The following is a 144179-nucleotide window of genomic DNA, read 5'->3' as shown; positions in this document are numbered from 1 at the left end:
ATCGGGAGGAGAACTGGACAAAACAGAAGATACTGGAATTAATTGACATCCAAAAAAATAACAGGCAAGACAAGAGCGAGTGGCAGAATCAGTGACGCGGGTGGCCATTAAAGCAACACAAACCTTCCCAACTTCAAAAGTAATTATCCTACCAAGATCAGACTTCCATCCTCGCACTATACACAGAGTAAACACAGACATCTCATATAGATGTGCTGGAATGCCAAATGTTCACCTAGCACATCATCCCACACTGGAAATCCACCACCTCCATGACCACGTCCACCTCCATAAAGACAGTGTTAATATGTTTGAAAAAACCCTTAAAGACGTGGCCCTGGGCCGAACCCCTGGCAGCCTTCCTAAGAACGCCAAAGCACCCACTACCCCTCAGCCAGCGAGACGGTTTATTCACGCAGCACCACAAAACATCGTCTCTCCACACTCAGCTGAGCCCTACACTACAACCCCTACCCAGAGACCTGCACCCTATCGCCAACTCACTGTACACACATATATATATATATATATGTGTGTATATATGGGTATATGTATGTGTATGTGTTTATATGTATATGTATGTGTGTATATATATGTATGTATATGTATGTGTATATATATATAGAGAGAGAGAGAGAAGCGCAGAGAGAGAGAGAGGGAAGAAAGAACAAAAAAAGACAAAAAAAAATAAACAAATAAAATAAAAAAGACAAAAAAATAATAAATTGGTTTACACATGTATACTTTGATAATATGTTAGACATAGGTTTGTATTACTCTAGAGCTTTATTAAGATTGTAGAATTGTTAAACTTGACAAAATGAAATCATTGACGATTACAATGTGGAATATTCAGGGTATTAATTCATCCAGTTTTGGTAACAAAACCCAAAACTTAGATTTTAAGAAAAACATATCAAACATGGACATAATCATACTACAGGAAACTTGGCGCAGAACTGATTAAGTCACTCTTTGTCCCTCAGGATACAGTGAAACATCTCTGTCCTCTAGAAAGCACGAAAGAATCACACGTGGGAGAGATTCAGGGGGCATCATAATCTGGCACAAACAAGAAATTGATAATTACATCCAAACAATTAAAAAAGAAGAATCACACATCTGACTCAAAATCAACAAGCACCTTCTCCAAACATCAAAAGACGTGTTCTTATGTGCTCTTTATATTCCTCCCCCTGAATCTCCCTACTATAATGAGAATATCTTTGAATCTCTCCACAGTCAAGTCAACCACTTCCAGGCCCAGGGAAGTGTGTTGATCTGTGGGGATCTCAACGCCAGAACAGGATCCCTACTCGACTACACTACAGAAAATGGGAATAACCATATTTTTGGACAAAACTTCCCACAAAACACCGTAAACTTCCCAAGGTTTAATTCCGATGCCCAAGTGAATAAAAACGGGAAGCTTCTGATTGAGCTCTGTCAAAGCCTCGGTCTATACCTCGTCAATGGCAGGGTGAGGGGGGATTCTCTAGGGAGGTACACCTACAGCTCATTTCATGGTTGCTCAACAGTAGATTACATGATCACAGATTTAGATCTATTCTCTTTCAGAGCATTCATGGTCAGACCACTAACACCCCTATCAGATCACAGCCAAATTACTGTGTATCTAAAAAGGACAAAACATTTGAACATATCTTCACAGCCCAGTAAGCTGTACAACATCAGAAAGAAATACAGATGGGCGCAAAACAGCACAGAAAAATATGTGACAGCAATGGACCACCGAAAAGTATGCTCACTTATAAACAACTTCCTGTGCAGAGTTTATCCTCATGATGGAGATGGTGTAAATCTGGCCGTGGAGAACATCAATTATATATTTGATTATTTGGCAACTATATCTAACCTCAAATCCTCCAAGAAATACCATAAAACCAAACAAGAGAATGAAAAATGGTTTGATTTAGACTGTAAAACAATGAGGAAAAAATTAAGACAATTATCAAATGAAAAACACAGAAAACCAAATGATGCAGATCTGCGCCATCAATATTGTGAGGAACTTAAACAGTATAAAAATACACTCAGAACAAAGAGAGAACAGTGCACGCAAAATCAGCTCAAAACTATTGAAGAATCGATACATTCAAACAGTTTCTGGGACAACTGGAATTCCCTGAATAAAAAACAACATGAACAAACAGCCATACAAAATGGAGACATCTGGAAAAATCACTTTATAGTGAAATAAAAATGAACCCAGAACAAACTCAAATATATGAAAAAATGATCAATATGGAACATACAATTGGTAAACACCAAAACCCATTAGACTACCCCATCACAGAAAATGAACTGATTGACAAAATCCAGGCCCTAAAAATCAAAAAAGCAAACGGACCAGATGGCATCCTCAATGAAATGCTGAAGACCACACAGCACACATTAAGATTGGCCTTACTGAAACTGTTCAACTTAGTTCTGAGTGTTGGTCATTTCCCTGACACCTGGAATAGAGGACTCATAACGCCCATATTCAAGAGTGGAGACAAATCAGACCCCAACAATTACAGAGGCATCTGTGTGAGCAGTAATCTGGGGAAGATGTTCTGCAGCATCATCAACACAAGACTCGTTCACTTCCTTACCGAGCACAATGTCCTGAGCAAAAGTCAGATTGGATTCTTACCAAATTTTAGAACATCAGACCATATCTTCACCCTACATACCCTGATTGACAAATACATCAACCAAAACAAAACCAAAATATTTGCTTGCTTCGTAGATTTCCAGAAGGCCTTTGATTCGATTTGGCACCAAGGTCTTCTGTCTAAACTTTCAGAAATTGGTGTAGGGGGCAAAACATACAACATCATAAAAACGATGTATTCAAACAATCAATGTGCTATAAAAATTGGCAATAAACAAACGGAGTTCTTCACTCAAGGGCGGGGTGTGAGACAGGGCTGCCCACTATCACCGACCCTCTTCAAAATTTACATTAATGAACTGGCGAAACTCCTAGAAGAATCAGCAGCTCCTGGCCTCACACTACATGACTCCAGTATAAAGTTCCTGCTGTATGCAGATGATCTGGTCCTGCTGTCTCAAACAAAAGAGGGTCTACAGCAGAACCTGGACCTCCTGCATCAGTTCTGTCAGACCTGGGCCCTGACCATTACCCCAACTAAAACCAAAGTACTAACGTTCCAGAAAAGACCCAGATGTCAGGGAAAGAGACACAATTTCACCCTTGGTACGACCAAAATTGATCATACTACAAACTACACATACCTCGGGCTGAAATTCAGTGCAAACTGAAACCTCAACTTGGCCGTGAATGAACTGAAAGCGAAAGCAAGAAGGGCCTTCTATGCCATTAAAAAATCTATCCAATTTGAAATACCAATCAGAATCTGGCTCAAAATATTCCAGTCAGTCATAGAACCAATTGCACTATATGGCAGTGAAGTTTGGGGTCCACCAATTTGACAAATGGGACAAAAATCCGATTGAAGCCCTGCATACAGAGTTCTGTAAGAGTGTCCTGAGAGTACAGAGGAACACACCGAACAATGCATGCAGGGCAGAATTAGGCCAATACCCTCTATTAATCCACATTGAGAAACGAGCCATCAAATTCAAGTGAGTGAAAGAGATAGTGAAAGATATAGTGAGTGATGAGTGAGTGAGTGAGTGAAAGAGATAGTGAAAGATATAGTGAGTGATGAGTGAGTGAGTGAGTGAGTGAGTGATGAGTGTGTGAGTGAAAGATATAATGAGTGATGAGTGAGTGAGTGAGTGAGTGAGTGAGTGAGTGAAAGAGATAGTGAAAGATATAGTGAGTGATGAGTGAGCGAGTGAAAGATATAGTGAGTGAGTGATGAGTGAGTAAGTGAAAGATACAGTGAGTGAGTGAGTGAGTGAAAGATATAGTGAGTGATGAGTGAGTGAGTGTGTGAGTGAAAGATATAGTGAGTGAGTGAGTGAAAGAGATAGTGAAAGATATAGTGAGTGATGAGTGAGTGAGTGAAAGAGATAGTGAAAGACATAGTGAGTGATGAGTGAGTGAGTGAGTGATGAGTGTGTGAGTGAAAGATATGAGTGATGAGTGAGTGAGTGAGTGAGTGAGTGAAAGAGATTGTGAAAGACATAGTGAGTGAGTGAGTGAGTGAGTGAGTGAGTGAGTGAAAGAGATAGTGAAAGATATAGTGAGTGATGAGTGAGCGAGTGATGAGTGAGTGAGTGAAAGATATAGTGAGTGAGTGAAAGAGATAGTGAAAGAGATAGTAAGTGATGAGTGAGTGAAAGAGATAGTGAGTGATGAGTGAGTGAAAGATATTGTAAGTGATGAGTGAGTGAAAGCTATAGTGAGTGATGAGTGAGTGAAAGATATAGTGAGTGATGAGTGAGTGAAAGATATAGTAAGTGATGAGTGAGTGAAAGATATAGTGAGTGATGAGTGAGTAAGTTAAAGAGATAGTAAGTGATGAGTGAGTGAAAGATATTGTGAGTGAGTGAGTGATTGAAAGAGATAGTGAAAGAGATAGTAAGTGATGAGTGAGTGAAAGAGATCGTGAGTGATGAGTGAGTGAAAGATATAGTGAGTGATGAGTGAGTGAGTGAGTGAGTGAAAGAGATAGTAAGTGATGAGTGAGTGAAAGATATTGTAAGTGATGAGTGAGTGAAAGATATAGTGAGTGATGAGTGAGTGAAAGATATAGTGAGTGATGAGTGAGTGAAAGATATAGTAAGTGATGAGTGAGTGAAAGATATAGTGAGTGATGAGTGAGTAAGTGAGTGAGTGAAAGAGATAGTAAGTGATGAGTGAGTGAAAGATATTGTGATTGAGTGAGTGAGTGAAAGAGATAGTGAAAGAGATAGTAAGTGATGAGTGAGTGAAAGAGATAGTGAGTGATGAGTGAGTGAAAGATATAGTGAGTGAGTGAGTGAGTGAAAGAGATAGTGAAAGAGATAGTAAGTGATGAGTGAGTGAAAGATATTGTAAGTGATGAGTGAGTGAAAGATATAGTGAGTGATGAGTGAGTGAAAGATATAGTCAGTGATGAGTGAGTGAAAGATATAGTAAGTGATGAGTGAGTGAAAGATATAGTGAGTGATGAGTGAGTGAGTGAGTGAGTGAAAGAGGTAGTAAGTGATGAGTGAGTGAAAGATATTGTGAGTGATGAGTGAGTGAGTGAGTGAAAGAGATAGTGAGTGATGAGTGAGTGAAAGATATAGTGAGTGATGAGTGAGTGAAAGATATAGTAAGTGATGAGTGAGTGAAAGATATAGTGAGTGAGTGAGTGAGTGAGTGAGTGAGTGAGTGAGTGAGTGAAAGAGATAGTAAGTGATGAGTGAGTGAAAGATATTGTGAGTGATGAGTGAGTGAGTGAGTGAGTGAGTGAGTGAGTGAAAGAGATAGTGAGCGATGAGTGAGTGAAAGATATAGTGAGTGATGAGTGAGTGAAAGATATAGTAAGTGATGAGTGAGTGAACGATATAGTGAGTGATGAGTGAGTGAGTGAAAGAGATAGTGAAAGAGATAGTAAGTGATGAGTGAGTGAACGATATAGTGAGTGATGAGTGAGTGAGTGAAAGAGATAGTGAGTGATGAGTGAGTGAAAGATATAGTGAGTGATGAGTGAGTGAAAGATATAGTAAGTGATGAGTGAGTGAAAGATATAGTGAGTGATGAGTGAGTGAACGATATAGTGAGTGATGAGTGAGTGAGTGAAAGAGATAGTGAAAGAGATAGTAAGTGATGAGTGAGTGAAAGAGATAGTGAGTGATGAGTGAGTGAAAGATATAGTGAGTGATGAGTGAGTGAGTGAGTGAGTGAAAGAGATAGTGAAAGAGATAGTAAGTGATGAGTGAGTGAAAGATATTGTAAGTGATGAGTGAGTGAAAGATATAGTGAGTGATGAGTGAGTGAAAGATATAGTGAGTGATGAGTGAGTGAAAGATATAGTAAGTGATGAGTGAGTGAACGATATAGTGAGTGAGTGAGTGAGTGAAAGAGATAGTAAGTGATGAGTGAGTGAAAGATATTGTGAGTGAGTGAGTGAGTGAGTGAGTGAGTGAAAGAGATAGTGAAAGAGATAGTAAGTGATGAGTGAGTGAAAGATATTGTAAGTGATGAGTGAGTGAAAGATATAGTGAGTGATGAGTTAGTGAAAGATATAGTGAGTGATGAGTGAGTGAAAGATATAGTAAGTGATGAGTGAGTGAAAGATATAGTGAGTGAGTGAGTGAAAGAGATAGTAAGTGATGAGTGAGTGAAAGATATTGTGAGTGAGTGAGTGAGTGAGTGAGTGAGTGAGTGAGTGAGTGAAAGAGATAGTGAAAGAGATAGTAAGTGATGAGTGAGTGAAAGAGATAGTGAGTGATGAGTGAGTGAAAGATATAGTGAGTGATGAGTGAGTGAGTGAGTGAGTGAGTGAGTGAGTGAAAGAGGTAGTAAGTGATGAGTGAGTGAAAGAGATAGTAAGTGATGAGTGAGTGAAAGATATAGTGAGTGATGAGTGAGTGAAAGATATAGTAAGTGATGAGTGAGTGAAAGATATAGTGAGTGATGAGTGAGTGAGTGAAAGAGATAGTGAAAGATATAGTGAGTGATGAGTGAGTGAGTGAGTGAAAGAGATAGTGAGTGATGAGTGAGTGAAAGATATAGTGAGTGAGTGAGTGAAAGAGATAGTAAGTGATGAGTGAGTGAAAGATATAGTAAGTGATGAGTGAGTGAGTGAGTGAAAGAGATAGTGAAAGATATTGTGAGTGATGAGTGAGTGAGTGAGTGAGTGAGTGAGTGAGTGAGTGAGTGAGTGAAAGAGATAGTAAGTGATGTGTGAGTGAAATATATAGTGAGTGAGTGAAAGAGATAGTGAAAGATATAGTGAGTGAGTGAGTGAGTGAGTGAAAGAGATAGTAAGTGATGAGTGAGTGAAAAATATAGTGAGTGAGTGAAAGGTTAGTGAGTGATGAGTGTGTGAGTGAGTGAACCAAACAGGGTTAATTTAACAGAAAATAAATTGATTAGCCAATATTAGAATCCTTGATTTCACACATCCTCACATTCAAACGGAAAGCAGAACCACCCCATCACTTCCCTTACCACCACGTCACAATAAAACATGTGACGGGGTTGTATGTGATGGGGTGGTAAATTTCATCCCAAAATGGCTGCAGATCTCACATGTGGTCAAGTTCCTCACATTCCTCACATGTTTTCCCTATCTATTTTGATAGTGATATGGTTTAAGATTGACGGACCCTGCCTAACATGAAAAGCAACAAATAAACAAATTAAAAGAATGTCGGTACTTGCCTGCTTTTGTTTGTGGTGGCTACAAGGCTCAAATTATGTAATTTCCACTTAGTGATGTCATTTAAAGCAACGGTACATTATTTATAGATAAAACAAGTTAGTGTGACGGGGTGGTAAGTCAAACTGAGGGATGCACACAAATCATAAAATATTTACAAAAAAATAAGGTTTATTTTGAAAAAATATATCTCATATATACAGGGAAACACATAAAATCCTGAAAATAATAAATGTTTGAAAAAAATTATATGGTGATATTTTAGATGCATGTGTCATGTTGGTCAACACGGACATGTGAAATTGGCTATGTACTAATTAAAAATTATTAAAAATAGTATGTTACTCTTTAGGAATAGTATTTTTATCATATATCATTTTAACAAGAACACTTGATTTAATAACTTTTAAGCTTTTTTGTGCCTTATGCATCTCATCAAACGTTGCGGACACAAATGGCACCCGTCTCATAGAATGACTCTTATATTTGCATTAAGAATATGACAGTTTTCTTGCCAAAACCTAAAAGCACAGTAGGTTTGACCATGTTCTAGTTCTAATCTGAGGGTTATAACAGAGCTGTGACATGGCCTGGAGCTGACTCTGGCGTGGATGTGGGAGGCATGTAACTAAGAGTCCTGGATGACTGGGAGAAGACCTCTGTGGTCGAGGGCATGGACTGAGTAACAGAAATGACCTCTGGAGTCGTGGGCATATACAGAAACTCAGGAATGACCTCTGGGGACGTGGGCGTAGACAGAGACTCAGGAATTACCTCTGGGGTGGTGGGGGTAGACAGAGACTCGGGAATGACCTCTGTGGAAGTGTACATGGGCAGAGTCTCGGAAACGGCCTCCATGGTCGTGTACATGGGCAGAGACTTGGAAGCGACCTCCGTGGTCGTGTACATGAACAGAGATTGGAAACAACCTTCATGGTCATGAACACTTGCAGAGAATTGGAAACGGCCTCTGTGGTGATGAACACTGGCAGAGACTTAGAAACAACCTCTGTGGTCGCAAACACTGGCAGAGTCTCGGAAACGGCCTCCATGGTCGTGTACATGGGCAGAGACTTGGAAACAACCTCCGTGATCGTGTACATGGACAGAGATTGGAAACGACCTCATGGTCATGAACACTTGCAGAGAATTGGAAATGACCTCTGTGGTGATGAACACTGGCAGAGATTAGAAATGACCTCTGGGATGGTTGGGTGGGTTGGGGTGGTATCTTTCACATTGGTTAGTATCTGTATAACACAGCCATACTATGTTTGTATACATTTGGTCCAATATGTGCTGTAGAAAATGCCACATGGTTTAACGGAAAATCAATAAAAAATTGTTAAACAAAAAAAAAACAAACAACCTCTGTGGTCGTGTACATGGGCAAAGACTTGGAAATTTTACCACTGTGGTCATGTACATGGGCAGAGACTTGGAAACAAAAGTCTTTCTTCTCCTCCTCCTCTGGGAGGCCGAAGTTGGCAGGGCAGGCTCTGGGACGGACGAGGCTGGCAACGCCGGCCCTGGGACGGACGAGACTTCCAGCTTATTGGTCTTGGCAGGCATGGGCATTGGGTAGTTGGCTGTGGCAGACGTGGGCGTAGGCTCGTTCGCCGTGGCAGGTGTGGCCGTTGGCTCATGGACCATGACGTGGGATGCTGGCTCGTTGACCATGACGTGGGGCGCTGGCTCGTCATATTACATTTATAAGATAATATTTTTGTTTATTAAAAATAAATCAAACACAAACTGCATCTTCCGACAACCTTATCCAAACTTGCCACAAATTTGCCACTCATTATTTTCACATGTTACATTGATATCGTTATCTAATTTGAGTTGTTATGAAAGCCAATTACTGCACAAGTTGTACTTGAACTTATATTGACTCCAACTAACACTTAAAATGGTTGTTTTATCAATCTGAAAAGCTCTTATTGGTGTTTCTTACAGAAAACCATCCAGTGGCAATTAGAATAATTATTGCATCACCCAGTGGTTAGTCAGGAAAACTGTGGATTGCCTGAAATAACTTTTATTAGGTACTCTATTCAGTAAAAACATGTAATCTTAATTAAATAAGACAGCAAATGTAGTTTAAATACTATGTGCCATATTATAGAAGCAATGTTTTTTTCTAGCCAGTTCTAAGATAACCGGTTAACCTGCAGGTGACCATATTGCTAGTTGATAAATCCATATGTTTGTGTATTTGAATGGCTCTTAGAAGTGTAAAATTGTCTTTTATTTTTCCCTGGGTGTTTCCCAATGCTAAGAATGCAGAGAACAGACTTGCATTCTTATTAAGACCAGTCTTGCCAAGATACCTTGTAAGAATGAACTCTGAAGGACAGGAGGTCATAGAACGCATATGACTACCCTTGTGAGACGTCAGACTTTCGCTAGCTTACTGTGGGAAACTCTTTAGCGAAACAAACACAATGATAAATTCCCTTCGTCTGCCACCGTAGTACCAGGTTCTGGATGCATCCTTGATATTCAGCAAGATTGAGAACACATCCAGGAAATGTTATGCATTCTCAACACTTTTGTTCTTGAGTTTTGAAATTGAACTTCGCCAGTGGATGATGACATCAAATGAGTCCACGAGAATGCAAGAACACAAAAGAACATACATTGAGAAACTGTCTACTGCTTTTGACGTTTCAGCTCAGAGTAGTTGCTAGAGAAGAATTTAAGACTATACGCATTCCTTTGTTGTCATGTCATCATTTTCCTGTGGCTCTGTGGTTAGACACATAACATTTAAGGCTTGGGAGTGGGATGGGAGAGCTAAAATACAGTTTTATCCTGTTATTCTACATGCATACTACCATCCTACTTGTACTATTTCTGCCATATCTTTATTCAGCAGACATAGTAATAGTACATTTACATTTATGCATTTGGCAGACGCTTTTATCCAAAGCAACTTACTGTGCACTTATTACAGGGACAATCTCCCCGCAGCAACCTGGAATTAAGTGCATTGCTCAAGGACACAATGGTTGTGGGGATCGAACCAGTGACTTTCTGATTAATGGTTATGTGCTTTAGCCCACTACACCACTACCACTCCATAGTAATAGTAGTATGGTAGTATGCCATTTAATACTCAGCTAAAGACTTCCCTGTTTAATGCACTCAGCTTTGAGCTTCTTAAAGCCAGGTTGCTGCTATCTGCTGGCAGGAGCATGGATATTCAGTTTAGTGCTAATATTCAGTATAACAGCCCTGATACACTTCACTGAACCAATCCGCCTGCCTTTGTATAAAAGCAAAACCACTCTCAAAATTGTGAAAATTCTGACATCACTTTATCACCCTCATTTCGTTCCAAACATCTATTACTTTCTTTCGTGGAACATAAAAGGAGGAAATTGAATATTCTCCAAGTGGCTCTTGGAGATTGGATTTTTTTTAAACATGGCTGAAACAGCTCATTGTGGACAACCTTATGGACTGCTTCACTGAACTGGCATCCATTCTAAGTTTATCCATTTCCATCCTTGTTCACATCACATTTTCCCACCACCTGCAGCGACTGGTTGCTGCTACTTTAGGCTGCAACTATATGAGACTGTGTATCATGTACAACTATAATTAAAGGTCCAATCCAATTTATGGGTTTATCCATTCATTTCGCTACCGGCCTAAAACGAGCCCTCTCCTGTGAATACGTTTCTTCTGGTTCTCTACTTGGTGTTAAGCAGGCTACTTTCTGTGTTTCCGATATGGTCTTGGGGATCAATGAATAATTTTGTCTGCCTATTGAAATTTACAATCAATGTGTCTTCCTTGGAACTGCACATCATACCCTCTCTATGCAAATCGCAATCTCTACGCAAGCTTGTCTGCTGATAGCTCCAATGTTGGCAATATACCAGCCATTTGGATGAAGATGGCCTTAGTGAATGTCAGGTCTGGATAAATGTTTGGGGATAACACCCCTCTTGGTGAACTGCCCCCTAGGACTACTGGTCAGGCTGGTGGCTTAGCCACAATTTTCAGAAACCGCTTTAAATCCATGTTGATGTCTCCTCAAGCTTTGAGGTGCAACTATTAAATATAGAACTATTTGGTCCTGTACAGGTATCCAAAATTTTATATGATTTATATTAAAAAATTATTAGCTCTTCTGAACTATTTAGTCTCTCGCTGTGACAAACTGTAAATTTTAGGTGATATGAACATTCATATTTGCTGCCCATCCAAACTCTGGTCTGGACCCCTGGTCAAAATGTTTTCTTTTTCTGATTAACGATTTTTTATTGTTTCACATATTGAACACAGGAAAAAAAAACTATACACCAAATCAACAATTAACCCCCACTATTACCCCTCCCATTCCTGTAAGCCCGTTTATCGGTCCAATGGCGGTCTCCAATAATACGGGTGAAGGTCTCTGCGCGTTACTGTCTTTCCTTGTACGCAACACAACAAGATTAAATGAAATACATTTTCTCTTATGTATTACCTCGTTATTTCATCTGACTCCATAAATGAAAAAGGTTTTTAATGATATCTGACCATCATTAAAAGTGAGCGAATGTTTGATTATTCTTTTTAACTCCTTTAATTATATTTTGCCCGTTTAGATTAGGAAACAATGTGGCTTTGAGGTCCTCGCGTGTTTTTCTCTACACCGCGGGTCTCACGATCACAAGCGGCCAGTATTGGATCATCAAACAGAGGTAATTGCTATATACCTGAGATCAGTCATGTTCACACAATCAAAGATTACTTGCGGTAACATACGAATCGTTTAATCTGTTTGGGAAAAACTATTTCAGAGTCAGTCAGAATAAAATCAAATGTTTACAATTTATTGACCAGGTAAATAGAACAATAATTCAAAATCCAATTCATAGAGTGAAATCATCAATCAAGTATAATAACAGCAATTCAGAAATTTAGTAATTTATAGACACATTTACCTGGCAACAAGAACTACACACAGCGATCGTGTGGGAAGTCTAACTACATACTCCATGAACAATGTGTCACATCTCCTTAAATACCCAGATAATTCAATATGTTTACCAAATGGTGGTGTCTGTCATTATAATTAGATTTTGGTCCCCTATTGAGGGCGTTCCTGTAGATTTACATACAGGAGGTATGGAGGATCTGGGGGAGGGCACACCTTTAAGGGGCACACCACAGTTCTCATATTTTATTACTTCTTTTTGCTTTTCATTATGGCTGGGAGGATGAGACCAGTTTACCAGGCGCACTGAGACACTTTAAATGATACCAAACATGTTATAGTTACTTTTTTGTACACACTTCACATTGCATAGGTTTTTAGTGAGCTTTAAGTGAGGAGGAGAAGGAGTGAGATGAAGAGACTTTAGAAGGGAGGTGTTAGCTGCACAGTTTGTTGCATCTCGGATGTTGATGTTACATATGCAAGGGAGAGTTCAGATGCTAATTCTCATGAGAGCCTTTTGTTTTCTCGAGGAGTAGCCCAGACTCACTGGCACCCGCCTTACATCCAATCCTCAACCCCACCCTGGCACCCAACAATGGTCATACATGATTATAGACAAACACACAAAAAATACAAATAATAATCACACGTCCAGAAATGCCAGATATCCGCCCCATTTCCCCACAAACAAGTTCAATTTCCCCAGCGTTATAAATGACCCTTCTTCAAAGGCTGCCAACCTCCTCATCTCCGAGCATCACTCCTGAAATTAGAGTGCTCCAGCCGACCTCCATCCCCTTAAACTATCTGTTTAGCAATCATGACACTGGTTAGGATCCAACTCTTTTTATATGTCTATTCTCTACCTCGATGACCGCCCCATCGCCCAAAATACAGAGTCTGGGGCAAAATGAAACCCAAGTGCGCAATACGTCACTCACTAATTTCTGAACCTTTAACCAAAACTCCTGGATTTAAACACCCCCAAAAGACATGGGTTATGTCTCCATCCTCTGATTGGCATCACCAGCAGGTAGGTGTGTCTTTAATATCAATCCTATACAATCTAGAGGGGGTCCAATAGAATTTATGTAATATCAATCCTAGCCCTAGAATCCTAGTAGAATACTAGCCCACTCTCCATCCTCCAATATCAAGTTAAAATCTTTCTCCCATAATCTCTTGACAAAAGTTAAAACTCTGTCCCCCAGACTCTGAATTAGCAGAGAGTAATACACTGATGCCTCATGGCTTATTCCATAGCAGTAATCACCCCTCCCAGAGTGTCTGCTGCAATAGCGGGTGTATGCTACTCCCAATAATATTACAGATCAGGTGGTGCAGCTGTAAATGGCCCAATGACGTGATGTGCAATTTTGATGTCCTGACCCCTTTATGATGTCAACATAAAGAAATGTTTAATAAAAAGCACATTTATTGAATCTATTGATCTCTGTTTATCAAATGATATTAACATATATTGAGGGTATTACAAAGTGTAACAATTGTTAGACATTATAGTCATATAATGTCATACCGGATAACTGTCCGGACCTTAGAGTGACATACAAAAAAGCCAAACAAACTGTAAAAAATCAAATAAACCCTAACATCTCTGCCACAGGCATTATTGTATGAGTCTCGACAACAATATATTTAAATATTAAAAAGACTATGACATCCAGTTGATTGTTATGCTTTGGAACATTCTGTCCCAAAACTGGCCGTCAGCCAATGTCATCCGGGATAACAAGAAAACTGGAGCAATTTTATTGTGAATTTTATTTTGACACGATGTGAGACAGCATGCTACACAATCAGGAAGACCCTGAAGGACCCCCAAACAATGGTGAAAGGTAAATATGTCTTTCATAAAAGGTGTTTAACTTACCCCTTTTCCTCACTAACACACTATGTAGTAAAATCCTGTGTCATATGGGATAACGCTAAAATAACATGTATAACGTGGATTTTATGTAAATATGTTTATTTAGCATGAATTTACATATTTGGAAGTTGAAGGTAAAGGTTGCAGATTTCTATAGGTAGCCTAAAATACTGCCTTATTAAGATTTAAACTGAGTTTTGTCATACCGGATAACAATTTTGTCATATAGGATAACAGTTATTTTCTGTTAGCCCATAATGTCATCCATTATCTTGGATAACATGTGTTTGACAATATATTTTTATACAGTTTTCAGTTTTAATTTGTATAATTTCCATTCAAATTGTGATATTAACATATCATTAACATTGTTTAGTTGAATATTAGCAAATTATATAATTCATAATAATATTAAATCACAATTACATTTAATTATTGTCCAACCTGTCACATTGGGGAATCCGCCCCTTTAAGAACAGGCCATCCACTCTAGTGACATCATCATGCATTTTTTTCTCTCACATCAGTGGCGGGAAATTCAACTGGAGGTGAGTGAGTAGCTTAATTTCCAACTGTAAAATCTTTTATAGGTTTGCTTACTCGCTCTGCCCAAGCTTAACATTACCTTCTGGCATAAAATATGCCAGTAGTGATTAGAATAAAATGTAATATGTGTTTTTAACTATAGTAAAATCTCTTTATCAACCAGCTATCTAGTTAGCTAGTCCTGGTTTCTTGTAAGTTAATATACTGAATAGTATACTGAAGCTCCCTTCTTCTCCCTCCTCCCACACACAGACTAAGTAATATTAGTTTTTCATTTGCCTCAAGGCTTAATATTTATATAAATATTCATCATTAACAGTTAATGTGTGTGTATATACAGTTTTAACATGAAGAAGATTTTGATTTGTAGATGCCATTGTCAAACAAAGAGAGAGCAGCAAGGTTCAGGGCTCTGAAGAATGCTGACCCATTGGCTAGGGAGGAGTTTTTGGCAAAGAAGAGAGAGAGGTATTGCTTTGTAATTGAGAAACGAAGTAACAAATGTAGTTCAATAAAAGAAAAGCTGAAATAAGTCAAAATACACTTTCACTAATCTCAATTATATCATCTTTTTTTATTTGTTATCTTTTATCTAGCTACCACAGACGTAAAAAGGCAGGGATGGTTCAGCAGCCAATTAGATGCCTTGATACGCTTGCTGCAAAAGAAAAGAGGAAACAGTGGAGGCAAAACCAGCGGGACCATAGGGAAAGATTGAAGCATTTAAATACAGTGCTAAACTTTACCCCTGACTCTATTAATGACAGTGTGGCGGAACCTGAGCAGCTTCATCAAAATCAGCCACATAATCCACAGCCAACTCCACCTCGCCCTCATGCCTACCAAAATGAAGAACCCTCACCTCACTCTCAGCAGCACTCACCTCCAATAGGATCATCAACTCAAGACAGAAGCAATATTATCTCTAAACTGAAAAGAGAGAAAAAGGTGTTGAAACAAAAAATGCTCACAATGAAAATGCAATTAGCTCAGCAAAAAAGAAAGTGTGAAAAAATGCGCAAAAGTCAAAAAAGGTTGTATCAGTTGAAGACTGTGAATGAGAGGTACAAGCCAAGGGGGGGGAAAGAAACTGGCAGCATCAAAGAAAATAGAAGTCACTAAATTTCTTTGTAGAGATGACAACAGCCAAATTCTCCCTGGAAAGAAAGACACCATGACCAAAGGAAAAAATAAGCAGCAGCGCAGAGTGCTCTTAAGAAATCTGAAGGAACTCCACAGTATGTACAATGAAGAGGTGGGGAAGGAGTTAAAAATGTCATACAGACAGTTTGTGCGCCTGCGACCCGTGACCGAGCCAAAAACAAGAGATTGCAACACCTGCGCTTGTCTTGATCATGAAAATGTTAGGCTGCTTGCAGAAAAGCTGTTCCATAGTGGAGTTCTGGGAACATCAAGCACATCTTCACTTCTCTCACATATAGCATGTGATCAGAAGAAAAAGGATTGTATGTATCGCATATGTCCACATTGCTGCTATTCTGAGATAGAGGTGACGTTACCCGAAGACAAAATCTCAAGGGAAACTACATGGCAGCAATGGAGAAGAGAAAAAGTAAACAAAGATGACAAGGTTTACACCAACTTTGTTAAGAAGGTGGAAACAGGGTCATGGGAAGAGCTTGTTAAATCCTTCAATCAAGCACTAGATTTGCTTGCAAAACACCACTACAATTGGCTTCATCAGCTGGAAGAATGCAGAAAGCTCAAAGAAAACCTCAGTGACACAGAGGTAGTTGTCCATATCGACTTCTCTGAAAATTATGGATGCAAGCTAAGCACAGAGATCCAGCCCTTCCATTTTGGTGGAAGTCGAAAACAGGCAACCATACATACCTGTGTGGTATACACAAAGCAGGGGTGCAAGTCGTATGCCACCATCTCAAACAGCCTCCGTCACGATGAAAGAGCTGTCTGGGCACACCTTGAACCAATCTTTAAAAAAGTGAAGGAGGAGAACCCAACCATAAAAAAAGTTCACTTCTTAAGTGATGGCCCAGTGACACAGTACAGAAATAAAAATAACTTTTATCTTCTGAGCACAGTTCCTTTCCTTTGGGGATTTGATGAAGTCACATGGAATTTCTCTGAAAAATCCCATGGGAAAGGGGCCCCTGATGGAGTTGGAGGAGCCATGAAACGCACTGCTGATGCCTTTGTGAATATGGGTAGAGAAATCTAGACCCCAGAGGAACTTTACAGGGCTCTCAAGGAGAACAGCTCAGCAATAGATCACTTCTGGATTCCAGAGGAGGATGTGACCAGATATGATGAATCTGTACCAAGTAAGCTCCCAGTTGTAAGGGGTACAATGTAGATACACCAAGTTGCTGCACAAACCCCTGGAAAGATCACCCACAGAGAGCTGTCCTGCTTTTGCAGGCGAGGAGAGATCTGCCAGTGCCATGACCCTATAGTAATCGACTTCAATCAGTTAGGTAATGAGACAATTGTGGAGGCCATACCCACAAAACAGCAAGCACTCGATTTGATTGGGAAATTTGTTGTGGTGATATATGATGCCCAACCCTTTGTGGGCCAAGTTCTCCAGGTGGTGGAAGATGAAATTGAGGTGAGCTGCTTGAGACAAACCAGTGGAAAGAACTCATTTGTGTGGCCAGAGACACCTGATGTCATCTATTACTACAGGTCTGAAATCCATGCAATCATCTCTGAGCCAGAGCCATACTCTAATCGCAGTGCTCAACTGTGCAACCAAGATTGGAGAAGGTTTAATGAGATGAGGTTATAACCTGCAACTGCATGCAAAATTCCATTGGTTGTCGTTTTATTCTAAATGCTTCTGTTATTTTAGACAATGTCTATAAAAAATGTAGTGTTCATTTAATGAAATTTAGTGATTCAAGGTACTTCAACCCATTAATAAGATTTTTCTTTATAAATATGTTGTTCAATTACATGCTTTTGTAAATTTGTTGTTCAAATAAATGTTCAGTGAAATGAGTGAAGATTGCCTACTTTAACCCTTTACATTATTTATGAATATTGATGTAGAGTGACTATGATCATCAATAAAATGGTTCAAGGTACTTTTCAGTACTAAATTAAACCTTTAATGTTGAAAAGTTGTGCTGTTTTGATATTCATAAACATGAAAAAATTGTTTAAATGTATTTGTATACTTGCCAAATCTGGGAAGAAACCACACTGAGTTGCATAACATAAACATTAATTATTTATGAACATTATTATGTGTAAGTGTTGTAAAAATGACAATTCATGTGTTAACTCATATGGTGTCATACCGAGTAACAATTTAAGTCAGGCGGGATAACGCTGTTTTTTTCCATTGAAATGCACAATTTCACTTCATGCAGTTGAGGAAGCAATAATAACATGATACCAAGTTCTGTAAAGCATTTTCAGACATTTTGCATTTTAAATCACATTGCAGTGTTAAAATGTGGATAAAGAACTTGAACAAGTAGGGTCACGTTTAAAGAAATCACAATATAATGAGAAAAAATTGTTGTGCAAATTTTTTTTTTCTGAGCTCTAAATATTGTTTACTGCATCACTTTACATATTCATTAAGTATTATTGATTTGAAAAGTTTTAATACCATAATATTTAGAAAATGCATTAACGTTATCCCGTATGACATTTTGACTGGTGTCGTCACATGATTCTCAGTTAAACCACTTAAAATACATTGTTTAAAATTGAGATTTTAGTAATAAGTAAAAAACATTCCCATAAAGATAATAACTACTTTGATGTGCAATTTTAACCTATTTGAATTTTTTATCAGTTGAAAACCTTATTTGTCACTGGCCCAAATACCTAAAGAACTGAGATCTGGAAATCCCAAAATGTTGAACCACATCTCAACACTCCACTCTCATATAGGACACAGAGTTTAGTACCCCCCCTCACAATCCACTCTGGCCAGCAGAAAGGGGCCTTATTAATACATAATTTTGGGTTCAGCCATATGCTCAAGGCAACATTTAAATAAATGTCCAAATTATACACTCTGGACACTTTTGTCCATACCGAGTGCAAAAGCGAGATTGCGGGGAGTAATTTAACTTCTCCAGTTAGTTTGATAGAAGGTGGAAGAGACCAATGAGCCAAATGTCTGAGACCGAATGCATAATAATAAAACAGAATCTTAGGTAGGCCTATCCCACCATTGTCAGTCGGCCTATGCATCTTACTAAAATGTAATCTGGGACGTTTACCATTCCAAATGAAGGACTTTACTATGCTATCAAAGTGCTTGAAATAAAAGAGGGGACATCTATAGGGAGAGACTGTAGCAGGTTGTTGCATTTTGGAATACAATTCATTTTGATAACATTAACATTCCCAATCATAGATAATTTTAATGAAGCCCACCTGCCTACATCGCTCGGAATTTATTTTTATTAAAGGGTCAAAATGAATGCAATGAACACAAATTTGCTGGGAATAAAATACCCAAATACTTAATGCCCTGTTTGGGCCAATGAAAGGTGCCTGGCTGAAAAGCCGTTATCGGGCAGTGCGCTGTCAGAGCTAAAGCTTCAGATTTATACCAATTAACTCTGTATCCTGAGAATTTTGAAAAGGAATGAATAATTCTGTGGAGGCAAGGCATTGATCTAGAAGGGTCGGAGATGAATAAAAAAATATCATCTGCGTAAATCAGAAGCTTAAGGTGCGTACACACTGCCAGCGACTTTATCGCTGCAGGTCGCCAGTGGCTGGCGGTGAAGTCGCTAGTGGGTGTTCCCACTACTGGTTGCCTAGTAACGTTTATAAATGACATTCACGGATGCCATTCCATTGCTGTTGACACCATTCCATTGCTGTTGACAGCAAATCTCTTTTCTTGCCACTAAAAACAAACATTTTGGAGGGAAAAGACTAAATATAAATGGAATCAGTACATAAAATGCTTTATATCAAAGATGAATGAGAAACAAGGCGTTTGCCATAGCGGCTGTTTATCTGCGTGTAAAATGCAAATGCCGGTCTGTCTGGGTCCATAAAATCCCCGCGATCTCAGATACACCTTTCCACGCAGTATTTTTCTTAAAAATGTCCTTGTACGTGGGAAGAGACATATCATAGAGCACTGGAAAATTTCTAACAGCAAGAATTAGCCTTTCATCCATCTTTCCGTTACTGCAGGAGCTGAGAGAGAGAGAGAAGGATCACGTGAGCTCTCCCGTCTTATCTCCTATTGGCTGTCGCTTCCGTTAGTCGCTTCAAAGTTGAACTTTTCTCAACTTTGTTGCGTCGCTGGACACGCCCACATCTAGCGCCAACGGTCGCGACAGCTTGTGTCGCCGGAAGTCGCTGTGCTCGCATTGAAAATGAATGGAATCGAGTCACTGTCGCGCGCGATGTCGCTGGCAGTGTGTACGCACCTTTATGTGTCACCACCCCTGGAAAATCATCCTCCTTTCTTATCGTGGCTGCTAATGGTTCCAGGGCAAGACAGAACAATAATGGGGAGAGAGGGCAACCTTGCCAAGTGCCCCTATCAAGAGTAAAATAATGTGAAATGAATCCATTTGTTTGTACCGCCGCTATAAAGGTGTGTTTATAAAGTAACTTAATCTATCCAATAAACATACTCCCAAATCTGTACATTTCCAAAACCTTAAAAAGATAATCCCATTCTACCATATCAAATGCCTTTTCGCCGTCAAGTGAGATGGCAGCGACCGGAGTCTGATTATTCACCACTGACCACATGATATTAATGAAATGCCTAATGTTATCTGAAGAGCTACGGTCCTGAATAAACCCACCTGATCTTTATGTATAAGAGGTGTCATAACTTAATCATTCTTAATCAGTTAGCCAATATTTTTGACAATATTTTAACAGCTAGCTGGATCAGAGAAATTGGATGGTAACTCTTACACTCGCTTGGATCTTTGTTCTTTTGAAGAATCAGCTGATCCAGGATTGCAGAATGGTTGGTGGAAGCTTTCCATTCTTTAATGATTCCAAATAAACTTCTAGCAAAAGTGGAGCCAATTCTGTAGCATAAGATCTAAACTTCTGGCCCCAGAGTCTTGCCTGCGGGCAAGGCCTTAATTACTTTGCCAAGCTCCTCCAAGGTTATCTTCTAATGGTTCCACAAAGTTTCTAATATCTTCATCAGTAGACGAAGACATGGAACTATAGAGATCAAGATATCATTCTTTAAAAGCATTATTAATATCAATGGCCAAGCTAAAATTTTCCCCACCAGCAGATTTCACTGAGGGAATGGTAGAGAAAGACTCTCTCTGCTTTATATATCTAGCCAAAGGCTTCCCTGCTTTGTCCCCTTATTCAAAGTATGACTGGCTTGCCCTAAATAGTCAAAACTCCTCCTTCCACTACAAAATAGTATTATCATTATCGGGTCAATTCTCTGAGCCCATCAGACTACATCCTGCGCTTCAGCTCTGCCCCGGCACTTTTAATATTCCCTTCCAACTCCACGAGTTCTTGTGCTTTGGATTTTTTGATGAATTATGCATGCTGAATGATCCGACCCCTAATGTTCTGGATTCAATTGTGGTTTCTTTGTCTGAATGCTGACACCTATTATTATAAGAACTGTAGTGCATTAAGTATGTAGCAGTCATCTTGTTTTAGTCAGAGCAAATGGTGGAGATCTCAAGGCTGCATACATGTTCTTCTTGCTTAAATATTTGCTCCTGAGAAAGGCATAATCTTTAAGTTTTATACTCTAAATCATTTGTATGTGATCTTATTATGTGGATGTCATAAGATTGTGGATTTATTTGAGTGTAATCCATATTCTGAATATTTAGTGTGTGTGAATTGAGATTTCACGTAAGTTTAGGTATCCTGAAGATATCATAGTTTTCTGAATTCACATATATTGCATATATATATATATATATATATATATATATATATATATATATATATATATATATTTGCATATATATATATATATATATATATATATATGTATGCAAAGACATTTGATTACATTTAAATGGTTTCAGTTTATGTATTATTTAGTGTTTTTTCTTCATATTATGATGTGGGACTTTGTAAGAGACAATATTATGAGAATATCTTTATTGTTTTTGCAGTTTCACACAAAAGACAAAAGATAAGGGAAAATGGATTTCAGTAAAGAAGTTTGAATTCCAATCCCGTGTATGCCTTTTCCTGGGTCTCGTGTTTAGCTCGCTGCTAAAGCTTGTATCGTAAATGCAGGCTGAGAGCAGAAGACCTAAGAACCATCTTAAGTGCCTCCCAAGCCATGCCCACAGAGGATACTGAGGACCAGTTAGTCTGCATATAAACATTAATTTCAGCCTTTAACATTTGTTGGAATTCAGGATTTTGCAAAAGGGATACTGTGGCAGGGTGGAGGGCGGGGCCGGGTCATGATCATACACACCCGGTCCCGTATTAGGCTAATTAAACCTCAGAGGCTTGGTTAGCCTAATACGGGACCGGGTGTGTATGATCACGACCCTGCTCAACCCTCCGCCCTGCCACATATACATTAAAGCACCATCTATATGATTTATTTTTCTCTGTATGTGGCAACATCTCTAAACACACCAGGGCATGATCTGAGAATGAGATGTTACCAATTGAGCAATCAACAACAGATTAAACGAGGGACTTCTTTAGAGAATAAATCTTATGGACTGATGAAAAGAATGTAGAGTCCCTAACAGATGGGTTCAAATGTCTCCATATATCTGTAAGACCAAGATTTTTACACATCCTGTGAAAAAATCTTCAAACTCATCAATGTTGCCTTGGAGGGTTCTACTTTTGCTTTACTATGGAGGGTGATGTGGCCCTTGAAAATGAGTGAGATTCCCTCATCAACCGTAAGTAAGATGGACGGAAAAGCCAACTCATTCATACGAAAGTGGTTGGGGTTGCCACGGTGCATATCTGAAACCGGTCTATTTGGAAAAAACGTGCTGCAGCTGCCACTGCAGTCCATACAGTTGGGCTACATGCAAGAAAAGACCAGGTTGGTTCTCGAGCTGAGGGAGTCCACAGACGAGTCAGTAAGGAACGCAAATGCCAAGGTTCCTACTGGCCGCAAGTGGAATGCCCAAACCGAGGTCGATCAAGCTGTTGGTTGGCTACAACACCGGGAGAGTATGGACAGAGTGCAGGTAGGAAGAGCAGGTCTAGGATGGGGAGAGACGCCACGCTTTTGGTCCAAGGCCAATCGCAAGCAAAGGAAGGAGATGGTGGTAGCAGAGGTGACGAGGATGGAGGAAGATCGCTATAAAATCAAGGCCGTGGCGCAGGGTCGACAAGGAAGCTGGACAACCTGGGAGGGAATCATGAACCGGAACATCAGTTGGTCAGACTTGTGGAAAATCCCACAGGCAAGACTTAGTTTCCTTATTCGTTCAACCTACGACACGCTTCCCTGCCCTCGGAACCTTCTCCAGTGGTTTGGAAATGAAGAATCCTGCGTACTCTGCAATGCTCCCAACGCAAGTCTCCAGCACATCTTGGCAGGCTGTAAGATCGCTCTCTCACAGGGACGCTACAGATGGCGCCACGATCAGGTCCTGAGAAAGCTAGCCGAAGTACTTGAGGAGTGTCGACAGGGTAGTAAACAACCACCATCAGTAGAGGACCCCACCATCTTCGTGTCAGAAGGAGGGGTAAGGAGAAGCACCAGATCAAGAGAAACAGCAAGGCCCTTCTCCCCCAACCAGGAGTGGGACATGAGGGTGGACCTGGATAGGCAGCTCCGGTTCCCCACGGAGATAACCACCACATCTCTCCGGCCAGACATAGTGGTGTGGTCAACCAAGGCGAGATCGACGCACCTCATCGAGCTCACTGTACCACTGGAGGAGGGGATCGAGGCCGCCTTTGAACAGAAGAAGGCCAAGTACTCAGAGCTCGCTGCCGAGTGCCGGGAGGCTGGCTGGAAGACGACCATCCACCCAGTGGAGGTCGGATGCCAAGGTTTCCTTGGGGTATCAACCATACGCCTCTTGAGGGAAGCAGGAGTGACCGGAGGGAGGCTAAGGAGGGCAACAAAGGATCTGGCAGAGGAGGCAGAGAAAGTAGCTTTTGGCTCTGGCTGAGGAGGAAAGATAGGAGTTGGGGGAAGAACATCTAACCCCAGATTACAGCAGCAGGGAGAACAGCTATCAGCTGCAGGGGGTGACAGGGAGACGTCCCTGTCACTGCTCCGCCACCAGGAGACGTTCCAGAATTAAAGGAGCGAAACGTCGGTGAACGGTGGTTTCTGGCTGATGACCCTGCAGCTGACCCATGGGCACTGAAGGAGGTGCGACAGGCAGCAATGCCCAGCAGGTGATTACATCTTCCTGTGCAATTACTGATCAAGGATTGAGTCCATCAATAGATTAAAGTCTCCTCCCAATATTATATCATGAGGGGTGCCAGCGGCTTGCAAAATCCCTTCAAGATCTATAAAAAAGCCCTGGTTATCAGCGTTAGGTGTGTAAATATTAGACAAAATAAACCTTTAACCATGAATTTCTGCAACAAAAAAAAAAGACTCTTCTTAAGTTATCTGTACCCTGTTTGAGATATTTGAGTAGATGTTTACTTATCAATGTAATGACTTGATTTGAATTAATGTGCAATTTATTGAGAGATTATTGAATGGAACTTTTACGAGAGCGGAAGTTCACAGCTATGCACGATGAGATGATCTCACAGACTGTCACTCAATCACAGCATGATTGTTTCACTTTGAAGAGCTTAATGCTGCAGTCAAGCTCTTCAAAGTGAAACAATTTCTTCGCTCCACACAGTGAAAAAAAAGAATAGTTTCGTCATGCATTACCTTCATTTAACACCAAAACAAGCTCATATTTCAAGAGTAAATTCACAGCTCCAACTTCAGGCAGCAAGCTGAGGTAAGTTTTGGCTCTATTTCTAACGCTGGCTTTTCTGTGTATTGTGATGGTCATTTTCAGGGTGATTCTGTAACTGGGCTCTTATGACATCAGATTTTAAGTGTACATTTTTAAATCAGTACAGCAATATATCAGTGTGCTTTGTCCCACATGTCATAAGCAGTTTATACATTTACTCAATGCCCACTGGGGGTACTGGAAACTATCACAGCTACTTCAGGCAGATTAACTGTATAAATCCATGTAAACATCGAAGTTAATGTAAATCACTGCCATTCGCGTGATCGACAACTGGAGCGTGAACAGACAGCATTTCTGCACATGCACAGCGAGATGCACGTGTGTGAGATATGAAGCATGAGGCAGTCGTGGCCATGCGGCTGTGTCCGCAATCGTTCACTCATTCACTATTTCCTATATAGTGAATGGCAGTTAATGCACTATATACCAGCACTAAGTGAATGAAATGAGTGAATTTGTGCAGAAACGTCACATATTACATTTTAAAATACTTGGGCCTTACTTGTTATTCTGTTACAATAAATCTTCATACTGTTTTTCATTTTTAATATATACTGTGTGTTAATATAAAGAGTAAAAACATTTGATCAAATAAAGAGTACATTTTAAAATGTATCTGTATGTTTTGTCTCTTTATATGTTATTATGTTAATATAATCCAGTAATGATTTGTCAAAAATTAATTTACTACATTCAGAATGAAATAAAACATTGCAGGAGTGAAGGAAGCAGTAAACTCCCAGCTCGTAGGTCTTCCCTGTGGTGGATTGTTGGAAATTAACCATCATCGAGTGTACTTGAAATGTACACTCGATGACTATGTACATGCCACGACCACAGCCTCGAGTGAATCGCCTCCTTCCGCTGAGTCTGCCTTGCCTCGGTTTGACCCTGACATCGCCGCCCTCAGGCTCCAGTTGTTGGCTTTGCTGAGGAAAGACATTGCCTTTACTTTTAAAAAGGAACTCAACCTGCAAGCCATGAAAACATAGCTGGTTAAAGATAAAGCTGCTACCGATGCTACTATATTGACACTGAAAGATACAGTTGGGGAAATGGAACATGCTCTCTCCGGTTGTACTGATGACATAGTTTGGATGAAAACTACTAAAGAGTGTCTCACTGCTACCGTAGCTAAGTTGGAGGATAAATGTAAGGATTTGGAGTCTAGGTCATGGCGTAATAACATTAGGATAGTGGAAGTTCCATAGGGGCCTGACACTTTTGCTGTAGCCACCTTGCTAAATGGGAGCGTTTGGTCTGGAGATGGAGCCGGTTTTGGACCGGTACCACCGGACCCTTGGGACTAAGCCCAAGCCTGGTGAATGACCATGAGCTATTGTGTGTGGATTTCATTATCACAGTGATTGTGTTGACATTTTACCCTGCGCGAGAGAGCTCCAACTGAATAAAGTGGGGGATTTGACCATTTCGGTCTTTCCGGACCACACTGCCAAGATAGCCACATTCAACGAGGTCAGGTGTCAACTTGATGGCATTGAGTGCGCTCGCTATGGAATACTTCATCCGGCATGGCTTCGCATTACATACAGTGGTGTTCAGAAGGAATTCGTTTCAGCGGAGGAAACAGGGGACTATGTAAAATTTTTGATATCTGGTTGAGCAGCAACAGCTAAGACAGCTCCATCTTTTTCGCTCTCTTTTTTTGCACTCAGGCTTCCATCTATACTGTATTCTGATTTGCAATCACAACTGATTTGCAATCGTATTACTTCTTCTAGATTCAGTGGACTCACTCCTCTTAAATCTACCTTTGTAATAATATGTGGTTTTCTATTCTGATGCTCTGACTAGGTTAGTGATGTTACTGTTTGTTTATTTTTATGTTAGAATATTTTTTCCTCTGACTTACGTGCTATAATATTGCATTACCTGTATTTCATCTGTTATTTGTAGTAATTTGATTTATGCTACTGGGGCGCTTACCAATGTTTTGCTGTAATGCTCATCTTCAGATATCACAGTTATCTGTAATGCTAGGCTGTAAAATATATTATATTGTATTTGCCATTGCACGCAGACTGTTTATCAGACTTTAAGTTAAGTTCTGCTTACACTCTGAGTTGTTTTCACATTGTTGACAACTTCAGAGACAAATGTAAGAGGATGGGTAATCCTGTCAAGAGATCTAATGTTTTTACACATTTGAAATGTTTAAACTCTGATATAGTATTTTTACAGGAGACTCCTTTGTATTAAAGATCACCATAGGTTATACTGCCCTTGGGTGAGGCAGGTCTTCACCTCAAATTTTTATTCAAAGGCAAGAGGGGTCACTATTTTAAAGGGATACTCCAGCTGTGGGAAGATGAATGTGTATTTAATAGTGGTCATTTATGTAGTAGAAATGTGAAATTATTTTTGAATTTGAAGCATTCTAGACTGAGAAAAGGCAAAAAATTTATTTTTTACTCATGTGGCTGAAAGACAACAACTCCCAGAATGCACTTGCTTTGCCGCACTTACGAGGCCACTCCCAAACCACGATTATGCCGGGTGTCCAAACTCTGTACATTACGTCTTAGTAACAAAAATAAATACAAAACAAATACTCACTTTACACTAAGCCGTCCATTTGTCCCTGCAGGCTTTGGCTGGCGTTTCCAATTTATCTTTGGGATCCTGAAATAAGTTTCCAGGACCCCCCCTGTCCATGTGTGGTACAAATCTTGGGTGCTCAGTTACACATGCTAGCGGTGCAGTTTCATCAGCGGATTCAGCGATCTCATGCAGAAGAAAATGGCATCGCTGAAATTCGCGACAGCAATAGCACTCTCTATCTGTTTGCATAGACGCACAGCGAGAACACTGACACCACCAGTTCGCCCCAGCTCGAGTCTGGCCGGGCTCTTCCTCCTGACCGCCAAGCAGGTCTTGCTCCCCTGCTGCAGCAGCTGCTCCGGCCGCCTCTTGTTCCTCCAACTCCCGCAACTGTTCGTCGCTGTATTGCGGCTCGTATAGGTAGCCGCGAGCATCCGATTCACACAAAAGATCTTCGAAATCCCCATCTGTCATTACTTCAAAACTTTCTTCCGCCATCGTGATTAGACTATTATACAAAGTTTTACAGAGCCTGTTAGCTTAGCTTAAAGATGGCTGACACTATCTTTACATTCTATGAGTAAGATCCCACCTCATATGGGCGTGGTGAAAACATGCGGAACTAGCTACTAATGCTGGCTGTAGTTTAAAGCCTCTGTCCCAAAAATCCTCCGATGATGCAAAATGACGATTTTTGCGTCATCGGAGGATTTTTTCCAGACTAAAAATGAAATTTTCTCTCATATCATGGGGATATGAGGGGGGGGAAACAGGGTAATTCAAAAATACTACTGGTTTTCTACGGATACAAAGCTTAATGCTACATCCTGGAGTATCCCTTTAATTAGCAAAAAGTCTGTTTTCCACCACTAATGTTATTGCTGATATGAATTCGTAGATACCTTATAGTCGCTGGAACCCTAATGCAAAGACAGGTTTTGTTGGTAAATGTATATGCTCCAAACTTTGACGATGTGGCATTTGCTAACAGATTATTGAGCAACCTCCCCTTTTTAAATACTCATCTGTTGATATTCGGAGGGGATTTAAACTGTGTTTTTGACCCAAATTTAGATCGGTCTAATCCCCATAATCTGACTCAATCTGCTATGTCTAAAACATTTTCCGATTTTATGTGGCAGAGCAGTCTCGTTGATCCATGGAGATCCCGTAACCCCTCTCTTAAAAAAAAAAAAATTTCTCCCAGGTGCACCATTCCTATATGAGGATTGATTGTTTCTATAAACAGTACTCATAATACTTGTGTAGTTTCTTCTGACTATTTGGGTATTGTAATTTCTGACCATGTGCCTCTATAATTAGATTTTCAACTTTCTATTTATAAACGTAACCCACCGCTTTGGAGATTTAATTCTCATCTTTTGGCAAACAAAGACAAAAAAAAAATTTTTATTCATTGTTATATGAAACACATAAATCCTATCTCAGAGGGCAGATTATTTCTTACTCTGCTCTCTCTAATAAAAGGCACACTGCTAGGCTTGATGAACTCATATCTGCGATCGGTAACCTCGATCTAAGATATTTACTGAATCCTTCTCCAGAACTACTTAAACAGTGTCTTGACTTACAAGCAGAATTCGATCTTATTTCGACTATAGCAGAGCGCTTGTTACTACGTACTCATGGTTCAAACTATGAACACTTGCATTTACTCGCATCAGCTCACTTTCCGTCTGATACCTAATATTAAAAACACTTATAATATTATCGCTACAAATCCCATGGAAATGAATGCTACTTTTAAATCATTTTACTCGCTTTATAAATCTGAATTTCCAACAGACAATACTCAATTGGAGGGATTTCTTCAAAACCTTTGAAACACTATTATTGATTCTAATACTGTCAAACAACTGGACTCCCCACTCTCTCTTGAAGAAAGGTTAAATTAAATTAAAACTATGCAATCTAACAAAGCCCCTGGCCCGGATTGTTTGCCAATTGAATTTTTTAAAACGTTTATTGGAAAATTGGCATCATTGCTTTTATCTGTGTTCAATGAATCCTTGGAACCTGGTACTTTTTCACAAACTCTGACACAATATAGCGTGTCACCAAGGCTGTCCCTTATAGCCTTTGCTCTTTGCTGCCACTATCGAGCCTCTGTCTATCATATTAAGATTTTCCCACTTATTTAAAGGAATAGTCTGGTATGGTGTCAAATACAAATTGCCGCTATATGCTGATGATTTGTTACTGTATGTAACCGATTCTATTGCTTCTATGCCTGCTGTTTTATTTGTTCTGGAAACCTTCAGTTCCGTTTTGGGTTATAAATTCAATTTGGAGAAAAGCGACTGTTTTCCCGTCAATACTGCAGCATTTTATCTCCAACGGTCAGATCTAAGTTTTCAATTTAGTCAGTCAGGGTTTAAATACCTAGGTATTAAAGTGACATGTTGTTTGTCTGGTCTTGCATCGGCTAATTTCACTCCCCTTATCTCAAAGGTTAAATCCAATATTCAAAGTTTGGGTAACCTCCCCCTTTCTCTAATTGGCAGGATCAATGATGTCAAAATGTATATATTGCTGAAATGTTTTTTCTTATTTCAGTCAATTCCTCTTTTTCTTTAAAAACAATTCTTTGATTAAAGCGGGGGACTTACCAAGGGTTCGTAAAACTTTATTGCAGAGATGTAGACTTAGTGGGGGACTTGTATTACCCAATTTTCAATCTTTACATTTGTAGATGCATCCTCTTTGGGTCCTTTAAGCAATAACTACTTATTTCCTCCATCATGTTTGGACTGTGGTGGCGTAGTGGCTAAAGCACAGGGCTGTTAATCAGAAGGTCACAGGTTCTAACCCCATGGCTCAAGGACACAAATCCATTGTGTCCTTGAGCAAGGCACTTAACTCCAGGTTGCTCCGGGGGGATTGTCCCTGTAATAAGTGCACTGTAAGTCACTTTGGATAAAAGCGTCTGCCAAATGCATAAATGTAAATGTAATCTATTGATAGATTCAGTCCTTGATCATAGTGAAGCAAAAGTGTGTAAGCCCCCTAGAGCAACATTGATACTTCACAGGATGTGTAAAAATCTTGGCCTTTGGATCAATTGAGCAATCTGTGGGTTGCTCAATCTGTGGGTTGCTCAATTGGAAACATCTTAGTCATATATCATGCCCTGGTGAGTTTAGAGGTGTTGCCATATACAGAGAAAAATAAATCATATAGTTGGCACCTTAATGTATCCCTTTTGCAAAATCCTGTTTTCCAACAATTGTTAAAAACTGAAATCAAAGTTTATATGGAGACAACTGGTCCTCAGTATCCTCTGTGGGCATGGCTTGGGAGGCACTTAAAGCAGTTCTTAGGGGCCGGATCATACAGTATGCCTCATTCATCAAAAAATCCAAAACACAAGAACTTGTGGAGTTGGAAGGAAAAATTTAAAGTGCAGAGGCAGAGCTGAAGCGCTGTATGTTGTCTGATGGCCTCAGAGAATTTACCCGATTGAAGATATAATACTATTTTGTCACGGAAAGTGGAGTTTTGGTAATTCAGGGCAAGACAGTCATACTTTATTATGATCAATTGACTTTGTATCCTGAGAACTCGGAAAAAAGGAATGAATAATTCTGTGGAGGCAAGGCATATATCTAGTAGGGTCAGAGACAAATAATAAAATAAACTCTGCATAAAGCAGAAGCTTATGCGCCACGCCTCACACAATAACCCCTATGATAAAGTCACACACAGATAAAATGATTAGACGTGAAGATTGTATATCTTACATTGCCCACTTTGATCACGAAGGGATCACCTGCTTACTTTACGTAACATTTTTCACATAACGTGGATATTGGTGCTTGAAACCATCTTACTCTCTCATTGCAATGTATCGTACAGCTGTGGTTACATGTGACGGATCATCCTTCTGATCGCTGCCATTATACAGTGCCACAAACAAGCAATTAAAGCGAATACAACAAATATAATGATTATAATCAATGCTACATGTTAAATTTCAAAATCTCTGAGCTCCTTTTTTACACTTTCCATTACCTTCATCGTGTTGTTCATAAGCAAATCAAACCAATTAATTTCTACTTGATTCATAAGAGTGGCCACACCAACTGGAACAAACAATGATTGAAAAAACTTATCAACTCTATTCCATATTCTATTCCATATATTCTTTGATCTTCAGTAGTGTAATTTGGAGAGGTCAAGGAATGTCTGATATCTCTTTTCTTTCTCACTGAATGTGTGCTGTTGCTAACAGGGCCTGGTCCTGATGAGCATCACGGATCCAGAGCTGTTCACTAAGGCACATCTCCCAGTCCAGTTCGCATGTAAAGTAGCAAAGAGTTTGTGTCCACAGAGCCATTGGACTCCTTGAACTGTTTTCGTACCGTCACAGTTGGGTGTCAGTACGTTTGAGTAGTTGGCGCAGTATTGGGAACAATTTTCTCATGCTTTGATCAATCTACACAAAATTGTCCTAGGTGGGTTTCAACTGGTTTAGTTGGTCATGGTAATAGTAGTTTTATGTCCATCCCTCCTCAGGGCCTCCTAATTCTCAGGTATCAGTTGCGTGTTCAGCTCCTCCGGTGCTTTTACTGCGTCCCTTTGTATTAGTATTACCCTACTCTGGTGCTTGCTTCACACAGCTTGCGTGGATCCACTGCAGTTAGAGGTCATTCAGCACCCCTGTCCATGTCATGGCCAGAACATTGGTTGGACCAAGATACTTTGGCTCTCCCAGCCTGGTGGGCTTCAAGCTCTTCACTAAGACCTGTTGATTTGGAACAAAGAGGTGAGTGGGCTTTCCTGTGGGAATAAGGAGAGAGAGAGAGAGACATCACCATTTATGCCATTCAATGTTTTGATCAGAGAATCTACATATTCCTCGATCACCACCTCCGAGTCACCTGTGGAGAGAAAGCCAGCGCGACTTTTGACCCATGGGGTCGGGAAAAGTCTACCCATTAATCATTCAAATGGAGATAGTTTAGTTACATTCGATGGTGACATTCTGAGTTCAGTCAACACAGCCGGTAGAACATCAACCCATGTTCTCCCTGTTTCCATGCAAGCTTTATTCAATCTTCCTTTGAGTGTTTGATTTGTCCGTTCAACCACGCCTGCCAATTGTGGGTGATATGGAATATTAAAATGCCAATTGATGTTCAATTCTTTAGTTGTGTCACTTTAGATGCAAATGGAGTACCATTATCACTTTCAATTATGGTTGTAATGCCAAATATTGGTATTATTTCCTTAACTAGAACCTTTACCACCATTTTAGCGTTCTCTCGTGCACATGGAAACAGTCTCTTCAGCTTTATTTAGATCTGGGCTTACCACAACTTCCTTTAAAGCCCACTTAGCTACCTCATCAGCTAGTTTATTTCCCCTTGCTTCTTCTAGCTTCCCTGTCATGTGCCCTGCAACATTTATCACAGTCAGTTCCATAGGCAGCTGTGCTGCTCTCAGTAACTCTGCAACCAGGTTGTGATGTGATATGGGCTTGCCCTCAACTGTCTTGAAGTCACTTTCTTCCCATATTCGACAAGTCATGTACTACCCCATAAGCATACTTCGAGTCTGTATATATATTGATTGGTTTACTTTTAGCCAATTGGCATGCTCTGATCAACGCAAACAACTCCCAGATTTGTATGGGAGTGAATACGCTTCAATTATTTGATTTGGAAGTTCTGTTATCGCATAACCACACCAGTATACAGAATCATTTGTCTTAGAACAGGACCCATCAATGTACCAATGGTCCCCCTCCTCCAGGGTGGATGACGAAACATCCAGCCTGCAAGAAGTACATGTATTAATGCGGACTAGACAGTCATGTGAATCATTCGAAAATTCATCTTTAGTTAGCAATTTGTGTAGCGACAAAGTGGGGCCGTGTATAACGGAGGTTGGTTTGATAGTCAGATTAGCAGTAGCCAACAGAATGGCTTCATACCCTGACTGTCGTTGTGCTGTCATGTGTTGTGTGGTAATATCGTGCACAATGGCACCTACCTGGTGAGAGGTGTGCACGATCAAAGGATGTGAGAGAATGATACGTTTTGCGTCTTGTACCATCAACGCCGCAGCAGCAACTGCTCGCAAGCATGCAGGGAGGCCTTTGGCGACTGCATCTAAGATTTTTGACGAGTACGCCAAGGGTCTGTATGTTCCACCATGAGACTGAGCGAGGATCTCTGCTGCTGTGCCTGCTGCTTTGTGCGCGTACAAATGAAAAGGTTCACCATAGTTCGGTAAGCCTAGGGCTGGTAGAGAGCTGAGGTGGTTGCGTAGATGTTTGAAAGCCATGTCCATCTCAGAAGTCCACTTTATAGTTTCATCGGCCCCCGAGAGTGTGGCTTCTCTCAGGATATTGTTGTATAATGAGCAGTTTGGCACCCATGCTTGATTAGTATAATAATAGTTGACTAAACCCAGAAAACTTTGCATTTGAGTCTTTGTTTTCAAGTGTTGAAACATGGTAATTGTTTTTACTCTGTCTGTGGAGAGATGAACTGTTCCTTTTTGCAGCTCGTGATCCAGATAGTCAACCTTCAGTTTCACCCAATGCAGCTTTTCTTTGAATGCCTTGAAACCAGCCTTTGCTAGTAAATTGCATACAATGGTTGATGCAACTGTACATGACTCAGCATCTGGCCAGAAACCAGGATGTCATCAGCATACTTTAGCAGACAGGTTTTTGGTGGCAACTTGGTGTCCTTCAGAGTAGCATGCACTACAGCAGAGAACACAGCAAGCAAATCTCTAAATCAGTGGGACATTCTGGTCCAAGTGTACTGTTGACCTATGTAGGTGAATGCGAAAAGGGGCTGCTTAACAGGCAAGACTGGCACATTGAAAAAGGCAGAGCACAAATCAATAACAGTAAAACAATGTTAGCCACTTGGACCAAACTAATCTAAAGGCTATCACAGATTGGCCAGCTCCCACAACTGTCAAAGAGCTCCAGAGATTTTTAGGGTTTGCACATTTCTTCAGACAATTTATCAGAAATTACTGGGCATTTTCCATGTTATTTGTTTGCTTCATGTTTTTTTTAACCATTTTTCCTGTTTTTGGATTTACGATTTCAGATTACTGTTTGGAACCTGTTGCATGTTGTTTGACCAATCTGTTTAGTTGACCCATGCCTGGATATTGACACCGATTTTTGCCTATTGTTTGTATTGTTTATTTTATCTTGTTCTTAATAAACTTCTGTGAATGGATTCTTGACCCAACTTCAGATTTTCTTTGCCGCTTTAATCCTGAGTGACTAACCTACCTTAGGGAAGTGGGTGTAATACGGGGCTGTGAGGGTTGTTTTTTTTTTTTAATGAAGTTTAGACATATTTTGTTGAGTACGTAGTTCCAGCTGTGTTAGCAATGACAATAAAATGTAATCATCTGTAGAAGACTCTGTTGATGCAGAATTAGCACTCTGGATAAGATGTGGTGCACTGTGCACTTTGCATGCACACAAAAATATAGCCAATATGACAACAAGCTCAGTCCGATGATGTTGTGAAACACCGCCCCAGAACATGACGGACCCTCCGCCTCCAAATCGATACCGCATCTACATCTACAGTCCTCAGGGGTGTTGCTAGACATAAAGGTCTACTGGGGCACAGGCCCCCCATTACTCATATCACTTTTTTTCTTTCTTGAAAGTTTGCTGCATGCAAGAAGTGTGCAATTCAATGCAAAACCTCAAAACCTTGCATAACCCACTATTCTACAACAAGAACTGGGAAAGGTAAACATGTAGAGATATTATTCTTTATTAAAATAAACATACTGTACATGAACATTCTCAACATGTTTTATGGCATAAAATGCATACACTGTATATGCAAATAAAAGAGAAAACATTCTTGTACATTGCATTCTTCTATATTACACATTACACATCAGGAAAACCTCTGTCATGTAAGTCTATGGAACTGCATTATCCAAAGTCCTGCAAAACGGCCTCAGACGAAACTACTTTAGACAAAAAGGTCTCAGAATGAGCAGAGAGTTGGTGACTAGGCAGAGTTGGTAGCTAAACTGGTTGCTAAGTTTGGTTGCTAGCTTGTGAAACTAGCTGAGCTATCTCTATCTTTATAAATGCTGAAGTTTTGTTTCTATAAATTAATAACTAGCTTGCTAACATAATTTGTGTATGTTTAAACTGACGTTTAAAACTCAAAGTTTACTTGCAACAACAACTCAAAAATATAGCGGCAAGCAGCAATGCGGATTCCTCCTCAAAATGGCAAATAATTTAAAATTGATCAGTAGAGGGTTGGGGTTAAACCCTCCCAATGGAGGAATCCAAAAAAACATGTCTTTCTGTCTGAATCATAAACGAAAACTTTTCAGTGTACAGGAAAATCCATCATACCAGACCTTATGGATCCTTGAAGCTTTTTTGTTCCCAATGAGAAATGAGGCATGTACACCAAGTTTCAGAAGAAATGGATAAATGGGGTGAAAATGCCATCACTTTGAAAATAGAAAATGTGGGCATGGCCTGTAGCGCCCCCCCAAATGGTTTAATGCTGAAGAGCCACTTAAAGTTATTTTTAAAATAATAACTTATTTTAAAAATAAGTTATTTTTTTCTCTCTTGTTAAGGTAAACGAGTGTAAATGCCAGCATCATAATATACACTCACCTAAAGGATTATTAGGAACACCTGTTCAATTTCTCATTAATGCAATCAACCAATCACATGGCAGTTGCTTCAATGCATTCAGGGGTGTGGTCCTGGTCAAGACAATCTCCTGAACTCCAAACTGAATGTCAGAATGGGAAAGAAAGGTGATTTAAGCAATTTTGAGCCTGGCATGGTTGTTGGTGCCAGACGGGCCGGTCTGAGTATTTCACAGTCTGCTCAGTTACTGGGATTTTCACGCACAACCATTTCTAGGGTTTACAAAGAATGGTGTGAAAAGGGAAAGACATCCAGTATGCGGCAGTCCTGTGGGCGAAAATGCCTTGTTGATGCTAGAGGTCAGAGGAGAATGGGCCGACTGATTCAAGCTGATAGAAGAGCAACTTTGCCTGAAATAAACACTCGTTACAATCGAGGTATGCAGCAAAGCATTTGTGAAGCCACAACATGCACAACCTTGAGGCGGATTGGCTACAACAGCAGAAGACCCCACCGGGTACCACTCATCTCCACTACAAATAGGAAAAAGAGGCTACAATTTACAAGAGCTCACCAAAATTGGACAGTTGAAGACTGGAAAAATGTTGCCTGGTCTGATGAGTCTCGATTTCTGTTGAGACATTCAGATGATAGAGTCAGAATTTGGCATAAACAGAATGAGAACATGGATCCATCATGCCTTGTTACCACTGTGCAGGCTGGTGGTGGTGGTGTAATGGTGTGGGGGATGTTTTCTTTTGGACTCTACGCCGCACAACAGCGTCTTTCTCCTGTTTGCACGGCTGTGCATTTCCTGCCCCTGAGCGCTTCGACAGTGCAGATTATAAAGAACTCTCACGAGTCCTTTCCTTTCATAAAAGAGTGATTTTATTTAAAAGAGTAATTTCCTCTAAAAGAGCAAAACACAGCGGCGTTGAACGTCCTTTTAAGGACGCGTCTTTTTAAAGATGCCTTTCCACCCCTGTGTTGTTCCTGGTTGCGGTAGAGTACTCTCTGCTTCCGATGGCCACAGGCGTTGTCTCGTGTGTCTGGGTAGCGATCACACCGAGGCTGCGTTTGTGGATGGTTCATGTTCTCACTGCGAGAACATGACCATGACAACGTTGCGGTCGCGGCTTGCTTACAACCGTAAGCAAGCCACTCCAGCCACCCCCCGCGTCACTCCTTCTTCCCATGGGATTGAGGACGATGCGGCTGGCGATGGAGGCGATTCGGGGATGGTAGCGGGTGCAGCTCCGCCGGGTACGCCCCCTCGGACCACCCGCGCCCCGACACCCTCGTTGACTCCCGTCCCCCCTCGAGGTGGCGGCGACTCGCCTTACAGCCAGTCTGCCTACCCTCTTGCGATGGAAGCAGACGAGTTCACCGCGGCATCGGAGGAGGTGGTCTCTGATGCTGAGGACTCCTCTGGGCTGCCGCCTTCGGGGCTGCCTGCCCAGGTAGAGGCCGACGCACAGATGTCCGATATGCTTTCCCGTGCAGCCAACAGCGTGGGCTTGGACTGGAACCCTCCATTCTCCCCACAACCATCACGGCTGGACGACTGGTTCCTGGGTGCCGGGTGCCGCTCACAGCCTCGCCCACCCCCCGGTCCCGTTCTTCCCGGAGGTGCATGATGAGCTGATGTCTTCGTGGAGAGCACCCCACTCCACTCGTCGCACCGTCCCCCGGTGGAGGGCCGGAAGGAGAATCTTTTGTTTTTTCATTTGCCCCCAAATTCTCAATAAAAGAGCTATTTCCTTTACCTCTGGGTCATGTGGCCCGCAAATGCCATTCTCACGGCACTCTGCTTTCAGGCTTCAACAGTCCCGGCAGTCCCGGCTCAACAGTCCCGGATGTGGTGCCCCCGCCCTCAGCCCCACGACTGTTACCTGGCCGGCTGGTTCAGACGAGTCCAGAGGACGCCAGCGTCGGACCTCCTCCTCCTGTCACGAACCCGCCCCCCGCCGGGTGCGCGGAGCAAGGTAAGTGCTTTGAGTTTGCTCTCAGCACCAGAGCCTCGGGACGCTACGTTGCTTCCCGACGCCACGTTACCTGTTCCGTACCGCTGCGAAGCCCCGCCGGGTACGTCCAAAATACTCGTCCCCTTGGTGCCCCTAGCACGGAGCTTAGAGGCGTGGCATTCACTGCCCAACCCGTCGCGATGGCTGCACCGGACCATTCGACTCGGTTACGCAATTCAGTTTGCCAGGTCTCCGCCCCCCTTCGTGGGCGTTCATTTTTCCGCAGTGCACGACAAACACGCTCAGTCCCTGCATGAAGAAATCACCTCCCTTTTAATCAAGGACGCGACAGAGGCTGTCCCTCCAACCAAAACGAAAAAGGGTTTCTACAGCCCTTACTTCGTTGTACCCAAGAAAGGCGGCGGCTTACGACCGATCTTGGACCTGCGAGTTTTCAATCGGACCTTGTCCAAACTCCCGTTCAAAATGCTCACCCAGAAACTAATTCTATCTGGCATCCGGCATCTAGATTGGTTCGCAGCGATAGACCTGAAGGACGCGTACTTCCACGTCTCGTTTCTCTCTCGACATTGACCCTTTCTGCTGTTTGCCTTCGACGGCCAGGCGTATCAGTACAAAGTCCTCCCCTTCGGCCTGTCTCTGTCCCCTCACGTCTTCATGAAAGTCGCAGAGGTGGCTCTTGCCCCGCTCTGAGGAGCTGGCATACGCATACTCAATTACCTCGACGACTGGCTCATTCTGGCCTCCTCGCGAGAGTTACCATGCACGCACAGAGAACAGGTGCTCAAGCACCTCGGCCGTTTGGGGTTTCAGGTCAACTGGGAGAAGAGCAAGCTCACCCCAGTCCAGAGCATCTCTTTTCTCGGTTTGGAGTTAGACTCAGTCTCAATGACAGCACGTCTCTCCAACGAGCGTGCTCAGTCAGTGCTGAAATGCCTCGCTTCCTTCAAGCCAGCCGCCCCTCTAAAACGTTTCCAACAGCTCCTGGGGCATATGGCATCCGCGCCGCTGGGGTTGATGCATATGAGACCACTTCAGCACTGGCTCCAGACTCGAGTTCCGAGACAAGCATGGAGCCGCAGTGTGAAAGTTACGTGAAAGTTACCACTGCCTGCCGCCACGCCTTAAAACCCTGGACAGACCTCTGCTTTCTAAGGGCAGGAGTACCCTTGCAGCAGGTGTCCCGATGCGTTCGGGTTACGACCGACGCCTCCAAACTGGGTTGGGGCACCGTGTGCAACGGGCGCGCAGCCGCAGGCCGGTGGAACCGAGGCCCGCTGCGCTGGCACATCAACTGCCTAGAGCTGCTGGCTGTTTTTCTTGCCCTGAAGAGGTTTCTCCCGTTAATTCGGGGCAAGCATGTCCTAGTCAGGACAGACAGCACCACGGTGGTAGCCTACATAAACCGCCAAGGCGGAGTACGCTCCCTCCACATGTCACAGCTCACCCGTAATCTGCTCCTTTGGAGCCAGTAGCGACTCAAGTCACTGCGCACCACTCACATCCCCGGCAACCTCAATGCGTTAGCGGACACGCTGTCAAGACAGAGCTTGCCCAGCGGAGAGTGGAGGCTCCACCCCCAGTCGGTTCAGCTGATTTGGGACAGGTTCGGCAAGGCCCAAGTAGACCTGTTTGCCTCCCAGGAAACCTCCCACTGCCCGCTCTGGTATGCCCTGACAGAGGCTCCCCTCGGGGCAGATGCTCTGGTGCACAGCTGGCCCGCGGGGCTGTGCAAGTACTCTTTTCCCCCAGTGAGCCTTCTTGCACAGGTGCTATGCAAGGTCAGGGAGGACGAGGAGCAAGTCACTCTGGTGGCCCCCTACTGGCCCACCTCGGATCTCACACTCCTCACGACAACCCCTCCCTGGCGAATTCCCCTGAGGAAGGATCTTCTTTCTCAGGGACGAGGCACGCTCTGGCACCCGCACCCAGACCTCTGGAACCTCCACATCTGGCCCCTGGACGGGACGCAGAAGATCTAGCCGGCCTACCACTGACCGTCATAGATACTATCAACCAAGCCAGAGCCCCTTCGACCAGGCATCTTTACGCCCTAAAGGGGCGTCTGTTCGCAGACTGGTGTTCTTCCCTAGCCGAAGACCCACAGAAGTGCGCGGTTAGGTCAGTGCTCGTGTTTCTACAGGAGAGGCTGGAGAGGAGGCTGTCCCCCTCCACCCACCCTCAAGGTGTATGTCGCCGCCATCGCGGCTCACCACGACACAGTAGACGGCAAGTCTCTTGGTAAGCACAACTTAATTGTCAGGTTCCTAAAAGGTGCCCGGAGGCTGACTCCCTCCCGGCCTAACCTGTTCCCCTCCTGGGATCTCTCGGTCGTCCTCACGGGCCTCCAGAGACCCCCCCTTCGAGCCGCTAGATTCAGCTGAACTCAGGGCCCTCTCTCTCAAGACCGCCCTGCTGATCGCGCTCGCCTCCATCAAGAGGGTCGGGGACCTGCAAGCGTTCTCTGTTAGCGACACTTGCCTGGAGTTCAGTCCGGCAGACACTTTCGTGATCCTAAGACCGCGACCGGGCTATGTGCCCAAGGTTCCTACCACACCCTTCAGGGATCAGGTAGTGAACCTGCAAGCGCTGCCCCGGGAGGAGGCAGACCCAGCCCTTCCATTGCTGTGTCCAGTACGTGCTTTACGTATCTATCTGGACCGCACACAGAGCACTAGACGCCCTGAGTAGCTCTTTGTCTGCTTCGGGGGACAGCGGAAAGGGAACGCTGTCTCCAAACAGAGACTCGCCCACTGGGTTGTCGACTCCATTTCATTGGCTTATCACACCCAGGCCGTTACCCCCCCCCCTTGAGGGTTCGAGCTCACTCCACCAGGAGTGTTGCGTCCTCGTGGGCACTGGCCAGGGGCACCTCCCTAGCAGACATCTGTAGAGCAGCGGACTGGGCAACACCTAACACTTTTGCGAGATTCTATAATCTTCGAGTTGAGTCAGTATCGTCCCGTGTTTTCTCAGGTCCGAGCCCGTAGAACTCGGTAGCATGCTGACGATCTGACCGGGTGAATCGCTTGCGCCTAGCGCCCTTTCCCTCTACCAAGGGAAAACAGTGCACCTCCGTTCCCAGGAGATCCCATCTTTTGGGTCGCTGGTTGACTCCTCCCTAGCCCTCGTGGGTCCGCAGTTCAGCGGAGGAACTCACCGACCCAAGCCACTGCGGGTACCTCAAGCTACCCTGTACTGGTATAGGTGCTCCGCAGGTAAGGCCTCCTGTTCAGACTCCCCCTGTGTGTAATGCCACGGTACTGTCCCCACACGAGCGGACCCCCGTGTCTCCCTTAGGCAGTTACAGCTGCCTCGGTTGCCGTGCTGTTCGCTATCCCCCCCACGGGGTTGGGTCTACCACCGCACCAACTTTTCCACATAGGTCCTAAGTTAGGCCATCTGATGTATTTGCCACTAAAACTTTGCCTCCCCTGCCGGGTAGGTGTGGCCTCCGCAGGGTCTTCTCCGCCCTGAAAGAAGGGCTAAGACCCCCTTCCCTCAATGCGTGTAAGGGCCCCGGCTGTAGTTGCTCTATGCAAGAAACATGGAGAGAAAAGAGGCCCAGCCAGGCTGGCCTGGAGTCTGATGGCTTGAATGGGGCATTGGGGAAGGGTACATGCAGCCTGATACAGTTGGTCGTCCTGCACGTAAGAATACCCGCTCGCTCCTGTATCAGCAGTTCACGTACATGGCTCAGCGCATGGCACTTTTTAAGTGGACCCCTAGTGTCGCTTCTCTGACACAACGTGGAGAGAGCGAGAGAAGGGGAACGTCTAGGTTACGTATGTAACCTCCATTCCCTGATGGAGGGAACGAGACGTTGTGTCTCCCCTGCCATTTCCATTTCCTCAGAAAAATCCTGAATGAACTCCCGTATTTGCGCCGCTTAAATACCCGTATGTCCGGGGGCGGGACATGCAAATACTGGCTGCCAACTCTCATTGGCCTTTTTTCATAGATCAGAGGTGAATATCAGCGCTCAAGAGAGACCCCTAGTGTCGCTTCTCTGTTGTTGGTGAAAAATTTGTGCACCTTAAAAATCTTTAAATATTTTAATTATGGGCTTGCAAAACAGCATTGCATTGACATTTTTCATAGTTTCTTTTTGTTGATAATTTCAGTGTTAAGTGTGATTAGATTTTTTTTTTTTTTTTACTTTATATTATACAAATATTAAATGTAAAATTTCTTTATACCACTAATATCTCCAATAAATACAGTCAGCAAGGAAGTCCTGGCCAAACAAATGCTAATTGCCAATTCATTAATATGGTGAAAATGAGAGAAATGTCCATTAGATTTCAAGAAAGAAAACCACTCAATTCACAGCAGTCTTTTTAAGTTATTTTATTCATTAACAATAACGTGTACTGATGAATAATTCCCAATGACAACAGGAACTGTTTGGTCTATTTTGATTTCATGCAACTTTAATTAAATCATACAAATAGCACTGTAAAATGTCATCATTTTTATTTATTTTTTACAATAAATATAAAGACTAGCCATTACTATAACTCAGTATAGCTGATTATTACAATTAAAACTGTATACCTCCATAACATGCAGAAAAGTTGTGGATTTAATTAGACAGTAAAAAATTACAATTCACAAAAAAATAAAATAATAATAAAAAAAACTTTTATGAGATAGTAATTCTATTTATTTACTATATTTATTAACTCTATTAACTATTTATTTGAGTTAATTACAGTATAACCACATGTTTTGTAGAGTATATTCTGTGTGTATTCTGTATTTATGCCTTTAAAACATTTAACTTCTTATGATTAAATCAAGATGTAAGTTATGAATCATGCCTCATATTATATAATTTCCCATAAACTACAGGTTATATTCACAAACTAAAACAACAGACCAGAGCAGATCTGGGCAGATCTAGTGAAATGGTTAAGTTGGGTAGTTGTAGTAGTAGTAGTAGTAGCTGTATGTGTAGTCATCTGAAGGCTTGGAATTATCCCAGAAGTCTAGATTATTAACCTTACAGATGTCTGCTTGGGTGATACAAATGAGAATTATGACATAAATGATGTACATGATTAAATAAATGCAGAAGCAGCATTTGTCCATGAGGTATGCGAAAGCCATGTTACTCTCCTTGTTGTCATCTCCTTTATCCATGTCCTCCAAAAAAAAGACTATTTTCTGAAGTAAAGAAATCTCGGAACCCATATCTGTTAATGAACACCATGTCACATTTGTTATTAAAATAATAATCATATTCAATTATAGGTGAAATTGTGATTTCTGTAACACAAGCAACACCAAACACAAATACAAAACAATTAGCGGCGAATTCACTAAACAGTTACAGATACAAGGATAACCTTATTACAGGTAAAAAGTATATTTCTCGGTTGTTTCCAAGTCTTCACTGAATTATTGTCAGATTTGATGCATTAATACAGATTTGATGCTGCCAGTTTTTGACTGGTCACTTGCCCTACCTTATTTTGGTAGGGCAAGTGTCTTATATTGGGTTTGTTTTTTCAGACCAGGTCGCAAGTTTCTCTTGTGAGATCTGGCAACACTGCAATTTGTATTTCACCCACCCCTTATCACAGAGTACTGTCATTTTAAAAAGAACATTATTAACCATTCTTTTATTTAGTTCTAACCAGTGACCATTTGGAAGGAAGCAGCAGAACCTTTGTGTACAGTTTTTACTGTCCCTGTAAACAACACTTGGTGGTGAGTTAAACAACACTTAAGAGTCAGCCTTTGTAAAAAAGTGGATCGCTGTCTATATGGAGTATTATCCACTCATCCACTTAATAATGCTTTAATCCTTCCTGCTTTGAAGGTAAAACCAATTAAGTTATTTCTATGTTTACCAATGAACCACGGTGTTACACTTTTCACCATCAATGTTTGCACTTTGTTGTTTGTTTCATTACTTGATCATAACACCTTACATTAGCATAATAAAATGTCAGCCCCAAGTCATTAATCATAGACCCTTTTGTCTGCAGTAATTTCTTACCTTTCTCTTTATCCAGGAAGTCATTTTGAGGTTTGGGGCTGTTGGACGGATGAACCTTTGTGTGTCTGCATGGCAAAATACTGCCATCTACTGACAGACGTGTGAGCACAACAGAAATCAGCATACTCAGCACCAAACACACCAGACAGAAACTGAAGTGATAATCTATGGAGCAAAAACAGCATTTTATATATATATATATATATATATATATACACACACACACACATACACACTGGCAGCCAAAAGTTTGAAATAATGTACAAAGGGGCATTCAACTGATCACAAAGTATAGTCAGGACATTAATAACATGAAAAATTAGTATTACAATTTGAAAAAGAATGTTCAGAACTTCTTAAACTTATGAAAAAATCTTTATTGGAAACTCAGGTGACATTTCACCCCACACTTCCTGTAGCACTTGCCATAGATGTGACTGTCTTGTCTGGCACTTTTCACACACCTTACATCCTAACTGATCCCACAAAAGATCAATGTGGTTAAGATCCATAACACTCTTTTCCAATTATCTGTTGTCCAATATCTGTGTTTCTTTGGCGAATCTAACATTTTCTTTTTGTTTTTCTGTTTCAAAAGTGTCTTTTTCTTTGCAATTCTTCCCATAAGGCCTGCACCCCTGAGTCTTCTCTTTACTGTTGTACATGAAACTGGTGTTGAGTGGGTAGAATTCAATGAAGCTGTCAGCGGAGGACATGTGAGGTGTCTATTTCTCAAACTAGAGACTCTGATGTACTTATCCTCTTATTTAGTTGTACATCTGGTCTTCCACGTCTCTTTCTGTCCTTGTTAGAGTCAGTTGTTCTTTGTCTTTGAAGACTGTAGTGTACACCTTTGTATGAATTCTTCAGATTTTTGGCAGTTTCAAGCATTGTATAACCTTCATTCCTCAAAACAATGACTGACTGACGAGTTTCTAGAGAAAGCTGTTTCTTTTTTGCTCTTTTAGGCCTAATATTGACCTTAAGACATGCCAATCTACTGCATACAGTGGCAACTCAAACAAACACAAAGACAATGTTAAGTTTCATTTAATGAAAGAAATAGCTTTCAACTGTGTTTGATATAATGGCAAGTGATTTTCTAGCACCAAATGATCCATTTAGCATGATTACTCAAGGATAAGGTGTTGGAGTAATAACTGCTGGAAATGGGGTCTGTCTACATTTGATAATAATTACTTTTTTCAAATAGTGATGGTGCTGTTTTTTACATCAGTAATGTCCTGACTATACTTTGTGATCAGTTGAATGCCACTTTGGTGAATTAAAGTACCAATTTCTTTCTGAAACAGCAAAATCTGTATAGAAAATCGGTGCTGTTTTGAAGGCAAAGGCGGTCACACCAAATATAAATTTAGCTTTTTTATGTTTACTGGACATTCATGACGTTAATTGATAAATTAAGAACAAATTAAGAACAAAATGAATAATTCCTTTAGATCGGGGGTCGGCAACCTATGGCACACATGCCAGCATTGGCACGCGGAGGGATAAACACTGGCATGTGAGCAACGGCGAGAGTACAGTATTTTTTTTATGAAATTCTGCACCTGCATTCCAATCTACATCCTGATGTAATACTTCCTCATGATCCTGCAGTGTGTTTTCATCTGGTGAATGGGAGGCTAAACAAAAAGTTAAAATGTGACGAGATTGTTGTATACCCTACAGACTCATGCAGCACGTGCAAGCCATTTGCACATTACGAGCCGGCAGTGCTCAAGTTAATACGTGCCCGCTTTCCTTTGGTCAGGCTGCGCTTTCATTTGTTTTCAGAACAACACGTCATATAATAAGGAAAACACCGCTATTAATCCTTGAGATTTCCAACCCAGCATACAGGTGCACCCTCCTTAAACCATGGTAACACTCAAAATTACATTAAACGATTAAAAGAGAAAACGTCTCGGTTAATGTCGTAACCTCCATTCCCTAATGAGGGAACGAGACATTGTGTCGATGTAGTGACATTAGGGGTCGATCTTGAGAGCCCCGATCACCTCGTATCTTTGAGAAAAGGCTCAGCAGCCACACAAAGAGAAGAGGTGCGGTCGACAGGGGGCAGAGAGAGCTCTGCCCAAGGGAGACGTGGGTCCAGGTGGACCATACCGCAGAATATACATCGCAGGGGTTACCAGAGTAATTGGCACCTGTGGTGCACCTATCCCAGTACAGGGCATATTAGACCCCGTAGTGTGACTGGCTGCAAACTCCTCCACCGAGTTCACAAATAATAGGACTAGGGAGGAAGGACATCCAGGGTCCACGACTTTGTGAACTCAACTGGGGGGTAAAAGCACATGTTTTCACCTCAGGGGAGGGGAAAAGCGCTATACGCAAGCGATACACCGGCCAGCTGTTACGTATCACCGAACTCTACCTGTTCATACCTGAAAGAACATTGGATGAAACTGGCTCTACCCTGAGATTGTAAAATCTTACGAAGGTGTTGCCCAGCCCGCTGCTGTGCATATGTCTGCTAGAGAGGTGTCATTGGCCAGTGCCTACGAGGATGCCACACTCCTTGTAGAGTGTGCTCGAACCCGCAAGCGGGTTGGCAATGCATGGGTCTGGTAGGCCAATGCAATGGCGATCCAGTGAGCAAGCCTCTGTTTGGAGATGGCGTTCCCTTTCCGCTGTCCACCAAAGCAGACAAAGAGCCGTTCCAAGTAGGTGCGCAAAGCACGCACTGAACACAGCAACGACAGGGCTGGGTCTGCCACTTCCCAGGACAGCGCTTGCATGTTCACCACCTGATCCTGATCACACGAGAATCCGGACCAAATTCCAGGCAAGTGTTGCTGATAAAGAACGCTTCAGGTCTGATAAAGAACGCTTCAGGTCCCCCACCCTCTTCATGGAGGTGAGCACAATCAGGAGGGCCATCTTTAAGGAGAGAGCTTTCAGCTTGACTGACTCTAGCAGCTCAAATGAGGCTCTTCAAAGGCCCAGGAGGACCACGGCGAGATCCCAAGAGGGTAAGAGGCACCTCCGGGTGCCTCTGAGGACCTGATGATCAGGTTGTGTTTCACAAGGGACATACCGTCCACTGCATCATGGTGTGCGGCTAAAGCGGCTACGTAAACATTCAAGGTGGAGGGGGACAGCCGCCCCTTCTGCCTCTCCTGTAGAAAGGAAAGCACTGACACGACTGTGCATCTCTGGGATCTTTGCCTCTTCATTGCAAGTGCCACTTCAGTGCATAAAGCTGCCTGAGTGATCGTGTCTACCACTGCTGGTGGTAGGCCACATAGGTCCCGTACAAGGGCCAGACATGGAGGTTCCAGAGGTCTGGAAGCGGGGGTCCTTCCTCAGAGGAATCTGCCAGGGAGGTGCTGTCGCGAGGACTGTGAGGTCCAAGAACCAAGTCTGGGTGGGCCAGTATGGGGCCACAAGGGTGACCTGACCTTGCACTGGGTCTGTGGCCCCCAGGGCCAGCTGTGTGTCAGCGCGTCTGTCCCGAGGGGGGCTCCCATCGAGGAATACCAGAGCGGACAGTGGGAGGATTCCTGGGAAGCAAACAGGTCCACCTGTGCTTTGTCGAATCGACTCAAAATCAGCTGGACTACCTGGGGGTGGAGTCTCCACTCTCCGCTGAGCATTGCCTGCTGTGACAGCATGTCCGCTGTGGCGTTGAGGCTGCCCGGAATATGAATGGCCCACAGTGACCTCAGCCGCTCCTGACTTCAGAGGAGGAGATGACAGGTGAGTTGCAACATGCGACGAGAGTGTACGCCGCCTTGGCGATTTATATATGCTACTGTCGCTGTGTTGTCGGACCGGACCAGCACATGCTTGCCCAGGATCAATGGCAATAGGCTGTGTAGGGGTAGTAGTACAGCCAGCAACTCTAGGCAGTTGATGAGCCAACCCAATCGTGGTCCTGACCAGGAACCGGCAGCTGCGTGCCCATTGCACACGGCGCCCCAGCCTAGTTTGGAGGCATCTGTGGTGATCATGACATGTCTGGACATTTGCTGTAGGGAAACTCCTATGACACCATGCCCATCTTGGGACTCGAGTCTGAAGCGGTCTCATATGCATCAACCTGAGTGGCGTGACTGCTGCTAAGGAAGCCATATGCCCCAGGAGTCTCTGAAAGTGTTTCAGTGGAACCACTGTCCTCCACCTGTATGACTTCAGGCAGTTCAGCACTGACTGCGCACGCTCGCTTGTGAGGCGTGCTATCATTGAGATCGAGTCTAACTCCATACCAAAAAAAGAGATGCTCTGAACCGGGGAGAGCTTGCTCTTTTCCCAGTTGACCCGAAGCCCTAGACGGCTGAGGTGCCTGAGCACCAAATCCCTGTGCGCGCACAGCAACTCTCGAGAGTGTGCTAGAATCAGTCGTCAATGTAGTTGAGGATGCGGATGCCCACTTCCCACAGCCCGTACGGGGTACGGCAAACAAAAAGGAAAAAAAAAGATTTACCGCCCGGCCCTCCACCGGGGGATGGAGTGGTCTGGAAACCAGCTCCGTAGCAGACATCTCGCTCCCTGGGTCGTCCGTCTCAGGGGTGCTCATCGTCAATATATGTGCTCTTTTATTAAATATATTCTTTTAGCAGAAAATATACTCTTTAGTAGTGCTGTTGTAGTAGCCAGGGGAGAATCTGCTGTTGGCGTGCGTGCTGAAGGAGAGAAAGCCACTGGAATGTGCCGTATATCCAACAGCATACGCTTCTGTAGAGGTGAATGGAACAGCAGTAGTTTTCAGCAGGCTACAGTACAACCGCTAGGCTCCGAAGAAAAAATCTGAATGAATCCGCATTCCAGCTCCCTTTTATACCCTTATGTCCAGGGGGAGTGGCCTTTTCATCCGAGATGATCGGGGCTCTCAAGATCGACTCCTATTGTGACTACATCGACACAACGTTGAGGTAGTGACAGAAGGGGAACATAAAAATCTAAGTCTCTTCAAAATATAAATTACACTTGGAAATAAAGTTTTAGGATTATGCAGGTGCGATTCACCGAAAAGGGCTAAAAAGTTGACCGGCTTGTGATAGCGAATGGCTTGCACACGAGTCTCATCACACTTTAATTGTGTTTAGCCTCCCATTCAGATGATGAATACGCCTTGTGTGATCATGAGGAAGGATTATATCAAGATGTAGATTGGAATGCAGTTCAGGTGCGAAAAACTTCATATAAATAAAATAGACTGCTTCTCTCTCACTATTGCTTGCATACTAGTGATTACCCCTCTGTGTGATTTTGACATAATTTAAGAAATATTTAAGATTCCACACAATTTTGTGATCAGTAATCAAATAAGCAAATTCGTGTCATTAACTGTGTTAACTCATTTTGTACAAAAGGACAGGTTTTCTTTCATTAAAGCAGGGGTGGGGAACATCAGGCCTCAGGACCATATAAGGCCCCCCAAGACCATTTTACCCGGCCCGCAAGGCCATTTGAGAAATAATTTCAAAAGCAAAAAATGGCCTTGATTCAATTAACCTGAAAAAAGAAATCTTTCCAAATAATGTTTAAAAATACATTTAAATGATAACACCACAAAATATTGTATAATTGACAGACCTTTTCGTGTTTTTGGTGTGTGAGCATATGACGGAATGCGTACAGTAATTTCAACCCACAATCAGAAATTGCAAGCAATAGTATGGCCCGCAAATAATATTGTATTTACTTAAATGGCCTTTAATGGAAAAAAGGTTCCCCACCCCTGTATTAAAGCATTGTGAAAATTCACATGCAGGATCATGATTATATCATAATCATTGGGTTTTGCACAGATTTTTCACTCAAACTGTTATGCTGATAATATAATTTATAATGAAAAATAAACTGTTAAATTAGAAAAATGCTAAATAGAAACATTTTCACAAGTGGACTTAAACTTGGACGTCGGCACAGCCATTAACCAGGAAAAAAACAAATGGCTCTCCATGTCAAAAAGGTTGCCGACCCCTACTTTAGATTATGATAAACCCCAAGCATAACAATAATGCAGAACTAAATTAGAAATGGCATTACATTATTACAAAACTGCAAATAACCATTTTAGAGTATGACAACTGTACGTAAAAGTGTTACACTTCCAATTATATTATAAAAGACATGAATTATGAATATCAGTCTAACAACAAAACAATTGAATTACTTAAAAAGATCTACAAGATTTGGACAATAAGCTTTACTTAGTCATCCTAAAGGAAACTCTGTAAATGAATGCATTCTAAGAGCCAAGTGATGTGAGTTTGTCTAAGTGACATAGTCCTAAATTTAACAAAGAGGTCTTCTCACATGGGCTGAAGCCATATGAGGAGCTTCAGATGCCGAGGAGTAAACTGAAGTGTAAGCCCATAGGTTCCATGTCAGAAGCATATGCAATGGATCTTGCAAGGTGAGCGGCATGCCACTCCTTCCCATTGGACAATACATGGACCATGTTCGCGTATGATTTGAAGTGGTTTGAAAAATATTGGGTGCATTTTTGGAACACGCGCTGGGGTGCACGTACGCACCCTGTCCCCATTTTCGAAGTCAGGGATGCAAGCTCCATGTTTAGAGTCTGTGTATATTTTCATTTTACTTTGCCGAGATTAAACTCTCTGACTAAGCACATGGGCATTGCTGCAAGTGACGGAAGGAGGGAGGACATTAATATGAGTATGCATCTTTCTGCCATGCAACAACAAAGGGAAACTCCGGAAATTCTGGAAATTCTGTGACTGAGGTTTTCCACGGCTTCCCATCCAGAACGACAGACTGAATGCAGCTTTTGAGCACACAATGTAATCAGCCAATGGCTCTGTTCACGGCAGGATGATACACAGAATTACATAGGTGTTGAATGTCTCTGTCTTTCAGGAATGTCAAAAATTCCGCTGACGCTGAACTGGCATCCATTATGTGCATAATGTGGATTCCTGAATTAGCATCCTCTGACCAGATAAACTCAGTGCCTTGTTGGATGCAAGCGTGCAACGGTTCCACTTCTGTGGCAAAATTAGGGATGAATTTGTTGTAACATGATAATAGTCCAGTGAAGGAATGGAGCTGGGGCACATCTTTTGGAGCTGGGGCATGAAGAATAGCAGAGAAATGTTCTTTGTCATGTTCACCGTATGGCCAAGAAAATGCAGACTTGTTTTTTTTATAACATTTCAATTGGTTCAGCAGTAGTCCAGCATCTTGTATGTGCTGAACAGCGCCTTTGAGCGTGCAGATATGTTCAGCTTGTGTACGACCCCAGAGAATCACATTGGCAATCCCTGCAAAACTGTTGCCAGCATTTTTTGGAATGCATAGGGCACTGAAGCTAGCCCATTTGGTACCCAACAAAATCTAAAAAGGCCCTCATGAGTGATGAAAGCGGTTAGTTGGCTACTTTCTTCGTGTAGTGGAAGCTGAAAATGCGCATTCTCCAAATCAATTGTAGAAAAGACAGTGGCTCCCCGCAACATGGACAACAGTTTCTCAATGTGCAGCAGTGGGTAGCTGTTTGTAATTACAGCCTTGTTGGGCTCCCGTAGATGTAAGCACATACAAACAACAACAATCGGGGAAACCCATGGCGGGGCATCCACTCACTTGATGATGCCTAATTCAAGGAGGCGATGGATTTCTGCACTTTGCATGCACTCAGGGACTGAGCGATTGCCAGAAATCAACTTGGCAATCTCTCCAGCAGCTTCTATTTGAGTAGTAATAATAATGGCTTTGTCAAGAGTTAAATCAGTCTCTAGCAGCAAATGCTTGTAGATTGGGTGGCTCATTCTCATCCGATTGAGTTTCTGATATTGAGGGGCTGCACGATGTTAGCTCATCATATCAGTGGGGGTTTACGTTGAAGTTTTAAGGAGTACGTTGAAGTTATAAAAAAAACGGTTGATCTCTAATTGCAATTAATTAATCAGCATATCATGTAATAAATTAATTTGATTGAATTTTTTTTAGTGATTAATAGCCCTGGTTGAAATCCAATAAGATCATTACCATTACCAAGCTTAAAAAACAAGCTTCATGTTTTCACTCACGGAGCAGAGGGCTGCAGTTGCCACCGTTAGGCAGGTGATCGTTGAGGATGAGGAGAAACATGGTGAAGCTCAGTACCAATGTGACCTTAAAAGAGTTGCGTTCTCCTCCTTCAAATGGCAAAGCAAAGCTCACCAGGTCAGCCAGCAATATCAGTGCACTGGGCAGGATCAGGGTCACAATAGCACCAAAGGGGTTGATGGACAGCTTGACCTACTCAAACATCAAAACAGATGGGAGTGATACATTATATGGTTTCTGCCTGATCTATGAGGCAAAATAAAGGGAAACACCTGATTTCTAAAGTAAATTATGTATATTCATTAAAAGCCATCAACCAGTTATTGTAGTCATTTATGTTTTTAGAGATCAGTGACCCTGTTTACGCCTAGAATTAACATCCATTTCGAGTGATCCGATCACAGGTGGGCAGCGCTAAATACAGCTATAAATGGAGTCCACAACATTTTGTACCAGCATTGAGGTAGTAAATAACATAGTGTAAATTCTAATACATCCTGATGCATCCTGGACAGCAGCAAATTACCACTTACTCATCTGTCAATCATCCACTATGCTAAAATAAGGGTTTTAAAATGTGCTGGTTACATGTCGCGTTATCCCATTAAACTGTGGTGCATTTTTGGGCTACTAACAGCAATTTTTCACATTCAAATTTGAAAATGAATAGAAACAATTGCTCTAATTTTTTGAAAACCACCCAAATAAAAAAAATAAATAAAATACTCCAATTATTCATAAATAATATTGTTCATTATTGGTCATAATTATTCATATGATGAGCATAAAGATTTTTTGTTCTAAATATGTAAGCATGTAGTTCTGCTGCTGTTCACTCTATCTCCCTGAAAAAAAAGGCTTATTTCATTCTACTAGATGGCAGCGAGTACTAGGAAATATAGTATCTTCTGTCACAATATGCAAATCTGAAAAGTAGGTGGTGCTATAATGCATCTCACCCCTCACAGATGTGCTTGTCCATGGAAATTCAGTCTAATTTTCGGTTAATTTACCCCCCAATGTTTCATTGAATATCTTGGCCTTTGAGTGGACTACAAGCTCATTGATCATCTATGTAGGTGTCACTAGAAAGCTGAGATCCTCCCCTTATTCTGGATATGTAACATATACCATTGGATTATTCACCCAAGCAAGCTCACAAACAAGTCAAAAACTGCGAATTTTGTAGAAAAAAGTCTTACTTCGTGATATATTGTCCCGTTCCGGACTGGCTGGCGGGTTTGTGGATAAAATGCTTATATGCTCTCTTGAGGTGGATTTTTTTCTTTTTATTCATGGGGATTTTTTATGCAATATCCCAACATAAATACAAAAAGTACAAAATTACATGGATGGAAAGCCAATTACTGATTTAATGAGTGATGTATGCAGTCATGAAATCAGGAACTCTCCACTTGAAATCTGAACACAAGTGGTCACAAGAGATGCATTTAAGATGTAAGTTAATATTAGGTGTATACAGAGCCACTGACAAGTTCTCTAAATGTAGAAAAAAATAATTCAGTCACAAGGAGATAACTGCGACTCTCTGGTTGTGATGATTCAGTAGCTTTGATGACACTCGTAGTCTGCCACTCTCCTCCAGACCCACCAACCAAAGATACGTTATCAGAGATCTGGAGGTTTAGCGAACAAGCTAGATCAATACAAACAAGAGAACATATAAAACAAGTTATTCAGATGTAATTAATCACAATTCAGAGACATTTCAAAATCTGCTTTATACTTAAAGGAATAGTTCACCCAAAAATGAAAATTCTGCAATCATTTAGTCACCCTTATGTCTTTCCAAATCCGTATGCAGTTATTTGTTTTCATGCGACACAGATATGATATATACTTGATGAATCTATCTGCAGCTTTTCCCATACAATGACAGTTATGATATATTATGTTGTGCATTATTTACAAGCTTGGAGCTTGACAGATGTGGTCACTATGAACTGTTGTTTTATTTCAAAAGCTGCTTTTGTGTTCCCCAGAAATAAATAACAGCATACAGGTTTGGAACAACATGACAATTTTCAATGCTTGTGTGGACTAGCCCTTTTTAGACTTACATTTCTGGCTCCATCCATTGATGGCCACAGGGCATTCTCCAGTTACAAAGGGGTAGTTAAAAAGGTTGATTTCACAGCTCACTGAGGTGAACAAGACAATCGCATGAGTAACAGTCCCATCTTTTCTCACCTGCACATCATTAGTGTATGGCTCCACAGTTGTGTCTATTCTGAGGAGAGAGAAAATGGAATCTCAGGAGGTGCAGAAACCAGTCATTTCCAAGTCAATTCATTTATCCAGGGCTTCCAACGAAAGTGACAAAAATCCCTTAAAAAGGTAAAATAAATACATTAAAATCCACTGCCAGGCTAGTGATGGTTTAATGGTGCTGCAGACACTGTAGTGACCTTTATCTGTCAGATTTCTCTTTGATTATGTTAGGTTTAATGTTATGGATAGGTGTAGTTGTATGGTTGCTGCAGGACTCAAAATATACACATCAACCCTTACATAAAATCTAATCTTGCCACAAATTTACCGCTCATTATTTTCACATGTGAATGAGCTTTTGATTTATCACAAATGTTTGTTTACCAGAAGATTCACCGGTAGTGGTGAACCTCCAGCAAACCTTTGGCATCAATGGAGAATTTGCCACAAGTTTGCTGCAAAGCTCATTTGAATGTGAAAATTATCAGTGGCGAATTTATGGCAAATTTGCCACGAACTCTCGTTTTTCGTAAGGGAAATGGTGTATGAATGTGGCATCCTGGCATTTGCTGGTTATTTGGAGGGGGGTGTAACGTGTAGTGGGTGTGTCTTGTAGTAGTGTTGCAGGATGCAGACAGACCCCTCTCAAATATGGAGATAATATTAAATAGAAAAAAATCTGTTGAAATCATTCCATTGGCTAGTTGCTGAAGATGGCACCTGTGAGATTTCCCCTCAAGAGTGTGTGCACGATTACTTCTGGTTGTATGAGCGCTCAATGAAACTGAGTGAGATCTATGGAATATTTTTATTTAATAATTTATTTAATACATTTTTTATAATTTCAATAATATGTATGCAATATGCAATGATCTAATAATGACGATGTGTAATCAATGTACTATGAATAACTGCATCATGAATGTTATTCAATATGTTAGATATTTAATCATTCATTTATTGATTTAATTATCATTTACTAAGCGCAAATCAGTGGAAAATTACAACTTAACTTCTCTATGGAGAATTACAGCATCTCTCTGTATCTCCCTGTATGACCCTTTCTGTGAATGACCTAGAAGGAGATATGTGTGTTTTGATACTAAAAGGATGATCTAATGTTTTAATTTGAGCAGAGTCAGGCACTGCCTGGTGCCTTGTGTGAGGCAGATGATATATGTGCGTTAATTAGTGCTATAAATGAGATGAAAGGAATGTATGTGTGTATGCAAACATTTCTCCAGTTTACAGTCTTTTTCTCCAAAAACACTAAATAGCAACAGAACTTTACACGTCGCTTTCCTAAATATCCATTTGTCACAATACTCTATACTCTGTAATGTCTAAAAGTTGATTTTGAGGTCATTTGATCTAATATTTAATCATTTAAAAAAATTATTAACTTAAGCTAATGAAAATCCCTGAAATTATCACATTTATTTTGAGACAAAATACTTATTTGTTATTTTACAATTTGTTAAATGTGATTAAATTCAAATAATGTCTTTAACTGTCCAGTTAGTGCAAGGACTTAGGGCTAAAGGCCCAATAAAACACATTAGCTGCATTTCCACTATCGGGCCAAATGTGGGCATGCTAGTGCATGCCAGGGCCAATTCCGTTCCCACTGACTCTTCCGGGGCTTCATCAGGCCTCCTCGGGGCTTTGACATCAAACCACGAAGAGGCGCTTCTTCTTTAATGCAACATAAAATCTGGGTAATGGGCAAAAATCTACCCATGTTTATCAGTTAATTCTAAAGCTGTTTATGACTTTACACCGAAAAAGGAAAGTTGTTAAATGCATGTACATGACCACACACGTTGATGTCTTAATAAGCATAATCGGTGTTAGAACGTGCTTGTAAACGCACTCAATTACAGATTCAAATACTGTATGTTTGCGTTTAACAGGCATTTCTAATGGGAACATTTCTAAAATTATGGACAGGTCCGCCGTGGTGCGTTAAAGGGGTCTTGAAATGGAGAATTACATTTTTCTTGATATTTAGACATGTAAGAAGTAACTGTACAATTAAAACATACTGTACATTTCAGAACTCAAAACTTCCTCCCCAGGCTAAAAAGAGCATTTATAGTTACGAACTAGCTGAAACATTTCGTTTTGAAATCTGTGTGTTCTTGTCGTCATGAGACATTGCTCATTAGTATTTAAATGTCCCACAACATGCGTCATCGCACCCTTGGGCCAAACGCTGAGTGCTGAGTGAGGCCGCTCCATCTTCAGTGTAATTATAGCCACCTGGCTACTGTGTTCAATTTCACAACCATCCTCCTGTCTTCCAAAAACACTCTAAGTCTAACCGAATGTAAAAGTATGGTAGGTTGATTTAGACTGAAAAAATGTGAAAGATAAAAAAAAGAATTAGGGCGGTAAATAATTATGAACAATTTATTGCAGTTGCCTGATTAATGTGTAAGCATGTAATCCATAAAAAGTAACTGTAATTATGAGTATTTTAAACTGTAATATAATCTAATTACAAGTACTTGATTTTGTAATCTGATTACATACGTGGATTACATGTAATCCTTTACTATCCAGCAGTGTCTGACAGTTTGCGTTTTTCAGACGCAGAGCTAAATGTCGCCAAATTCACAGTGCAAGCAGCCATCCAATATTATATTCCTAAATCATTGTACACACATGACTGCAACATTATAATTAAGATGCCAAATGCTCTTAAAATGAATGAACAGAATGATCTGTTCTACAGAAGTTCTGAGTTCAACTCACGCATTGTCCAAAACGATCCGAGGAGTCCAGATTTTCTCAACTGGTATCATAATTGTTGAAAAGTTGTAATTCTTTGCCCACCCAAGATCAGGATCCATCCATTCCTATTGGAGAAAATCCAGCCAGACTAAGAAATATTTTTAAGGTTATACTTTGCTATTCTAATACTAATATTATTATACATTTTTACTACAATTACATTAATATAAAATTGTCATACTTTTGACATAATTACTGTCATAATTGTTTACGGAACATTAACATATTCATTCCTAGACTATTATTTTATATTGAACTGTAAATGAAAACTTAACAAACTTGCATAAACAATGTGCTTAATGTGACAACATGTAAATTTACTTTGTTTCATTTAACTAAAAAAATATTATTTAATATCACTGGATGAAATAGAAATAGCCCCTTAAAGGTGCACTCAGTAACGTCTTTGTGTCATCTTGGACACACACTGACATCTAGTGGTTTGGATGCAGCATCATTTAAAATCAATAGTTTTCAGTTTCAGATGTCATTGTAGAAATGTAGTATTCACAGTCAGTCATGATTACTTTAATCAATGAGTGAAAGTGTCAAATAACAGGACGTTACTGAGATAAGTGAGTAGTATTCGGCTGGTCATGTGATTCTAAAATGGCCGCCCCCATGCGGACCCTCTCAATGTAGAATAAAACAGCTTTTATAATGTTACTGATATGACTGGAGTCTTCATTTTAATGTGCGTGCTCATGATGTCATACATATATTGCAGAATTAGGAGTTAAACTTTTTAATGACGAAAGAAAAAGAGTGCACCTTAAGGTAACAATCGCAGCATTTTACCATAAAATATTTCTGTACATTTATAACTGTATAATTGACTGGTGCGCCAAGCAAATGATTACATACATGATATACTGATATAAATAATTTATATTTTATATATATATATATATATATAAATATATATACTGTATATAATACTATATATATATAATTTGACATGTGGCCATGAAAGAAATGGAATATGCATTATAATATATTATATTATATTTTATTGTATTATATTATATACAGGTAACTTTTACCATCCAAGCCAAACATATTTTTGAGCGAGATGTTGGTGACTTCAGTAAACATATTTAATTCAAAAACGTATCTACTCACCATGTTTACCTTGATGCGGCTAGTCATTTGCATGTCCTTGGTATCCTATACAAATGGTGATAAATTATGGGATAGTTGTGTATATTTGTACATTAATTTGAACATGAATAGAAGATGATAAAAAGGCAAAAACAGTGACACTTACAAAAGACAGTGTCTCATATTGTATTGAAGTGATGTTTACAACAGTGGTGCAGTTTTCACTCTGTGGCGGACTCAGTAGTTCTTTATCAATCAGAATTTGTGCCAGACATCGCCGATCACAGCCATGCGCTGTGGAATTTCCACTAGTCAGCTCTATAAGACCAGATAAACACGATAAATTAAAAAGAAATAAACTGCCATAGAAAAAAAAAACAATTGTCTGAATGTTATTAATTTGGATGCTTGGAATAATTATTAGTTAGGCTTTTAAGCCTTTACATGCCAAAAGCCAAATTTTTTTAAGATCATGAGAAATATAAATTCGGGCATGTGTGTCCAAACCTTTTGACTGGTAGTTTATCTGAAGTTTTATGCAAAGTTAACTAAAGCAATGAAACGTGAAGTAGTGTTCAAAAGTCTGAATTCACATGTGAAAATGAATGCCAAGGATCAAAACCTGATGATCCATGTTATCCAGCGTGATTTGAGAATGAGCATCTTGTAGCAAGGAAATCTCAAATATGCTTATATGATCAGTGACCTAGAAATCGTTTGGAATCTAAAATATTTCTTATTCATTCATTATACATCATAAAGTTTCTATTTTAAAATGATAACCTTTTTTCCCCAGCTTTAAATTAGATTTTGAAATGCAAATTTGTTATGTGGATTCAGACTTTCAAACCCCACTGTACAGAAATCAAACTCAACCTTTTAATAAGACTTGTTATTGATCTGTGAATCAGTGAAGATAGAGTAATAGTTTACTTGTCAGAGATGAAAAGATGAGGAGCAACAATGAGATTCTGTGCTGAAGAACCATTGTAGACCCTAAAACCACAAAAATATGCAAATTACTTTCTCTTACATATGTATATATCTACAGTGGGGTGCAAAAATCTTAGTTCCACTACTAAAAAAATATTATTTTTTGCACTTTTATCATTTAAAACAAACATTTGTATTACACATTGTTATACTGACACACACTCCAAATGTTCTTCAAATTTGGTATAAAACCTATTAAGAATGCTCCAAAACCCTCTCGTGTGCAATAGAAGCAAAGATATCACAAGGTGTCAAAATCCACTATTGATAGGTCAATAATTAAATAAGCAAATTATAATGAAAATATATGTATTCAATTGTAAGATGCAATTTAACTTGTGGGCTTTAGCACCCTACTATATATGCATATACATTTTGTCAATCATGTAAGTATGCAAAAGTGATTAACTTTACCTTTACTCGCATGTGCTGAAAATGACTTCTCTGTTTAAATCCCAATAAACTTCAGCGGTTGCTTTTTATAGTTTAGAAGAGATCCCGAATCAGTTGGTCCTTTTAAAAGGTCATAGATTGAATACCACTTAAATGGTATTATGTAAAACAAACAAAATAGATCCAGCCCATATTTGAACCACCTATGTGTATTAAATTTGATCCCATAGTGTAGCTACGATCGCAGCAATTATCCATTGTTATTAATGCATAAACATCTAACAGTAGAGTTTTAATTACCAGCAGATCTTTAGCGTGCTGTTGAATAGTGTCATTATACATGGGTCACAAAGGACTCGTAGAAGGTCATAAATGAGATTAATCCCTGCACATTAGCAAACACTTCCACCAAGGGTTTCATTAAGTTTGATGGTAAAGAGAAGCAACAGATTTTATTAAAGGATGACCTTACCTCATCCTAAAGGTACAACACACTTCCACCCTATATTGTTTTCATATCAGTCTGGCATATTAACTTGATGGAACTGGAATATAAATATTGACCATATCATGCATAATGTGATGCCAGTGATCACATAGGTGAATACACTTTTGAAGAAACCCAGAAGACATGCAAGTTTGAAAACTTAGGAAACACTGTATAATAATATATATTGTGATATACATTATTAACTTTGAGCAATTAATAATACATGTATAAACAGAGTTGCCAAAACAAAGTCTCTGTTTTGAATTTCTGCTGGGATTTGTTATTGACGCTAATTTCTGTAGAAAACACTGCTTTCGTTGCAATATGAAGTTATTATGAATCTCTGTGGCTGAATACTTTGCATTATAAATGATTGTTTTCATAATTAAAATTGTCTTGTTATGCTGTGTTCTAATAATTTGTTTACATTTTAAGTTATCAAAATTTTCAACAACAAAAACAAATCTTTGGGAAGGGATGATTAAATAGGTGAACTTCAGTGGTTCAGTGTGATGAAAAAAATGGGTGACAGGTCTGATAGTGTCACAGACAGCGTTTGAAAAAAAAACAATGCTAAATGCAAAAAAATACAATTCAACTAATCATAATAATCATGTATAATAAGTGTATCAAAATAAATAGACTTTTCAAGAAAACACATCAAACATCTTTGCATCAAACTCCTGGTATTTTGCAGGTATTTTTTGCTATTATTTAGGCATTTACAAAATTGTCAATTTTCCTATAGAGCATGTTCACTCATGTTAAATTATTGTGTGTGTTTGTGAAGCATCTAAGTTCGTGGGCAATGGAGGAGTCAGGAGGCAGTGATCAGTTGAGGAGAGTATTTATTTTATCCACACAGTCAGGTTAACAAAAAACGTCTCTCAGAGGCCAACTCAAACAGGGCTTTTTTTAGTATCTCATAGAACTGGATGTGTGCAGTCTCTGCATATAGGTGCCAGTCATTCAGACACCAGTTTCCTTTGCCACTCTCTCTCCCACTCTGATGCTCTGGTGTGGCAGCCCAGGTGATGAGCCTTACTGTTTTTCCTGTCCCACAGACCACGTCCCCATGCCACAATGTTGTTTGGCCTATACAGTTGATTTTAACCCATAAATGCATGCGTGTTTCACCTAACAGAACCACTTACCTCGGGTCTTTAGCAACCTGACATGTACAATTATAAATTCTGTTATGTTTTGATGGTAAAGATTGTTGTAAAGATGCTAGCGCAGAAGGATTTTTTGTTAAATAGTAAGTGTATTTAGTGTTTATTGGTGGAAAATTAGTCCACCAATCTTGAATGAATGAAATCAAGAGTAGGGTGAAGTGAGCCGTCTTTGGCTAATTGAAGACCAGACACACTGCAGCATTCTGGACAATCTGCAGTGGCATATTCATGCTATCTGGGAGACTGGCCAACAGGGCATTACAGTTGTCCAGCCTTGAAATGACTAGAGCTTGGATCAGGAGCTGTGCAGCATATTCAGACAGCAAAGGTTGGATATCATCCACCACCATTCCCAGGTTCTGGTCTGTCCTGGTTGGCTATAACATAGTTGAACCAAGATCAATAGAGAGGTTGTTGCCAACAGATGGGTTGGAAGGAATCACGAAGAGCTCTGTCTTGACAAGGTTGAGCTGAAGTTGACGTTCCTTCATCCAGGTCGAGATCTCAGAGTCAGGCAGAGATACGTGCTGAGATGGTGGGGTCGTCAGGCTGGAATGACAGGCAGAGCTGCGTGTCATCATCATATCAATGGTAGGAGAAACCATGTGCTTTAATGATAGGTCCAAGTCATGTAGTATTGATCGAAAAGAGGAGTCGTCCAAGCACTGATCCCTGAGGAACACCAGTGTCAGCTGGTGCGATTTGGACACCTCTCCTCTCCAGGTGAACTTGAAGGATCTGCCTTGTGATATGACTCAAACCATCCAAGTGCAGATCCTGTGATGCCCAGGTCAGAGAGAGTGGACAGGAGAATCTGGAGGTTCACTGTTTTGAAAGCAGCAGACAAGTCAAGCAGGATGAGGACAGATGATTTGATGCTTGCTCTCGCCAGTCACAGGGATTCCACTACTGACAGGAGGGCAGTCTCCATTGAGTTTCCTTTTTTAAACCAGACTGATGTCTTTCGAACACTTGCAATAGTTTACAATCTGCATTTCTTCTTCATCAAATAGCAATGTCAAATGTAAATAAATATAATATACCCATGATTTGTATGAATATAGTACTCATAATAAACAAATAAATAGGTACACTGTGATTGTAAGATTATAAAGAAATGACATAATATGATAAAATATGATTTATGGAAGCGCAAATATAAATTAAGTGAATCAAAGTCCCTATACACTTATGATAATCAAGCAATTAAAAAAAAATATATATACATTATATATGTATATAAATGCTGCGATTTTATTAAATAAATAAGTGCATGTGTAGACGTGACAGCGCATTCTTTCTGAGAGCTGTTTGCCCATTTTCTACACCGCTAATAAAAAGATGACCAGTCAGTCTCAGTTTAGGTAGTGGCACGTGTGGTCATGTGAGTTTCTGGTGTTCAGCGTGGAAAGCAGGTGAAGATGGACGCCGAGCAGACCAACTCTGAACTGGTGGCCAGAAAAAATAACACAGAAACACAGATCACAGCTTGGCGATATATCTTTATTTCATCAATAATTAAAGTTCATATAATACGGGAGTGTGGCATGTAAATAAACACAAACTCCAAAACTGTCATTCTCTGTCTGTCAGAGCTGCTTCAACCAGTCGTGGAAGAGACCCAATCTGAGCGGGAGTTGAGACCGGGAGAGGCTGATGCGCACTCTACTCCCCCGCTGTCTACAGCTCACAACGTGTTGCATCATTGATGAGATCATCACGATAAGATCAATCTTATGTGAAAAATAACACTAAAATGACAACAACAATAAAATGTGTGTGTGTGTGTGTGTGTGTGTGTATATATCTATATCTATATATATATAGATATATAGATATATACACACACACACACATATATATATATATATATATATATATATATATATATATATATATATATATATATATATACATATACATACACACACACAACAACAACAGTTTTAGTGGTTTGAATGAGTGAACCACACTTTATATCCAGTTTCCTTTTTAAAAGATTTTCTACAAAGTACATGTTACATCCTGATTAAATGTCCCTGTTTGTTTGGACAATCTTATTTTCGTGAAAATGTGTATGTTCTTATTTATTGTTCCATTTTATTTAGGTGTAATATTGAGAAAATAACAAGTTTGCAGTAATGCAAAGATGTTATTATTTAATTTTGTAAAAATATTTTAATTTGAAAACACTGCATTATATGTTGTTGTTGCTAGTTTGCATGTTTGAGTTGAGAAATACACATTTCAGCATTATCAGAAATCTATTTGTGCATTTTCCTTGATAACCAAGCAAGTTGACTCATGATACCATTTGTTTACCATTTGTTTGTTACCATTTGTTACAATCGCTTATCGCAATATTACCTTAATAATCACAATATGACATTTTTCCCAAATCGTGCAGCCCTAATATATATATATATATTTGTTTTGCAAATTTGCTATTTTTTATTGTTGTACTTTTCATAAGAGAAAGGTTGAGGAATAAGATAAAAGGGGTGGAATGAGGTTTTGTAAATGTACACTCTTAAGGTAAGGATCAATATTTTATTTTAGACTGAGGTGGAATGACTGGAAAGTTCCTGGTATATTTTGTGATTTGAACACTAGAAGGTGCTCCATACTTGTTTTCTTCTTTGGTAACTTGTCAGATAGCAAACAGGTTTGGCACAATTTTGACCTGTAATGATGCTGGACTAGAAATTGACAACGTTTTCCAGTGAATGGGAGTCCATTTTCACAAGAGTTTGTAGCTTGCTAACCTGTTTGGCATTGCTTATTCTTATTCTAATACATTCATAATTTTATCCTTTGCCATTTTACCGCATGCTTCTGTTTTTCCACTTTTCTACTGTTTCATCGATGTGCATTTTTCCGGTTGTCTACATCTCACATCTCGACTGTGTGCATTAGTTTTCTCTACTGTGTTTTACATGGATTATTGCATCAATCTCAAACATCTGCTGATTAGGAACCACATCAATCTCAAACCCTCGCCGCTCACGAACCATAACACTAACAAAAACAACAACAAACAATTGCGGTAAGTCATTAGAGGTCGACCGATATGGGTTTTTTCAGGCCGATGCCGATGCCGATCTTTTGAAATCCGGGTCGGCCGATGGCCGATTAGTGCTGCCGATTTATTTTGGGCGATATGTGCTTGTTTTTAACCTCTTATTTGAACCTTTTATTTGAAAGATAAAATGTAACACAAATAAATACTTAAGATAGACAACATTTCCCAACAAATACATTTATTGAACACTTGACCAATCTGCACTTGTAGACTTAAATGAAAACTGTATAATGTAAAAACATATTGTATAAATAATGTATAACAAATATATTAAATAAACAAAGCAGGTGTTACGAACTGCTCCAAGACATGAAGGTTGAGATTCAAATGCAGCTTTAATTAAGGGGCAATCCAGACACGTAATCCAATATTCAGAGCATCCAAGAGAAGCACAGGCTAGGGATGGGTATCGATAAGGTTTTAATGGTATTACTACTCTTACCGATACTGCTTATCGATCCGGTACTTCAACTGTATTCTTAACGGTTCTTTTTGTTATATATATATATATATATATATATATATATATATATATATATATATATATATATATATATATTACACAAAGATAATTGTTATATAGGCACAGTGATTTAATTTCAGGAAGGTCCACTAACATTACTGTTCAGGTGTGGTCTAAAAAGAAATCTAATAAAGTAATCAATTGTAAAATAACACTGCATAGTTTATCATAGATAGATTAATGCTTATTAATGCAGAAGTTATTCATTCAAGAGCTGTAAGTGATTTTCTCTTTGCCTTTTGTTGTTTGATTCGCAGTAATAGCTCAATTGTCAGCATGTTTATTAGACTGCTTCCCCTTTAAGACCGAGTCTATAGGCTCCTGATGCGCCATATTTTCTCCCAACTATTTCCATAACTATGTCCATTGAAGACATAAACTGTGTTTAAGTGAATCTCCAAGCCGGTCGTTTTGACATATTTTTGTGTATATTTTGCTCTATGCTTGTGTAGGCCCTACATGTAAATAAAGGAAAGTGTATTTCACTCACAATTTACTCTTATAATGGAAAATGTAAGCATCTTATACAAAATATTAAATATTCAAATATCTTTTTGATGTCCATTCAGTGGCATTGCAAAGAACATAGAGCTGCTACTTAGTGTTGGGTGTGACCCATTACAATAATCAGAATCAGATTATATTTTATTACTTTATGAAGTAATGCAAGGATTAGAAGAATTAGATTAGATTTAAATTTATTTTGCCATTTTGCACAAATACAGGGCAGTACAGGTGCATTTCTTCCACCTGAACAGAGAATGAACTGGGTGATGTCGGTGACTGAGGGCCCCTTTAGTCCCAGTTCATCCCTGTGCACGATTGATTACATTGGAACTAAAATCGAGGTTTGATGTTGAACAAGTTTAATCAGAATGATGGCGCTCCCTTTCTCCGTTGCGATCAGTTTGATTGACGTGGATGCGCACGCTAGCTTGCTTATTGAAGTTTAACGAAGACTCACTTGTGGGATAGACGAGCATTTTGGCGAAACACGTGAATATATGTGCCTGATTTTGAATTCATAACATTTATGCATTCTAAGACAGAAACAACTCTAGCGCATCAAAAAGCACATGCACTCTCTCAACGCACCTGATGCAGTACCTGGTCCACATTAAAATGTGTTCTTATTATAATCTTTGAAGTGTTTATAAAGTGCTCTCGTGCGTTGGGCATCTTGGGTCGTGTTGTTTCCGCTTCAACTTGTCTCCGTCATTTTTCAAACGAGGTTCATCATGCAACACTTTTTTCACTGGGCTGTAAAGTGACGTCACCGACGGAGCTTCTCCGTGCTCTGCTAATATCCAAATAATCGATAATTAAATTAGTTGTTGGTGATTTTCATTTTTATCAATTAGTTGTAGCATCCCTACATCAGAGGCTGTGGTAACTGAAAAAGCTCTGTCTTTTAAAAACACTGATTACTTGAGTAGTTGTATCCGGATAATGAAAAGGCATGTGCATTTATAACTTCTTTGAATGTGGTCAGAATCCATTCCTGACCATTTCACAATCCATGACTTGTCTTGGGTGCATTACTTATAATGTGGTCAAGTGTAATCCGATAGCGTTCCTATCACCGAAAATGCATGTAAATGCAAGGTGTAAATGGGACCATAATGTCCCAGGGCATGACAAAACATTATCTGAGGTAGTGTCACATTTTCTGCACGATTATTTTATCTATGCATTATTTGCATCCGCTTGTCAGTGATCGTGTCACATTGTATTTGGATTCGTTTTGTTTTTTGTGAGCATCTGCTGTTATATATTTTGTTTAAACATGTTCCTACTCGCTTAAAGATATTAATGAATAAGTGTCCTGAGTTATCTCACCGGTCAAAAATGTGTCTGTGGACCGTGGACATTGACGCTTTTCACCTGTCAACCAAGTGGATCATGATTCATAATGTTTGTCAGTAGCGCTATTGTGCCACGGTTGAATTTGACAGCCACAGGAACAAACAATGTTGCTTTTTTGCTCAGTTTTGGTCTCAAAATTATCTTTGTAGGTCAGGGTTTTGGAATGAGGGGCCTGGCTAATTCAATGGCTCAATCACACTAAAATAGCTTACAGCACCTTTAATTTGATTTAACACAGTTTAAATTCAAATTTAATTAAAACATAAAACATGGTTATGTCATGATCCCTTGTTGTCTGCCCCGTGTTTCACTAGTCAATTGTCACAAACTATAATTCCCATAATTCCCTGCCCTCATCACTGCCCATGCAAATCATCGTTCTCACCTGCATGTCATTTAGTCATTATTGTGTTTGTGTATTTAAACCCTGTTTGTTCCCCAGTCATGGTCGATCGTTGAATGTGGATGTAGATGTTTTGCCGTGTTTGCCAATGTTACCTTTGCCCACCGTGGGTGTTTCACCAGCCCATGTATTCTTTGGATGTTTTGGTTTTTGTTCTCCCATCATGGACGTTTCATTTGTTCCAGTCTTTTTTGTTTTCACCATTGTCAATAAAAAACACACTTAGATCCTCACCCCTCATCTGCCTCCTCCTGTCTTCATAACAGAACGATCGACCGAAAATGGATCTAGTGGTGTTCTTCAAGGAGCTAACTCAGGCGGACTTATCGATTCGTGAGTTCACCCACTTCTTCTCCAGCGTGGCCAGTTACACCGGCTGGGATGACGAGACCTTGAAGGATGTGTATCGGATTGGTATACCCAAACACCGATGGTGGGATTTGCCGGAGACCGGAGACTACACCTGGCAGGAGTATGTGAGTCTTGTCTTGAAGGAACTCGCTGCCGGGGAACCACCTCTCTCGATCCCGGCTCCCGCCTCTGGGCTTTCCATGCCTACCACGGCCAGCGAACCAGCGCCCACGCCTGCCTTGGCCAACGAGCCAGCGCTGCCAGCTTCGTCCGCCCGGAGGAGGAGGAGGAGGAGGAGGAGGAGGAGAGGAAAGGCTTCCGCTCCCCAGCCCACGCCAGCCACGGTCAGCGAGCCAGAGCCCATGCCTGCCACAGTCAGTGACCCAGCGTTGTCAGCCTCGTCCGCCCAGAGGAGGAGGAGAAGAGGAAAGGCTTCTACTCTCCAGCCGCCTCCTTCCACAGCTCTGTCCCCAGAACCTAACATGGCTCTGCCTACAATGTTCAGCAAACCAGAGCTCACGAATGCCGCGGTCAACAAATCAGCGCCCGTAGCCTCCACCGTCCCAGAGCCAGCGCCCGTAGCCTCCACCGTCCCAGAGCCAGTGCCCGTAGCCTCGACCGTCCCAGAGCCTGCGCCCATAGCCTCGAGCCTCCCAGGGCTCCGCCTCCAGAGCCTTCTACGGCGCCGCCTCCTGAGCCTCCCTCGGCTCTGCCTCCTGAGCCTTCCATGGCTCCGCCTCCCTCGGCGCCACCTCCTGAGCCTCCCTTCTACGGTTCCGCCTCCTGAGCCATCCATGGCTCTGCCACCTGAGCCTTCCATGGCTCCACCCTCCATGGCTCCGCCACCAGAAACTTCCACGGCTCCGCCCTCAGAGTTCCCCATGGCTGTGGCCCTGAGGCCGACTCCCAGACCTCCCGAACCTGTCCTGTGGCTGACTCCCAGGCCTCCAGACCCAGACCCTCCCCTGCGGCCGGCTCCCAGACCTCCTGAACCTGTCCTTGCCCTGTGGCCACCTCCCAGGCCACCTGACCCAGTCCCCATCTTGTGGGCTTCTTGTACTGCCTGTCTGCCCCTTGTGCCCCCGTGGACTGCCTGCTTACCCTCTGTGCCCCCTTGGACTGCCTGTCTGCCTCTTGTGCCCCCGTGGACTGCCTGCTTGCCCTCTGTGGCCCCTTGGACTGTCTGTTTGCCCCTTGTGCCCCCTTTGACTGTCTGTTTGCCCTTGTGCCCTCCTTGGTCTGCCTGCCCACCTCCTCACTCCTTAGACGATTTCGTTTTTGTTTTTTTTCTCTTTTTTTTTTAGGAGTGTCTGGAATCCGCTCCTTAGAGGCAGGGTTATGTCATGATCCCTTGTTGTCTGCCCCGTGTTTCACTAGTCAATTGTCAAAAACTACAATTCCCATAATTCCCTGCCCTCATCACTGCCCATGCACTTCATCGTTCTCACCTGCATGTCATTTAGTCATTATTGTGTTTGTGTATTTAAACCCTGTTTGTTCCCCAGTCATGGTCGATCGTTGAATGTGGATGTCTGGATGTAGATGTTTTGCCATGTTTGCCCAGTTTGTCAATGTTACCTTTGCCTACCGTGGATGTTTCACCAGCCCGTGTATTCTTTGGATGTTTTGGTTTTTGTTCTCCCATCGTGGACGTTTCATTTGTTCCAGTCTTGTTTGTTTTCACCATTGTCAATGAAAAACGCACTTAGATCCTCACCCCTCGTCTGCCTCCTCCTGCCTTCGTAACAGGTATCTAGAAACATTTTTTATGGAAAATGCAGAATTTCAGAATGCTGAAGTATCGATTTAGTATCAATATCGAGGTACCAGGGCTGGTGTTGTACCAAAGCCAAAATTTTTATATCTCAGTAACCCCATCACAGAATGACGCAGACACACCAACGCAGAACTGTGAATGCAAACCAGCACATTGGCCACTATGCGGAGCCTACGGCATAGGTTTGACACAGAAGAATAAGCTGGCCTTAAGCCTTTAACTGATAAGGCATGTACCATGGGCTTTGAGACTGGACAGTTGGCCTCACATGTCACTCTTCCCTCAGTTCAGAACCACAGCGGCAATGAACTAATCTGACCACAAAAGACAACAGTCTTAACCTGAATGCACAAGGCAGCTTTAAAGGTGCAATATGTAATGTATTTACTGTAAAGCATACAATTATCATAATATGTTATCAGAGATTTAGGAATCATGCTAAGTTGAAATACTGGCTTCTCCAAAAACAATGCTACAGCCAGTAAATTCTGCTTTTAAATGTCTGTTCCGGCCCGGAATTTCTGTTTGTGTTTTGGCCTGTGTGATCCCGTCCACTGCCCATTTCCCAAAAGTATTTCAACACCCCAGGAACACAGGGCGCTGCAGCCATGGAAGCCAGAAATACATCTAGCTAACACTGACAGAGTTATAAAAAATCCACATGAGCTGGTTTATAATTTGCAAACAATAAAACATTGCAAACGTTTACATTAGCTGATGTCGTGTTCTTTTTGAGGAGACGAAGTCAAGTTTTCAAAGTAAAAATTGTATTTATTAACAAGAAAGAATAAGTACAAAAATCATTCAGCCAGCTGGGGATCTAGTCTGCTTCACCCATAAGCTCCGCTCAAAAAGATCCCGTTTCTCCAGTGTTCCCTTCTTTTCTACATTTCTGACCCAGGATGTATTCCTTTGTTCTCAGGTTTTTACTCTTTTGATTGGCTTATTTTTGCTGTGGGGCATCTCCAATATTCTAAGAGATAAGTTTCAATCATTCCGTTGGTTCGTTTTTGCCGTGGATTACTGGTTTTGCCTCCTATTGGTTCTCTCTTATCAGATCCTTGCTTAAAGAGTTTACAACGTGTAAACGGTTTCCAGGTTCCCCTGCCTAAAGAATTTTCCTGTGTCAGAAATGCAGCTGCAGTTTATCACATCTTCACATTCACTTATCCTTTTAGTGTTTTTGGTTTTAACATATTTTTCTAGTTAGTTTCACACATCATTCATCATTTGTTAGCAGGAATACATTGTTTAAAATTTATCACTCACATATATACTGATTAAGATTGTAACACACAACACTGATCAACTTACGGTGTAAGGCTAGTCGCTTGCCATTGTCAGTTTGCTCGTTCCTGTTGCGTGTCCTCAACCTGGAAACCGCTGTGAGCTTTGAGTCTGGAGAGGATACAACTCTCTCCAATATTTTGAATTTGGACTGCAGTATCCATTTTAAACGCTTGATGTCAATATTGCTCCTTTAAGAACATTTGTTCTAACAAAGTAGTTGAAAATAATTTTTAAGTTGATAAGAAAGGTAAAAGCTAGTTAAGAGGTGTAAATCTAGGTAGTATAGAGTATAGAGTATAAAAGTATAACTCTTTAAAGTAAGAGTTGAGGCACAGACACAGAACCTTTTAATAAACGTTAAATTGCAGCGACAACAGATCGTCCTGTCTTTGAGTGTGTGCGTGTTGTTTTAACACAGTCCGCTAGAGGGCAGAAGAAGACAGATTGTGCTTTATAATAGCACATGAAGAAGAGTCTCTGTCAACCGTTTGATAAACTCTGAACTATTTATTCAGACATGTTATCAAACTTTCCTAAAACAGCGGAATAGAAATATTCTACTATATCAACGTGTTCATCTTTCACATTGCTGCGATGATCCACACTAGCATAGAAGCTATATTAGGACAAGTAAAATCTAAATAAACATTATCTCTGCTAATAGCTTGACAGTCAGTAAGAAATGAACAGAAAAAGAGCTTTAATCGCAGATACATTCTGTTTAATGAAGAAACGCAGATCTGGAGCTGACAGTGTTATTGGGGAGATTCAAGGTATGTTTCTCACACAACATTAACATTACTTTATTTAATATTACATGTATTCGTTATTTAACCATTAGTACGTAGCATCATGCTTTGTTTATTGCCTGAGAGTCGCTAAGACTTTTTAATAGCTCAAAAACATTGGCTGATACGTAACTTTAAGTTAACTAATTTTATAAAACCCGATTAAAACTTGATTTGCATAAATCAGTTTGGGTTTAGGTTATAGACCATTTCAAGGACTGTTCGTCACTTTTCCATGAACATTTCCTGCTCGTCAAAACAGAGAGTATTAAGCAGAGAAGGGCCACTTCTATCCAACTTTTTCCTACTTTTTCCTGAACGCGGAAATGTTCCACCATTCGACTGTTTTCAATTTCCGGTCTCCAGTGTTTTCACTCGCATCGACGTATATTCTTAGCAGGTAATGTTTAAGGTAAATACATTTGTAAAAATGTTTAAAAAAAAAACATGCCGATACTTCACAGAGTCGAGATGACCGTTTTTATAGAGAGTGCCTCACCTGAGTTTGTAGATGACACAAAGCGATGATCCAAGGTTGGTTACTTTGATATTATTAATTATTCATTATAAATAAATGTCATTAAAGAGTTCTTATGACAGCCAACACAGGCACGAGTTAGATGCAATGCCGGGTATTGGAGCACGTGATGCGCCCGGGACTCTCGAGTGAAACCGGCACCACAGGTGCCTCGGACAATACAATTTTACTGCTTATTTGAAATATGTTCTTTTATAGTAATCTTGACCAACCATTTTGGTGATTTAGTTTTTTCCCCATTCAAGTAGATAAGAGCTTCACTGTCATAACGCTTGTTTAAATATATTTGCCTAAGGCTATTTTCTGACCATTTACTTTTTCCGAAACAGGGATTAAATTGTTTTAATGTTGCATTATCTTCTTGGTTTGGTTCGCTTTCACAAGGCAACATTTTAAAATGTACCAAAACTATGTCAATAAAAGTCACATGTGAGCAAGCTGTCCCCTTATTGGTAACTATGTTCACTTTTCCAGGATAAAGCTCACCCATTGATATACCGGTTAAAATGATAAGCCTGTAAAAAATATTGTCAACCATAGACCTTATTCACACTAGTACCATCTTTGATTTTTAATGGGCATGACAACAAGGCTGTGAGGGACAGACTTGCAGTCTTTTCAATGGGCTGTACTGCAGTTTAAAGTGTTTTTGGATCATTCTGTGGACAAAACATTGATAAAATATCTGTCCAAGAACATTCAGTATACAAAGAACTCCAGACAACATGAGTTGTGGAAAATCAGATGTGATCTAGGAGCTTTAAACCGCTTTATTCCGTTTGTGCCATTGGGCAGTTTCTCCCATTCTTCTTTGCAGGACCTCTCAAGATCTATCAGGTTGGATGGGGAGCGTCAGTGCACAGCCATTTTCAGATCTCTCCAGAGATGTTCAATCGGGTTCAAGTCTGGGCTCTGGCTGGGCCACTCAAGGACATTCACAGAGTTGTCCCGTAGCCACTTCTTTGTTATCTTGGCTGTGTGTCGTTGTTCTGTTGGAAGATGATCCTTTGCCCCAGTCTGAGGTCCAGAGCGCTCTGGAGCAGGTTTTCATCAAGGATGTCTCTGTATATTGCTGCATTCATCTTACCCTCGATCCTGACTAGTCTCCCAGTTCCTGCCGCTGAAAAATATCCCCACAGCATGATGCTGCCACCACCATGCTTCACTGTAGGGATGGTATTGGCCAGGTGATGAGCGGTACCTGGTTTCCTCCAGACATGACGCTTGCCATTCAGGCCAAAGAGTTCAATATTTGTTTCATCAGACCAGAGAATTTTGTTTCTCATGGTCTGAGAGTCCTTCAGGTGCCTTTTGGCAAACTCCAGGTGGGCTGTCATGTGCCTTTTACTGAGGAGTGGCTTCCGTCTGCTACCTGTGGTCTGCCACTATCCAAAAGAGAGAAGCGATCATACTAAAATTACCCCAGGAATTATTAAACGGCTCCTATTTTAAAGGTGCAATTATATCTAATATAGTTGCCAAAAGGTTATATACACATTTTGATGATGAATTACAAAGAAGTGCTGATCTACAGAGGTTTTCTTCAAAGATCCCTCAGTTATGTCTGTTGGGTGGATTTGCATTCTCACCACAAGTTAACTGCTCCAAAGTTCATTTGCAATCGGTGCAAGACCACCTCATTCAGGCGGTCTCGGACCGATTGTTTTTGTGCAGATCCGAGTGCAATTGCCGTGTTCATATATTCCTTAAAGGATTGAACCATGGGAGAAAATGTGTCCGGTTCTGAAACAAATGCTCCAAACGAGCGTGGTGTGAAAACGCCCTTAGTGCATTCCAAAAATGGCCACCAGGTGGACTGACTTGCCTTGAAAAACAGACTTGGTTGAAAGGATCTGGTGTTGTATCGAATTGTGTTCCCCGTCGAAATCTGTTTCCCCCTAGCCCCGATATGATATGGGGTTATGGTTAGGGTGGGGAAGGGTTAGGCTTAGGTTTGTGCAAGGGGCAATGCATTCTGACATCAGAGAATGTTGCCGTCATATACTGTTTCCCCCATACAGATCTGCCATATTGATCGACCCTTCTCAGTAGCTTCAATACAAATAGGAAGTTAAATGACAAAACACGGAAGAGCTGAGTGTGGAAAAGGGGTGAAGGCACGTGAATACTACAGTGAATGTTCACTAAATTCAGATTTTCTTCGATTGTCGTACAGACTGTATCAGTATCATCTAAAAGGTGTCTATTTCTATTTCAGTTTGACCCCAAACATAAAAAACATCCATCCTGAAAACAACCAAAGAATTTGAATGGAAAATAAAAAAGGGTGATTCTGAAATGTCTAGTACTATTATTATTTGTACACATAGAGCAGAGGTCTCTGACTCCCTTACAGTTTCAATCTTAACAGTGCATAAGGGTTAAGTCACTGAAAGTCAAATAATGTGCTATTGGACACAGTAAAACATGATATAATTCAATTCAAAGCTTCATGTTAGTTCTTGACATTTTCATTTGAAATTATGGAATAATTTGTATGATTTTTGTTTACAGACGGTTTGACTGATATCAGATCAAGCTTGCAATGCCTCATGACGCTGTTTTCACGCAAACTCTTCAACGACACTCTTCCTCCTGTGGTGTTAAAACATCAGCTGTACAGTTTACACAATGACAAAACCTTAGTGGACAAGCAGCTGGTAAGATCAGCCTGTATCTTATTTAAATATAGATCAATAAATCAATTGTAAACTATTCACCCTCTCCATATAAAGACATAGTAGTAGATTATTTAAATGCATTCATACATTTTGGTATGGTTGTCTTTGTTGGCAGAATGAAATGAGAGAAAACGGCGAGTTGTTGATGTTCCAGATGGGATTCGACTCTGAGGCCTTTGCTTTGGTGTTTTCTGAAGACTACAGATCCAAAGTTCTTCAGGGGGAGGCAGGCAGAGAGAGTCTCGGAACTGTAGAGAAATTTCTGGATAAACTAATTCCCGCCTGCTCCGATTTGAGCTTCAACAAAGAGAAAATGCTAAAAGAGTTCCTCTTTACAGATTCTGAGATCACGTAAGGACAGAAACATTATTATATTGTTCTGTTGAACATTGTTTAAAAGACTGTCCACTTCTGTGGTTCTTTAATTTCTCTTATATGCACGATTCATGCGTACATTATTCTAAAGAACATAAAATCTTACATCAAAATGTAATAACTCGCTCGGCCTCTGAAACAACTTATCTTTTCAGCTGGTGTCACATAGGCTGTGTGGGCTTTTGGTTAATGTTAACCAATAGCCAAATAGCTATTTAGGCATTGTTTTGTGCTGCCGTTGTAGGTTATGCAGCCTTTCTAAAATCTTTCAATTAGTTAACACAGTAATACACCCTGCTATTAGGAAATTTGTAGGAAATATAAAGCCAAGAATCATCAGCAGCTTAAACGTATTAAATGTGTCCTGATGATGTCTCCAAAGGCCCCAATATACTTCTAGAGAAATGGAAGAAAGAACAGATGTGATGTCATTTTAAACTACAGTAAATCTGCGGTCAAACAATATGTTTTTGAGTTCTTTGCGGAATAATCTTGCCAGCGCAAACTTGAAGGAAATCTTTGTGTTGGCTGTTAAACACCTTCTTACTACTGCTGGTCCACGTCATTGATGGGTGTGATTGGGTACTCCACATACACCAACATCTTTTTCCAGTTGAGATCTGACAACCTGAACACATCGGAGTGCTGAGTTGCCAAGCTGCTCAAACGTAGCTACATCTCTACGATCATTCACGTAGAGACATTTTCCAAGACCATGTCATGTGACTTATTTTATTTTATTATTAATTTTTTTATTAAGCCTATAAAATACAGAAACATATGATAACCGGTGCATATTTTATACACTGCATATACTCTGCCTGGCCCAAAAAAAAGTTGCATACTCTTAATATTTCGTTAATTTGATTATGGTGTGCAATCATCACGGAATTGTTTCGACAACCTTATGAAACGTCACAACATATATTTCTGTCCAGTGTTGAATACATTTTTGGCTGAGTAAAATTTTCTCCAGCACATCCCAAAGACTTTCAATGGGGTTAAGGTCAGGACTCTGTGGTGGACAATTCATGTGTGAAAATGATTCCTCATGCTCCCTGAACAACTCTTTCACAATTTGACCTTTGAATCTTGACATTGTCATCCTGGAATCCTGGAAGAAAAAAAATCTATTGATGGGATAACCTGGTATTTCAGAACATTCAGGCAGTCAGATGACTTGTACAGTGGGCACTATACATGACGTGTTCATTGATTCATGCTCTTACCTTGATGCGTCCATAGCTTCGGTATAGGGTAATTCTGGACTCATTAGACACATTACCTTTTTCTATTAATCCACAGTCCAATCTTTGCCCCAAACTAAAGTTGTATTTCTTCCCGATTAGCCTCACTAACAAGTGGCTTTCTTGTGGCCACACAGATGTTTAGTCCCAATCCTGTAAGTTCTCGTCACATTGTGTGTGTGGAAATGCTCTTACTTTCACTATTAAACATAGTCGCGGGTTCTACTGTCGATTTTTTTACAATGCGACTTCAATAGTTTTAGTGATCTCCGATGCCGATCGTTCAAGATTTTTCATTAAAGCTGACAGTTCATCACTATCCTTTCTTAACCCAATTCCAGTGATTTCAGCAATCTCCTTAGTTGTTTTCTATGCTTGATGTAGGCCAATAATTTGCCCCTTCTGAAACACAGTAACATCTTTTCTACGACCATGAGATACGTCTTCCAACATGGTTGTTTAAAAAATGAGAAGCTACACACCGCATCAGTTGAAATAATTGTTGCCAGCTGAAACATTAATCATTGCAATAATGGTCCAATCATAGGCTCTTAAGTATCTGCTAATTTCAATCCAAAAGGCAATTTTGTTTGGGCAGTGTGTTAGCATTAGCACCAGCACCATGACAAATGACACATTTTCTACTGCATATATATTACTTTAAATCATCATCAAGTGGTTAAAATGGCTTTTTACTGATCTCATGAATTCTACTCATAGAATGAGGGATGTAGTCATTGATAACACATTTTTATGCCACATTGGTTAATGTTTTAAATGAAATCTGTTAACAGAACAGTGTGAATCTCTATGGCTCTGCATAAACAATATACCGCTCAACTATGTCAATTACATTTTTAATTCAGAGTGAAGAACAAAGTAGATCTTCACCATGAGCATATCAATGCCTGTAGAACCACCAACACCACATTTTGGATGTCTAGTTTATGAAACGCAATTAGTAAATGCTCCGTGATATGAATATGGTGTGTCCAATAATGCAGAGTTTACATTATGTGATTTTAAGCCCGATTTTCGCGGAGATTGCCGACAAAAGCCTGAAATCATAGGCAAATCAGAGCTCGCTCCCATGAGCAACCTGTCGGTGACTCGAAATCGTGCAGTGTGAAATATGTTTTGACTGAATACAACTGCAGCGTTGATCTACAGCCAATGAGAGAGCAAGAAACGGGGCACGGGAAGTGTCAGTAGGAGGAGTCCTGATGCACCTGCAACAGAACATCAACTAGCATGTCTGCGGTATCAAGAAAGTCTTGGAACGAAGAAATGGAGGAAAAATTTGTGGAACATTGGCAGGAGCACCAGTGCCTATTTGATGTTTCATCTGAACTGTACCACAACCAGGTGGAGAAAGAGAAGATTTGGAGAGAAATTGCAAATTCTTTTGGACAGTCAGGTAAGCAAATAGGTAGATTTTTCTGTATGAGGTACTTTTTCATTTTGTAACCAATAAAATATATGATTAAAAACATACACCTCATATGATCATGCATTTGTTTTCGTATCTCGTATCACTTCTCATGTGTACTCTGTTGTGAAATGTAATTTGGAGTCGTCGGGGATTCGTCAGTAGTGTAATGTGTTCACCCGCCGATTCATCGTGTAATTTGCAAAGGCCACGACTTCCATGACAAGACAGACTGATGTGTAATATGAACGTTACCACGATCCGACATCTTTGAAAGTCGTGTAGTGTGTAGGAGCCATTAGGAAGACGTGTAGTGTTAGTGGTCCACTAGGAATGTGTCAAGAAACACTGTCCTTGAGGAATTATATATAAGAAAAGCAGAGGACCTAATGCTGAGCCTTGTGACACTCCATACTTGTTTACACTAACAAAGATTGCATTTACACCTTGCAGTCAAATGTTGCCCCATTGTGATCGGATCGAGATCCAGTCACACTTATCCATGCAAAATGGAAAACGCTACTAAGCATACGCATTAAATCGCTGTGCTAATTGAAAATTCTTTGTGGTTTTAACAAATTAAAAAAAGAATTGATGTATAATTCAAATGCTTTACATCACTTTGACTGTTATCTCTCCCTAAGAGGTATCTCTCTATTTTACAAACATTTCCACATGGGTGCTAATAATGATTAGACAACAGACCAGGAGCAGACGTTGCACTTTATCAGTCACAGACGGCCAGAGTATCACAAATTCGGTCGTGGTCTTATTTTTATCCATCATGTTTTTATTTCCCAGATAAGTACTAGGACTGCATTCAGGGGCATAGCATTCATTATAATTGGGCGGGTTTCTTATACAACATAAGAGATTGTAGCCAGCTGCATCAAAAGTAGAATACTCTGCTAACTGGATGCTTCAGCAGTGATCTTGCTTTTCATCGAACTACTGTGAACAAAGTCAGCTTTACTGACATGTACACATTGCACCCTAATAAACTAAACAAAACTATGTTTCTTCAGGGCAACATTTAGCCAACATACACTGCTGTTCAAAAGTTTGGGGTCACTTCACTGAATTGTTTCTCGTGATCTTAAAAATCTTTTCATTTGAAGGCGTATTTTCAAAGTCTAATGGAAAATAACTGAAATTCTTCACAAAAGCCATTTCTCTGTAAAAACAAAATAACAGTTGGAAAGACACTGCTTTTCTGGTGTTCCAGTATTATTTCAATAACTACAGTGTAACCATTGGTCACCGAGATCATCATCATCAATTAGGATGATTTGATCACTCTCAAAATTGAATTTGAGACTTTCAGCCTCCACGTCCATTCAGGTCTTACTTTATTCTGGTATGGAACGCCCATTTTTCACGATCCAATACATTTTCAATGAATAAAATATAGTCCCAGCCTAAATTTTTTTCACTTGCAGGCAGCTGGTGAAATCAGGTGTGCTGACCGTGAGGGATGCGGGCAGCTGGTGGCTTTCAATCCCAAACTCTGGCAAATTCATTAAGTATTTCATTAAAGGTAGGTTTTACAGCAAGACTCACATTCATTGTTTTTTTTTATTCTTACTGTTTAATATCCAGTTGCATCTTCTGTCTAACAGGGCGCAAAGCTGTTCTTGGCATGGTAAAGAAATCCAAATACGGTGAAATCCTAAAGACTGAATTGGAGGGACGGCGCACACCTGCCCAGGTTAAATTCCAGATGAAGTATCACATTCATGATATTGTTGGAGCGGAGTTAGTTGAATGGTAAGACCACTATGTAGTGTAATTGAATGGATTAAATTATTATTATTTGGTGAATCTCACCCCAAATCAGAAGAACTGGAACAAATTATATTTTTCCAAATAAAAAAGGAAGCCTATTCAAAGACAATTAAAATGTTTTGCAATTGTGACATTTTCATGAGGGTTTTTATTTTATGTTTGTATTGCAGTAGAAAAAAAAATCTAATTAGAATCATAATTGAGAATAATGTAAATTACAAAAATAAACTTCGAACAGTACAGTTTCAATACAAGTTAAGCTCAGTTGACCGTATTTGTGGCATAATGATTACCGCAAATATCTGGGTTACTTAATCTTCACTTAAAATGGAAGTGAATTTTGCCAATCCGTAAACATTCAAATATTCAATAGTATAGCCACGAGATAAACAACATGTGGGTTAACATGATTTTAGTGTGATAAATTCGCAAATGCAAAATTTGTCCCTATTCACTTCCATTGCAAGTATCTCACTATAACCCAGATTTTGGCTTTAAGGAAAAGGGAGTCAAAATAATTTTTTGTAGTCATTAACATTATGCCACAAATGCTGTTGAACTTGTAAAATATTCATTTTTCTTTGGATTTTGGGGTGCAATTTGTCTTAATTTTTCAAGAAAATTAATTCAGTGACTGATGACAAACTTTTTTTTTTTGTCTCTAGCATGCAGACAACATCAGGGATGGTATTACGTTACGTGGATGGAAACAACTTGTCTTAAGATTCAATTAAGTACACATTTGAATGAACTGTATATTTATTGCCATGTTATGTTTTGGGTTACAAACAGCCCCAAGGCAACAGTGTATTAATGTTTGCATTATTGATAAAATAGTACACATTAAGAAAAAAAAAAAACAATTCTCATTCATTAATAGTACATATGTCATTTGAAGTCAATATGCAATCAGAATTGACCCCATGTACTGTACTTCCTAAATACACATTTGTGGTCTTATTGTGCACAATTCATTAAAGGGCAAAGTCTCGCTCTACAATCTTTTGTCCAATATTCTGTTTCAAGTCAAATGTGTTGCAAAACTCTTCATGTCGACTTTAAAGCCTATCACTAAACCAAATGCTTTAAGGTTTAATCTGAATAGATTGTTTTATTATCTTTGAAAAACAAGTGACATCATGATTACCACTAAAAACAAGGTAACAATGTTATTAGTACATGAATAAAATGTTAGTTAAAAATAAGATGAACTATAATGGGAATTGAAGATAAACCTACTCCACATAAACAACCCTGTAGTGTTTCTTTATTTTGTAACATTAGCAACAAACAAAAAAAGATTCTAAAAATATGCTGTTAACAAAAATATATATATTTCTATATGGCTGTAAAGGGTGCACTTAAAATACCCAGACCATTAAAGGATTATCAGATATACCTGTACACTAAAGTCCCACATGATCCATTTGATATTCCAGACCCAGGCAGCCTTTATCGAATATATAGGACCTTCAAAACTGGGATGCAGATATTTGGAAATCTGTCATTACCTCTTACAGCTGAAATATGACATACTGGGGTGAATCACACAATATCTGTTAAGGTTCATATTTCACCCCAAAATCAACAATAAAGCATTTCACTAACAATTTAACACATCTTAATACCATTGGAATTTTTGGAAATATGACAATTTTTCATGACAATTAACCACATTTTCCATTAAATCTCAAATTATAATGGCAAAGAAAAAAGATTTATTTAAAGATTTTAGTATAGAGTTTAGTATTTGTAGTGTTTAAAAAGAAAAAATCAAATCAACCTGTAGTACCTTAATTTATGTATTTCAGTAATTGGAAATGGAATCACTACTGAGTATAATGGAAATTACAAAAAGTTAAACGTCTGAACATCGGGCTATTATTTTATCTGAACACATTATGGTAATGAAAATTTGGGTGGAAAAATTAGGTTTATTGTCATAAAAATGGTCACAATACAAAAAAGGTCCTAAAATAGGCTTAATTCTTCTTGCAAATATATTTCTTAGATTTTGAGGTTGAATGTGCCCTGGACATGTTTTTCATGATATTCCCCCACTGACATAAAGCATGGAAATGAGTGCGGCCTCAAATTACAGTATAACCCCCAGACAAATCATAAAATAGTGTTAACAAACCCTGATGATGAAGAAATATAAAAATCTGGAAGGACACCTCATCCTTCCGTTAACAGGACCTCTTGTTTTAGTGTGAGGTAAGCTGAATTCTCAGTAGCTAACCGTTAGCTTTGGTTTGCCAAATGGTTGCAGCAAGTAAGAGGTAAAAAGCAACAAATTGAGTGTATACAATGCTGCCCACTTCCAATTGTAGTGCAATTTGGCAAGATCTTCATTCCTTTCAAAGACTGTAAATAAATATTATTGGTTCTCAATGGAAGGAACCAACTTCTGGGTGTTGTTAACATAGCTAATATCAGTTATCCCTCAAAGGCCGCAGGTCATACAATAGTGTGTGTCTAAGGGAGATGGGTTAAGAATAATATATATTTTTTTACAACATCTATCACTAAATGTTTTGTGATGATATAAAGTTGTACTGGTGGTTACATGGGAGGAATTGAAAAATGAAAACATGGTCTCATTTCTAAATTCCCCTAAAATACAGTTTGGATGACAGCAATGTTTCCTCAGAGCAGGGAGCACTTCCGCTTTCTCTTCTTGACAGGAGGGGGGCACAGTACAGCCCGAATGGCCTCGTCAAACACCGTCTTCAGGCCGCGCTGTGTGAGTGCTGAGCACTCCAGATACTTCACAGCCCCTGAGAGATGAAGACAAGTGTCATTTAGCCCAACATTTTGAAAACATATGACAGCCTAACAAGTGTGATTTGTCAGAAGAAACTTATCACTTAAGCTAAACACAAAATGGGAGCATCTTACAAAAGATTTCAAGACTACTTTTTAATTGTTATAATTAAAATGTACATTTGCAATTGTTGTTGCCACCCTGCACCTGTCCCACAGGTGTGATATGACTTGTTGCACGTGGTCTGCCACTGAGAGGACGATCAGCTCTCCTCCCTGTAGAGCTGTCTTAGGCATCTCACAGTTTGGACATTGCAATTTATTGCTCTGGCAACATCTTCAGTCCTCATGCCTCCATGCGCTTAAGGCACGTTCACGCAGATGAGCAGGGACCCTGGGCATATTTCTTTTGGTGTTTTTCAGAGTCAGTAGAAAGATCTCTTTAGTGTCCTAAGTTTTTATAACTTTGACCTTAATTGTCTACCGTCTGTAAGCTGTTAGTGTCTTAACAACCGTTCCACAGGTGCATGTTCATTAATAGTTTATGGTTCATTGAACAAGCATGAAAAACATTGCTTAAACCCTTTACAATAAAAATCTGTAAAGTTATTTGGATTTTTACAAAATTATCTTTAAAATACAGAGTCCTGAAAAAGGGACATTTTCTATATATACAGTATCTCACAAAAGTGAGTACACCCGTCTCATTTTTGTAAATATTTGATTTTCATGTGACAACACTGAAGAAATGACACTTTGCTAAAATGTAAAGTAGTGAGTGTACAGCTTGTATAAGTGTAAATTTGCTGTCCCTTCAAAATAACAACACAGCCATTAATGACAAAACCGCTGGCAACAAAAGAGAGTACACCCCTAAGTGAAAATGTCCAAATTGGGCTCAATTAGCCATACTCCCTCCCCGGTGTCATGTGACTCAGTGTTACAAGGTCTCAGGTGTGAATGGGGAGCAGCTGTGTTAAATCACTCTCACACGCCCTCATACTGGTCACTGGAAGTTTAACATGGCACCTCATGGCAAAGAACTCTCTGAGGATCTGAAAACAAGAAATGTTGCTGTACATAAAGATGGCCTAGGCTATAAGAAGATTGCCAAGACCCTGACACTGAGCTGCAGCACGGTGGCCAAGGCCATACAGCGGTTTAACAGGACAGGTTCCACTTAGAACAGGCCTCGCCATGGTCGACCAAAGAAGTTGAGTGCACGTGCTCAGCGTCATATCCAGAGGTTGTCTTTGGGAAATAGACGTATGGGTGCTGCCAGCATTGCTGCAGAGGTTGAGGGGGTGGGGGGGGTCAGCCTGTCAGTGCTCAGAACCACACGCCGCACACTGCATCAAATTGGTCTGCATGGCTGTCATCCCAGAAGGAAGCCTCTTCTAAAGATGATGCGCACAAGAAAGCCTGCAAACTTATTTGGTTCAGATGGTGTCAAGCGTGTGTGGCGGCAACCAGGTGAGGAGTACAAAGACAAGTGTGTCTTGCCTACAGTCAAGTATGGTGGTGGGAGTGTCATGGTCTGGGGCTGCATGAGTGTTGCCAGCACTGGGGAGCTACAGTTCATTGAGGGAACCATGAATGCCAACATGTACTGTGACATACTGAAGCAGAGCATGATCCCCTCCCTTCGGAGACTGGGCCGCAGGGCAGTATTCCAGCATGATAATGACCGCAAACACACCTCCAAGATGACCACTGCCTTGCTAAAGAAGCTGAGGGTGAAGGTGATGGACTGGCCAAGCATGTCTCCAGACCTAAACCCTATTGAGCATCTGTGGGGCAACCTCAAACGGAAGGTGGAGGAGCACAAGGTCTCTAACATCCATCAGCTGTGATGTCATCATGGAGGAGTGGAAGAGGACTCCAGTGACAACCTGTGAAGCTCTGGTGAACTCCATGCCCAAGAGGGTTAAAGCAGTGTTGGAAAATAATGGTGGCCACAAAAAATATTGACAATTTGGGCCCAATTTTGACATTTTCACTTAGGGGTGTACTCACTTGTTGCCAGCAGTTTAGACATTAATGGCTGTGTGTTATTTTGAGGGGACAGCAAATTTACACTGTTACAAGCTGTACACTCACTACTTCACATTGTAGTAAAGTGTCATTTCTTCAGTGTTGTCACATGAAAAGATATAATCTAATATTACAAAAATGTGAGGGTGTACTCACTTTTGTGAGATACTGTATGTATATCACAAAAGTGTATATATATATATATATATATATATATATATATATATATATATATATATATATATATAATTTAGCACATTTTATAATTAAAAAGAATGTATCTATGTATTGCAAATTAAACTGATATTTACAGAATTTAAAATTAAAAATTATTTATAAAATTGTAATTATTCTATTTCAGTAAATATAATTTTTGAATTATGACTACTTTCATGACAACTAAACACATTTCAATGTATAATTTAAAAGTAATTTTATAATTTATCCCTGTAATGCAAAAAAAAAACTACAAATATAATTGAAGTGCTACTTACGTCATTTAAAATCCTATATATTTAGATTCCTCCGTAAGGAGGGAATCTATTGTATTTGACGGTTTTATTATTATTATTATTATTATTATTATTATTATTAGATTCCTCCGTAAGATACCCCCAAACCAAGAATGGTCAACATTCGCCCATAGGTGGCGCTACAGGCCACGCCCAAAAAAAAATATTTTCAAAGTGATACCATTTCCACGCCATTTGTCCAAATCTTCTGAAGCTTGGTGTATATGCCTCATTTCTCATGGGGAACAAAAAAGCCTCAAGAACCCATAACTTCCGCCATGATGGATTTTCCCGTACGGTGAAAATTTGCGAAAACTTACAAAACTCTTCTTCTCCTGAACCGTAGCTCCAATTGACTTGAAATTTGGTACAGATGTGTAGAATTGAAGTCTTTGAAAATGTTACTTAGGAAAAATTAATACGATACAAAATGGCTGAAAGGGGCGTGTTTATGTAAATGTCCAAATTTTAACAATATATAAGTGTCAATAGATCAAATGTAATTTTGACTGATGGTTTTTCAAACCTAACATGCTTCAAGATGACATCACTCTGAAGTACTGCGCAAAGAATGGCCAACATTCAGCCCTAGGGGGCTTACAGGCCATGCCGAAATTCCCATTTTCTGGTCTAAAATGTTCTAATTTGGTACAATGGTACAACAGGCCAACAGGAACCCACAACCAAGAATGGCCGACATTCGCCACTAGGGGGCGCTAAAGGCCACGCCAAAATTCCCGTTTTCTGGTCAAAAATTTTCTAATTTGGTACATTGATACTACAGGCAAACAGGAACCCACAAACCAAGAATGGCCAACATTCACCACTAGGGGGTGCTACAGGCCATGCCAAAATTCCCATATTCTGGTCAAAAATGTTCTAATTTGGTACACTGATACTACAGGCCCACAGGAACCCTCAAACCAAGAATGGCCAACATTCGCCCCTAGGGGGCGCTACAGGTAATTCCCAAAAGTCCCATTTTCTGGTCAAATATTTTCTAATTTAGTACATTGATACTACAGGCCAACAGGAACCCACAAACCAAGAATGGCCCACAGGTGGCGCTACAGGCCACGCCCCAAAAAAATATTTTCAAAGTGATACCATTTCCACGCCATTTGTCCAATTCTTCTGAAACTTGGTGTACATGCCTCATTTCTCATTGGGAACAAAAAAGCCTCAAGGATCCATAAGGTCCGGTATGGATTTTCCTGTACATTGAAAATGTTTCGTTTAGGATTCAGACAAAGACATGTTTTTTTGAATTCCTTAATTTGGAGGGTTAATCCCCAACCATCTACTGATCAATTTTAAATGATTTGCCATTTTGAGGAGGAATCCGCATTGCTGCTTGCAGCTATATTTATTATTATTATTCTCCTTGAGCCCAAATAGCTCAAAAAGTCACTGGTCAAAAATTTTCTAAATTGGCACATTGATACTCCATGCCAACGGGTACCCCCAAACCAAGAATGGTCAACATTCGCCCATAGGTGGCGCTACAGGCCACGCCCAAAAAAAAATATTTTCAAAGTGATACCATTTCCACGCCATTTGTCCAAATCTTCTGAAACTTGGTAAACATGCCTCATTTCTCACGGGGAACAAAAAAGCCTCAAGGACCCATACTGCTGCCATTATGGATTTTCCTGTACAGTGAAAATATTGGAAAATCTAAAAAACTCTTCTTCTCCTGAATCTTAGCTCCAATTGACATGGAATTTGGCACACGTGTGTAGTATGTATGTCTTTCCAAACGTTACTTAGCAAAAATGAATACAATACAAAATGGCTGAAATGGACGTGTTTATGTAAATGTACACACAAAAGATGATCAAAAATCCACATGTAAAATCCCATTCACTTACACTGGCTGAGCAAAGAGGCTCCCTCTACTGGAGTAACTCTGTCTACCACATGCAGCTCTTCTGTAGCAATCTCTCTAATGGAGCATTTCGGTGGAGCTCCAGACTTAGAAGCCAAATGACATTTTACTTGTGTCTTCACGAAGGTAACTCAATTGTGTGTTTTAATGCTTTCCAGTTTGAACATTCAAGCGATTTTACACTATTCAACTCAACAAAGGCAAAACAACTCAAATAAATGTTTGCGTGCAGTTTGTGTGACACAGTGAGCGAGCCGCGTCGCGTTTAACGCTCGCACGCCGATGAGAGTTCTCTTTCGCCTCGTGTTTGAACGGACAATTTCATACACCAAAATACATGATATATTGGGGTGTCTGCTATGTCTCAAGTGAACAAACAGTTGATAAAGAAATCGGGTAGGCCTATCAATATATTGAATTATGAATTATTGAAGGGGTCTAGTGATGCCGCTGCGATGTCCTGTTAGATTTTTCTCTATCGAGACAGCGTTAACCTAACGTATCAAAACTTCCGAGAATGATGTTGTTTAATTGTCTCTGACAACACGCAATCCGCGAGGCGAGATCATTTTTGCTCGCATCTTCACGAAGGTTTGTCGGTTGTATACAATGTTTGCCTGTTTGAACATTCAAGCGATTTTACACTAATCAACACAACAAATGTGAAAACAACTAAAATACATGTTTGCGAGCAGATTGTGTGACACAGCGAGCCGCGTCGCGTCTAAAACGCTTGCACTCCGATGAGATTTCGCTTTCGCTGCTGCTTGCATCTGAACGGACAATTTCATACAACAAACTGTCAAAATACATGATATATTGAGGAGTCTGTTATGTCTCAAGTGAACAAACAGTTGAGAAAGAAATCTGGTATAATTATATTGAATTCTGGCATTATTCCATGTGACGTCCTGCTATATTTTTCTCTCGAAACAGCGGAAACAACTTAAATAAAATACTGCGTCATTTTTGCCCATACAGAAACATGCAAGACATCATTACGAACTATGAAATGTGTCCTTTTATTTGTGTACAATTACAATAACAACAAAACCTTGTGCTTTTGTAAAATAAAGAAAATAAACTGGGTGCTCAGTCTGTCTTCGCAATAATCTTTCTGAAACACGTCACAAAATTCAAGTGAACCATCAACCATTCACGCAGTCTGTATTTTATCACCTCACACCCATAATCTCTGAAATGAATACAGATGCAAAAAGCATTGCACAGAACGAAAATAATGATACTTCACAGTTCTCAAAAGATTAAACTGGACTGTGCCTTGAATATCGTATCATGCGATAAAAGCCTCTTAAAGAGACAGTAACAATTTAGACTTCGCCCAGTGCATTGACATCCGAAGTAATTGAAAAGTACAAATGGTATTATTTTAAGTTTTTTTTATTTCTCTTACGTGGTAGAATGCCACTTTTTTTGAATGGCATGTAAAATGTAAAAACAATCACTCAATCTCCATTTTTTTCACTGGATCTGTTGCTATTTTAATGATTTAAAAATCAAAGCACTGACCATTTAAAGTGTGAGCCTTTACATTTTGAAATAGTTAATAACACTGCATAGCTGTGACTGTTTATATGTGCCTAGATAGTCTTTCAAATAAAATTAGTTTACCCCAAATAGATATTTCTCTCATCATTTACTCACCCTCTATCCCAGATGTGTATTTCTTTCTTTCTCAGCCCTGTTGGTGCTTTCAATGCACTTGAATGGTGATCAGAACTCACATCAACAAAAATCACAAATGCAACATAAAAAGTAACCCATAACACTCCAGTGGTTTAATCCATACTTTCAGAAGGGATATTATAGGTGTGGGTGTGAAAAAGATCAATATATGTAGTATATAGAGTATTTTTATTTTTTTTTACTATAAATTGTCCACCCTGCTCAGGAGGGGTGATATGCTTATGTAAATCACACAAAAAAAAAAACAGAAAAAGAACTCTTAAGAGAGAAGAGCGCTTGTGAAAGTGAAAGTAGGGATTTATAGTAAAAAAATGACTTAATTATTGATCTGTTTCTCACCACTTCTCATTTACTTACATTGAAAGGACCAACAGAGCTGATGTATTCTTCTAAACATCTTCATTCAATTTCTGAAGAAGAAAGTCATACACATCTGGAACTGAATGAGGGTTAGGAAATGATCAAATATCCCTTTAACATTCACTTATTTTTACAATGCATAAAATGAATGCTAATTTCGTACATTGATACTACAGGCCAACAGGAACCCACAAACCAAGAATGGCCAACATTCGCCCCTAGGGGGCGCTACAGGCCACGCCAAAATTCCCATTTTCTGGTCAAAAATTTTCTAATTTGGTACATTGATAGTACAGGCCAACAGGAACACACAAACCAAGAATGGACCACATTCGCCAATAGGGGGTGCTACAGGAAATGCAAAAATTCTCATTTTCCGGCCAAAAATTTTCTAATTTGGTACATTGACACTACAGGCCAACAGGAACCCACAAACCAAGAATGGCCCACATTCGCCCTTTAGGGGGCGCTACAGACCATGCCCAAAAGTCTCATTTTCTGTTCAAAAATGTTCTAAATTGCTACTTTGATACTACAGGCCAACAGGAATCCACAAATCAAGAATGGCCCACATTCACCCTTAGGGGGTGCTACAGGCCACTTCGAAATTCCCATTTTCTGGTCAAAAATTTTCTAATTTGGTACACTGATACTACATGCCAACAGGAACCCACAAACCAAGAATGGCCAACATTAGCCCCTAGGGGGCACTACAGGTAATTCCCAAAATTCCAATTTTCTGGTCAACAATTTTCTAATTTTGTACATTGATACTACAGGCCAACAGGAACCCACAAACCAAGAATGGCCCACATTCGCCCATAGGTGGCGCTACAGGCCATGCCCCAAAACAATATTTTCAAAGTGATACCATTTCCACGCCATTTGTCCAATTCTTCTGAAACTTGGTGTACATGTCTCATTTCTCATTGGGAACAAAAAAGCCTCAATGATCCATAAGGTCCGGTATGATGGATTTTCCTGTACACTAAAAATGTTTAGTTTAGGATTCAGACAGAAATACGTGTTTTTTGGATTCATCCATTGAGAGGGTTTAACCCCAACCCTCTACTGATAAATTTTAAATGATTTGCCATTTTGAGGAGGAATCCGCATTGCTGCTTGCAGCTATATTTTTAAACTTAAAATTATTGTATTGGAGTAATGAGAATCACCAACAAACTTGAGAATTAGAAACAAACACGAATGTAAATGTCTGGACACATTAATGACAATATGCTTTGTTGTCATGAAAACGCATAATATTCTTTAAAAAAAAGAGAAAAAAAAGGCTTTGTTCTCATTTAAAATATAATCTCTTATTATAAAATATAATCATCAGGTGGAAATGTGGCCCTGACATGTTTACATGTGAATCACCCATATAAGTGTTTAAAACAGGAAACACATACCGATCTCTTTCGCCATGGCAAGACCCTGAGGGTAAGTGATGGGCGTGAGCTTCTTCTCCTTCAGTTTCTCTATGGTGTCTTTGTCATCTCTCAGATCCAGCTTGGTCCCCACCAAGATGATCGGAGTGTTTGGACAGTGGTGTCTCACTTCTGGATACCACTGCGCACAAACACACACATTCTCACATGTAACACTAAACCACTCATTCAAATATCTAGTGCAGGTGGATAGGCAACTTCAGTCATGCAATCGGAACTTGAGTTTCAGGAAGTAAAGCTCAAATTAAAGTCTGTTTGCAAATTCTAATGTGTTTTTAATAAAGACAGCTCACCTTGGCACGAACATTCTCAAAAGAGGCAGGACTCACGAGGGAGAAGCAGATGAGAAACACATCCTAAGAGACAAAAGCAGTCGTAATGTAACTGTAATGATATAAATGTGTTTTACACAGCATCAGCTCCTGATACAGTCAAGGACAGCAGGGAAAAATTGTGTTTCATGTAAATAATAAAATACCACTAAGCAAATATTTGTGTATAGTTAGCATAACAAAAAAAAGGTTTATAAAGTTTTTGTTTTTTTTAAAGGGAGGGAAAAATGCTTCCCATCTCTTTTTTTGTTGATGCTAAAGAAATATTCAAATCAAACTCTACTGTATTTTGGAACAAATTCTGTCAAATAACGGTCACTTGATAGAAGCTAGCCAATTTAGACAGATGTCAAGATAGACTAGTTGAATTTCATTCTCTCATCTTCAATAATTATGAATAAAAAAAAAAAACTCAAGGTAAAAGGAAAAGTGATCCAGGACATTTTTGTCAATGGGTGAGCTGCAGATCTCACCGTCTGAGGGTAGGACAGGGGACGCAGTCTGTCATAATCCTCCTGTCCTGCTGTATCCCATAGACCCAGATTCACTGGTTTACCATCCACCATCACATTTGCAGAATAATTGTCAAATCTGTCAAATAAAATTAAAACCAGGGGAAATGAAGACTGTAAACTATGCAAATTACAATGTTATTTAGGCCAATTTAAAAATAATTTATTTTTATATAAATATTTTTATCAATGGATTTGTCAAAAAATGTGTTTATTACCAGTTAAGCTGCTTTGGATAATAAAAAATCCAAACAATTATTCATAAATATATTTTTTGCTCAGTAAAAATGTTTTTTTTTTTTTTTTTATATAAATTTTTTTTTAGCAATGTATTTATTTGTGTGAAAAATATACAAATATTCTTTTCATTAAAGGATTTAAGTCTAAGCTTTATTTTTAATATTTATTGTTTAACTAATAATTTGCTTTTATGAAACGTATTCATAAATTTACTTTTGCTGGATAAAAGGAGATAGTTTTTTATATTAAATAAATTGTATTTTAGCTTTGCATTTTTTTGTCAAACTATAAAAAATAAAATAATTTATTAAGCTTTTTCACCAAAAAATGTGAAAACTAATTATTCACTTATTCATAAATTTACTGGATAAAAAAATAAGATTATTTTTATATAAAATATTTTTTTAGCAATGTATTTGTGTGAAAAATACACAATCGTTCTTTTCACTAAAGGCTAAGCTTTTTTTCCCAAAAAATTATAGCAATTAATTTAATTTAATTATATTTATTCATACAGTATAATAAGTATGCAAATCCTTTAGAACTGTCTGCATTTATGTATACATTTTTCTTAAAATCTGGTTTGATCTTCATCTAAATTACAATAAACACAAATTATTGTTCTTGAACATATTGAATACATGATTCAAATATTCACAGTGTAGGTTGTAAAAAGTATGTGCCACATCTAGGCTTATGACGTCAACAAACGTTTAAGTCAGTAGTTGGCAAACCTGGCATCCAGTTCTCAGAAGACCTACAATCAAGAATAGTTAATTTTCATAAAGCTGGAAAGCTTAGATTTTTATCTTTCCACAGTTAGACAAAATATTACTGTAGCTACTCTCCCTAGAAGTGGCTGTCCAGCCAAGATGACTCAAAGGGCACACCACAGAATGCTCAATAAGTTAAAAACCTAGAGTGACAGAAAAAGACTTCAATCATTGGAACTGTTTAACATCTCCGTTCATGAAGCTACTATACAGAAAACATTAAACAGGCATTTTATCCATGGTGGTATCCAAATGATGGATTTTGCTGGATACATTGGCAAATAATGCAAAACATGACTGATTTATGTATACATCCTATTTAATTTTGCAAGTCAGACTCTCAATTTTGGCAAAATCTCATCCATTTCAACTGGCTAAAATAATATTACCTTAAGTGACATATGTGAAAATAATGTTCAATAAATCACAGAAAAACAAATGACAAGAAATATGTTGAAATCAGTTATTTGAATGATATTTATGATATGGATACATATGAAGGTCATTTAAACCACTGCTGTGTTTTTTGAGCATTATTATTTTTGTAATGCTGTTTGGTGGTGCAAGAGAAATCACACATTTCATTGTCAATATTATAGCACTGTTAGACTGGTATTACTTAAAAATGTGTAACTCACACTGTGGGGATGTATTCTCCAGGGAACGCATTGGTGGTGTAGCTGATAAGCAGGCATGTTTTACCCACAGCCCTGAAAAGAGGAGGACAAACATTACACACATTACAGGACACTCAGTAACTAGTTGAAAAACTAGTCTGGTGGAGATGATGTCACAGCTCTCATAAATGTCAGTAAAGGGTTGAGATTAACAGTGAATTACTCTAGAGTTTGAACTGCCCACTTCCTGGAATAACCGAAAGCAATTTTGATTTTGGTGAGCAGGAAATACATTGCATTTGTTAAAGTTTCACAGGGAATAATATGAACAGCAGGCAGGTAAATGAAAAAACATTTATGATAAATGGCCCTTGACAATAACAGTGATGGGCAGTGACAAAGTTGAGTGAAGTTAAACATTACACAAATGCAAAGGGACATGATGTGGTGAATACTCGTTTTTCCCCTATTTTGCAGCGGCTCTGCGCCACTGCTGAATTATGAGCGCCACTGTTACAATTTCACATGGTTCATTTATATTCTTGATGCAACAATGCTTGCCAGCCCCAGTCAGTACTTTGTACACCAAGAAAGAGACCCCACCCGCAAATACACGCTCATACTCTGTGACGTCACTGCATAACACACGTCAAATTCGCTTAATTTCAAGTGGCCTGTGATATAATTTCTGAAACATAGGATGGCAGGTGACCAGAACGTCTCACTGAACAATCCTTTAGCGCTTTCTTCACGAATATAAATAAGACATCCCCTGTTATCTGTATGCTTTGGTGCACATTTTGCTCACTTAAAGCAGAATGAAACAGCGCTACATGGGTCAATTATCAACATGGCTGAATCAGAGCAGCAAGAGGGCAGAGCAGGTGCTGTAATTCGAGGACTGTGAGATGCATGGCGGTATTGTGAAACCCTTTTGAATGCAGTACAGAATTGTGTTGCAAAACTCTTCTGTCTCGGTGATAAAATTATTTTCAAACAAACAACCCCTGCATTCTAAACGACAAAGAAAACAGGAGAAAACGGCTTTTCAATTCACAGATCGCAACGCTTACAAAAATGTACCATGAATTTACTGTAGTAACACTAACTGTACTGAATGAACTATGGTTGTTGTGGCAGAAAATCTTTCTACATATATTTAGACTGCTGTTTTTTCATTACAAAAATGCCAGATTTATTTATATAGAAACCATAGTTACTAATCGTGGTAGTGAGGAGCCGTAAATGGCTTTACATGGTTGCCATGAACAATTACAAATATCATTGTTAAAACTATGGAAGAACTGTGGTGCTTTTTCATAATTATGGACCAAGCTAACAGTTTTCCATCTGTGTAAAATCTGTTCTCGTATAATGCGCTCTGATTTTAGGAAAATGTAAGTTGTTTTGTTTGCTTTCAGAAATTCCAAGACATGACTGTAGTTTTAATCAGCAGGAGCCTGATCAAAGGAATCTGTAAATGAGACCCAACTTATTCACGGTTAGAATATTTCAATTTAGCCATATAAAAATGAGATGTTCATTTTTTCACACAAATGTTACTGTTGTCAATATCATAAGTCATCTGCATCCCAACCTCAAAATCAATGCTGTACTGTCAAATGTGCATGTCAATGCACATAACATGTAATATTATTGCTAATTGCATTGGTGCTACCAAAGCAGGTGCTGGTGCCACATTTTCAAAGGGCCCTTTGAATGCACAAATAAACTCTGATGTGGCGAAACCGACTGTCACCCCTGTTTTAATCCATTCTTTGACCAACATGTGTTAATACGGTTCCTGCATTGTGTCCCAGACGTGCTCAATAGGATTGAGATCCGGGCTGTTCGATGGCCACGGCAGAACACTGACATTCCTGTCTTGCAGGAAATCACGCACAGAATGAGCTGTATGGCTGGTGGCATTGTCATGCTGGAGGGTCAAGTCAGGATGAACCTGCAGGAAGGGTACTACATGAGGGAGGTTGTCTTTCCTGTAATGCACAACATCGAGATTGCCTGCAATGACAACAAGCTCATTTCGATGATGCTGTGACACACCGCCCCAGACCATGATGGACCCTCCACCCCTCTCTCACCCCCGCTGTCTGCAGCTCGCAATGTAATCATGAGATCATCATGATGAGATCAATCTTATGTGAAAAATAACACTAAAATGACAACAATAAACTGTATATATATATATATATATATATATATATATATATATATATATATATATATATATACACACACACAGGTGAAACTTCGAAAAATTAGAATATCGTGCAAAAGTTCATTAATTTCAGTAATTCAACTTAAAAGGTGAAACTAATATATTATATAGACTCATTACAAGCAAAGTAAGATATTTCAAGCCTTTATTTGATATAATTTTGATGATTATGGCTTACAGCTTATAAAAACCCCAAATTCAGAATCTCAGAAAATTAGAATATTGTGAAAAGGTTCAGTATTGTAGGCTCAAAGTGTCACACTCTAATCAGCTAAACACCTGCAAAGGGTTCCTGAGCCTTTAAATGGTCTCTCAGTCTGGTTCAGTTGAATTCACAATCATGGGGAAGACTGCTGACCTGACAGTTGTGCAGAAAACCATCATTGACACCCTCCACAAGGAGGGAAAGCCTCAAAAGGTAATTGCAAAAGAAGTTGGATGTTCTCAAAGTGCTGTATCAAAGCACATTAATAGAAAGTTAAGTGGAAGGGAAAAGTGTGGAAGAAAAAGGTGCACAAGCAGCAGGGATGACCGTAGCCTGGAGAGGATTGTCAGGAAAAGGCCATTCAAATGTGTGGGGAGCTTCACAAGGAGTGGACTGAGGCTGGAGTTACTGCATCAAGAGCCACCACACACAGACGGGTCCTGGACATGGGCTTCAAATGTCAAACGTCTTACCTGGGCTAAAGAAAAAAAGAACTGGTCTGTTGCTCAGTGGTCCAAAGTCCTCTTTTCTGATGAGAGCAAATTTTGCATCTCATTTGGAAACCAAGGTCCCAGAGTCAGGAGGAAGAATGGAGAGGCACACAATCCAAGATGCTTGAAGTCCAGTGTGAAGTTTCCACAGTCTGTGTTGGTTTGGGGAGCCATGACATCGGCTGGTGTTGGTCCACTGTGCTTTATTAAGTCCAGAGTCAACGCAGCCGTCTACCGGGACATTTTAGAGCACTTCATGCTTCCTTCAGCAGACAAGCTTTATGGAGATGCTGACTTCATTTTCCAGCAGGACTTGGCACCTGCCCACACTGCCAAAAGTACCAAAACCTGGTTCAATGACCATGGTATTACTGTGCTTGATTGGCCAGCAAACTCGCCTGACCTGAACTCCATAGAGAATCTATGGGGCATTGCCAAGAGAAAGATGAGAGACATGAGACCAAACAATGCAGAAGAGCTGAAGGCCGCTATTGAAGCATCTTGGTCTTCCATAACACCTCAGCAGTGCCACAGGCTGATAGCATCCATGCCACGCCGCATTGAGGCAGTAATTAATGCAAAAGGGGCCCAAACCAAGTACTGAGTACATATGCATGATTATACTTTTCAGAGGGCCAACATTTCTATATTTAAAATCCTTTTTTTTTTTTATTGATTTCATGTAATATTCTAATTTTCTGAGATTCTGAATTTGGGGTTTTCATAAGCTGTAAGCCATAATCATCAAAATTATATCAAATAAAGGCTTGAAATATCTTACTTTGCTTGTAATGAGTCTATATAATATATTAGTTTCACCTTTTAAGTTGAATTACTGAAATTAATTAACTTTTGCACGATATTCTAATTTTTCGAGTTTCACCTGTATATATATATATATATATATATATATATATATATATATATATATATATATATATATATATTTTGGATAGACTAGATTGACAAATGCTTGTAAATAATAATCTTACTGCTAAAGTGTTCAGTGACTAAAATGTCAATGACTAAATGTTTCTAAAATATGACAAAAATGTCAAATTGACTAAAACTACATTAAAATGCCCACATTTGTCAACTAAAACTTGGCAAAAAAATAAAAATAGGATACGGTCGACTAAATATGATAAAATCATAAGGATATTTGACACAGGACTAAGACTAAATAAAAAAAACAGATGAAAATTAACACCATTATTCAGTTGCCAGGTCATTAGGAGTGTATTAATGCAAAGCCAACGTTTACGTGTTCTTAACGTCACTTTTTTGATCAGTATGGTACCACCGCCGCCTAATTTTGAGCCAGAAAAAACCCTGAGAAAGGACTCTTTCTCCCAAGTTTTTATAACTGTGATCTTAAACTCTCAGCACCTTCTGAGGGTGTTTTGGGCCCTGGAGAATTTTTGACATGCCTTGACATTTGAGCTTTTTTCAGTTGCTTAAACACATTAATGGCTAAAGTCTGGCTTACAACTGGGCTACAATAATATGCGATCAACATGTGTGTACATGTTTGAATTTTCACGAAAATAAGGTTTATGCATGGTTTTCGAATTGTTTTTATTTTTAAGTCATTGAAATAAAGCCATATTACACCAAATAACATTTGTCCACAAGCCTTTTGAGAACTGGATCTTGTAGCCTAGAGTTTTGCTACACAATTATGTGAAAACCATCCTGATAACTCATTCATACAAAACAATATAGTAATTTAATTTTTGTAAGACACTTTTAGTGTTAGAAATGTCACATGCGAGGAGGCGTGAACTATCATGAATATTGATTGCAATTCACACCTGAAGAGACAAAAGACCCCTCTCCTTGGCCTCAATGCGGTGTGATCAAGGAGGAATGTGACAGAAAGAGAATGAATGTGAGGAGACTTAACGATCAAAATCAAGTTTTAAGTTAAAAGTAATTTGACTATACATTTTCTTTACATAAAGACTTTACTTAATTTTAGACCTACACTACCGTTTAAAAGTCCATTTATTTACATTTATGCATTTGGCAGACACTTTTATCCAAAGCGACTTACAGTGCACTTCTTACAGGGACAATACCCCCGGAGCAATCTGGAGATCAAGGACACAATGGTGATGGCTGTGGGAATCGAACCAGCGACCTTCTGATTAACAGTTGTGTGCTTTTCTGCGCGTTTGAAAGACAGCACGATACACAAGTGAGAAAACTCCTGGATAGTGACGAAGAGTTAAAAGTTTCCTCAGAAGAAGAGCGGGACTCTGATGAACATTTGGATTTTGAAGAGAGACTTGATCCAGCCGAGGATACAATTTCGGATGAGTAAGTCATTTAGTTCTTTAGTTGACATGCTATTTTATATAAACATGTACATATTTTACTAGTGGGACTGTTTCCAGACTTGCCAGCCAGGATTCAGTGTATTGAAATTTGAAATATGTCCTAAGAGGCAAGTTTTAGTTACATTTAAATGCTGTTTCTTTATCCTCTTCCTGCTCACTGTGCAATGAGTCAGAATTACTACCGTACAGACTCTAGAAAACGGGCAGCTTAATATTCATATTAGTGTTATTCTTGCACATTTTTAAAAACAAAATGGCATATTCATGTGAATTACATAATGTCTGAAAGTTTAAATTTGTGAATGCTTAGAATTGCCAACAACCCACCCTCCAAAGGCCATTCTGTCATGCATCAAGGGCTGCGCAATCGCTCATTCATTAGAGTTGCAGTGTGTGTGATTCCTTGGATGCTGCAAAAAATATCGGCCCTGATTCTAGGCATGATTGGCCGATCGCGGGTTTAAGGTGAAAATCAGCCGATTTCAATCAGTGGCCGATCGATTGGTGCACCCCTAATTGGAACCTAAAATTCAAATACAATTAGCGCTGAACGATTCATAGTTTTCAAATTGAAATCGTGATTTGAAAGAACGCAATTAGCTAATCGGGAAGCGCATCTTAACCATTTTAAACCTTCATGCAGTTACAAATTAATTCCGTCATCATCATTGTTCATGTTGACTTGTTAGCCAATCACAAGCATCATGCGCCTCCTGTTACGGTCAAGCTCACCAATCAAAGTTGGCACAGGGCGTGTACATTTTACAACAACAAATGAAGCTAGGTGAAAACGTGGGATAATGGTGTTAGCTGAACCTACAGAGCTAGTCCCAAAAATGACCAGCACTTCAGTGGGGTTTTTCATTTGGGGCTATTTCGGCTTTGAGAAATCAGAAATAAACCAAAAGAAGGTAATATGCAAAGCCTGTCATGCAACGCAGCAGTTGCCATATTACAGGGCAACATGACAAATAGTTAACCAAGCAGTCTACCATTGCAGAGTCATTTTTGACTGTAACTCCTTATGAAAAGGGATCACGAAGACACCGCAAGATATCAAACACCATAAATTATCTTGCAAAAGATATGGTGTCTATTAACACGGTGACAAAAGACGTCTTTCAAAAATGTATCCGCACGTTGGACAGAAGATACACAATTCCTTCCCGTACATAGTTCAGTCAGGTTGCCATACCACAAATGTAAGTGGAGTGTAAAAAGAAAGTGGAAGCAGAGCTGGAAAATGTGGTGTATTATGCCACAACAACAGATTTGTGGTCGAGCAGGACGGCCGAGCCGTACCTAGACTCACCGTACATTTCATTAATGATGACTCTTTCAGTTGAAGAGTCCATGCCTGCAAATGGCATACTTTCCTGTTTCCTGAGCTGAACAGCTACCTGATGACTCCTACTATACACAGATAGAAAGATCCTTTGGCCTGGTGGAAGGTGCACAGTGTTAACTTTCCAGTGCTGAGCAATCTGGCTCGAAAATTCCTGTGCATACCAGCCACAAGTTCGCCATCAGAGAGTTTAGTGCAGGTAGCAATATAGTAACATCTCAGCTTTCATGTCTGAAACCATCAAAGGTTGACATGCTGGTTTTCTTTGCAAAAAAAAATCTCACGTAGAGTACTCTTGTGCAATTTTCATGAACACTGCACTTTATCTTACAGTAGCAGCATTTGTGAAAAAAAATCTGAAAATAAGGGTTTTAGTTGAATGTGCAATATTTTGTTGACTATTTGGTGTAACATTTTTTTATTCCTCTTTTTATTATATTATTGACTGTTTTTTCATAAGATAAATGCTGGATTGTTACATATTACTACAGACTGTTTACCGAAATGTCCCATTTTCAGTGGATATTTTGTTTATTTTGTATTATTACTTTATTTAACATGATTGCAGAAGGTGCAATATGTAGATGCTGCTCTTGAACTTAGGCATATCAGAAATTTCAGTTGACAGGAAAGTACTGCTATGTTTTTATTGGAATAGTTTTTTATTATTTATAAAATAATTGCATTATTTAACTTTAGCCTTTGTAATAAATGTTCTGTGCTTGATTGTTCAATGTCACATGCTTATTAAAAAAAAATCACTTGTTACAGGCAATTCAGATCTGTGTTCTCATCCTTGCATTAGAATATAAAGCAGTTTTGATGGTGTCTCACGTTGTAATGTTCCATGACATGTTTTATCTATTACAGAGAGAATATTGAACTTTAGCTAAAAAAAAAAAAATTTTAAATAACAAATCGAATCGTAATCGCAATATCTGGCAGAAAATCGCAATTAGATTTTTTTCCCCAAATCGTTCAGCCCTGAATACAATCCCCACATCTCAACATTTAAAGGAATATTCTGCGTTTAACTCAATCAACAGCATTTGTGTCATTATATTGATTATCATAATTCATTTAGAATCTTTTTCATAAAACAAAAATAGAAGTTCCAGTGAGAAACTATAAAGGAAGTGAATTTGCCCAATTTTTTGAGGGTTTAAACAGAAATATGAAGCTTATAATTTTATCAAAGTACTTGCATGAATTCTTCTGTTAAAACTCATTATTTGAGCTGTAAAAATGTTTAAATTGACATTTTTACAATAATTTTAGAGTTTGTTGACATTGCATCATCATGGTAACAAAGTTGTAAAATTGGCTATAATTTTACACAGAAAAGTTTTCCATTATTAACGTATGTTAATTGAATTGTATGTTGTTTTAGCAAACTGTGAGAAAAGATGTGGGTGAATTGACTTAATGAAGTTTTTAACCATGATGAAACTGCGATGCAAGCACAGTCTTGCCTGCACAAACGCTGCGTGCGATTTTACAGGTTGTCAGGTCCCATGACATGTGAAACTGCCTTGTAGTTTCTAGTACATTGGCTACATGCATGTATGTGCTTGTAGTGCCAGACACCTCAGTTATCGATTTCATACAGCAGTCTCAGTAGTAACATTCAAGTGTATTGGTTGACTGAGTGTGTTGCTTTGCAGGTGTGTTTGCTCAACACGGTGAAACAAACTCTGGCAACACCTACGACATCAGGGGGTGCTACAACTGCTTGCAGACGGAGTATCCACTTATTTCTGTTTTGTTATTTTTATTTATTTATTTTATTAATTGCATCATAAATCAAATGCTAAGGACACGGCTGGACTCCGAGTCAAGTCTGAGTAAAAATGTATCAGTCCGTGACAAGTCCAAGTCCATTAAAGGGGTCATGACATGGGTTTTTTTATTGTATTATTATGTTCCCTTAGGTGCAATTATAGTATTAATATATTTTTTTTTTAAGAAAAACTTTTAAAATCTAGTGATTTATGACCTTTTCCCACCCTGTTTCTCATCCTCTGATTCAAACAGTCTGTTTTGGGGGCGTTTTCCATTTAAGACTTCAGTGTTAACGCCCACTGTTATGATTGGCTAACGTCAGTGCCTATGTATCAATTATTGACGCCCCCAGCCAGAACAATATGCAAGTAAACTAAGTAAAAACACTGTGATTATTCATAATGAATGAAATTGCGCTTTAAAAAGTAGTTTAAAGTTTAAAATAGATTACTTACAGTTTGCGTCGTCGTTGTTCCCAGAATAGTCGGCACGGACTTATCTTTGAGCAACAGTTTTCTGGCAAAGCCAGCATCATATTGAGATTTGTTCTCAAAACAGTCATCCTTAAAATGTACAGAACAAACGCTTAAGTTAACACTGCCGTGACTGGAACGTCCGCAAAAAATAAACTGCATCCATTTTTCCCTGACGCCTGGATCTTTCGGCAGCTTATTCAGAGGTTTTGTTTGACCACAGCCAGGAACAGCACATCTGTGTGGCATCATAATTTTCCTGTGCACAAGCAGTCTCTGTCAGAGCTCGCTGTCCATCGACTGAACACTTGTGAGGCGCACGGCGATACTGAAATGAGCGTAGTTGTCTTGGCGCTTAAAGCGTAGTTATCTTGTGCTGGAGGCGGTCATATGCAAACGCTGGTACGTCACTTCTAACCGTCACGTCACTTCTAACCATGAATCCAGAACGAGCTGTATTTTGAGCTTGATTAAATAAATGATTCGTTTAGAATGGGGAGGACGTCTTAAAATATTAAACTTGCAGGACGTTTTAATGATACAAAGACCTCTTATATACCAAAAGATCAAGGCAAATTTGGTTTCTCATGTCATGACCCCTTTAAAATTGGACTTGTGACGCGGACTAGAGTACCCCGACTCAACTGATTATGCTTAAGCCGACAACGCGTGTGATCATGAAAACGCAATAAACCGCATTTCTTTATTGGCGTAAAGACCATAAACAACTTGTGAATAACCAGATCGACATGGGAATATTTTTGCCCATTAAAAAACATTAGGATGATGATGGCGACTGCTTCTAGCTGGTGAAGTACAGCATGCTCAGATTAATCACATTAGGACAGCAGGGCTTATGAAAGATTGAAAAATGCTTGACTACTTCAGTTAATTTTAAAGTACAGATCAAAGTCCAGCTATGGGTGTGTACTTAATGTGCTGCCATACACAACCCATTGCATGACGTTATCTTCTACAACAACAATAATACTAATACATTTACAACGCTGCTCCACTACACTTTTTACATATTTTGAGATTAAAGGCAAATCTGTTGAACAGGTTGTTGGTAGCACTTACAACATGTCTGTGTGACTTGTAGCCTACTGGAAATGAAAAAATCTGCCATTAACAGATCAATTATTAACGTTCCTTACCATATAAACAGCTCAAATTAAAACATACACCAACTCGTGGAATTGAACAAATTGGTATTTGACCAGAAACAGGCTACTTTTGGGATTTTAACATGTATGGTATTGTCCACAAACCTTCCAACTATTTAAAACAGTTATTCTTCTAATTTCCAGTTTCAGGAACGGTTACATGGTATTATTGTCATGGTAAAACATGGTATGTTAAAAACTGCCGTGACGTCACAGAGGGCTGAGAGTGCATGTGGCTCATGAAGCCCAGAAATGCTGTCTATGTAGGCAGCTAACTGTGTATCGAGACCCAACCAGTGTGTGAAAGTTAATTAAGTCCTGTTCCGCTCGAGAAAATGTTTTAAAAGAGAGTAGTCGGCGTGGAGTCACTCACCCGTCCCCCACCACCACACACTTGATGGCCTGCATTGAGTCTGTGCTGCGAAAAACTCTCTCCCTCCGCACGAAACTGAACAAGAGAACTCAAACCACAACGAGCTGAAACAACGCGTATTACAGCCGCACAACGTGTCTCTCTTATAAAATGACTTTTCTTCCGTCTCTCATTCCCACACACACACAGGAATGAAGTCGAGTGAGAAAGTTTGAAGCCACCACCCAAGACAGGAAGCTTTCCTTAGAGATTTACTGGCGCACTTCCGCTCGGCTCATTCCACAATAAAAGTCTCGTCCGCTCCCTCCTTCGGCTGCCATTTGTGTCGATCACACGAGCAACACTTTAGATTTTTTTTCCCTAAACATATTTCAAAACACAGACCTTTTTATATTATTTTTTGTTAGTAAAGTTATTATAAAATATACTTGAAAGTGTGCACTAGTCTGTTTGTCAGCAACTCTAGCTTTTCCCATCAGATTTCTCCCCCTTTAAATAAAAAATAAATAATTAAATACAATATAACATACAAGTCTTAATTAAGTACAAGTTACATTCTCACGTTACATAATTTGTTTTGACATGTTTTTCAGTAAGGGATGATAGCTATTAAAATGTCAACCATGGTTTTGTTAACTTGCAATTCAGCATTAAATTATCTTTCTAAAAAGCATCTTGTAGTTTCACTAGCTAGAGTATAAAGCTTATCATGTCAAAATAAACTGCCAACATCAACAGCCTTCTGAAAATCAGTCACTGTCAAAAGACCTACAATAATATAATGAACTATTTATGTTTTATATCTCAACTGTATGTATGTTTATAGATATACAGAGTTGGAAGGTTACTTTTAAAAAAGTATTCTGCTACAGATTACAGAATAGGCTACATGCTGTAAAATGTAATTTTTAACGTATTCCATTACTCAAGGTCAGTAGTGGAATACAGTTACAAATATTTAGTATTATAAATATGTAATCCCATAACATGTATTCAGTTACTCCCCAACCCTATATATATATATATATATATATATATATATATACACGGGCAGCCAAAAGTTTGGAATAATGTACATATTTTGCTCTTGTGGAAAGAAATTGTTACTTTTATTCACCAAAGTGGCATTCAACTGATCACAATGTATAGTAAGGACATTAATAATGTGAAAAATGACTATTACAGTTTGAAATGTTCAGAACTTCTTAAACTACTTCAGAGTTCTCATCAAAAAATCCTGCATGTGCAACAATGACAACTTTGCAGATTCCTAGCATTCTAGCTGTCAGTTTACCAGATATGGTGGACATTTCACCCCACACTTCCTGTAGCACTTGCCATAGATGTGGCTGTCTTGTCGGGCACTTCTCACACACCTTACGGTCTAACTGATCCCACAAAAGATCAATGGGGTTAAGATCCATAACACTCTTTTCCAATTAGCTCTTGTCCAATGTCTGTGTTTCTTTGCCGAATCTAAAATGTAATTTTTCTGTTTCAAAAGTGGCTATTTGCAATCTTTCCCATAAGGCCTGCACCCCTGAGTCTTCTCTTTACTGTTGTACATGAAACTGGTGTTGAGCGAGTAGAATTCAATGAAGCTGTCAGCTGAGGACATGTGAGGCGTCTATTTCTCAAACTAGAGACTCTGATGTACTTATCCTCTTGTTTAGTTGTACATCTGGCCTTCCACATCTCTTTCTGTCCTTGTTAGAGCCAGTTGTGCTTTGTCTTTGAAGACTGTGTGTACACCTTTGTATGAAAGCATTGTATAGCCTTCTTTCCTCAAAATAATGATTAACTGAGAAGTTTCTAGAGAAAGCAGTTTCTTTTTTTTTTTGCCATTTTTGACCTAATATTGACTTTACATACCAGTCTATTGCATACTGTGGCAACTCAAAAACAAACACAAAGACAACGTTAAGCTTTAGTTAATGAACCAAATAGCTTTCAGTTGTGTTTGATATAATGGCAAGTGATTTTCTAGTATCAAATGATCAATTTAGCATGATTACTCAAGGATAAGGTGTTGGAGTGATGGCTGCTGGAAATTACTTTTTGTTCAATTGTCCAGACATTGCATTTGTATAACATTTGGTAGCCTAGTAAAAAGTATTATTTATGAATGTTATTGTATTAATATTCATAAAACTCCATACATTTTTGTAGAAGAGGCAATTTTAACATTGCAAAATAAAGAGATATCAAAATAGCTTTCTTTTCAAATTTTTAGATAGTCTCTTAAGAAATAGGCTAATTGTAATTTTAAGAAATTACGCTAAACTATATATATAGCTTAGCATAATTTCTTAAAATTACAAATTATATAAATATATATCTTTTTCATCGTTAAATTTCGCCGGCACATATTTTGACGCAAACCGGAAGTTGACTTTGACAACATCCGGGAATGTCTCCATCTTTCCCACAGCAGCAGTGTAATAATAACAGGGTGGAGGATAATGAGTGGATCTGAGAGGAGATGTGGACTCTTACAACAGTAAATCACGCGCACGTGTGTCAGTAATCAGTGAGTGGAGTGTAATGGCTGGACTGTCGCATCTAGTGCTGCGTGTCTCGGGCACGTACGGAGTGTTTTCTAAAGGACTCAGCAGAACTCTGCTCATATTCTTTGATCTCGCCTGGAGACTCAGAGTCAGATTTCCATATCTGTATGTCATTGCTTCAATGATGTTTAACGTGCGACTACAGGTGAGTCTGTTCAAGAGATGTTTACGTGTGTCCGTCTTTAGGCCATATAACAAATCAAACCATCCGCCTCCTGGACTGCTGATTCTGTCTGTCTGTCTGTCTGTCTGTCTGTCTGTCTGTCTGTCTGTCTGTCTGTCTGTCTGTCTGCATCTATCTTTCACTAAAGCTTTTCTGTCTGTCTGTCTGTCTGTTTATCTATCACTCTTTACATTATGTCTGTCTGACACTCTCCCAACTATCTATCTATCTCATTCTTTTCAATCTTTCTGTCTGTCTACCATCACACTTTCTTTTCTCTTACTTATCCATCTATCACTCTTTCCTATCTGTCTGTCCCTCTTTCATTTCTATAAATCTGTCTGTCTTAGACAGACAAATAGAAAAAAATAGTTTAAGACAGATAGATTTATAGAAATGAAAGAGGGACAGATAGGAAAGAGTGATAGATGGATAAGTCAGAGAAAAGAAAGTATGATTGTTAGACAGACAGATAGATACAAAAAATAGTGTGTCACTTTTCTATCTATCTGTCTGTCTGTGTGTATCTATCTGTCACTCAAACTTTTTTGTTTGTCTGTCTTTCAATCACTCTTTCTTGTCTGTCTGTCTTTCAGTCTCACTCTTTCTTATGTCTGTCTGTCTTTCAGTCTCACTCTTTCTTATGTCTGTCTGTCTGTCTATCACCCTTTCTTGTCTGACTGCCTTCCTCTCTACCTGTCTGTTTCTATCTTTCACTCTTTCTTTTCTGTCTGTCTTTCTATCACTCTTTTCTGTCTGTCTATCACTTTCTTGTCTGTCTGTCTATCACTCAATCTTTTCTGTCTGTCTATCTACCTTGTCTGTCTAGCTATCACTATTTTCTATCTGTCTATTTTTCAATCTTATTACTAATATTATACTTTCTTTTATATCTATCTATCACTTTCTTTTCTGTCTGTCTGTCTTTCTGTCTCTCTTATCTTTCTGTCTGTCTATAACTGTCTGTCTGTCTCCATCTTTCACTCTTTCTATCTGTCCATCTATCACTCTTTCTGTCTGTCTCTCCATCTTTCACTCTTTCTCGGCTGTCTGTCTGCCTATCACTCTCTTTGTCTGTTTTAGGGCTGAAACGATTAGTCGACGTTATTGACCATGTCGACAATAAAGAATTGTTGACAATTTTTTGATGTCGAATAGGCGTTTGATCTCATTTAACGTAACATGGGATCACATTAAACTGTAATGATGACGTGTGAGAGCAGCACTGCAGCTCACGTCTGACTGAGGAGAGGAAGAATTACACAGATCACAGTCCAGATGCACTCTAAACTTTACAAACAGCTTCATGTGATGTAGATCGCAAAGTATGATGGAATTATACAAAAATACCAAATAAGTAAATACAGAAGCACCGTCGTTGTGGAATATGTGAAGTCGGAGCTCTTTAAAGGAAATTGTTACATCTCTAATGCAGTTATATTTAATGCGTTATAGCTTTAATAAAGTTCAAATAATACAGAAGCAGATCATGTAAATAACTACAAACTGGCATTTCTCTGTGTGTCAGCGCCTCTTCTATTAGCTGATGCACACTCTGTCGTGGGGATGCTCATCCCTCGAGCACACACGCTTAATGCAGCCAGACTATAACATGATGGCTCGAGACTTACTGAATCATAATATATGTCACTGTGGATTTCTTATCGTGAAGAAAATTGGCAATAGGATTTTTAAACACTTGATAACAAGAGGATTTTTTGCAGTGAATTTCTTTAATGAATTAAACTTCTAAAAAGTATTTTACCCCTTTAATTCAGTGAATGTCATTTAGAGTTTTTTTAGATGATTTTGTCCTCTTCTTTTTTTTTTTTTGTTAGTAAGCACGTTTAATACAACCTTAAGTTGGGCACAAGCTGAACAATCAGTTAAAAGTGTTGCAATAATCGCTAAATAGTCGAATAATCGTTCTAATAATTGTTAGATTAATCTATTATCAAAATAATCGTTAGTTCCAGCCCAGGTAATCACTCTCTTATCTATCTCTCTATCTGTCACTCTTCCATCTATCTGTCTGTCCATGTTTTAAAACCAAACTAATAGGTGCTCTAAGCGATTTCAGCCATTCTATATCTGTGAGACTGAGCCGTTGGATTAACCACACCCCTCTTTCCAAATCACTGAACTCCAGAGATACAAAAATGAGCTTTATTGTGAGGAGAAACAGTTGTTAAAAACAACAGCAGCAAAATAGCACCATCAACTGACAACAGTTATGAACAACATGGCATAAAAATGCATTATGCCTCAATACTTCACTGCAACTACAATACTATGAGAACGTGCAAAATGATTGACAGGAAGAAAGCGGCATTGTCGGCGGACACATTTGAGTTTAGAGTTGTCACAGAGACCGGTGAGATATCTCGGGCACTTTCATATCTTTCAGGGAGTAGGAAATTTTTTTGCATACCTTTCCATGAAAAAAATCGCTTTGAGCACCTTTAAGTGTGTTAAAATCAAAGTTATATATTGTATTTATGTTGTTAGTCCTTCTGATTTGTTTGCTTTAGGAGCATACATTAATGCATTACATGAACAGTGTGATTAGTTCTCATAATGTTGCTAACAATCTCATCTTTCTCCTTGTTTGAAGGTTCACATTGAGATTCATTGATTGATACTAGATAGCTGCCTCATTTAGAAATATTCACCATTTGGCCGAAGCCCAAGAATGAGACACGATCCTATTGTTACCCCAAAGCTCATCAACTTACACCATGGATTATATATAACAGGCAGAATCACGGATGCAAACATGCTGACTGTGAAACCAGTGGGAATTATCGGGACGTTTCCAGGAGATGAGCAGAATTATATGATCCTGCATCATCCACAGTTTCGTGTTACTTTTGCACATTCTGGACGGTAAATGACTCTAAAAACCCACCAGAGACAAAATGACAGAATAATCTTTGTGATGACTTTCTGTACGTGTTTTAGCATGAGCATTTTAGCTGGTTATGTTTAGTCACCGCATGACATCTCTCAGAGGGATGGACTCCACCGTACACCATCCAGAGATTTCATTTACTCTTAACATCGTGTCTACTGTTACATTAAACAGGGATTTGTATATGGTATGGATTCATTTGTTTGTCTTTTTGTTGTTATGGTATCTGAGCATTATTTAGCAAGTGTATTTTGATTAATCTGGGGGGTTTGTGAATGTACTGTGATTTTAACTTGAAAATAAACTAAAGATAAATGAGAAATGTTGCTTGCCTTGTGACTGGGATTTTCATTTTCAGTGTATTATTGAGGAATCAATACAGATAATATGCTCATTCTGTGTTCACTAAAAATTTTGGTTTAAATTTTTTATTTTTATATTTTTTTTATTTACTGGTGACAGAAATATAATTGATGATGGATTGATAATCCCATGGATCAACTTTTACTGAGTAATCCATTATTTTGTAGAGGATGGTCAAAATGACAATTTTAATCTACAGGTCAAAAAATAACCTTAGAAAGGTGTCGACATCATTTGTTTTATTCACTAAAATTGATTTCAGCATTCCTTGTTGCATTATACTGTATGCAATTAACAAGTAAACACTTCTTGTGATGTTTTTCCAAAGTTGGAGTGCCTATATCTCCAGAAGTATTCAATATTTTCTTAATATCCTTTTAGATTCTGATTCAGAACAAATTTTCCTTTGTGTATCTTTATTTCTAAGACCCTGTATGTTTAAATCCCAGAGAAATTGGGCTCTCAATAAAAATTCTTACATTTTGAATTTTCAAAACCCAAATGTTGGTCACATGGTATGAAGCTAGTTTTTCTTGTCCAACAAGAAGGTCTGAAGTACAAATAATGTTGAACTGTATATTTATTTATTCATTATATATATATAAATTCAAGAGTTTAAAAATACACTGTTATTAAAAATAAGTGATGTGGCTTTTCGGTTAGCACAATGTCTAAATCAATGTTTGGATTTCAGAAACGTACCTTTGAAAAACTCTGGTATTAAACAACAAAAATAGTAATTTCAGCTATATGTCTGAATATTGCATTACATAAAATATCAAAGCAAGGCTTATCTGCAAACAAATGCTGCTAAAGCTTATGCAATATCAATTACACACTTTCATACCTCAAATGGGAATTTTAAAGCCTCTGTGTTCTTTTTTAAATGTATGCAATTGTATATGGCTTCAAAATTCAATATACACTGATGAGCCAAAACATTATGACCACTCACAGGTGAAGTGAATAACGTTGATCATCTCCTAACAAGGTCACATGTCAAGGTCTGGTAGATTAAATGGTAAGCGAACAATCAGTTCTTGTAGTCAATGTGTTGAATGCGCAGGAGTAAAGACCTGAGCGACTTTGACAAGAGCCAAATTATTATGACCAGAAGACTTGGTCAGAGCATCTCTGAACCGATAAGGCTTGTGGGTTCCTCCCGGTCAGCAATGGCGAGTTCCTGCCGACAATGGTCCGAGGAGAGACAAACCACAAACTGGCAAAAGGTTGTTGGGTGCCCAAGGTTCATAGATGCACGAGTGCAACAAAGGCTATCCCGTCTGGTCCGAACCAACAGAAGGTCTACTGTGTCACAGACCATTTTAATGATGATTATGGGAGGAATGTGTCATCACAACACTGCGGGGCTGCGTAGCTGCAGACCGGTCAGAGACCGGCTACAATGTGCACGTGAGCGGCGGAACTGGATCTTGGAGCAGTGGAAGAAAGTTGCCTGGCCCGATGAGTCCCGTTTTCTTTTACATCAAGTGAACAACTGAAGTGATGGCACCAGGATCATATGATCTAAAATTCTAGAGCTGTAGTTTAGTTTTTAGACACTTGATGGCACACATTCTCATTCATCTTTTGGAAAGATGGGGGTGGGCCTTAAACTATCGTTGGCCTTAAAATTGTTTCTGTCCTATGCATGATTACAGCATTTTTGTTATTTTCATTCACACAACTGCTATAAAATAAAACCACGAACCAATAAACTGATCTGAAGAATATCTCATGTAACGTTAATATCTAGCAATATATCCAACTCCAGAACCTTCTACTGCCTGTGAAAAAATGTAATTTCTGAATTTAAGGTGCCCCAAAAACAAGGGAAGAACCTTCTCTAATTTATGTCTTAGTTTCCATAGGAGCTCTGTTTTTTTTTTTTCCAGTATGTGTCTAATTATTTTTTATAATTCATAATAACACCTCTGACTATATCTAACCTCACTTGATTCTTCTCTGTTTTGTGTTTCACAGTAAAAAGGATAGCTTTTAAAATGTGCTTAAGGTTACTAAAGAAATCCCATCTGCTGACTTCACTGAGCTCTCCACATCCCATAACTTTAGCAACGCTTGATTGATAGCAGACTAGTGCAAAATAATGTTGCCAAGGCAACTGCCTAATTCTTTGTACGTCAACCCCCCTACACACATAGTGGATTTACACCGCACACTTAAACTAAGATTTACACATGAGGATTTACTCAGTGAAATGTTTTAGAAGGGTTAACCAACTTAGACTGTATATATCAGAGAAATCAGAAAATGCAACTGAGACATGCATATTTTATTCATTTTAATGAAATAAACAGTGTCAGGGTATTTTTTAACCAGGGCAAGCTTTAACGCAGGTGCATCCTTTGTGTACAGGGGAACACACACACACACACACGTATCCATAGGACTGCTGTGTGTATGGATGTGTGATGATTGACCTTTATATTAAAAGAGAATTGTATGAATCATATGAGATTTCCTTAAGATAATGTCTGAATGTAAGTTAAGCTCAATCGACGGCATTTGTGGCATAATGATGATTACGACAAAAAAAAAAAAAAAAAAAAAACATTTAGACTTCCTCTATTTCTTTAAAAAATAAAATGCATAAATGTTGGTTACAGTGAGGCACTTACAATGGAAGTGAATGGGGCCAATCTGTAAACATTAAAATACTCACTGTTTTAAAGTACAGACACAAGATGTAAACAATACATGTTAACATGATTTTAGTGTGATTAAATAGTTTATTAACCTTTTATGTGGAAAGTTATATCCAATTATACAACTTTGTTGCCAGAGGTAGAAAGAATTCTGAAAAATCATACTCAAGCTAAATTTATAATACTTCCCAAAAATGTAGTGTGAGTAGAGTAAGAGTAGCTAAGAGTACTTAAGAGCTCATTTAAAAGTACTCAAGAGTAGTGAGTATTGAGTTGTAAATGTAATGCCCTCTTATAATAAACATTATATGCTATAGTTCAAAAATTTACCATACAGACTATAGTTCTTACATGTATTGGCTTTTAGTTTGGAAAAATATATGTATCCTTCAACAGTTTTATGTTTGCCTGCAAACTTTAATATACAAATGCCCTTTTTTTGCACCTCTGTCCTCTAGAGCTTGTTCTTTACAATATGCATTCATTAAACTGCTTTAATTTGGATGGATATTTTTCTCTGTAAAAAATATATTTCAAAATTAAGTAACTGTCACAACACTTATTTATAATAACTATTAAATGTGTCAGTGCAAAAAATATGATTGACATTTTGCAACTATATGTTCAAAACAATGCAAAGAATGTAAAAACCATTAGAAAAAAGACTGACACGTGGCATGTCACGTCTGGCACAGTGGAGGAGGTAGAGAGGAGTTACATAGCCCATCAGGGCTGGACTGGGAAGAGAAATCTGCCTGGGAGTTTACATAGCAACTGGCCCAAAAGTTCGCTGTCCTTTTCTGCATATCGCAGCACCATTTTGTGGTCCGTTTTGCATAATGCAGCGACTCATTGAGCTTATTGTGGCTCACTCGGCCCATTTTGTGGCCGCCCCACCGGCCCGCTCGGTTCTCCCGATGGCCAGTCCGCCCCTAATAGGTCCCAAAGTGCATCGGCCCACCGGGAAAATGCCGGTATGCCAGATTACCAGTCCAGCCATGTTGCCCATCCACTCTGGGTCAATCAGCATGAAAACCGGATTGAACATAGCAATCAGGAAGTAGTCATTGATCCAAATCCAAGAGTGTCTAGTATACATGCATAATATCTTTGTTTAAATTGAGTTAAACGAGAAAGATATAGCTCCAGGTCATGCTCCAAAAAGGGGCGGGAGTTCCAAACTTCCAGTAAAGACATACAGAACCCCTAAAGTGCTATTCACACATTTTGTTCCGATTGAGCTTTTGAATCAGAACAATGGATTACTATGGTGCTATTCACATCAGGTCAAATCGTCCGCCGACAGTCTGAAGTTTTTATGTCTGTTTTTTTTTACAGAGAGCAGTCCAAGTTTTCTTTGACTGCTATGAAAACTGACCAATGAGATACAAGCTTTTCCAGAGTCGCTGCAACTGCTCAATCCAGTGAGTTGGTGGTGCTAAACAACTGGTAAACATGGGCATTGGACAAAAATGATGTACTTAATAAATAAATAGTTGCAGTTCATGAACCCTTTGTACTGCAAGCATAAATACGGTCTGTTTTTGAAAGTCTGCTTATAATATATGTGAATGTGGAGTGTATTCATGTGCTTTTACTCATTTCATGCACAAAAACACTACATTCAATGCAAATATTCAGTAAATAAATAATATAGAAGCCCTAAACACATATTTTCTTTTTAGAATATTTATATAATGTGCTGATACCGCAAATTTGATATTATATCTGGTGTTATACTAAAATACATTATTTAATATTTATATCACTGGGCCTGTTATGGCATTAAAAATAGGTTTCAGCAATTCCTTTGGACTAAGCTCGTAGTAAAATACAACATAAAAAGACTCTTTACATGTAATATTTTACTACGAGTGTAGAAAAACAAATTGCAGAACCTCACTGCTATATTTTGCAAGGATAATATAACAAAGTATTCCTGTAATGGAGCTCTTTTTAACCATGCACAAGAAACCCTGAATTCATTACAAATATGCAATAACTAAACACAGAAAAGACTGTGAGAAATGTATTTTTTCTGTCATTTTTTTATTTTGTGCATCATATTTTATACTAAACAACAACAGCAAAAATAACGGTTTTCTGTTTCATTCATTATGTCACCGTGTGAATAGACCTTTAGTTGGAAGTTCGTCTCGCAAATTCGTCACAGATTTGGTGTGAACAAGCCTTAAGCCTTAAGCCAACCCATACATTAACCCCTTTTGGAGTGGGCCCAACCCCCTTTCTGGAGTAACTCCACCCCCTTGTAGAGTTTTCTCATCCTCTTTTGGAGTTGTTTCTGGTTAGGAGATCTCAGGGCTGCAGCACAAGGTACTTGAGTCAAACACTTGATGAAAGCATAAGAGTTTCAATATTTTTGTCCTCAATTAAAATGATAAAGACAAACATTAGTATGTGTGTACATTGTTACCATGATATTTTTTGTCTGTAACGTTAAATAAACATATCATGTGGTTGAAAAGAATGCTTGAGTAGATGTTTCTGCAGCCATAGTAAATCTGTGTCTCTCCGTGTCGGTAGCTCGGCACAAAAACAAATCGAATGTCTGAGAGCTTGTGACTTTGCTGTCAACTCCAAAGACACAAATATGTGACGCTACGCTGATGGGCACTTCATAAATAAATCTGTGACACTATGAAGTGGTTAACCTCACCTAATGCGCTGATATAGGCAGAGATAGAGAGCTCATGTTAATTACATTGCAGTTCCATAGGCCAAGATTGCTAACATTGCCCATTTCACACAGCAGCCCAATATTTTTCATGATAGTTAATTTACAGGATATATTATATATACAGTTAATCTAGAAAGCAGAAAATATACATTTTCCTTGATTATGTTTCTTTAAATTAGAGGTATATGATCATACAATTGCCCTTCTTGGACTTCATTGCGAAAAACCCTTTTCCATATGGCCATCCAGGTGTTGTACTGCTACTTGTGGCATCCTCCACATAACCCCCACCCTCTCCATAATTAATAGCATTTGGCATCAGATCTATTGCTTCCGTTTATGTTTTCTATGTGCAATTTGATTTAATTGGTCACAAGATTGATTAATGACAAAAACTTTGATGAATAAAAAAAATCAGGGATGTAGCAAACACAGACGGAGGAGAAACAGTGCAGTAAAAGTACAGTTATAGCACTTTAAATGTACTCAAGTAAAAGTATTCCATTTCTAATCTACTTCATAAAGTACAATTCCAGAAAAAAATATTAATTTGAGTAACAAGAGTATTTGTCATTTGTTCATTTACACCCCTGTTCATTGCCAATATGACATAATGGTGTAAACCCAACAACCGTAAAAACTATTTAAACCTCTTTACAGCTCAAGTAATACACAAGAAGAACAAATGAATCAATGTTAGTGCTTTTAGACCATAAGCTTTACATTTCTGCTAATTTTGTTTTAAGGAAAGGAGGTAATTAACACAATGCCACAAAATCTGCCAACTGAGCTTAATTTGTACTGAAACCTTATGAAAGCATATTCCTTCAATTGTGACTCAACCCTCATTTATTTAAAGGGATAGTTCACCTGAAAATGAAAATTCTCAACATTTACTCACTGTTTGAAAAGTCGCTACAAGATGTAAACATTATTCATGTTAACATGATATTAATGTGATAAATTTGCTTGCTAATCTTATATCCAACATTACAACTCTATTGTCATAATGCTTTAAGCCCTGTAATGTGGTTAATGCTGAAATGCCATGACACTAAAATCATGCTAACCCATATGATGTTTAATAAGTAGGGTAATGTACAGTCTTTTTCACAATATAAATCCCGACAGGGTGATGAGAACCCTGATAATATTACATAATTCTGAGAGATCATGATATTTGATGACTTTTGTGGGCCTAATTTGAATCACTACAAAGTTCTCCTGTCTGATGGTTTGTTTCAGGGAATCAAACTAATATTTGAAATACTACAATAACAAAGACCTCTTCAGTCTCCAATCATGTGTCTACAGGCACTCTAGTTGTTAGTTTAGTCTAATAGTACAAGTGGCACTACCATCAGCATATACACACACAGGAAGTCCTATTGATGTGATCCAGTGATGCCCCGTTCTTAAACCTCCAGGATCTATAAATTCACAGGATGCACCGTTGACATGCTCTTCCCTTGGTCTGAGAGAAGCCCTGAGATTCAGAGCGGTGTTTCTCTGCAGAAACAATCCGAGATCTCTTGTTAGTAATAAGTAACTACAGTTTGTTCATCAGGGTATACTACACATTTCTGGCTCCGCTACCCTTTCTTGGTTTTGTGCAGATCTGTGAGCTTTGTACGCTTTTGTTTTTAATTTTTTTTTATTTGTTACCAATGAATGGCGCCTCTCCTGGCAATTAGATCATACATACAAAGATATCGTACAAGTTTTACTCCCATATAGAGAATATTAAAAACAACAATGAACAATGTTATTATGATTTTTCCTAAATCTTAAGAAAACGGCTTGTACAAAAATGTACGACTTTTTCTCCCATACAGAAAAATGAATTAACCAATGAACGATGTTATAACAATATTTCCATAAGTTTAACCCCTAACCCAAACCCTAAACAAACAAAGTTATTAGGGTTTTTTCTTAATTCGTACGAAATGAAGGAGTTGGGTCATAAAAATAGTTAGACTTATATGCTTATTATACATTTGCTCCCATAGAGAAACACGAACCAGCGAACAACGTAACCTAACATAAACCGAAACCCTAAATTAACCAACATACAACGTTGTTGTGATTTTTCATAATTTGTAAGAAATAACATAAGTTGGCTCGTACTGTACAAATGATGTTTGTTCCATAGAGAAAGATAAACAAACCAATTAACAATGTTACAATGATTTGACCTAAATCATAAGAAATCGTACAAGTTGGCTCGTACAAAATTTTTCAACTTTAACTCCCAAAAAACAACAAACAGTTAACAAACTATCATTTGTCCTACGTTAACCCCTAACCCAAACCTACACCTAACCATAAAGTGTAAACACTTACCTAAACATTTTCCATGATTTTAAAGGAAAATATATTTTGTGCACCATCATTCAAAGAAATAGTGAGGCTTGCATTAGCAAGCACCACTAATAATTCATTCCACACTACAGAAGCCTGAAAGAGTGTATGCACATTGCAATATATAAGATGACAAGCCGAACTCGAAAACATCACAGTATCTTGAATAACCCACAGACCAGCACAGATTCATTCTGGTTAAGTGTATGGATGAATGGGGTGATGGGGTGAGGGGTGACCCCACTGCAGGCATTGGGGCAGATGAATATTTGTTTGTCTGACTGCGTAATCAGGCCACAAGAACTCGGTCAGCCTGCCGTCATCTTCCCCGTGTGTAGACATATTGTGCCAGACATATGCTGCCTGAGGGCAGTCGCCTCTGGTGCGGAGCACACTGGCAAATCTTCAGCCATTCATCATTCCCTGGGATAATGGGTTATGTCTGGAATAAACAGAAAGTGGTTTAGTTCAACCTATGACAGAAAGTCAATAATGTGTACATGGTAAAAAAAAAAAAAAGAAGAAAAAAAGAAAATTGTTTATGGTAAAAATAAATAAATAAACTGGCAGCTGTGGTAGCCAGAAATCTAACATAATGTACTAATGTCAAAAATAAGTAACATAAATATTTCAATAACATATTATCAAATGTAGGGACTTTTTTTACTGCAATTTTAACAATAGTAAAACTACATGTATTAAAGTTGCACTCAGTAATTCAAATCCAAAACATGTTTTGTCAAATTTCTCCTTACAGTCTGCTAGCTGTCAGTTCTGTGGGTGGGCTGTCTAGTATTTGTACACAGCCCTGGCTCTGTAAATGGGATAAAATCAACACACTTCAGCCAATCAGCAACAGGGGGTCTTGCATGTGCACAGGATGGGGGATGGTGGCAGAGTGAGAGGGAAATTCATTAGAAGAGTGATGGGAAATCTGGCTGATGTGAACTTTGTAAACCCCATGGAAGACAAATGGCTGAGAAACAGACCCAGTGAAAAAGTTCAGATGAATATAAACTAAAAAAGAAGATTATGATAAGTCGAGGGCTAGGAGCTGCATCAACATCGGCAAGGCTTTTTTAGTGGTGGAGAGACCTCCGAGTGGTAAAAGGAATTAATTTGTGTGCATGAATTTGGGGGGCGGAGCTTCCAAAGTAGCACTGAAGGGAGGGGCGTGTTTGTTTTGGCAGTTAAGTTCGACTATCAACAGTGTTTCTCAGGAATCGCTGAGTGCACCTTTAACTTGTTAAACAAAGTATAACTTTTCACGGTTAACTATAAGGTAAATCAACCCCCCTACTCTAAGATTACATTATGTAAAATACAATATAATTGTTTACCATACATAATAAGGTTAACCAATTAATAGTTTTTCACTGTAGCATTTTTGCATTGTTTATACATTAAAATGATGGATTTTTTTTCAGTGTAGTTGATGCATACTGTGCCCATGGACTTTTACTTTTGATTTTAGGTTAACATTTATCTTCATAAGCTTAAAGCATCAGTCTGTAGCCTACTCTAACATTATTTATAAGAGCATTTTACCAATACTTCATTTGGAAGTTTTATATTATACACAATATTGTACAATGTTTATGACAAATCAAATCTTGTGAAAGCTGTCTGGAAAAGACTCCAGGCTGTTGCAGACCGCATCTGTCAATTCACTTCCACATGTTTACTGTAGTTCTTGACTTTTTCAATATGGTGGACATGCCAACACATTACTGTCAAGATTGTGGTAAATGGGACAACTACTAATGCAGCATCAATAATATCCATATACCCATCAATATATTCTTATTCTAGAGAGCGTTTAAGAAAAATTTGTCTAGTGCAAGATGTGTCATCAATATTTTTGGTATGTTTTTGCAAAAGAAAGAAGACATTTTTAATTGCATTTATCAGCTAAAAGTCAATTATGCCAACGTTTAGGTATATACAGTAGAAGCCTCATGCTAAAAACATTTTATGTCAAGGGATCTTGGAATGTTTGTACTTTAAAAAAAAAAAAATGCGTCCATCCGCAGGAATGTTTAAAATAAAAGCGGTTGGAGTGGTCATAAATGCAATGGGATGGATAGATCATAACCATAAATGAATTTAACCCCAAAAATTAAATATACACCGTGGCAAAAAAAAGTATGTGAACCCTTTGGAATTAGCTGCTTTTCTGAATTAATTGATCATTAAACGTGATCTCATCTTCATCAAAGTCACAAGTATACACAAACACAATGTGCTTAAGCTAACAACACACAAACAATTATAAACCTTCATGTCTTCATTGAACACTTATCATTAAACATTCACAGTGCTGTGGAAAAATGTAACCCTTGGATTTAATAACTGGTCGATCCTCCTTTAGCAGCAATAATCTCATCCAAGTGTTTTTAGTAGCTGCAGATTAGACCTGAACAACGTTCAGAAGGAATTTTGTACCATTCTTCATTACAGAACTGCTTCAGTTCAGCTATATTCTGCGGATGTCTGTTGTGAACAGCTCTCTTCAGGTCACTCCACAGCATCTATATTGGGTTAAGGTCTGGGCTCTGACTGGGACACTCCAAAAGGTGGATTTTCTTTTTTTTTTTTAAGTCATTCTGTAGTGTATTTACTTCGATGTTTAGGGTCATTGTCCTGCTGCATCACCCAACTTCTACTGAACTTCAGCTGGCACAAAGACATGCTGACATTACCCTGTAGGATATCTTTATAAACTTAGGAATTCATATTTCCATCTATGATGGCAAGCGTTCCAGGCTGCAAAGCAGCCAAAAATTATGATGCTCCCTCCACAGTACTTCACTGTTGAGATGATGTTTCCAAGTTGGTATGCGGTGCCCTTTTTACACCATTCGTAGTGCTGCGTGTTCTTTTCAAACCGTTAAACACATTTTCCCAGTATCATTGTGGAGTGTCAAGGTGGTCACTTCAGGCACCCAGCAATGTTTTTGTTGGAATGCAGCGGCTTCATATGTGATTTCCTGCCATGGACACTGTGACTGTTTAATGTTTTCTGTATAGTAGACTCATAAACAGAGATGTTAACCTGTTCCAATGATTCAAGTCTTAAGCTGTCACTCAAGTGTTTTTTTACCTCATTGAGCATTCTGTGTTGTGTCCTTTGAGTCATCTTGGCTGGACGGCCACTGCTAGAGAGAGTAGCCACAGTACTAAATCATCTCCATTTAAAGACAATTTGTCTAACTGTGAGCAGATGAATATATAAGATGTTTGAGATACATTTGTAACCCTTTCCAGCTTCATGCAAAGAAACAATTCTTGATTGTACAAGAACAATACAATAATTTGTGTTTTATTAGTAAAAACAGATTGTGTTTGTTCATTATTGTAACTTAGATTAAGATCAAACCTGATTTGAAGACAAATTTATACAGGTTATTCCTAAGGGTTCACATTCTTTTTCTTGCCATATTACTTGTTTATTCATGTCATATATTTGTTATTAAATCATATAGCACATATCATACACATAGTAAGTTCTATCCACATATATTATAAACCATGACCTGGGACTCAACTATTCATTAAACTGAGATAATAATTGCAGTGCAATATATAGTCTATACTACCATAAAAAATGACACAGATATTAAATAATCACAGTCTATTCATAATACATATTATGTTAGTCAGTCTTTTTTTTTTTTTTTTTTTTTTTTTTTTTAACAATTACAACCACGGTGGTGCAGCGGTTAGCACTGTCGCCTCACAGCAAGAAGGTCGTGGTTCAAACCCTGGTTGCCACGGCCTTTCTGTGTGGAGTTTGCATGTTCTCCCCGTGTCTGCGTGGGTTCTCTCCGGGTACTCCGGCTTCCTCCCACCATCCAAAAGACATGCAGGCTAGGTTAATTGGTGTCTCCAAAAAAAAAAAAAAAAATTGCCCTAGGTGTGGGTGTGGGTGTGGGTGTGGATGTGGATGTGGAGGTGAGTGTGAGTGTATGTCTGTCTATGTGTGGCCCTGCGATGGACTGGCGACCTGTCCAGGGTGTCCCCCGCCTTTCGCCCAATGTTAGCTGGGATAGGCTCCAGCCCCCTGCGACCCTGTACACAGGATAAGTGGTTGACGATGGATGGATGGACAATTACAACCATATATTTGAAAATGCTTTAAGAGTTTTACAATAGTTAGTGCTGTAAAGAAATCCTGTTTGTTGCAAAATCTCTGTGATGACTTTTAAAAAATTTTCTTCAAATGAATATATCATGGCAGACCAATTGAAGAGTAGCACCCAGACAGTCAATTTATTATATGATGAACTGGTTTCACACAAAAACAGTTTATGCAGTGCTCTGAGGGATCTCCTCCATTGACTTGCATTTACAATTCTCCTTTTTACCAATCCAAGATGGGGGCACAATTGACGCATCCTGATCAGATGAAAGAGATATCTGCGTACGGATATCTACTATCCTTCTTCCCAAGCAATCAATCACCAAGTATCAAATGATGGTTCATCGCTTATTTAATTAGTATTTTACAATGCAACGCTTACAGAATTGCCTCCAAAATGAAACTAATGAATCAAATGGTCAGTTGTATGTGAGCATACAGTATTTGTGCAGCAAAGATCATATATGACCTATTTTCAGTGTGCAGCTTTGATGTATTCAAATCAGAGCTTGTGCTTGACTGTGGCTCAATTCTCTCTCTCTCTCTCTCTCTCTCTCTCTCTCTAAATGTGTACGCATGGAAAACTGGGAAAACAGAGTGTTTCCTGGACTGCGTTCGACATCTGGTCCCAGAACAGGAAATACTCCCCCAAAACCTAGGGCTCTCTCAAGTCCCCATTCACACACATTCATTAAAACTCCCACTCTGTCCACCTACACACATTTTCACACTGTCGATGGAGAGTCTGCACATTCTTTTCTTTCGTTTTTGGAAACAGAATCTGGTAGTAATGATCATGTATAAATGTAACATCTGGATGGACTTTGAAGTCAGTCAAGACTTCATATTAAGTAAAACTACATGCAGGGTCACATGGATATCTTCAGAGAAATAAAGACTGATCCATTAGTTAAAGATTAATTTGTTTGTTTTTTCCCTGAAAGTCAAAAATGCACACAACAGTGTCATTTCCATTCTGTATTGTGTTTAATAAAATTGTGCTTATTTTTTTTATAGTTTTTTTATGTTTTTGAAATAAAATGGCCTACTCTTTTTTTCTTGCTAAGGGTAATTTCATAGCTAACAATTTATGTATCATAAATACACACAATTAAATCATACTTTTTGTATTATTTGGCAAAATGATTAGAAATTATGCCCAGTAAAAATATTCTGCTCACAAGTGATAGTTACCTTATATTTTCTTCAAACATCACTTGCCTCATATTTTATCTCAAGGACGCTCTTCACTGACACTTTGTCCACTTGGTTAAGAAATACACTTACTTTGAAAAACGAAAAAGAAAAATTATACTGAATACATCATTCAAACATTCACAGTGAAGGTTGGAAAATATATGTGAACCCCTAGACTAATGATGTCAACAAAAGCTAATTAAAGTCAGGAGTTGGCAAACCTGGCATCCATTTAATGAAACAAGATTGGAGGTGTGGGTTAGAGCTACTTTGATTCATAAAAAGAACTCAAACATTTTGAGTTTGCTACTCTCAAGAAGCATCTGCTGACGTTGACCTTGCCTCACAAAAAACAGATAAGAACACCTATGATCAAGAATTGTTGCTTTGCATGAAGCTGGAAAGGCATACAAAGTTAGATATTCTTCTGCTCACAGTTAGACACATTTTCTATAAATGGAGATGATTTAGTACTATAAGTACTCTCTCTCGAAGTGGCCATCCAGCCAATATGACTCAAAGGGCACAACACAGAATGCTCATTGAGGTAAAAAAGAAACCTAGAGGGATAGCTAAAGACTTGAAGAAATTATTGGATCTAGTTTACATCTCTGTTCATGAGTCTACTATACAGAAATCATTAAACAGGTATGTGTCCATGGCAGGACACAATGAAGGAAGCCACTTCTTTTCAACAAAAACATTTCTGCGCATCTGAAGTTTGCCAAAGACCACCCTGATACTCTACAATGCTACTGAGAAAATGTTTTGTGGACTGATGAAACTAAGGTTGAATTGTTTGGGAAGAATGCGGAGCACTGCGTATTAGTGTCCGCCTGATATATCGGTCGACCGATATTAGCCTTTCACCGATACCGGTATCGCCGTATATGTTTACCGATAGGCGCAGATATGAATTCTTTTTTTCTGAACATATAATGCAGAAAACAAGGATTTAGAATTGGTGTCATTATGTAGTTTGTCCAGCAGAGCACACTCTGACTCCACTGTTTACAGAGCTGATGGTGGTTCTGCAGACAGGGCGGCGTTGAGCTGTGCGGAAATGAGCGGTCTCTTCATGGTAAGTTGCTAACTAGTTTGTGAAAAACATACTGGAAAGTTAATAAACTATGACCCCATCATTTTATATAGCTAATATAACATTAATCTTATCCTGACAACCATGTCACTCATGTAGATCACATCGGTCTGCTGTTAGCCAGCTATAGTTGGTCAGTGCAGTAAGTAATGTAGTAGATTGAAAGGTAAACATCAGAGAATCTTTTTGCAGCTCAGCAGACAACGGTGTGGTGGTGGATTGCGTCTGTTGAGTGTTGATTTCATGCTACAATGTTACCCAGTTGGTGAGACCCAATACTGGTCCATATTTTACTCTCCGTGACGAGCTTAGAGCTAATTAGCTAACCACGTAGCTACTTTCATTGCTCGTCTGCTGAGTGGAAGCTAATGTGTTAACATGTATCACCAAACTGTTTTGTTCAGGATTCACAGTTCGTCACCCCCTTCAACCGAACAATTCCAGTCATTGCATTTACAAAACGTAATATTTAAAAGTCTGGTTTTCCACCATTGAACGTTTCCCTGAAGAATACGGTGAATATATAGCAGAATACGGTGTCTGCAGTATTAATATAGTCAACTGATCTAGCTAAACATTACTGATGTTTATTTAGCTATTTACTGTATTTTTATTTATTCTTTATTTTAATGGTCAGCAACTGACTGATACTGAACATACAGTACTGATGATTTTAAAGCTATTTATTGTATTTTTCAGTGTTCAATTCTGGAATTTGTTGACTATGTATAATAATGTCAAATATTCTTTGATAAAAATAATTAAGAAAGCTGCCTTCCGAGTACCTTTAATAATCATATCGGTGCAAAATACACATAGAAAATGTCTGATTTTATTCCAGCTCAAACATGAACTATTTCAGCCACCATATTGTTATTCTGTGAATTTACCCCCTCTAAAATCGGTATCCGTCTCAAAAATCCCATAACGGTCGGGCTCTACTGCGTATGGTGTGAAAAGGGCACCACACACCAACATGTTATCATCATCCCAACAGTGAAGTACAGTGGCGGGAGCATCATGATTTGGGGCTGCTTTGCTGCTTCAGGACCTGGACTTCACTGTCCAGGTCCTGAAGCAATCATCGAGGGAACACTTTAATTTTTATTCTGCAAAACAATGAGTCATGAGGCAGCGAATGCCTGGTGTGACGTTCCCTCAGTAGCTGATTGGCTGAGAGATTGACAGATGCATAAATACATTCATTATGTTTGTGCTAAAGAGAAATTTTACAGTATTTCCAAATCCACTAGTTATAGTTCACCCAAAAATGAAAATTTTTTTAGAAAAATATTTCAGCTCTGTAAGTCCATACATTGCAAGTGAATGGTGATCCGAATTTTGAAGGTCCAAAAAGCATATAAAAGGCAGCATAAAAAATGCATAAGACTAAATCCATATTTTGAAGCAATATAAGTGTGGGTGAGAAACAGATCAATATTTAAGTGCGTTTATACCATCAATTCTCCTCCCTGCCCAGTAAGTGGCGATGTGCACAAATAATGCAAATCACCAAAAACAAAAGAATGTGGAAGTGAAAATGGAGATTGATAATGAAAAAGGAATGAAATATTGAACTGTTTCTCACCCACACCCATCCAATTGTTTCTGAAGCTATGGATATAACCACTGGATTCATACAAAACACAGCTGGATTTTTAAGCTGCCTTTATATCCTTTTGGAGCTTCAGAGTTCTGGTCACCATTCTTATGGATATTCTTCTAAATATATTTGTTTGTGTTCAGCAGAAATAAAGCCACACATCTGGGATGGCATGAGGGTTAGTAAATGATGAGAGAATTTCTATTTTTGGGTGAACTATCCCTTTAAATTCAAGTGATGGCAAGATTTGCATTTAATGGGAGTATTATTACCTGGTGTACCTGGTAGGGTACAATGTATATTAAAAAATATGTATAAGGAGCAAATACATGGCTAACAATTATACATTATCAGTGATTAAGTATCAATAGTCAATAAATATATACTATTAAAATAAAATGTATTGGAAATAAAAAATAAATAAAAATTGTTTACAAATCTAGGGTTCATGCTTTTTCTTTTTTTTTAACCAGTGCAAGGTATGTTTTGTACAAAGTGTTATTTTGTTCCTGAAAAATGTAATAGTTTTAATGACGGCAGGCTTGGGGTAGCGGCTCCGAATTTACGAATTCTGCTAGTTAAAGGCGGCTAGTAAAGCGGCTCCGAATGTACGAATTCTGCTAGTTAAAGGCTAGTCTCATTAATATTAATACAATTACACGTGGGTTTTGGACTTGGTTTGTGAATATTAATTAGGTACGTTGACTAGGAGGCAACGTCAGCATAGCGTAATCAATATTCATCAAGTCTTCGCCGTAGTAGGATCGGTAAATTCTCGGGGGCGGGGCGAGTGTGATGACGTGTAACGGTCTCGGTGAAACACAGATGCCCGGGTGTCTGGAGCGCTGTTTCGGCTGGATGTTATTGATCCACGCCAGTGAATGAACGGAGAAGCGCGTTACACTTTTTGGTATTGGGATATAAAAGCGAATCGATAGAATATATCAGTTTACACCGTTTACTCCAGTTAAAACAGGACGCGTCTGTACAAGCAGCATATACAAGCCTCATTATAAAGAATATTTCTGTCTGGAGCGCGTTCGCATCACTACATTACTGTTTCTTGAATTTATCTGCAGATATGGACGAGGATAATCAAGGTAAGATCCTCAGGTTTATTATGCATGAGAAATGTGTGGAAATCTACACACACAATACTGTTATGGGTTAATATGGCATTAGACACCGATGTGCCGGATCAATATGAGCACATCATCACAGTCATCGTTTATTTTGTGCAACCATAAATCAGCAAAGAAAATGTCAATGGCTCAGTTTGTATCTTATGATGATCGTAATTACAGCACTCAGTGTACTTGCTTTATTTTTTTATATAATTGTGTTATACATACTTTTATATTTATTATTTGTATATATTGTTGTTTAAATTTTGTTTTAAATGGTTGTAGTATTGGCAGTGTTACAGTTGTAATTTCGTTGTCTTATGACATTAAAGCTCTTTGTTTTTAAGGCCAAACAAAGTGTTTCAAACAACATATTGCATATAAAATTCAACAATATCGATTACACTCACTTACTGTAATTGTAACTGTATTATATTTGCCCATGGTCTGAATATAGTATACTACTACTAAAGATCCAGGGCTCAGAAGTGGAGATCTAAGATCTTAGATGGGTCAGCAGAGCAGAAATTGTTTCAGTCAAATGATAAACTTGAGTTACTGTTGGTGCAAATATCAGAGCATATGGAATGACCTACATGTCAGTGTTTGTCAAAAGGGACTGAGCTGATATGTTTATTGATTTAATCTAGTCAACACCATATTCCCAAAACTCTGTTTCTGGAGTAGAACACATATTTCCACCAACTTCCACTTTTATCCAAATACACAGAGGAACAAGATATGTTGGGCTGCTCTATGGCTGAGTGATGCATTCATGGTGGGTTCATCTATTCAAATGAGATCACTTATTTAAACATTGAGGGTGGTTGGAAGTTTGTTGGCAAACAGATTAGAACTAAAGTTGTATTTTCTAATGAAAACGTGAGTGGTTCTTTCTCATGTGAAACTCACTAATTATGCTAGGATGTTGTGAGTGGTTGCCAGGGCGTTGCTATGTTGTTGGGTGTTCTGGAGGTTTCTGTGACATTGTTCAGTGGTTGATAGGAGTAGGGTGTTCTGGGGGGTTGCTAGAGCGTTGTTAAGGCGCTCTGGGTGGTTATTGGGGCATTGCTAAGTGGATGCTAGGATGTTGGTGGGGTATTCTGTTTCCATGTGGTTGATAGGGTGTTCTGGGGGTTGCTAGGGGGTTGGCATGGTTTTTTGTGTGGATGCTAGAGCGTTGTTAGGGTGTTGCTAAGTGGATGCTATGATGTCAATAGGGTGTCTTTGGTGGATGGTAGGGTGTTGCTAAGTGGATGCAAGATGTCGGTAGAGTGGTGTAGGTAGTTGTGAAGGCATTGCCAGGGTTAGGTAGGTAGGGTGTTCTTGGGGTTGCTTGGGGATTGTTAGGGTGCGCTGGGTGGTTGTTAGGACATCGTGATGTTTTCTGGGTTCTTGCTAGAGAGTTGTTTGGGTGCTCTGGGTGGAAGTTAGGGCTTTTACTTAGCTGTTGCTGGACATCAGTAGGGTGCTCTGGATGGTTTCTAGGACATTTTTAGCAGTGGTGTGTGGTCAGGCCCTTCAAATCCTTCAGAAAAGGGGTGACATGAGTTAAGACGAAACGTTATTCAAACTATGAAATGTTCTTTCCCTCGTTTATTCCACAATATGTTTCAAACTTAAAATGTTTTATGTCGACTACCTTAAAGGGTTAGTTCACACATAAATTATCCCATAATTGACTCACCCTCAAGCCATCCTAGTTGTATATTACTTTTTCTTTCAGCCAAACACAATCAGAGTTATATTAAAAAGTATCCTGGCTCTTCCAAGCTTTATAATGGGAGTGAATGGTACCTTAGATTTTGAAGCCCAAAAAAAGTTACAAAAAACTATAAATCACTGGCTTCCGGTAACGGCATACGACGTAGGCGTAGTGTAAGCTCCGGTGAAAAGTGACGAATGCGAAAGCACTGAGGATAGAGGTAGCAAGTTAACGTGCGGACAGCCATTACCAGAAGCCATTGATTATGGTTTATAAAGATATAAATATGGATATTTTGCTTACAAAAATTTATTAAAAAAAAAACTTAAATGTCTTCTCATTGTTTCTCCTGATGGCGTTTGAAGCTGATGATGAATAGTGATACAGACAGAGCAAGCAGTCTTAAAATTGGTGGATGATTTTACTGGGAATAATCCGATTGACATCATTTTCTTCAAACGAATGGACTATTGACAACTTTCCTGTGATGTGTTCAATCGTAAATGCCAATCAAACTGGTTGTATTGAAGGGCTACCTGATTAATGCACTGCATGCCACTGATTTTAAGGGTGGTTGCTAGGGCATCACTAAGTGGATGCTAGGATGTTGGTAGGGTGTTCTGGGTGTTGCTATGGTGTTGTTAGGGTGTGCTGGATAGTTGCTAGGACATTGTTAGAGTGTTCTGTGTGGCTGTTAAGGCATTGATAAGTGGTAGGTAGGGTGTTCTGGTGGTTGCTAAAGCATTGACAAGTGGTTGGTAGTGTGCTTTGGGTGGTTGCTAGGGTGTTTGCCAAGTGGTTGCGAGGATATTAGTAGGGTGTTCAGGGTGGTTACTAGGGCACTGGCAGGTGGTTGGTTGGGTGTTCTAGGGGTTATGAAGGCATTGTGCTCTGGGTAGTCGCTAGGGTGTTACGAAGGCATTGTGCTCTGGGTAGTTGCTAGGGTGTTACGAAGGCATTGTGCTCTGGGTAGTTGCTTGGGTTTTGTTTGGTGTTCGGAGTTGCTGCTAAGGCATTGTTTGGGTGCTCTTGGTGGTTGTTAGGGCATTAATAAGTGGTTGCTAAGACATTGGTTGGGTATTCTGGATGGTTGCAAGGGCATTGCTATGCTGTTACTTTCTGGCTCAAGTTGCTTTCTGTTGCTTGTCCATGCAAAAGTTGTTGCCACAATACTAAGGCAAGGGTCATCAACAGGGGCTCTGTGATTCCCAGGGAGTCCACGGTGGTACCGCAGGGGATCCGCAAATTATTGCTTGATCCACCATTGTCATTTGTAATAATCAATCATTCACTTGCGAGTGACAGTGAGAGAGAGAAGTATTAATTTTTGTCTATCCACATGTTGAAGTCCTTCGCAGCTGCATGCCAAATCTTAGTGTGACTAAACAGTGCTTGTCAGTGGAAGTGCGCAGCCCAGACAAACCCTTCACATGACCACCACTCATCACAAGCCACTCATTGCGTGACACACATCAGGTTTCGCAGCACTGCAGTGGAGGGTGGCATGAGTAAAACCCATCTGCTTTGCGGTGGTCACGCTGTGAGGTTGAGCAGATGACAGCCAACACATCATAAGAAAGTGTTTCACCGCTGTTCAAATGCACTTTGGATTTGAACACTAACCCATCTGAAAGGACTAAACAGGGGCGTTGCTAGGATCTTGATACATTGGGGGCTTAGCCCAGCTCCACTGATGTAGCTCCACTACATCCCTGAATAACTTTAATTTACACATCGTGTTTCAATCGCCAAATCAGATGTATAGGCTACTTCATCTACATTCGTCACGAGAAACGGATTATGGCTCACAAAATGGATTAGCTATAGGCGAAATAGTAAGGTCCCACGTACTTTATATATACAGTACATGTTCTGCATTAATACCACAGTGAGTAACTTACAGGGCTAGTAAGTTAGACCAGGGTTTGCTTAAGAGCCTTCACCGACCTGAGCTTAATGATGAGGGAACGGCGCCAGTAGATAACTGTTCTTGCCTTCCTCGTATCGTTCATGACTCCTTATTTTACTTTTTAAAAAGTGTCTAATGTCCATAATAGCTACCACCAGAAGCCACAAACAACAATGACAGTCAAGCCCTAAAGCTGTAAGTTAACCGATGACTCTTTCAGGCTCTCTCCTCTGGTGCACACTCTAAATACAAGCATTCTGTAACCATAGTAACTTTGATCTGCTTGAACACATTTTAATCGTCTTTAATACATGATTCGAAGGATAGATTAAAAGACCGGTACATTTTTTAAATAAATACAAAATTATTAAAAAATAATAATAATTATCAATAAATTCAATTTTTTTGAGATCCGGGGCTATAAAAAAAACATCCGGGGCTGAAGCCCCGGATGCCCATGTCTAACGACGCGCCTGGGACTAAATATTAAATGAAACAAATGACAATAAAATGCAAAGTAATCTCTTCAGTAATCAAAATACTTTTTGAATGTAACTGTATTCTAATGACCAATTATTAAAATTATAACTATAGTGGAAAACAGTTCATTATATTTTTTATTTTAAATACGTATTCCCGTTACATGTATTTCTTTACTCCCCAACACTGATGACAGCCTACACTTTTTTTTTATTATTAGTTGCTTTTTTCTTTCAGAACATAGTTGCCGCTGAGATAATCAAGCTGGCCTTATGCTGGTTTTAGCTAGTCGCCCAGCCTGGTCATACAGTAGCTAGTCAGGCTGGTTTTAAAGGGTTTTGAACACTTTTTTTTAGCTGGCCAGGCTGGTCATGCTGATCTTAGCTGGAAGGTGGTCTTAGATGGTCAGGCTGTTCTTATCTTGTTAGTGTGGTCTTGGCTGGTCAGCCTGGCCAAGCTGGGAGGCTAGCTGGTCTCCCAGCCTGACCAGCAAAAAGTGTTCAAAACCTCTCTGAAACCAGCTAACTGACCAGCTGGGTGCCCTGCTAAAACCAACCAACCAGCTTAGGCTGGTTTTAGCTGGTCTTTTCAGCAGGGACAGAAGAGGTCTGCAACATTTTTGCATGAAGTGACATTTTACATTTCCACTGTTAATCCCTGTGCCAAACCTCCTCCAAAAAGAAAGAAAAAGACAGCCAGATAGATAGACAGACAGACCCTGTCCATGCAGAATAAAACAACTATAAAGGTTACTAAAATGGAGTCTTCATCTCATGTGAATGATCGATTTTTTACATATATTTCAAAATTACTGTTCATTTCACAGAGTAAAAATTTGTAATGAGTCACCTTCTTTATGTGTGGAACGTTAAGGACCATATATCCCAGCTTGTTTCTCTCACTGGCAACTATTTATTTACACCAGGCAATTAAGCTATTGTTCTGAAAGCAAAAAGCAACTAATAATAAAAAAATCATTATATGATTATTTCAACAGCTTTGCAATGTAAACATCATGATGTATGTATATACAATCATATGGTACCGTAGCACCATACACATTTTTATAGGCATAAAACGCAACACTCAATTTTATACAATATGTAATGGGGGTCCTGGCTCTGTCTCTCTACCCACAATGGGGTCCTTGGCATGAAAATGGCTGAAGACCCCTGTGCTAGGGTGTTGTGTGTGGTTACCATTGCATTGTTATACAGTTGCTAATGGCTCCTACACACTACACGACTTTCAAAGACGTCGGATAGTGGTAACGTTCATATTACACCGTCTGTCTTGTCATGAAGTCATGCCGTTTTCAAATTACACAACAAATCGGTGACAGGGGTGAACACTTTACAAAACATTTCACTATTGACGAATCCCTGACGACTCTGTTGTGAAATGTAATTTGGAGTCCTGTCAGAGTACACATGAGAAGTGATGCGAGATACGAAAACAAATGCATGATCATATGTAATGCATTTCAGAATATGATGTATATGTTTTTAATCATATATTTTATTGGTTACAATATGAAAAAGTGCCTCCTACTGAAAAATCGACCTATTTGCTGACCTTACTGTCCAAAAGAATTTGCAATTTCTATCCAAATCTTCTCTTTCTCCACCTGGTTGTGGTACAGTTCAGATGAAACATCAAATAGGCACTGGTGCTCCTGCCAATGTTCCACTCATTTTTCCTCCATTTCTTCGGTCCAAGACTTTCTTGATACCGCAGACATGCTAGTTGATGTTCTGTTGCAGGTACATCAGGACTCCTCCCACTGACACTTCCCGTGCCCCGTTTCTTGCTCTCTCATTGGCTGTAGGTCAACACTGCAGTTGTATTCAGTCAAAACATATTCCACATTGCGTGATTTGGAAATCGCAGACAGGTCCAGATATTTAACATGCTAGATATCTCGCTGACATTGGCGATGCATCTGTGCTTCTCTCAAATCGTATCTTTGATAGTTCATACATTGCGATCGTCGCTCATGGGAGCGAGCTCCGATTTGCCCGCGATTTCAGGCTTTTGTCGGCGATCTCCACAAAACTGTCGGTGATTCAGAAAAATCAGGCTTAAAATCGTGTAGTGTAAATTCTGCATAAGGGGATCAAACTCTTTTTGATAATGGTTGCTATGGGGTTTTGGGTGGTAGCTAGGTGATTGCTTACTGGACAAAAAAGCCTACCCAAGTCTCTATGATATTCTGGTCTGTAGATATGGCTCGGGTCATTCCAATGAAAGTCTATGGAATTTTTAGCACCCGTTTTATTGTTTGTGGGGTAAAACTTAATAAAAATAATAATAATAATAATAATAATATTACTTAAAAAAATTATAATAATAATAATAATAACAGCACACCTCTCCTCAGAAAAATTACTTTGGGGTTAGATGTTTTGAAAAAATGCTATTGAATCCTTGAGCATTTGGATCTTTGTGCGGTTCTTCGTCATGTAATCCGTGTATATGCATGCATGTGTTGTAATATTTAAAGAGATGGCTTGCTCACTGGAAACTACAAATCAGCATATACTCAACATAATCCCTGCTGTTTGCAGCACCAGTGCTTTGTGCTCATACTGAGGGCCGGCTAACAGTCAGACTGCTAGAGTGTTTTGACACTGGTTGGTGCTTCCTGTCAGGGTGGAGGCTCTGGGAACATGTGATGTTAGCAGCGGGCAGACTGGATTAAATTCTCAGGGATGCATGTTCTGCTCCATGTTGTAGCTTCTGTAACCACTGGGGTTCCTGCATGGTAACAATAATCAATGCTGTGGTCCACTGCAGGAGATTTCATATCAGATAATCATGTTTAGTATGTTTCAGGCCTTAGTACTGTGTGTTTATTTGCTGCTCTATTGACTAAACTACCCAAACCTACCATGCCTATTTTCCACTTTGACGTAACTAGTTATCTTTAACTACGGCAAAGAGTTCCACAGTTTTAAGCCTCCTAACAAAATGTAGTATTTATCTCTGCTAATGACAAGCTATCAGAAAATGACATCTGAAGCGACATAGTCAACGTTACACTTAGTAAGTCTGTGGCAGGATTATTACAGTGAGTCTTTGTGCTCTAGGGCAGTGGGAAGTTTCTCGAAGCATGCTGTATATTTAATTAAGCCACATGACATCAGATTGGAGAACCACCAGCAAAATGACATCATGCAGTCGCATCAGTACACACATCATCCAACTGTGATCAGGATGCTGAACATGAACTTGTTTTGAACTTACCAGTTTCAGTTGAAACTGGTAACACATGTGCAATGTCAGTGTAGCTAGCATGTGAACACTTGAGAATAGCATGACCATTGTTAAACTAGTGAGCTGCCTTGCTGTCCACTTCCTTTTAATGCAACAAGCTCATCATCATGTATCCTCAGAAGTGACTCATTGAATTGCTTCGGATGGCCAACAACTCTGAGCTTCTCACATAAAGGGCTCGAGAGACTCGACTCACCATTGATTCCAGAAGACATTTTTAATGCGGGTTAGTTCTGGTCCGCTCCATTTATTATGTAAAGGAAATTCCGTTTCATCCTATATCAATTTGCTGTGACCAAAAGGCTGAATTATTGTTGATTTTAATGTGAGATTCACCAAAAATAGTTTTTCTGGTTTTATGTTATTTGAATGGATGAAATCACATCAAGGGGGAAGTGCATACCTTTGTTAGCAGCAGAGCCAGACTACTTTTTATAGAAGAACAACACAAACGTTAGGTTTGTGGACATTGGGATGCATGAAAAAGGTCCATAGACTGATGTTAGCATGTTGCTATGCTAACAAAAGCCTAATAAATATGAAAATACATCTAATATATGTGGTGAAAAAGTCAACATTTCTCTCGACTTGTCCATCAACTTGGATTACATGTTTCACAGTGCTCGGGTCAGTGTTTTGTAGTATGACATCTCTGTGAAGGATGCATGCTTTGCTGCCTTAGAATTTGGTCAAAAGAAGCAATCTTCAACCGCAGCATTGTGCAGTGTTGTCTATTCTTGTTTGCACGGGGAGATAGATAAAAACTTCTTAATACCACTAATACCTTGATTGACACCTGCATGTACTGTTAACAAAGGCCGCACACAAGGCTAGCCATGATAAATGGGGGTTGTGTTTTCAAACTCAAAACTTAAGCACACAGAAATAATTTTATACCCTCTGGACTTCTGATCGCTAAGATTTTTCAGAGATTGTAAAAAGAGTTAATTGCTCATTCATTTCACTCAAAACACTAACACATGCTACAGGGTTAAAAATTTTAGAATGCAAAAATTAGAAACACATTTGCACAAACAATAAGGCAGTTTGAGGAATTTATGTTGGCGCAAGGAAAACTGAAGACGTCTTTCACCCCCTCATAAAGGAAACCAGACGGCAGACACATCTCTAGAGTTTTGGAGCATGTGGCAAAATACATTCCAGTGAAAAAAAGAGACTCTTTTGAAGAGCAGTGTTTTTCCAATGCTAGAATGGGAAGGTAGCAGTAGTCTTGAATAATAATAACTTTGTCATGAATAATTGAGCATTATAATTTGAAAATTTGATCATCATACATAACACAAAATACCAAAAAGTTTGGTAAGGCCATCACGGTAGCTATTGCTCATTACCGTCTGTTCTATGGATATAAATTATACCTCAAACCATGCTTCTTGTAGAGGAAAAATTTGTACTATTTTTCTAAGCAATCCAACTATCGTTTAATTAAATAAAACAGGTGAAAACACCTCATAATAGTCTTAAGCCTCGGTCACATTTACCTTTGCATGGTGAAATTCTGCAGGTGAAGGTGTGGGAGAGTGATAAACCTGCAATAACACCACTAAAATGATTACCTTAACCATTGTGAATATTTAATGTAGCACTGCACACACTGGAGGTCAATGCCCAACCAAGCAACTTCATATTGGTCAATGCTGTGAATTCACAGGTCAAAGTTCACCAAACATGAAACAAACATTCCCACTGAGATGTCTGTACAGAGCATTTGCATTAAAAGAGGGACCTGAGTTATACAGTATCTAGGGAGCAGAATATTATAGAGACTTGCAGGGGGACTCTTTTGACTGGAGACAGTAATTAACCACCTAGCCATAGCAACCACCTAGAACACCCAAGAAAGTGTATAGCAATGCACGAAAAACCACTCAAAACAACTTTTGCAACCGAATAGCAACTAGGTGTGTAACGATCCAATGTTATTGATACAACACGCATATATCAGTATAGACATTTTAAGATGTACCTTTTATTTTAATACTCATGTCACATCCGTATGCATTTCCTTCAGGCGATGAAGCATCCGTATTACATTCATTTAACTTGGAGTGATAAATAGGCTTTTCATGTGGAACATGGATGTGTGCGGGGTCTTTGAAGCCAAATTGTGCTCTGCTATCTGTCAGGATCCGTATGATCAGGAGAAGGTGTCACAACTCACTCGATCAATGAAAACTGAGTGTTCATTAAGCATTTACACATTTAGAGAAAATGGTTGTGTTAAAAATGTTTTTCCCCAAATTATTCAACACCACATCACTGGGAATGATTCTACAGAAAGTCCATGCTGCTCTGCTCTTCAAATAAAAAAGAAAAAAAAATTGCAATAGGGTTTGCTCTAGAAAACAATCTTCACAGTTGTAAAATTTCCGTCATGGTCTATTTTTATTCATCATACTTGCATTCATTGCAGTTCTTAGGGCTACATTTAGGGGGATGTAGCATCTTTTATAATTGTATATGCACACGATAGTGGATATGTGATAGAGGATTTTTTTTAACTCCATAAGCGCGTGTCTAGTGAAACCAAGGACTTCTAGGTTGAAAGATCTACCTGTCAATCAACCGCTGTGCTAAAACAAGATTTTTCATCTTTGCTGTGTGCGGCTTTAAAGCACATTTACATGGACAAACCTCAAAGATCTTCTTCAGCATGTCTGCCATCAACATGCAAGCAGTGACAGATGAGAAGGACGTAGCCTACATCTAAAAGCTGAATAATACAGGTAGCCTACTCCATTAAATAACTTGGATTAATTTTAAGTGCAAATATGATGTTTAATGCACAATTCTAAGTATAACTGACAGAAACGGTGTGCGAATTTTCTGCACTTTTTAATCTTGTACATTTTGTGCACTTTATTGTCATGTAATAACTGGCAGCAACACACTGACGTTATGATTGATGTATGCATTCATGAATCACACAGCCTCCCATTCAAATCTGAATCTGTCAAATGTTGGTCAGCATTTGTAAGAATTATGAGTTTTCAGCTAATGCAGCCCCTGGCCATGTCAGTCTTATATTTTATTTATAAATTGCAAGCTATGAGGAATTAAAGAAAATGTCCTCCTATGGCTTTATGTGTATATTGATAAATAGCGCAAAAATTCATGTGATTGCTTCAGGTCGTAAAGTCACGTCGCGTACAATTGCACCTGTATGATTTTCAGATAAACTGACTTGTAAAGTGTGCAGGGGCTCACGACCTCCCGAGTGTCAGAACTCGCACTATGTATGCCCGGCCTAAGCACTTCCCCCATCCATTTTTTAAGTCCTTTCCACTTTGTAAAAGTCAGCATGAAATGAAAATTCACCCTATTTTCAAAATGCATTTTATTGTGAACGATTGATCCATGCATATGTTTTATTAATTTATACCTCGCAATCTTTAATCAAAATGGAAGAACTCGATCTTCCGGTGAAACGACAGACTTCTCTCTGGTGACGTATGCAGGACATTTAGTCTGCTTAAAACCTGCCCCTTTCTTATAAATACCACTACCTTGCGTAGAGTTGAACGAAGTGTCAATCCCATCTTGGTGAAGAGGGCAAGGTGTATTTTCGTCCATTTTCCTTAAAAACTATTGTTCCTTAACCCAAACATCCTTGGTTACGAGTCAGCTGGCTTGAATTTACATTTAAAATGCGGAGGAATAATGGCAAATTCACAGGCGTGTTCAAGACATTTCACGCCTGAATTCACGATATTCTGATTCACAGCACAATTAAGTGTTTTTTTCCATTATTTAGTGTATTGTGATTCAAAAGGTTCAAATGTGATTCTCTTTTTCTCACTCGTTTTTCAACGGCTACAGCCTCTTCATAAGCAAAGACAAATGCAAACTCGCATTCACATCTGCCTTCGTTCCACTACGCAACGCCCATATTTTCACAATCCAATCAACAACCAATAGATAAACTAAAATCCCTGCCCTACATTCTTTTCTTGTTCGATACGCTGTTTCACTCAGAAATACATCACAATACGAAAGTCGGTCGCAAATTTAAGTGGGCAAAGTTCCTGTTGACAGACCCTCAACCCCTTGACTCTGGCCAAGGGAGAGAGCCTACACAGATGTATGCTTCAGGCAACTCCATATCCCACAATGCACCTCGATTGTGATATCACCACACAGATGCCGCTAAAACTACCCCACCCCCAAACAACTGTGTAGTATGATGGAATTAAAGTTGGGTCAATTAAGCAGAAAGGTTATACAGAGATTTAACAGCATAATACTTGTAGCCATCATAAACTGACTGTTTGTTACACAGCCAAAGACTATGTGTTCATTGTAATGTTACCATTTCCTTTTTGTAAAACTTCATTAATCCTTCCTAACAATTAATTCCAATAATAAAAAAAACATTCTTAACAGACAAGATTTATACATAAGCCTCTGAAATTACAACTAAAGTTTACCTGAATCTGTGATTGCAGAAGTGGAATGCAGCCTATATTGTGTGTTCCAGATTCTTCCATTAATTTCAATAAACGTGCTCCATCTCTGGCTGAGATCTCGGGGATAGGTGAAGCATGATCTGCTGTGATGTCACATTGAGTTGCATTTTGGGAGATGGAGCTGCCTGAAGCATACGTATGTGTAGCCTTGCTCAAACTCGAGAGGTTGAGAGTCTATCAGCAAAAATGTCCCTCATCCACTTTACAAAGTGGAAAGAACTTCCAAAATGGCAGTGCTGAGGGAAGTTAGTGAGTGAATGTTTAAAGTGAAGTGGAACGCAGGACACATTCCCTATCACTCACGGGACACCTGGGGCCTGATACAAATTTTAACATTCATAAAAATACACTCCGGCTTTCCGTGTAGACATCTAATCTTTTCAAAATTGGTTGTAAATTTGGCAAATCTTGTAGCAATTTCACATTCAGTGTGGGAAAGAAAAATTACCTGACGCTGGAAACTTGTTGCGTCACACCAAATACTCTGTATAAAATGATCCAGATTGAATACATGAGAGCAACAAGCCCAATCTGGCATCTGCTTGTATCACTGTTTGTGGGCACGCATGCATCATTTGTGAGGTGTAGCTGGTTAAATGGGTCATGGCCCATACCTCTTAAAGCTGCTGTATTGTGAATAAGAGATTCTGTCAGGTGTGAATCAGAGCACAGCAGTAATCAAGGGCTTCACCTGTGTTATATCACCTACAGTTCACACCTCATCCAACAATCAGCTGTGGGTGGATGATGTAATTACTAGGTCTGATTTTAATGGTTTGCGGAGCTGGTGAGCTGTTTATCTTTGACCTACTGAATCAACATGTAGACATAATTGCCTCTTTCATATAAATACAGGAACTTCTTTGTTATTTTTACTGAGGACACTCTCAAAACACATCTATAATGCAAATGTGAGCTGTCCCAATCTTGTCTTCAAATATTTCAATAATGAATCATTATCAAGTCAGAACACTTCTATGCTGATATCTGAATCAGTGTTGATTGTCACACTAAAAGAGCTTCCCAGATATTCCAACATCATTTCCTAACTGTTCCTACATTTTTGTTCAGATGATGCAAAATGATTTCCTGTTTCCTCTGATTTTAATGTTTTGAGTGGTGCTTGCTTGTGTAAATCTCACCACTATGATGCTATGGGTGGTTTCTATTTGGGTGATTTAAGGTGCTGCTATATGTGACTTCACTAGTAAGCACCACAACCTGCAACATTTGAGTTCCAGAAGTAAAAATAGTTCTTTCCATATATATATATATATATATATATATATATATATATATATATATATATATTCATATATAAAACATGTATATTTTTCGAATATTAACGATAAATTATCACTTCATTTGATTACATTATTCACAATGCTTCATTAAAAGATGTTTAGTACACAATCTTGTGCCTTTGTCTTTTTCTCCGGTGTTCAAATACATTTTTGTTTCAAACTTGTTTTCAAAAGTTTGTAATGTGATTTACCTCAGAGCTTGTTGGTTTAGTCGTAACGTGGAACTGTTTTATGAAGGATTTTATGAAATCCCTATGGAAAAAACTAATGGGAAAAATACTTCTGGAATTAAGATGGCTGATAAAGTGGTGGGCTCTATTGATGCATGTTTGATAGGTCAGTTTTGATTGTTTTTTGTTTGTTTGTTTGTTTTTTACTGCTAAAAAGCTAGTTGCAGCACAACAAATGGAACAGAATGCAGGTGTTTCGAGATGCATTTGAAATGTTTTCAACTTTAAACAGCATCTTAAAAATGCTGCGCTCAAAGCCATAAGGCTAAAGGACAAATGCACCACAACAGTCAAAGACGTCCATCTAGTGCATGTTCACATAAAACTATTCCAAAACAGTGCAGACGGATATAAAAACACATCCTGTGTGAACGGCCCCATTCGTGTCTATGAAATTAATAAACATTACATATTATAAGCCTATGCAGGTAATCAGTGCTGGGTGGATTATTTGTAATTACATGACAAAAATTTAAATTTGTAACGTAATCTCATAGATTACATTTTTGGGCAATCTAATCCGATTACTTTTGGATTACTTTCAGCCTAATTTTATTTTATTTCACATGCATTTGAGTAGAATAATGATTTAACATAAAAGTACAAAGAGGAAAATGTATTCCATTCTTTATTACTAACAAAACAAGCCTCATAAAAAGCTTGTAATGACATTTTTAAAAAGTGCATTAAACATTTCATGCATTAAATAAACATTAAATCTAACAGTAATGACAGTGCATGGCTAAAGGTTATAATACAAAACACTGAGACATCAAGTTCATTTTAAGTGCATAAAACAATAGCAGCAGTACGAACATCAATGACCATAAAATCAACATAAACCTATCATAAAATTAATGAAAATGAATGACCATAAAATCAACAGCAACAACACTGCCTAGGTTAAAGCTTTCATGTAAAAACACAAACACATTTAACCCTTACTGCTAGACCATAGCCAATTCCAAAGCTGAGGTTCAAGATATTATCTTTTGAACAGCACGAATATTCTAAAAGAGCAGAATATTTTAAAACAGCAAAGTTCCACCATGTCTCACAAGGAACAATTGCGTCAACTTTTATGTCAAGTTTCATACTGTGGACTCCACTGGATCAGCAGCAACAGTAGAGCGATGGGCTTTGTTCCAACACCAAACATAACGCAATTATGCGATACGAATCACAGGCGGATGGCCCATTCCCATAGAAAGTGAAACGAATGTTCGCCGTTAGCAGATTCATGCCTTTACAACAGATGACGCTAATCAACAAGCAATTTTACCCCAGTAGGGTAGGTGGCTTAACGCACCTTTGAGCTGGTCCACCCTCCACCCATCACCGGGTGAGAAGAATTAACCACTTGACAAGTCTAGCGAGCAGATTGAAAAAATAAAACGCATCTCTCTACAAGCTGCAGCAGCGTTGACGAGTGTGTTGTTGATTTGCTATACGAGTAAGAAAACTTTCGAGACACTTCACAAACTATTTCAGTTCACCTGCTGGACAAGTTGACTGACAGTATTATCATGTAGACACAGTCTGAAGGGTGGTTCGAAAGAATGGAGTGTAATAAATGGTTTAACGGTTAAAACATTTTGAACAATATTAATTATATGCCACTGTCACACATACTGTATATATTTGTGTTAAAATCACTGTGTAATGCACACTCATAATGACTGTTAAAACAAATGTTTGATTATTGCCATGTACATCTCTCAAAATCATGCATGTTACCAATTAAACATGATGAAATTTAAACACTCCAAAAGTGCAAGCAATAAATCAAGTAATTTTCACAATATTTGTGTTGTGTTTTTCACAACACATCATTGAGCAGGTTGATAAAAAAGTTATTGTAAATTGTGCCCCCCAGTGAGCAAGCTGGCAATCTGACCCAACAAAACCCATCTTCAGTGTGACCCATTATTAGATACTTTTAATACTGCTACCGACAGAAGCTGTTAACGACTATTAAAAATAGTGCAGCAATAACGATTTTGTTGTTGCTATTCAACTTAGTCACATTAATGTCAGTGGGTGGTCAAAGAAGCTTTCTGCACTTTAGCGCCACCTGTTGCTCTGGTTCTGGTAACTGAAATGGCTTCTGACACGTGATCTAAAGTGTATATAATTTTGGTCTTGGAATTTCTTCGTCTGACGAAGAAAAAAATTGACACCGTAAAAAACAATTGCGCTTTGTCGGCGTGCGATTCACCAAGCGAATGTTCGCTCCAGCTGAGAATGGCTCATTACCGCACCGAGATATCACGCTTAATATTCGCATTTGGTGTGCAAAAGCCTTTACTTTTAACCCTTACTAGTAAGTAATATTCCATCACCTGTCTCTTACCTGAGGTGCATATCGTACTATTGTAACGTTAAAGGATCACATGGTCAAAATGTTCATCTGTGAGTCTATTGCACTTTGGGGTAAGTATATGATGATATTAATATGAAAATCATCAATAAATGATTAACAATTTACTGCCATTGCCTTGTTAATATGTAATCATGTAATCCATAAAAAGTAACTGTAGTCCAATTGCAAGCAGTTTAAAATGTAATTTAATCCAGTTGTAAATACTTGCATTTTTAAATCTAATTACGTAATCCGGAATACATGTAATCAATTACTACCCAGCACCGCAGGTAATGAATTTGATCCAAAATCTTAAAAACAGATGTAGGGTGAATTTGGACAATCTGCAGCCAGATCTCATGAAAATTACGTGACTTTGGCAACATTTTTGCCAAATGAAATGACGTGGTTCATTACACGTAACGTGGCAGTTCCAAAGGTGAAATTTCCACTGTGTGGTGCTAAATATGGTTTTAAGATTAATTCTCTATCCTCGTATAGTTTAAAATCAACAAAACCTACCTCCCTACCCTTAAACTTAAAACAAAACCTAACCGATAGAGTCATAAAACCAAAGGTGAGATGAAAAACACAATTGCTGAAGCAACCACATCATTTTGTGGTGCTTCTATGACACTTTCGTCTCACGTGTCGTCTCGGTTGCTCTTCTGGACTCGTACTCTAGTCTTCTGCTTCACAAGTGCAACGCTGTATCAGTTGAGCTACCACGCAATGTGATCACACAAGTTTGTGGCAAATTTGCCATGAACTCTCGATTATCTTAAGGGATGCCACATAAACATTGAGAAGATAATTTAAAATCTCTTTAATTCTAGAAAAAACTATTTGTCCCAGACATTTAAACTGTGACACATCTGAAAAATGATTAAAACATCATTGGCCCAGCTGTCCTCCTTTACATCTTCACAGCTGGACTTAAACTAACAATGGCGCCTCCATAGTGTATAATAAATCCCCACAGTCCCAGAGAAAATATATGCTTGAAAAATCAAATTCTCTTGGAATTGATTAAACACAAGTGTCCTAGAGACTGAACAATATCTTATGAAACATTAAAGAAATGCACAGCCGGATGCTCGTCTCTCTTCGCCTACGTTTCAGCCATAATAAAGCGACTCGAGTCTTCACTATCCTCTCACTCACAACAGAGTGTGTGCCAAAATATTCCCCCTCTCTCATCCAGATGTGGTGTCTGGACCACCAGGGCCAATATAAACAGACCTGTTAGGGGTCCGGCAGCCCAGTTTGTCTTATTTCGTGTCTCTCTATGAGACGTCTGGAATCAAACTCATTTCCTGTCTGAGTCATTATAGGCCTGAGGGGGTTTGATCAGTGAGGAGCTCTCACTCTCAGCTCATCTGATGGGCAGCACTGATGGTCCATGCAAACATCACACTAAGTGTAAGGGGGACATCAGATTTGCCTTGATTTTATGGAGATTTATATCGGATTATATTCGTGCGATCAGCAGAAGGGTGTAGGAGAGAAAGGAATGTGTTTTTCATTCTGGTTAATAAAAATATACTTTGAAGGAGGATGCTTACCATCTCCCAAATATCCATTCGGCCCAAGTGATGATAATCAGTTATTAATGTTGTTGTCAGACAGTTTTCATCATTCAGAACTTTTACATCTTACTAATTAAAATCTAGGCTACAACAAGGTTAGATGCATCCATACAGGTAGAACTGGGTTTCATTTGACTTGGTTAGTCTTGGTTAGTCTGGCTTTTAACCACAAGCTTAAGGTCTGTTCCACATTGCAGTTTGTTCAGGTCAGGAACCGTCTAGTCAAGAAGTTAATTTTTTTTATGCAGTGTATTTTATGCTTAGGTACTGCTACAGGTGCTTACTCACTTGAGAAAGATCTGACGGAGCCGTTGACAGATAGAAACACATAAGAAGCATTTTGAGGCTTTTGAAAGAAGTGTGTACTGTATGTTTTAAATCAAGTGGAAATAGTGTGAATTAGTTTTACCACTGGTCTAAAGTTCTCATTGGTCATGAATGCTTACAATAAAGTACTTAAAAAAAATAAGAACTTGGCCGCATGATGAAACATCACTCTTGTAAAACCTTGTACAGATTTCTCGATTCGATTCTATTTCAATTCAATTTGATTCGATTCTGTTTGGGTATGTTTCAGTTAAAATGTCAATTTTGCTTACATATGAATAAAATTGTCTCTCAGCTAATACTGTTAATTTTACAGGGGATGGTAGCTACGTGACTCAAAGTGATTATTAAACAGCAAAAGGCTGCTATTAAAATTAAAATTAAATAAATAGGAAGTCTGTATGTGCCTCAAGCTACATAGATAATTAGCACTACTACAAACAAGGCGTGTGATGCTCATAATGGTGTTTTCTGTGTATGCGCCAAGGATATCTAAAAGGTATGAGCACTGTGTTTCTTTGTCGTCACAACACCAGCTCCACACATTCACAAACACTCACATTTATAGCAAGCAGCATGTGCAAACTATATATTTTTACCATTAAAATCACAGCTTTTTCAGTTACATAATCTCACTAGGACATAATGTGATTTAAAGTAGTGCTCTGAATGTTTACGTAATGACATTCGTACATCAGATGGTATCAGTGTTTGATATTGGAGCATTTTCATGTGCACAAGTACATTAGCGTGGTATTGGACCCCTTTCCGATACAGTATTGATATTGGGACATCCCTAATATATGCAAGTATTTACATTGATATGTAGAACAAGTGCTAAAATGGTACTGTCTCTTTAAGAAAAGTGACAGTTCAG

At 39.2% G+C, this 144179-nt stretch overlaps 5 protein-coding genes across 7 annotated transcripts in view; 3 read left to right on the top strand and 2 right to left on the bottom strand.

Moving 5' to 3' along the window:
• Positions 1 to 42258: 42258 nt before the first annotated feature.
• LOC127653374 (5-hydroxytryptamine receptor 3A-like) lies at positions 42259 to 68936 on the bottom strand. Of its 2 annotated transcripts, none has more exons than XM_052140043.1 (10): positions 68801 to 68936; positions 58880 to 58942; positions 58113 to 58264; positions 57968 to 58012; positions 56807 to 56910; positions 53899 to 54068; positions 53347 to 53474; positions 51799 to 52009; positions 43772 to 43936; positions 42259 to 42962 (listed from the first exon to the last, which is right to left on the bottom strand). In XM_052140043.1, exons 1-10 carry the CDS (start codon positions 68907 to 68909, stop codon positions 42679 to 42681), a joined length of 1431 nt encoding a protein of 476 aa, XP_051996003.1. In that variant the 5' UTR covers positions 68910 to 68936; the 3' UTR covers positions 42259 to 42678. The 2 variants fall into 2 exon arrangements, with proteins under 2 accessions (XP_051996003.1, XP_051996004.1); XM_052140044.1 differs by lacking the exon at positions 68801 to 68936 and adding an exon at positions 59354 to 59443.
• Positions 68937 to 70757: 1821 nt separating this feature from the next.
• LOC127653139 (serine/threonine-protein kinase 19-like) lies at positions 70758 to 80132 on the top strand. 2 transcript variants are annotated; one of them, XM_052139690.1, is made up of 6 exons: positions 70758 to 71062; positions 74130 to 74275; positions 74412 to 74647; positions 78787 to 78884; positions 78967 to 79114; positions 79798 to 80132. In XM_052139690.1, the coding sequence occupies exons 1-6, from the start codon at positions 70972 to 70974 to the stop codon at positions 79853 to 79855; spliced, it is 777 nt and encodes a 258-aa protein (XP_051995650.1). In that variant the 5' UTR covers positions 70758 to 70971; the 3' UTR covers positions 79856 to 80132. The 2 variants fall into 2 exon arrangements, with proteins under 2 accessions (XP_051995650.1, XP_051995651.1); XM_052139691.1 differs by lacking the exon at positions 70758 to 71062 and adding an exon at positions 71477 to 71611.
• On the bottom strand, positions 79882 to 102983 carry rac1b (Rac family small GTPase 1b). Its single transcript, XM_052139692.1, has 6 exons — positions 102741 to 102983; positions 92346 to 92417; positions 90656 to 90773; positions 90144 to 90206; positions 89812 to 89971; positions 79882 to 81912 (listed from the first exon to the last, which is right to left on the bottom strand). The coding sequence occupies exons 1-6, from the start codon at positions 102773 to 102775 to the stop codon at positions 81782 to 81784; spliced, it is 579 nt and encodes a 192-aa protein (XP_051995652.1). The 5' UTR covers positions 102776 to 102983; the 3' UTR covers positions 79882 to 81781.
• A 2183-nt stretch (positions 102984 to 105166) lies between these two features.
• On the top strand, positions 105167 to 109001 carry LOC127653141 (small integral membrane protein 10-like protein 2A). The gene is made up of 2 exons (XM_052139694.1): positions 105167 to 105452; positions 108085 to 109001. Exons 1-2 carry the CDS (start codon positions 105285 to 105287, stop codon positions 108103 to 108105), a joined length of 189 nt encoding a protein of 62 aa, XP_051995654.1. The 5' UTR covers positions 105167 to 105284; the 3' UTR covers positions 108106 to 109001.
• Positions 109002 to 125325: 16324 nt separating this feature from the next.
• LOC127653136 (cytohesin-3) overlaps positions 125326 to 144179 on the top strand; it is a 63036-nt gene continuing 44182 nt past the window's right edge. The window contains exon 1 of the mRNA XM_052139688.1: positions 125326 to 125609. Within this exon, the coding sequence (XP_051995648.1) occupies positions 125591 to 125609 (19 nt within the window). The 5' untranslated portion in view covers positions 125326 to 125590. The remainder of the gene's footprint in view (positions 125610 to 144179) is intronic.

The sequence above is a fragment of the Xyrauchen texanus genome, chromosome 12, assembly GCF_025860055.1.
Source record: "Xyrauchen texanus isolate HMW12.3.18 chromosome 12, RBS_HiC_50CHRs, whole genome shotgun sequence".
Lineage (NCBI taxonomy): Eukaryota > Metazoa > Chordata > Actinopteri > Cypriniformes > Catostomidae > Xyrauchen > Xyrauchen texanus.
Note: the sequence above shows the minus strand (reverse complement) of the source record. Positions and strands in the feature narration are given on the sequence as shown.

Excerpts from the sequence above, each read along its gene's own strand:
- LOC127653374 (XM_052140043.1), bottom strand. The coding sequence starts at position 68,909 with ATGGTGAAAACAAACAAGACTGGAACAAATGAAACGTCCACGATGGGA. Across the intron at positions 58,013-58,112 it reads AATATGAGACACTGTCTTTT|GATACCAAGGACATGCAAAT; the intron begins GTAAGTGTCACT and ends CCATTTGTATAG. Across the intron at positions 53,475-53,898 it reads CAATGGATGGAGCCAGAAAT|CTTGTTCGCTAAACCTCCAG; the intron begins GTAAGTCTAAAA and ends GTATTGATCTAG.
- LOC127653139 (XM_052139690.1), top strand. The coding sequence starts at position 70,972 with ATGAACAGAAAAAGAGCTTTAATCGCAGATACATTCTGTTTAATGAAG. Across the intron at positions 71,063-74,129 it reads TGTTATTGGGGAGATTCAAG|ACGGTTTGACTGATATCAGA; the intron begins GTATGTTTCTCA and ends TTTTGTTTACAG. Across the intron at positions 79,115-79,797 it reads GGAGCGGAGTTAGTTGAATG|CATGCAGACAACATCAGGGA; the intron begins GTAAGACCACTA and ends TTTTGTCTCTAG.
- rac1b (XM_052139692.1), bottom strand. The coding sequence starts at position 102,775 with ATGCAGGCCATCAAGTGTGTGGTGGTGGGGGACGG. Across the intron at positions 90,207-90,655 it reads CCCTGTCCTACCCTCAGACG|GATGTGTTTCTCATCTGCTT; the intron begins GTGAGATCTGCA and ends TTTGTCTCTTAG. Across the intron at positions 89,972-90,143 it reads TTGAGAATGTTCGTGCCAAG|TGGTATCCAGAAGTGAGACA; the intron begins GTGAGCTGTCTT and ends GTTTGTGCGCAG.
- LOC127653141 (XM_052139694.1), top strand. The coding sequence starts at position 105,285 with ATGGCTGGACTGTCGCATCTAGTGCTGCGTGTCTCGGGCACGTACGGA. Across the intron at positions 105,453-108,084 it reads TGTTTAACGTGCGACTACAG|GTTCACATTGAGATTCATTG; the intron begins GTGAGTCTGTTC and ends CCTTGTTTGAAG.